This window comes from Nycticebus coucang, chromosome 16 (genome assembly GCF_027406575.1).
Source record: "Nycticebus coucang isolate mNycCou1 chromosome 16, mNycCou1.pri, whole genome shotgun sequence".
NCBI classification, from domain to species: Eukaryota; Metazoa; Chordata; class Mammalia; order Primates; family Lorisidae; genus Nycticebus; species Nycticebus coucang.
In genome coordinates this window covers 45,256,165-45,400,343 of record NC_069795.1, presented here as the reverse complement: position 1 = coordinate 45,400,343, position 144,179 = coordinate 45,256,165, and the positions used below count along the sequence as shown (strand labels likewise).

General features: G+C 36.2%; 1 pseudogene; it reads right to left on the bottom strand.

Annotated features, from left to right (window-relative positions):
• Positions 1-65,911: 65,911 nt before the first annotated feature.
• Positions 65,912-68,377, bottom strand: LOC128567819 (nuclear pore complex protein Nup107-like; annotated as a pseudogene).
• Between the last annotated feature and the right edge of the window lie 75,802 nt (positions 68,378-144,179).

Here is a 144,179-nt window from a genome sequence, read left to right as displayed (position 1 = left end):
ATAAAAAATGTGCTAAGAGAAGAGGGAAAAACTCCATCATTGAGTAGCTCAGTGGTGTATTTCTTCTGCAGAGCAAGACTGATGATAGGAAAGCTGTTATGAAACTGTTTTATCCATTGTCATTATGGATTATAGGCTTCCAGAATGGCAGTGGGAGAGTGGCAGCATTCAATTCAGTGGTGAGGTGATTAGAATGTATAATAGACCATAAGGTCAGAAAGGTCTCAACTGTAGCTACTGCACCATGGTGTTCCTAAGACAGAACAGATGAGCAGCCAAGAAGTATATGGCCTAACTTGAGCAATACAAAATAATCAAGAGCGTGCAAGCAGAAAGATGACATCAGATATGACAATAGAAAATTACAGTCATCCTAGTTTCCATTCTTGATTCAATTCACAGACATAAAACCCACTGATGGAAAGCGAAGTCAGGTTCATTGATGTAGAACTCTGAAATGCCATACAAACATATTCAGTATCTATTCACCCAATGTCTTGCCAAATGGGCCAAATATATTTACAAAAACTATACAAGGATGAAAAGGGCATACAAATATAGTATCTTTTGAGAGCCTTTGGATAGATATTAGATATTAGATGACATTGACACCAGCGAATGCAAAATGCCATCATAGCCCCCAGTTAAAGGTGAGGTTGTACAAAAGCAAAGTGTTAAGTGGCGACATGACCTTTGTTCATCTCATAGTGGATCTAATAAGCCCATAGGTCTAGACTGCCTTTTCCTGGTCCATAAGTAAAATATTACGATGATTCTGGGCGGAAAGCATACCTGTGGAATCAAAGTCATTATGGAAGGAATTCCACGCATCTGAACCTATTACCACCAGACAGGTTAGTAAATAAGAAACAACGCTTCAACCAAAGTAAAACTAGAAAAATAAAATGATACCCTTTAAAATATAAAGGATTCAGATTCTTCCCTTGATTATTTGAAGAATGCCATCCGCATAAAAATTTTAATTCATGGTTATGAACCCTGTAAAACTCAGAAAGAGTGTGTCTGCTGCTGCTGGACTTTCACAAACTGAACCAAAGGTAACCTGGTCATGATCAGTGTGGAAGTGCCATCTCTACTCCAGCAGGCAAACAGCCTCTGGTACTTTTCTGCCCCGCTGATTTGGAGAATGTGTTCTGATTCAAAGCAGTCTACATATATTTGGAAAGAGAGCAAAGTACACTCAAAGCATACCCGGGACACCATGCTAACTCCTTATTTGTCAGAATAATAAAGAAATAAACAGAAGAGATGTTTACTGTACTGACACTCCAGAGGACAGCATTCAGGTCCACCATACTGATGATGACGCTTTAATCTTACCTGTACAGCAGACAAGGCAAATACTTCCATGTGTCACAGGCATTCTTGAGTGGAGACACAAACTCCAAACAGAGTTCAGGGCTTTCCATATCAGTAAAGTTTTATAGGTTGATTGTCCAGGATATACCAAACCATTCTATGTATGGGGCAGTGCCTGTGGCTCAGTGAGTAGGGCACGAGCCCCATATGCCGAGGGTGGTGGGTTCAAACCCGGCCCCAGCCAAACTGTAACAAAAAATAGCTGAGCATTGTGGTGGGTGCCTGTAGTCCCAGCTACTCGGAAGGCTGAGGCAGGAGAATCGCCTAAGCCCAAGAGCTGGAGGTTGCTGTGAGCTGCGATGTCACGGTTCTCTACTGAGGGAGACAAAGTAAGACTCTGTCTCTTAAAAAAAAAAAATTCTATGTATGTCAGCTGGGAAAGTTCTGTTTCATGCTACTGGTTAGCTGGATTTGCCTACTGGCCTTATTTGACTATATTTGTCTTATTATATGTCTAAAGCTGAAAGAACAGCTGCTATTTGGGCATTTTCTTTTCTTGGCAGAGTTTGGAAGTTTACAAAGATGTGAGCTGAAATAAGCTCAGCCGTTTAAGGCTGAGACTTGGAAATGTCATAGTGTCAACTCCACCTACATTCCATTGACCAAAGGAAGTCACATAGATGAGCCCAACATCACAGGGGTAGACAAATAAACTGCTTCAGTGCAAGTTGAATGGAGAAAAGAAATATTTGCTAAACAATTTATACCATACCCTCCAAATTATACAAGTTGTGGCATCACACACCTCCTATTACTTAAAACAAAAAAGTAGTTTGGTTTTGTTTCCTACTTCTATCTTCTACACATATGTACCATGTGCACATGGGTATAGCATGTACCATACTTAATAATACCATATTTAAGAAATGCTTTGACCAGTTTATGGGGTGATTTAGAAAGAAAACAGTTTTTGACTGGGACCCAGAAGAAGAAAGAAATCTGCAGCAAGTTTAGCAAGTTAAAGCAGTACTTGGGTCAGAGAACCTGACAAATTCAATGTAGGTGAAGTTGAAATCTACGTGAAATCTCTAACAAAACACAACAGGAGAATAGCAGTGCAAATATCTGGGGTACTGGAGCAAGAAGATGCTGTCTTCAGTACGGAATTATTCACCATTAACAAATTAACTTTTGATTCATTACATTTAATAATAGAGATTGGGGGAACATGGGATACAAAGTTGTTATGTTATCAGAGCTGTTCATTTAGTAGTATTGTCAGCTCCACTGATTTAGTGGCATGGAATTAATGCACCATCTGCAGTGGTCCATTAAGTTAGGACACCAATAAATCCAGGGTTTATAAGAAGTTACACTAACATATGGCCTAGATCAAATGTCACACACATCCAGATGGACCAGTGCATGGTCCCTAGTTTATCCCACAGGTATGATAGGGTATTATTGGAAATTCCTTAGGACCATGTGATATAGGAGAGAAACAAGCTGCGCATGGTCCCTGGATTGCTCTTTTCCATAGGAAAAGGAAAATAGATTTCTGCTATACTACACCTCCACTAAGAATTACGCCTCAAAGATAGTGGGAGGAAATGTTTTATATCGGCTGATCTTTGAGCAGTATGCTTGTTGCAAAAAAGGGAGAAGTGCTTGGAAATAAGGATGCCCAGATTTGGGGGCAGCAGCAAGTGACTTAGGTGTTTGGACAGGGACCTGGAATGATCATGATTGGAAAACCAAATAATGGTCTCAGAAAAAGTATATAATTTAACTACTAGGAGAGAGCAGGAGGAGTGTCAATATCTGTGTCTGCAGCCAATGCCCAGCTGCTCACAAGGATAACGTGTCCAGTGTACATCAGCCAGTCTCTGATCTTGGCCATGTGATGCTTGAAAAATGATCCACGTCATGGTGATAGACATGGAGCCTGTACATGGGCCTAATTACATGAGATCCCTCTCACCAAGTATGGTTTAGCTATTGCCAATGATAGATGTTTAATTACACTGTCAGTAGCAAAGAAAGAGGCTGAACTGACAACGTGGTACAAACCCTGCAATGACCAATAAGCCATAGGCTGGTTCCAATGTGGGCTTTCCTTCTCTGCCTACTGCCTCACTTGGCCCACCATCTGCAAGTTCTCTGAATGTCTTAATTATATAATTAGATCATGTACAAAGTCACTTCAAAACAAAAAAAAACATTATATGGCTAAGAGCACATAAACATGAGATACAATAATCTCATAATACACCACATCATCATCACCCAGAGTCTGCCAGCCTTACAGAAAGCTGCAATGGCACTTTCAAAGGACAGCCAGTATACCAGGGTCATGATGCCCTGTGGGTTTAGGGTGCAAGTCTTCATGATGCAGTATATACTTGCCATTAACAGCCATCATATGGGATTGTATTCCCGACAGAATTTGGGACTAAAACCTTCCCTTTGTCCTAGGAAAGGAAAAGACAAGAAGCAAAGACTCTTCAATAAATATTCAGGAAATGGGAATCAGTTCTAAGTAAGTTAGAACATAATTCAATTCACATCTATGCAGAAGATTAGTTGCTCTAAATCAAAATATGGATGATGAACCATTGATGGTATCTATTAATAATAAGAACAACAACACACTCATAGTAACTAGGGGAGTGGTGACAGTGGGATCTTCTGCAATTTAGAGCTGGAGAAGTGAAGGAAGCAGACAGGTAAATATAAAAGTGGCTGAACACCTGCTACTTTCACAATTGTGTAATCCTGCCAGGGCAAGTTACTTATTTAATATTATTCTAATTCTCAGTTTCCTTTTTTTGTCAGACAAGAAAGGTAATAATTCCAATTCACTTGTGATTATTCTGAAGATTAAATGAACTTGTGCTTGTAGAGTACTTAGCACAGAGCCGGCTTACAATAGGCAGGTAGTACATTCTATTTTTCTACGCCTCTGTGCATCTATGCATATGTGATCGTAATTGTTGCTATTTTTAGAGCAGTGCTGTCTTTGCTTTATTAAATAATACTTAAATATATTTTTTAAAAAGGGTAACATGTTTCATAGAACTTCAGTAGTTATTACAGAAGATTTGGGAATATTTATAAATTATTCCTCCCTAATATGGGTTTCATCATATCACCTCTCTTTAATATATAGCTATGTGATTACACTTAAATGTCTTGCTCTCCTAATTAACCACTATAAAATCATTAAAAAGTAATTGGGACCATGTTTTATAGACATGCCTTTGTTCTAGGGTGAGGCAATTCTAACACTGCAACACTTTTGAGGCAAGTCTGTGCATTCCTCCCCTTCTAATGACCCACAGATATTTTAATATAGGAGTTAGGTTGCCAAGCAATATACCTGCTTTGCAAGGTTTGGCTTCATGTTCTACTGTCTTCTGGAAAATTTTCAGAGTTAACTTTGTTCATATAGACAATAAGGAACCGTGATATAATAAGTGTCTTAAAACAGTGTAGAAATTGGAACATCCCTCATGATAAAACACTCTTCATAATTATTGTTATATTGACTTGAGTTCACAATTAATTTATACAAACATGCATTATCATTTTATTTCAGCCAAATGTTATAAATGAATGGTAAATAATAATATTTGATTGAAAATAGATTATTTGTCCCCATCAGGCTTATATAAGTTACATTACAGTCACAAAAAGTCAACAGTAATGTTTTGAATTAAAATATACATAGTAATAAATTGAAAAATAGTATACTTTAAGGATGACATACCTTAGTATAATTGTCCATCAGTGATTACAGAATATAAATGCAGTTAGGCTCCTATGATTCGAGAGGGAGAGACATCCCTTGGAAAAATATTTTAGTATTTCATCAAATATTGACAATTTGTATATTTTATTAAGCTAAAATTCTATTGTGAATATTTAAGAGATTGTTATAAAGCTAAACAGTTATTACAGCAGTGTTATGAATAAAAAAAAATTCCCCAAGGAATAAAAGTTTGTTTTTGATACACTCATAGTTCTTTCAGTGTGCCTGTTTTACTCAAAGTTCTTCATCAAGAACAATAAAAAACAATTCTATGTAAATTAAGCAAAAGGTAAATTTATTGAAGCCATATAAGGTAGCTGAAGTAATTGATGCAAAAGAATTAGGTTCTGGGGTGGTGCCTGTGGCCCAATGGAGTAGGGCGCTGGCCCCATATGCTGGAGGTGGTGGGTTCAAACCCAGCCCTGGCCAAAAACTGCAAAAAAAAAAAAACAGAATTAGGTTCTGAAAACTGTCATGGCCTGAGATCTATTAATGGTTTGCACAAACAGCCATGGTATACTGCGTTTAGGATGCCTTTTTGGGGAGTCAATATTGCTGAACTCTCAACTACAGTCTGGCTAGACTTTTGCCGTGTTCACCATATTGCATCATTAATATACTATCCCTTTGTTTTCTGAATTATTTCTTCAATATGTAAATTTCTGGAAGGTTTATATAAATGGCGTAGTCATGTTCTGACTGTTACAAAGTGGGAAGAAGGCAGATGTAACTAGGAAAGTCACAGGGCTATCAAACCTTTTCAAAGTATAATATTGCCCACAAATGACAAAGGTCCCCTTGATATCAGCTTTATTGAGGACACATATAAAAAAGGATTTTGCAGTCTAAATCATTCAAGATTATTTATATTATGTTCTAAAGCCACCATATTATATATGTCTAGAATTGTCTTTTTTATACAAAATATCATTTGTAATGGTGGCATACAACAGCTGATTATCTTCAACAGGTTTAACTTTGTGCGTGGATTACTTATCTGGATATCTAAACAAAAAATAATGCCAATTTTTATTATAAGAACGTTCACAGCAACATAAATTTTTTGATACAAAGGTCTTGCTCTGTCACATGGATATAGAGTGCAGGCATCATCAGAGCTCACTGCTATCTCAAACTCTTGAGCTTAAGCAATTCTCCTGTCTCAGCCTCCCGAGCTGACTACAGGTCCATTTCCCCACAACTGGCTAATTTTTTCTAGTTTTTGTAGAGGTGGGCTCTCACTCTTACTCAGGCCGGTATTGAATTCCTGGTTTCAAGGAATCCTCCCACCTCTGCCTCCCAGAAAACTAGAATTACAAGCATGAGCCACTGTGCCTGGCCCAATATAACTTGCTAAGTAAGCATACCTGGTTGACATCATTTACCATTATATTATGTTTTTATCTTTGTAGCCCCTTTTATTTTGCCTTCATCACTAATAATAATATTGTGGGCTCTTATTAATTGTATAAATATGAAAACATTAGCATATATTCAAATACTTCTTTATAAAAGCTAAGTGCTGTGATAATTTTCATTTAGATTTATATTTATAAAAGTATTTATAAAGGTTACGAGTTAAGAAACAAGTTACCATGATGTTTAAAGCTTGTCTATAGAAATATACACCATGTACTCTGTACCTAATTAATAAGCATTAATCTTGCACAATCCTGTGATACAACATAGAGAATAATCTCATAGGCAAAGGGCTGCTGGTTGAGCCCGAGGCTGTCGCATACAGATGTGCAGTTCGTGAATGGTGTAAAGGAACTTTGTAAGGCTGACACCTACCTAACTACTCACCAAGCCAGGTTCCTGTGGGCACCATTTATCTACCCTGAGGAGGAGGGTGTTGAAAAGCAATTCTGGGGTTATGTGTGACAATGGTGGACTAATACCTTCAGCCCCTTTTCAAGGTGCCAGCTTTTTCTTTGACTAGTTGTTTGACAAATCAGTGTCTCTGGATTTGTTCTTTGTTTGTATAGTGTTGAGGTTTGGCAGAAAACCTGGGATAAAAATGTTATTCTAAATGACTCCTTTGACATTTAGTGGGTGTTCTCCTCTGGCTGTCTCCTTCCAAATGAAACATTGATAGAATGATATTGATTTATATTGATTTATGTAAATGAAAACATTTATGTGTGACCCCTAGAGAGGTTTTTTATTTTTTTTTTCAACTTATTACCTTTGCTTCGGGACATAGGGACAGTTTTTCCCTTTCACAGATTTCCTAAAAGCAAAGAACAATTCCATACTTGTCACTTAAACAAGAAAGAATTGTTATTTTTTAATGGAAATGACCTTGTTTCAACAGAAAAAACTTTACTTATTAGTGAATATAAAATCTCATTATTTGGGCCTCTGGAGACAAGAATTATGAAGTTTTGCTTTTTTCATCCCCGTTGTACAGCTCTCTGTAGTCTACTATTTTTCTATAGTAGAATCAAGAAATAAGTGGTTCTCTAATCATAAGTTGAAACTCACATCCACAGTCTGAGATGCTGGGGATTCCAACACATTCTTGATAAACAGAGAGTCTACCACCTAAATCACTTCCAAACTGACTTAATATTTTCTCTTCCAAATGTTGAAAAGCAAAGAGGGGAGTGTGGTGAAATCATTTATTACCCAATCCTCAAGAAGGAAATGGTTGATATTAGACACAATTCTGAGAGATAAGTAAAGGCTATGAGGAAAGCATGCTTAGGGAACAACCATTTTATAAATTTGATCTTTTAATGAGATTTCCAACAAGTGTCTCTTTTGTTACCTAAGAACCATGTTTTTTGTTCTGTTTTGTTTTGTTTTTTACCTTGATAGAGTAAGTAGCAATGTGACAATACCATGTATGATACTTGGTGTATGGGAGATAAAATTTTAAAGCATTTGGAATATGACTTATAGATCACTCCAACAAAAAATCAACTCGTTCTAAAAAACTTCTTTTCCTTATGTTGGACTGGCAATCATACTAATAATGTCTCTTAATTTTGGCAATAACACGAGGTAAACTTGGAATTTCAAATGTCTAACTACGTCTAACTCAAAGTGAAGCACATATGGAGGTAAAGATAGTATTTGTGGGACGCAAGTTTCTATCAGTACAGATTTTGAATTGAATGTCCTTAACTGGGAATGAATATGTTCACTTGTACAACTGTTACAGGTTTTCAAAATTCCAACATGCATTGAACTGACTTGGAAAAGTCAAAAGGACCTAAAATCAAAGATCTCGATCTCTTAGAATTTATGACATACAACACACTATTATAACAGATAGGTAAAAGGATTTAGGCTGTAGCTTTATTAAAATTGACATATTAGCAGAAGATAAGGTTTCTAATTATGTCACTTTTGATTGGTATTTCACAGTGACTATTTTTACCATAATATTAGAGTACTTTGTGAAGGTGAATACTTCCCATTTCTTTTCAAAATTATCTAGAAAAGTCATTTCGTCTATAATTTCCCTTTTTCACTGGCTACATAAAACCTATTTAAACCTACGTAAACCTATTTTATTTTTTGTTTTGTTTATTTCCTAACTTTGATAGCTATAGTTTTGTTAACAAAGTCTATATTTGTTGTCGCGGACCGCCAGTCGATGGGCCTCAGTTTGAGGGTGCTCAGGGCGAACGGCACAGGTTGATTGAAAGGTTGACGCAGGATGGAATGACAAACTGCCACACACCACGAGTGATGAAGAAAGCAGCTGTACTTTACTGAATTTTAAGATTGGTTTTTATACATTTTTGACAAAGCATTACAAATTACAAAAGGTATTTTTACAACTTGCTGAGCTTTACAAGTTAATATCTAACCTTGTAGATGTGAGTATTTGACCATCTCACTTAAACAATATCCTGTCTGCAAGGGGTTCTGTCCGCGAGGGGGAACAAAGGTTGCTGGTTATCAGTTGTGTCTTTCACTTCCCCTTATCTAAGTAAATGCTTTAAAGGTTAGAGTTTTAAAACGTGAAAATTCTTTCTTTATAACTACTAGTATTAGTAATAATTCACAAATTATTTACTTCTAATGTGATTAAAAGATTTCATATATGTGTAAATTATGTAAGTGATTATAGTACTAGGAAATATATGAAATGTAAAGGTATGTGGAAAGTTTTAAGTCGTGGGTGGCTGTGGGTGGTGTAAGTACATATCTAGATGGAGCATCTTGTTTGCTGTTCCTGCATTGTCTCACTGCATTGTCTCAATTCACTGACATTTATGGTGGGAGCGTGCTCCTGCATCGTTCCCCTGGAGACATTGAGTCTCCATCGGCTATGTGTGATTATGGATCAGTAAGTCATTATGTTTATTCTTGGTTTCTTAAAACAATCAGGTAACAATCAGGCAGACAACTCAACAAACAGGTTTCAGGGTAAAGGTTTCTTAGGCTTTTATGCCGCACCTCGTGAGTCATTACGTTCATCAAAAGGCATGCTAGGCAACTTATGCGCTGCTGTCGCAAACCAGGGGGGCTGGGGGTATCGCTCCGGGGAGCACAGACCACCTACCCATGCGTTTTACAACGCGGACAGCGCCACCTCACCACGGCTAGATGCCGGGGGTGCGGCAATTTGTCTTTTCAGGAAAGGTCAAAAGTAAGTGGTTATGTCAAAAACAGCTCCTGATAAAAGAGTCAGGATATATTTCTCGCCCTGACCTGAGGACCTTCATATCCCTCATTTTGCCACAAAAAGTTAATCCTTATCCCTTATCTTTATTTTCTTCCCACCTCTCTGGTAATATTACACCTAATCTTGAAAGCAAATTCCACACATATGAGCTATTACCAAACTTATTACTATTGCAAGCCATCACAGAGGAAGGCAGCGTGCCTACTCTGTAGGCTCTCTCTTCTCATTCATCCACTTTTTTATCTCCCCACATTTTTATCACACACTTTGTTTCATAAAAGTAATCAGTTTGACTGAGTATCAGAACCAACAGACAGGAGAAAGAAAGAAGCAGGATATTGTAGCTGCAGGAATGAAAAAGCCTGGAGGCTGTCTGCTTTGTGTCTTCAGCAATGAAGAAGGGTAAATATTTTTAAATGCCAGTAATCACTGTTTTTAGTGTATTACTACTATCTCTTCTTCTTTTTGTGCTAACTGAAGTCACTGCCCCTCCTGCTTCTTATTCCAACATTGCATGTGAGAGGGAAATAAGGAGAGTTGTCACAGATATCCATGAACTGGATTCAATAAATTGAAAATGGAGGCCAAGGCATTCTTTATTTGAACTTATGTTTTCCATATCTCTTCAGTTAAACCTTGGTGTTTTAATACTCTTACTATTGAAATTTGAAGAAAGAGTATCCTACATGTAATCATGTTTAATCAGTTTCAAAATTAATTTTTGTTTTACTTTTTCACCATAACAATGCAAATTACTTTTCAAAGTCCACATTTTTAGAAGTTAAAAAATTATAAACTAAAAAGGTGATGGCCTAGCAATAGCTTCTATGAAGCCGGGCACAGTGAGAGTGGTGAGAGAAGACTCCAGGCATCTCTGGCTGGAGGGTTTTGCCCAAGGCTTCCCTTTGGTGACACAGGAAGCCAGTGAGAGACTTCTGGACCCCATGAGGAGGACAGAAGCGGTGGCATATCTGGCAAGTGGTAGGAGTGATTGTTGAGTCGGAGGCTGCCTGCAGCTGTACCCATAGCAACAGCGAGACTGCAAGCAGGAAAAGCCTTACCTGTGGGCTGCTTTGGTTTTCTTGGACTTGGGCACTCGATTGAACTGCCTTGGGAGATCTTGGGCCCATGTGTGCAGATGACTTTGGGCATTGTCTGGGGCCCCAGTCTGAGCCACTAAGCAGGAAAGGAGCTAATGTCATTCAGCTGTGGACTTCCCCTGTGTGTTGCAGCTTAGAGATCAGCCAGGAGAACTTGGGTGAGCAACCTAGTGACTGAGCTGCCCTAAAGTGGGGACTGAGATGCTGGGGGAAATGAGGAGATACAAGTGTGGCAAATCAACAGCCTTGGCCCTCAGGGGCATAGTGGGAGACTAGACTTGGAGTACTGGATAAGCACACAGCCACACCAGGAGAGATCTTGGGGATAAGTGCTTTCCATGGAAAGCTTCTGCTTGGTCAAGGTTCATAGTTTGGAGTGTCTTTTAAATGGGCTGAGGAGACTTTTGGGCTCCCAAGCCTGTGGGGTCTGAGAGATCAGCAGAAGCCTCCAGTCTCCATCACATACAGCTGTATCAACATTGTGATTAACATCTTCTACCTCAGAATATCACCTGTTGCCCAGACAATATTCAGCAAGATATATATACTGTTTGTTTCTTTGGTTTTTTTTTTTTTTTTTCAACATTTTTTCCTTGGCATTTTTTAATCCCCCCCACCCTTTTTTCACTATTCTAGTTTAAATACAATTTTCCATTTTTGCCTTCTTTAACAATTAGAATTTCATTTTTTGCCAGTGTTTCTGCCCCTGTTATTATTTTTTTTGTTGTTATTGTTGTTGTTTTTCCCCCAATGTTATCCCATAACGGTTTTTGCTTGTTTGTTTCGGTTTGATTTATAGTATTTTTGGCTTTCTTCTCTACTTGGTGGAGGTGGGGTACTGTGTCTGATCCAGCTGGCAAAAAGCTGTTGACCTCAAGGGAATCATCCAACCCAGCACCCCCAGAGGTTGGGGGTCTTCAAGGTTGGGTCATAGTACCCTATCATACACCTATATTACTCCTGTTTCTTTCTTTCGGTGCCTTTCTTCTTTTTGTCAATATTTCCTTTTACTCACCCTCTCTTCTTTCTCTTTTTAAAATCTTTTTTCCCTTCTTGCTCTTCAATTTTCTCATTTTTCTGGTCCTATACCAAAAGAACTTATTAAAACTTTAGGCCGGCAGCACAGTAACTTAAAGAGCAAGAAGAAGTGAAAGGGTAATTAGGGTAAGGAAACAGATACAAGAAAGCGCTAATGAAGAGGAATCAGCAGAAAAATCCTGGTAATATGAAATACCAGTCCAGAGTAACCCCTTCTAGGGATCATGAGGTAGCTACTGCAGAGGATTCCTCCTATAAAGAAATGTTAGAAATGACAGAAAGGAAATTTAAAATACAGATGATGAAAACAATGAAGGAAATTGCTGAGAAAGTGGAAAATAACCAAAAGGAAATCTAAAAACAGAATCAAATAAGAGATCAATGATATGAAGAATATAGAAAGGATATAGCAGAGATGAAGGAACTGAAGCAGTCAATTAGGGAACTTAAGGATGCAATAGAAAGTATCAACAACAGATTAGATCATGCAGAAGAAAGAATCTCAGAGATAGAGGATAAAGCTCTGGAGATAACTCAGATAGTTAAAGAGGCAGAAAAGAAGAGAGAGAATGCAAAATATTCACTGACAGAATTATGGGACTCTATGAAGCGTTCAAACATATGAGTTATAGGTATCCCAGAAGGGGAAGAATAATGCCCCAGAGGAATGGAAGTCATTCTTGAGAATATTATAAATGAAAATTTCCAAAATATCACCAAAGATTCTGACATACTCCTTTCAGAGGTATATCAGTCCCCTGGTTGCCTCAATTCAAATAGAGCTTCTCCATGGCACATTGTGATGAATCTATCTAAAGTCAAGACAAAAGTAAAGATTTTGCAAGCTGCCAGGAGTAAGCGCCAACTGACCTACAGGGGCAAATCTATCAGGGTGACCGTGGACTTCTCTAATGAAACTTTTCAAGCCAGAAGACAATGGTCATCTGTCTTTAATCTTCTTAAACAGAACAATTTCCAGCCCAGATTTCTATATCCCGCTAAGCTAAGCTTTAACATTGATGGAGAAATCAAATCCTTTATGGCTATGCAAACATTGAGGGAATTTGCCACAACAAGACCAGCCTTACAGGAAATATTTCATCCTGTTCTACACACTGACCATTACAATAAACCTTCAGCAAAGTAAACACCCGGAAATTAAAGAACAAAACCTCGTTTCCACAATGATGCAAAAGACAAAACTAAGCAATGGACTTTCACAAAGTAAGATGGATAGAATGCTACCACACTTATCAATTATCTCAATAAATGTCAATGGCTTGAATTCCCCACTGAAGAGGCATAGATTGGCTGATTGGATTTAAAATCACAAGCCATCTATTTGCTGTATGCAGGAAACACACCTCACGTCAAAGGACAAATTAAATCTCAGGATTAAGGGTTGGAAGTCAATTTTTCAGGCAAATGGAATTCAGAAGAAAAGAGAGGTTGCAATCTTATTTTCAGATACATGTGGATTTAAACCAACTAAAGTAAAAAAGGACAATGATGGTCACTTCATATTGGTAAAGGGAAAAATATAAGAAGACATTTCAATTCTAAATATTTATGCTCCCAATTTAAATACTCCCAGATTCTTGAAACAGACCTTGCCTAGTTTGAGCAATATGATACCCTATAACACCATAATAACAGGAGACTTCAACACCCCTCTCTCAGAGCTGGACTGATCCTCTAAACAGAAATTAAAGATATTAGAGATTTAAATGAAACCCTAAAACAACTGTCTTTGATAGACGTATATAGAACACTCCATCCCAAAGACAAAGAATATACATTCTTCTCATCATCACATGGAACATTCTCCAAAATTGATCATATCCTAGGACACAAAACAAACCTCAACAGAATCAAAGACTTGAAATTCTGCCTGGCATCTTCTCAGACCACAAGGCACTAAAAGTAGAACTCAACTCCAACAAAAATTCTCAACGTCACACAAAGGCATGGAACTTAAACAACCTTATGCTGAATGACAGTTGGGTACAGGAAGAAATAAAAAATAAAATCATTAACTTCCTTGAGTATAACAACAATGAAGACACAAGTTACCAAAACCTATGGTATACAGCAAAAGTAGTCCTGAGAGGAAAATTTATCACTTTAGAAGGCTACATTCAAAAAGCAGAAAGAGAGCATATCAACAAACTCACAAGGTATTTGATGGAATTGGAAAAACAAGAACAATTTAAGCCTAAACCCAGCAGAAGAAAAGAAATATCCAAAATTAAATCAGAGATTAATGAAATTGAAAACAAAAGAATCATTCAGAAAATGAATGAAACAAGGAGTTGGTTTTTTGAAAAAAAAAAATAAATAAATAAAATAGATAAACCTTTGGCCAGACTTACTAGAAATAGAAAAGTAAAATATCTAACAATCTCAATCAGAAATGACAAGGGAAATAACAACTGATGCCACAGAGATACAAGAGATTATTTCTGAATACTACCAAAAACTTCATGCCCAGAAATTTGACAAAGTGAAGGAAATGGATCAATATTTGGAATCACACCCTCTCCCTAGACTTAGCCCAGATGAAACAGATCTCCTGAACAGACCAATTTCAAGCACTGAGATAAAAAAAAAAACAATAAAAAATCTTCCCACAAAAAATGCCCTGGTCCAGATGGCTTCACACAGAATTTCAAAGAAGAGCTTATTCCTTTACTACATAAATATTCCAAAAAATTGAGGAAGAAGGAATCTTCCCCAACACATTCTATGAAGCAAACATCCCTCTGATACCAAAACCAGGAAAAGACCCAACTAAAAAGGAAAATTTCAGACCAATCTCACTAATGAATATAGATGCAAAAATTCTCAACAAAATCTTAGCCAATAGATTACAGCTTACCATCTAAGGAGTCATACATCATGATCAAGTAGGTCTCTGGGGAGACCAGACAGAAAAAGAGGGAGTGGGTGAGGGTAAGGAAGAAGAAGAAAAGAAGAAGAAAATAAAAAAGACAAGAAAATAAAATAGTGACTAATTCTCACATAAATTGAATTAAATTTTGATCAAAGTACACTACTTAAACATTAATTTTTAATTCAACTTGTTAATATGTTGTTTGGGATATTGCATTCTCATTTATAAGTTAAATATGTTTGTAATTCCCCTTTATAATAATATATTCTCTCCGATTTTAATATCAGGTGTACCCAGATCAAGTAGAATGAATTTGAAGTATTTCTTCTTTTTCTATTGTCTATAAAATTTGGCATGATCTGTTTTTTTTTAAATTATCTTTTAATTTTATTTATAAATTCTAGTTGTCTATTTTTTGAGACTTAAAAAAATCATAAGAAGAAGTTAACGGATGACTCCATACTGAATCTCAGAGTCAAAGCATTCTATAATAGATATACTCTTATTTGACAATGTGAATGTTACTTTTTTTTTTGGAATTTTTATTTTTACATATATATGTGTTAATTAGATTTCCATTTTTTTGCCTTCACGAAATTAAAAAGACTTAAAATTTAATAACAATAACAATGTTTAAGATAAGAATTAGAAACAAAAACCTTGTAAAGAATGAACATACATAAATACATTCAGAAAAGGAATCAGACAAATGCTTCATCGAAATATTAAGCAATAATAATAATAATGCAAAGAAAGTAACATTCACATCGTCAAATAAGAGTATGTCTATTATAGAATGCGTTGACTCTTGCATTCAGTATGAAGTCATCAGTTAACTTTTTATTATTTTTCTTTAAGTATCAAAAAATAGACAACCAATATTTATAAATAAAAGTAAAAGTTAATTTCAAAAAACAGATCATGCTAAATCTTATAGACAGTAGAAAAGGAAGAAATACATCAAAATCATTCTACTTGATCTGGGTACACCTGATATTAAAGTTGATAAAATATATTATTATAAAGGAGAAATTACAAGCATATGTCACTTATAAATGAGGATACAATATCCTAAACAACATACTAACATGTTGAGTTAAAAATTAATGTTTAAATAATATACTTTGGTCAAAATTAAAACCAATTTATGTGAAAATTAGTCACCATTTTCTTTTCTTTTCTTGTTCTTTTTTTTCTTCTTCTTTTCCTCTCCCTCAGTCCTTCCCTCCTTTTCTGTCTGCTCTCCCCTTCCCCCATGCCCCACCATGTCGTTAATTGTCATTAATTGTCTTCAAATCAAAATTGAGTACATAGGATTCATACTTCTCCACTCCTGTGATGCTTCAATAAGAATTATGTGTTCCACCTACATCCAGGTTAGTACAAATGCTGAAAAATCTCCATTTTTTTATGACTGAATAATATTCCATCGTATACATATACCACAGCTTACCGATCCATTTCTGGGTTGAAGGACACTTTGTTTCCATATTTTGGCGATTGTAAATTGGGCTGCGATAAACAGCCTAGTACAGGTTATATAAAAGGTTTTTTATTATAACAAAAGCTTTTTTTTTTTTCCTTCTGGATAGATGCCCAGTAATAGGATTGCAGGATCAAAAGGGAAGTCTAGGTTGAGTTCTTTGAGGTTTCTCCATACTTTCTTCCGAAAAGGTTGTATTAGTCTGCAGTCCCACCAGCAGTGTAAAGGTATTCCTTTCTTTCCACAACAGCGCCAGCATCTGCAGTTTTGAGATTTTGTGATATAGGCCATTCTCACTGGGGTTAGGTGATACCTCAGGGTGGTTTTAATCTGCATTTCTCTAATAATTAGGGATGATGAGCATTTTTTTCATATAATTGCTGGCCATTCGTCAGTCATCTTTGGAGAAGATTCTATTCATCTCTCTTTCCCATTGATATGGGATTGTTAGTTTTTTTCTTGTAAATTAATTGAAGTTCTGTATAGATCCTGGTTATTAAGTGTTTGTCTGATTCAAAATATGCAAATATCCTTTCCCATTAGGTAGGTTGTCTATTTGCTTTGGTTGTTGTCTCCTTGGCTGTACAAAAACTTTTCAATTTAATTAAATCCCATTTGTTTATTATTGCTGTTGTTGCTATTGCCATGGCAGTCTTCTTCATAAAATCTTTCCCCAGGCTGATATCTTCCAGTGTTCTCCCTATTCTTTTTTTGAGGATTTTTATTGTTTCATGCCTTAAATTTAAGTCCTTTATCCATCTTGAATCAATTTTTGTGAGTGGAGAAAGGTGTGGGTCCAGTTTCAGTCTTTTACATGTGGATATCCAATTCTCCCACCACCATTTATCGAACAGGGAATCTTTCCCCCAGTGGATGCTCTTATTTGGTTTATCGAAGATTAGGTAGCTGTAAGTTGTTGATTTGATTTCCTGGTTTTCTATTTGATTCCAAATGTCTATGTCTCTATTTTTGTGCCAGTATCATGCTGTCTTGGCTACTATGGCCTTGTAATACAGCCTAACACCTGGTATAATGATACCCCAAACTTTGTTTCTATTGCTAAGAACTGCCTTAGCAATATGGGTTTTTTTCTGGTTCCATACAAAATGCAGAACCATTTTTTGCAAGTCTTGAAAATAGGATGTTGGTATTTTAATAGGGATGGTGTTGAATTGGTAAATTGCTCTGAGAAGTATAGACATTTTTAACAATGTTGATTCTTCCCAGCCATGAGCATGGTATGTTCTTCCATTTGTTAAGGTCCTCTGCTATTTCCTTTCTTAAGGTTACATAATTTTCTTTATAGAGTTCCTTCACCTCTTTTGTTAGGTATATTCCTGAGTATTTCATTTTCTTTGGGGTAAAAGAAGTTGTGTCTTTAATTAACATTTCATTTTGGCTGCTGTTGGCATATACAAAAGCACCGACTTGTGGACATTGATTTTATATCCTGAAACATTACTATTTTTTTTTTTTTTGTAGAGACAGAGTCTCACTGTACCGCCCTTGGGTAGAGTGCCGTGGCGTCACACGGCTCACAGCAACCTCTAACTTTTGGGCTTACGTGATTCTCTTGCCTCAGCCTCCTGAGCAGCTGGGACTACAGGCGCCCGCCACAACACCCAGCTATTTTTTTGTTGCAGTTTGGCCGGGGCTGGGTTTGAACCTGCCACCCTCGGCATATGGGGCCGGCGCCTTACCATTACTGTATTTTTTAATGACTTCCAAGAGTCTTGCAGTTGAGTCTTTAGGGTTCTCTAAGTATAAGATGATATCATCAGCAAAGAGGGAGAGTTTTACCTCTTCTACCCCAATTTGGATGCCCTTTATTTTTGTCTTGTCTAATTGTATTGGCTAGAACTTCTAGCACTATGTTGAATAGTAATGACAGAGGACAACCTTGTCTGGTTCCAGTTCTAAGAGGAAAAGCTTTCAGTTTGACTCCATTCAGTCAAATATTAGCTGTGGATTAATCATAAATAGCTTTGATCAGTTTCAGAAATGTGCCACCTATGCCTATACTCTTTAGTGTTCCAATTAGAAAAGGATGCTGGATTTTGTTGAATGTTTTTTCTGCATCTATTGTGAGGATCATATAATTTTTAGTTTTACTTCTGTTGATATGGTGAATAATGTTTATAGACTTGCATATATTAAACCAGTCTTGCATCCCTGGGATGAACCTACATGATCATGATGTATGACTTTTTGATTATAAGCTGTAATCTGTTGGCTAAGATTTTCTTGAGAATTTTTGCAACTATATTCATTTGTGAAATTGGTCTGAAATTCTTCTTTTTAGTTGAGTCTTTTCCTGGTTTTCGTATCAGAGTGATGTTTGCTTCATAGAACATGTTGGAAAAGATTCCTTCCTTCTCAATTTTTTGGAATAATTTCTGCAATATAGGAATAAGCTTTTCTTTGAAGGTTTGAAAAAATTCTGGTGTGAAGCCATCCCTACCAGGGCATTTTTTTTGTTGGAAGATTTTTTATTGTTTCTTTGATCTCAGTGCTTGAAATTGGTCTGTTCAGGAGATCTGTTTCATCTGGGCTAAGTCTAGGGAGAGGGTGTGATTCCAAATATTGATCCATTTCCTTCACTTTGTCAAATTTCTGGGCATGAAGTTTTTGGTAGTATTCAGAAATAATCTCTTGTATCTCTGTGGGGTCAGTTGTTATTTCCCTTTGTCGTTTCTGATTGAGGTTACTAGAGATTTTACTTTTTTATTTCTTGTAAGTCTGGCCAAAGGTTTATCTATTTTATATATTTTTTCAAAAAACCAACTCCTTGTTTCATTAATTTAATTTTCTGAATGATTCTTTTGTTTTCAATTTCATTAATCTCTGATTTAATTTTGGATATTTCTTTTCTTCTGCTGGGTTTAGGCTTAGATTGTTCTTATTTTTCCAATTCCATCAGATACCTTGTGATTTTGTTGATATGCTCTCTTTCTGTTTTTTGAATGTAGCCTTATAAAGTGATAAATTTTCCTCTCAGGACTACTTTTGCTGTATCCCATAGGTTTTGGTAACTTGTGTCTTCATTGCTGTTATACTCAAGGAAGTTAATGATTTTATTTTTTATTTCTTCCTGTACCCAACTGTCATTCAGCATAAGGTTGTTTAAGTTCCATGCCTTTGTGTGACGTTGAGAATTTTTGTTGGAGTTGAGTTCTACTTTTAGTGCCTTGTGGTCTGAGAAGATGCCAGGCAGAATTTCAAGTCTTTGATTCTGTTGAGGTTTGTTTTGTGTCCTGGGATATGATCAATTTTGGAGAATGTTCCATGGGATGATGAGAAGAATGTATATTCTTTGTCTTTGGGATGGAGTGTTCTATATATGTCTATCAAGCACAGTTGTTCTAGGGTTTCATTTAAATCTCTAACCTCTTTGTTTAATTTCTGTTTAGAAGATCTGTTGGGCTCTGAGAGAAGGGTATGAAAGTCGCCTGTTACTATGGTGTTATAGGATATCATATTGCTCAGACTAAGCAAAGTCTGACACCTCATGTCAAAAGACAAATTAAAACTCAGAGTTAAAGGTTGGAAGTCAATTTTTCAGGCAAATGGAATTCAGAAGAAAAGAGGGGTTGCAATCTTATTTTCAGATACATGTAGATTTAAAGCAACTAAAGTCAAAAAAGACAATGATGGTCACTTCATATTGGTCAAGGGAAAAATACAACAAGAAGACATTTCAATTCTAAATATTTATGCACCCAATTTAAATGCTTCCAGATTCTTGAATGTTACTCTCTTTGCATTATTATTATTGCTTAATGTAAGTGTCTTGGCACAGTAACTGAGAGAATGCCAGGAAGGCTATGTTAACCAGTGTGCCAAATGGTCTATGAAGCTAGTGAATGATGCCCCATGATCATATCAATGTACACAGCTATGATTTAAAAAAAAAAAATTTAGATGCAGCAATTCTCTGATTTCTTTTCTGAATATATTTATGTTTGTTCATTCTTTATGAGGTTTTTGTTTCTTGTTCTTATCTTAAACATTGTTATTGTTATTAAATTTTAAGCCTCTTTATTTTTGTGAAGCTAAGAAATAGAAACCTAATAAACACATGTATATGTAAAAATAAAAAAAAAAAAGTAATTAAACTTCCAAACAATGAGATGACCAAAAAAATTATAAACTCTTCTGATTAAGAGTTTAAACATTATGATTAAGAGTTAAATCAGATATAATTTCTATTTTCCAAAGTATGATGACAAAATTAATGAAGATAGTCATCAGTATGACCAAGTTAAATGTACCTGTTGAAATTTTGGCAAATTTTATCTTAATCATTTAGTGTGGTCATAATTTAGAAAACTTTATAATGAAAGCAATAATGGGCAGTATATGAATATATAAAAGGGATTGTAAGCCATTGCATTCTGGCTTTCCAAATATCACCTAAATAATTTGCTTATAAGATAGATTTGAATTTATTATTAATCAGGAAGAAGGAAGAAGACCAGTTCAGCAGAACTTTGGAAGTATCTCCTGCAGGATGGTCAAGATTTGTTTTCAATGACAGTTTGTAGCTTGATTTGAATATGGGTATTTTGATGTGAGGCAGGAGTGAAGAATGTTAATTAGAAATAGGTACCAATCATGATAGAACACTTTAAGGTTGGTAGAAACAACAAAGCAAAGCTTTTGGTGCTAGGAGTTCAGAGAGTTTTCAGACGTAAATTGTTACTACCTTAACAAGAGTTTTCTGGAAAAGTAAAGTCATATGCAAATTGAAGCAATGGAATAATGAAATCATTTTATTTTATAAAATAAGCTATATGAGGCAGTAAGTGATTTTGATTCTTATTGTCCAAGTTATAATTGTACCCATCATCTCCTTACAAACATTTCATTATTTTTCTTACTATGACTACATCATTTGTCTGAGGCTTACTTAACATTATAAACTCTCTTATAAAGAGGGTATAAAAAATTATAGATTATAATTAGGTACATGGCCTTGAATAGTGCCTTTACTAGTGATATTTACTCTTCATTACTACCAGGGTAAATTTAATTCTGAGTAGAACTGTATTATAACACAATAGCTGGAATTGTTCTCCTGGGTTGCAACTTCACGAATTGAAAGTCAGGAGCTCTGACTCGGGAATGTGGGGTATGTTTGGAAACAGCACCTGTATTGTTCTTGGGAGAAAGTTAATCCAAGGAGGGTAAAACATAGAAAAATTATGGTAAATATAAAGTTCAGGAACCAATAAGAGTGTCCTCTTCCTGAAGTTAGAATTGAAAGATTATAAAAACAAGCTAGACAATCAAAAGTTAAAGGGGACAGACTCTGACATATAAAAATACTGACAATCAGGATGAGAAAATCCTTTTTAAAAAGTGAAGGCAAGTTTATTCAGGTGAGCAGTATGAAGACTGAGGAAGAGGAGTTAGAAATTCCTTCTGGAGCTATGTCTATCCATGGTCCTCACACCCCATTATGAAGAAGCCCTTGATTCTAGGACCATCCTGCTAAGCTCTAGTTTTGATATCTCTGTTATGCATCATGCCAATTAATGAATCAATTATATACCCTTGGATTTTTAAATGGATTTTCCTACATTTCAATCTCTTTCAGAGCACCTTTACAATTTTGAACTTGTCTAAGCATTTCCTGTAAGAATCTTCATTTAGTTTTGATTAAATCAATTTTTAAAGGTAAATACCTTTTGAATATTTGTGTTGTTTAAGGAATGCTGTCATTTACTATGAATAATTTATTTTACAAATAAATTGAAACAAACCAAGATATTAAAATTTGACCTAAATAATTTTCCTAATAAAGGTTGTAATAGAAAAGCCTAAATTGTCTTCCGTAAAGTGATATTAGCAAGTATTAGTGGCATGTAGAATGCATAAAATCACATTGAAGTTATATTTGATTTAATCAGAAATTAAAAAGGGCTTGAGTTATTTTTTACTGTGTGTTTCAGTGTTACTATTGGTGTCAATCTTATGCACATGTCCCTTATTGCTGAAAACACTGTTGTAATGGGTAACCTTCATTACCAAGTGACAATGACATAGTGAGATTTTAACCTTTACTTTAAATGGTGTATTTCCTTTCATGCTTTTCACCAACATAGCTTCTAGAGACAAGATAATTTTCCATGGACTAACAAAATAAGTAGAGCTAAATCACAGACATTAATATTGATTTTATACTTTAATGATGTACTTCTCTGACAGAGCATTTGCTGGTGTCTTAGTACATTCAGGTGCTAAAACAAAATACCATAAACTGGATAACTTATAAACCAGAAAATTTATTTCCCCAAATTCTGGAAGCCTGGAATTTCAAGATCAAGGGGTCTATAGTTTCTGGTGAAAGACTATTTTTTTTCATAGGTAGCACCTTTTCTCTGTGACTTCACATGAAAGGTGCACATTCTCTGGGGTCTCGTTTAATACCTCTCCAAAGTTACACCTCTGAATATCATCACTTTGGAGGTTAGGTTGTCAGCATATGGATTTTGGAGAGACAGAAACTTTCAACCCATTATAGCCAGGTAGAGGTTAGGAAAAAATCTAATATTAAAGCCCCATTTCTGCTTTCATAAGACACCATAGTCAACAAATATCAGTACCTATTGTGCACTCGTTTTGTTGTAGACACTCTTCCACTACTAGGAATATAGATGACAAAAGATACAACTGAAAAAAAAATTTCTTTCCTCTATATAATGGTGTGAAATTTATACCAATAATACCAATTGACTACCTTGAATATAAATTATAAAAATAAAATAAATAATCAAGATTATAAAGATAATACCTGCAATTATAAATGCAATTATAAATATAAGTACATAAATACATACATAGTAAATAAATATGCAAAATGAAAATCATTATAAATAAAATGATGGATGCCATCCCCAATACACAATATCATTATCATGTATTGCCAATGTAAATATCAATATCTACCTCAGACAAATTTGTTTGATCTGCAATATTTTCAAAACTATTTTCTGTTAGCCTCATCTGTAATAATCTTACATACTGATTAGCATAATTTTCACAAAGCAATTGTCTGCATGATGCTGGAAATAGTTATCAATTTCTATACATAGACAATAGTGGGAAGACAATAAAATGCCTAAGACCTTATCTTAATACACTCAAAAATGATCTTAGAATTTTCCGCTCCTACCATTCTTCATCTCTCAAGATTCCTCAGAATCTAAGCTCTTAAAGCCAGGGGCCCTTTGTTACTCATTTGTATGGAGTCTCTGAACTTATGGAAGCATTTTCCTTAAAGAACAAATATTGCACTGTTCAATATCAGAGGGTTTCTAAAGCAGGTAGTGATCTTAGCATACTTTTATTTTTATATGCTATATTTAAAAGAAGAGAAAATAAGATAAATTGTATGAAGCCTAGGCCCTCAGAGGAGACTGCCTGTGGAAATGTATGTGCTTTTTGAATTCTAACACTGTACTGGAGACTTGCTGCTCAATGGGAGGTTAAGGACAAAAAAATGAGAGGTTATTCCAAGACATGAATGAAAGGGAGTGGAGTCCAGGTTCTGTGTGGGTGACGTGGCTTTATTCACTCTGGTGCAAGCAGGCTGGATTTGAAAATGAAATCAGCACATGGGTTAAGGTGGGTGAGAATATAAGAATTTGAGAGGTGGGAACTCTTCGGCCCTATCACCGCAATCTTTTTACTCTATTATTAGGAGGCAGAGTGATGGATGTGGTGTCTCTTTGCTTCCTGGAGATTGAGGGTTGGCATGGCTGCCTATAAGAAAAAAAAAAAGGGAGGAGGAACAGAGTGTATTTACATTTTTATACTCTTGGGTCTTCAGTCTGAACTGGTTGATATCCATGTAGGTTCAGGATATGAGAGGTTGTTTTTCAGGTGACTGGTCAATATACTGGGAGATGAGGAGGGGGACTACTGGTCTGAAACTGAGAATGAGAAAGATCATAATTAGTGGCCCAAAACAGGAAGTCACTAAGAAGGCCAGGAATCGATAAGGACCAGGGATTATGATTCAAGATTTGTTTGTCTCCGTTTGATTCATACTAGGAGTTCTTTTACTTTGCCTGTGATTATCCCTGCCTGGTTAACAAAGAAACAACATTCTTCTCCCCTCCGAAATGCATATGCCTCCTTTTTCTGCTGTTATTAAGTCTAAGGCTCAGCGATTTTGGAGAATTACTACAGCTAAATAATTAATTTGGGGGCAGCGCCTGTGGTTCAAAGGAGTAGAGCACAGGCCCCATATGCCAGAGGTGGCGGGTTCAAACTCAGCCCCAGCCAAAAACTACAAAAAAAAAAAAAAAGAATTAATTTGAGATTGTAGAGTGACTGAAGAGTTCCCTACCCTTTCAATATCTCCGTTGAATTTTAGAAAGAGTTGGTAGTAAAAGTGGGTTGATGAACTAATGTTTGCAATGCCTGTACCAAGCCCAGCCACTATGCCTGGTCTGAGGATTATAGGGAGGGAGATGCCTCCTTTTTGTCTGGAAGTAGGGAGATGCATCAGGATTTGAGTTAGGGAGGAGTCATTCACAAAAGAAACTTGGGGAGTGAGGAAAACATGGGTGCAAAGGCTAGAGGGGTTAGTGTACAGGCACTGATAGATGGAGTGACTACAGAGAAAACATATTGCCAGAGGAACACAGGAGGAGTCAGATAAAGGAAAGAACAGAGATTAGGTTCTATAAGCTGACAGAGTATCCTGTACCAGTGAGATTGAAGTGGTTTAAACTGGGGGATGTTAGGGGTGGAAAGGCTGTAATTATGGGGCTGAACAGAGCTGTGTTATTTTCTGCTGGAATGTAAGAGTTATATGTGTTGGGTACAGGTATAGGATTAAAAAAATGTTGGTATAAAGAAAGGCACATCTAGCATCCTGAGGGGGAGAAGAGAGAGGAAAGCATTCAGGACAGCTGAGGAGATGTTTAAGAGCCGAGGAATATAGGAGTGTTGTTGTTAGGTCTTGCAGGACAGTGAGGTCTGATCATTTATAGGGTGGAGGGGGTTATACTGGAAGAGAGTTTTTTTGTGATTTGTCTTGTTTCTTGCTGATGTGCTATGTCCTGAACTTCTCCTCCATGGGATAATCCTACCTGTGTGAGGTGTCCAGCAGACAATAGTCCCGACTCCACCTAAGGGGTATGCAACATCTGTTACTTTGCCAATTCAATTCCTCCATAAGAACATTCAAAGGCTTTGGTAACATAACAGTGTGCTGGCACATAAGTGAGGCTAGTAAAAAAAGGCGTCTGAGGTAAAATTGGGTGTAGTTGACATGGGAATGGAGACTGGTAAAGTATTCATGGATATACAAGGTTTGGGCTGCAAGACAACCAGTGCATTAAGTTGGTGTTGATGGGGAGGGAAGAAGGGCCAGGATTGACAGGGGGGTTAGCCAGAAAGAAAAGAAGTAGAAGAGGAAAAATTGGGTTTCCTCAGGGGGAAAGTCTTGGAAGGTGCCTTGTTGCTACAGATATTTAAAAGCTTCAAAGAGGTCATCCCAGCCTTGAATGTATGAGAGTAGCCAGGTATCTCGAGAAAAATTATAGAGGGAAGAATCAGGGAGTAATGTTACACATTTATGGGGAAGTGGATTCTTCTGGTGAGTTGTAAGATGGTGGGGAATAGATAGTACTTACGATTTCCAGTAGGGGGTCTCCAGTGCCGGAAGTTTTTTTGTAGGATACAGTTTTATTAAGGATCAGTAGATCCAGACTGGGGGGCCCAAGAAGTGAATGGCCATGAGGGAATGGTGTGAGGCCCTGTCCAGTGAGGGGATAGAGTCCTTTGTGGCAAGGGAGATTTGAGGAAAACTTGTTATCCTGCCAATTGGTCTCTCTCTGCTGAGGGTTGGGGTAAAACTGGTCTTATAGTAGGCTAAGGTGGAGTAAGTGGCCCCTGTATCAATAAGAAAAGAGATTGGCTTACCTTCCACTAGCACAGTTACCTGGAGCTCAGTTCTGGTGATCATCCAAGGGGCCTAGTGACTCTCCGGGGACCATTCCCCAAGAGGTTGGGGAATTCAGCCATGTCCTGGGAGTGACTGTGAATGGGATCCTCAAAAGGATATAGGCAGTCAGACTTCTGGTGAGGACCTCCACTAGCTGGACACAGCTTGAAGAGGAGGTGGGAATAGATTTGGGCACTCTCTGGCCCTTCAAATCTCCAGACTCCTGAAGCATGGTCTCAGAGGAGGTTTTCTTTTTTCCAGACCTTCCAGAGGAGTTTTGAGAAGTAGCCAGGGTTTGTGTTTGTCTAATTGCGAAAGCCAATAACTGGAGCTCTGAGAGGCACTGCCACTTAGAGGCCTCTTCTTGGTTACTAAACACCTTGAAGATCAGGTTGATGAGATCTTCTTGGTGGGGTCTGAGGGCACTGGGGTGCTTTTTGAGTTTTTTCCCCAGACTTGGAGATAAAATGCATGTTGATAATAAGCCTACCCTCACTGCACTGCAGTAATAGGGCAGTATAGTGGTAAAGAGCTTCCTTAAGATTAGCTGAAAACAGGACAGGATTTTCATCCCATTTCTGGGTTAGTTTCTTATGATTTATGGCCTGGTAGGCTACTTTTTTTAGTCCCTCTAACAGACACTGGACCATGTGGTTATGGAGGCAGACTCCAGGAGCATCCCTTTAATAATTCCAATTGGGGTTTTCCCAAGGGGACAGCTCTAGTGCCCTCCATCAGGGTTTGGTCTGTTTTCCATAGATCTTTGGCATGAACCTAGGCCTGAGTCCAGACCTGTTCCCTCTCCTCTGAAGTCAGGGTGGAGGTGAGGATGACATATAAATCATGCTAGGTCAGATTGTGATGGGATTAGATATCTAAATTCTTGAGAGTAATTTGTGGTATCTGTGTAGAACAAACCTAGTTTCTGACTTATGTGGGATAGGTCTGAGAGAGAAATGGCAATATGAACCCTGATAATACCTTCCAATCCCACAACCTCTTGGAGAGTGTATAGAGGTTGTAGTGGTCCAGAAGTGGAAGGTCCAAAGGTACTGCCAGATCTACTATGGAGTGGGAAAGTTGGTTCCTCCATCTTTCCTTTTCTACCTAGGTCTGATATTTTTTTCTTTTTTGCCCATGTGCATTTGAAGGCTGGTGAGGCGTGGTGGAGAGAGGGGGATGGGGTGGAATTCTGAAGGTAGGGAGGAGGCTGAGGGAGGGGAGCTGTGGAAGGGCACACTGGGGAGGGTTGTCTGCTGGGTCGAAGGAAGACAATGGAGAATCAGGGTGTTTGGGGAGGGCTGGGTTGACTTGTGCAAGGAAAATTTGAGAGGGTTCACAAGATGAACACAGAGAAGGAATGTTTCAGAAGAGGAGGAAGGCCTGGATGTAAAGGATTTCTGACCATTTGCCCAATCTCCTACAGTAATTGTTGAGGTTAGTGAGGATTGAAAGGTCAAAGATGCCATTTTCAGGTCATTGTGAGCCATTGTCTAGTTTGTACACAGGCCAAATAGCATTAAAGAAAAGGATGAAGTGTTTAGTTTTAAGGTCAAGATAAAGGTGTAGAGGCTTGAGGTGAGTTAAGATGCAGCTTAAAGGTAAAGAGGGGGAATCTGTGACTGAGTGGTCCCCATATCAGACACTGGTGGTAGAAAATAAAGGAGATTAAAGTGAGGATGAAAAAAGAACTTACAAGGGGGAGGAGGGAGGAAGTGGCCAAGGCTGGGGCTAGGGAGGTTATCAGGCCTCCCTGAAGGACCTTTAACCAGCTGAAAAACAGTGGTCCAGGCCCACAGCAGGGCATCCCATGCACAAGACACTGGACAGCTGAGCCTGATTTACTGGGGTTAGTCTGACTGGGGCTGAATTTAGGAGGCATGGACTACTGGAGATTTTAGCCCAGAGTGGAGAAAGGGAAGAGAAGTTAAAAGGCTTAGAGAGGGGCTGTATATGAATTCTCGAAAGGCCCAGAAATGGAGGAAGAGGGATAGAGGAGTTGAAGTGGAGAAAAAGAAGAGAAGTCAAAAGGCTCAGAAGGAAGTATAGATGAATGCTCACCACACTAACAAATGAATGAATTCATTGGGGGTGGGGGTTGAAGGGGTCCCCCCATTTCCCTTCATCCTGTTGAAACAGGAGTCCATCTAGTTGGCAGTTGCAGGCAGAATAAGGACCTAAGACTCCATTCTTGGCAAGGGAAAAACACCCCCAGAAAAAGGGAAAAACAGAGAAATAAGCTGAGAAAGGTGGAATAAAAACAGGTTAACTAGTTTACTTTTAAACCAGCTGCTAAATTCCTTATCTAAGCAGTTCCTGCCTTTCCTAGAAGCCTGGCCTGTAAGGAAAACAGCTTGTAAACACCCCTGCTAGGTCTGTAAACACTCGGAAGTAGAGGGAGCTACTGTGCAAGGCCTTTGAAGGAATATTAAGACCCTCCTCTTTTCAGTCAACCATCAAAACAAATACCCATTGTGAGGATTTATATTACCCCTGGAGATCAAGGGAAAAGCTCAAGCCCTGAAATATGGACAGGAGGGCTTGTGTACCCCCTTATCACAGAGGAAAATGCCACCTCTGGGTGGAGATCAGAAGAAAATTCTTCTGTTCCACTGATTCTTCAGAGGACACTGAGGCCAGTGGCATTTTACTCCACAATGAACTAACGGGGATTAACTTCCCCCAAGGAATCTGTTTGTGTGACCACAGACAGGAGATTGCCCCCACATAAGGTTCAGGTTTCAGATTTCTCAAGGCTGCTCAGACCCTTAAAGTTAATGATTATAGAAACAGTAGGAGCTCTAGCTTGAGTTCTTGGAGGGTTCTCCATACTTCTTCCAAAAAGGTTGTATTAGTTTGCAGTCCCATCAGCAATATAAAGGTGTTCCTTTCTCTCCACATCCACTCTAACACCTGCAGTTTTGAGATTTTGTTATGTGGGCCCATTTGATACTGTAATCCCATTACTGGGCATTTATCCAGAAGGAAAAAAATCCTTTTATCATAAGGACACTTGCACTAGACTGTATATTGCAGCTCAGTTTACAATCGCCCAAATGTGGAAACAGCCTAAATGCCCACAAACCCAGAAATGGTTTAACAAGCTGTAGTATATGTACTCCATGGAATACTATTCAGCCATTAAAACAAAGGAGACTTTAGAGCTTTTGTATTAACCTGGATGGAAGTGGAACACATTATTATTAGTAAAGTATCACAAGAATGGAAAAGCATGAATCCTATGTACTCAATTTTGATATGAGGACAATTAATGACAATTAATGACATTGTGGGGTTGGGGAAGGGGAGGGCAGAGAGAGAAAGAAGGAGGGAGGGGTGGGGAAAGGAAGAGCAGAGAGAGGGAAGGAGGGAGGGGGGTGATGTCTTGGTGTATGCCACACTTTTGGGGGCAATAAATGATTATAAGAGGGAGTTTACCTAACAAATGCAATCAGTGTAACCTGGTTTCTTATACTCTAAATGAATCCTCAACAATTAAATTAAAAAAGAAAGAACGAAAGAAAGGAAGGAAGGAAGGAAGGAGGAAGGAAGGAAGGAAGAAGGAAAGAAAAGAAAGAAAGAAAGAAAGAAAGAAAGAAAGAAAGAAAGAAAGAAAGAAAGAAAGAAAGAAAGAAAGAAAGAAAGAAAGAAAGAAAGAAAAAGAAACAGTAGGAACTGACATGCTTACTTAGAGAACTGCTAATGTTTTTGTTCCCTTCCTCAGCTTACCCTCTGGGCTAATGAGGAAATAGGCTTCAATAAAAGCTAAGTGGAGAAAACACTCAGGTTCAACCTCTGGACCCCAGATGAGCAGTGGTTCTCCGTGTTTTCCACCTTTGAAAGTTCTATTCTGATGCCCTTTCTCTTTGTCTCTAGCTGCTTCCTACTTTATTTTTCATTAGTCAATTGCTGCCAGCTCCAAAAGTAGTAAAGGAACCTGGTTCCGGGGTAGGACCCCATCAGGGAGTGGGTCTGACAGGATATATTTCAGCCCCCAAGGGGGCTTCTCCCCATCCTGGGTTTGGCACCAAAATGAGAGGTTAAGGACCAAAAATGAGTGGTTATTCTGAGACATGAATGAAAGGAAGTGGAGTCTAGGTTCTTTGTGGTTGACATGGCCTTTATTCATTCTGGTGCCAGCAGGCTAAGTTCAAAAAAAGAAGTCAGCATATGGGTTAAAGGGGTGTGTGAATAAGAGAGTTGAGGGGTGGGGATTGGCATGCTCATTCCTTCCTGGGAAGAACGTTCTTTCCGGGGCCGGATAGCTCTATTTGGATGAGTCCCTACATTTGGCCCTATCACTCAGTACTCAAGCTTTGGTTAAGATGTTTTGCTTTATTGTCCCATGATGATGTGGGTTCGCATAGAAACTGAAAGTTCTTCACTCCAGTTGAGACACTTTGTTCTAAATTTTCCTGTTTTCATCTGACTATAACACAGAGATGAAACTCTTCACTCTGAACTTAGCTTGAAAGTGATGTTCTGGCGTACTTTCTGACTCCTGCGTTTTATGACCTACTTGCTTCTCTGTTAAATCCACAGCTGTAAGTGTATTATCAGAGACATATGTGACTATAAGATTAATGATAGACATAAGACTGACACAAGTGTTTTGCAGGGCTGACATTATTGTTCACTTAGTGGTATGATGCAACCCAGTCTGGGGTTTGCTGGAGACAAAGCCACATCACCACAGATACAGCTCTCATAAACCTTAATACAAAGCTTACCTTACCAAAAAAGTTGAAAGTCCCTAATGAAAGGAACATCTGATAAATGATCTCAATTGAATACAAGTACAAATAAGGAAAGGGGAAGAATATTCAAAATTCTGAGAATGCTGTCCATGGACCCTCCCAGTCAATTGGTCATCTAGTCCCCTAACTGTATCCGGCCTATGGCACCACCAGTTCCCCACTATCTTGCCGTGTAATAGTGCTCAAATGCTCAAAGATGAACTGTTTGAGCATCAGATGGTGTCACATACTCAACTTTAATGCAAATTAGACCAAAGGGGGAGAAATTAACACTTTGGGATTTGCTTAAGCAGGAATACAGAGATCTCTGAACTTGACAAGATCTTAATCTTTGTTTTTGCCCTTCTTCAACACCTCGCATTGTAACAGCTGTGGATGCCTGTTTCCGGTACTGAGGCAATGTCTCCTAGGGGCTTCTGGTTGAAGATAAAACACAGAGGGTTGGGCATTCTGGGTATTTTATATAAGTCTAAGAACTCCTTGCAGCTGATTTTTATTAGTAAACATCAATTAAAGGAATATTTTAGAGATATTATAGGTTTGATTCCAGACCATAATAAAGTGAACATCTCAGTAATGTAAGTCACCCAAATTCTTTGGTTTCACAGTGGACATAAAAATTATGTCTACACTATTCAGTAGTCTATTAAGTATCCAGTACTTTAGCATTATTTCTAAAACTACAAGATATATTCTTTAATTAGATGTGCTTTGCTGCTTAAAAAATGCTAATATTGATCTGATTCTGCAGGGAGACTTGATCTTTTCACTAATGAAGGGTTTTGCCTCCATGTTGAGGGGTCCTTATGATCCAGGGTGGGTAGTTGTGGAATGTTAGGGTGGCTTTGGCAATTAAAAAAAATGAAAACAGCAATGTTTTAAACTTTATGAAATAAAGTTTGCTACATCAATTCACTCTTCTTTTTCAAGAACAATTTCTCTGTAGCATGCAGTGCTATTTGATAACATTTTACCCTAAGTAGAAATATTTATAAAATTGTAATCAATCCTTTCAAACTCTCTCTGCTGCTTTTTTCAACTAAGTTTATGTAATATTCTAAATCTTTTGTTGTCATTTCAATGATGTTTACAGATTTTTTCACCAGGAGTAGTTTCTATCTCAGGAAACCACTTTCAATGCTCATCCATAGGAAGCAATTCCTCATCTGTTAAATTTTTATCATGAGATTGAAGCAATTAAGTCACATTTTTAGGCTCCACTTGTAAAGCTAGTTATCTTCTGATTTCCACCACATCTGCAGTTACTTCTTCTTCTGAACTGAAGAAAGTTAGGATCTGACTCTGAATTAGGCTGTGGCTTAAGAAAAATGTTATAGCTGTTTTGGTTTCCTTTCCAGATTACTAATACATTCTCCACATCACCAATAAGGCTATTTCACTTTCCTATCATTATATGTTCAATGTCATTCAAGAACTTTTTCTTTGTATTTACAAGTTAGTTATTTTCACAAGATGCCTATCTTAGCTTTTGATGTGCCTTCCTCAATATGCTTAGTCATTTCCAGCATTTTTTTTAAAGTGAGAGATGTGTGACTCCTCCTTTCACTTGAAGAATTCAAAGCCATTGCAGAACTATTAATTGGCCTAATTTCAATGTTGTTGTATCTCAGGGAATAGGGGGATCTGTGTGTGTTGGGGAAAGGAGAGAGAGAGGAGAGAGAAGGGAATAGCTGTTTGGTGGAGCAGCCAGAATATACACTGTATTTATCAATTAGTTCACCATTTCTAATGGGTGCAGCATGTGCTGTCCTACAAACAATTACAATACTAACATCAAAGATCACTAATCATAAACCACTATAAAAAAGACAATAAAACTTGAAATATTGTGAGAATTACCAACATGCAACACAGACACAAAATGAGCACACACTGTTGGAAATATGGTGTCAATAAATTTGTTTGATTTAGAGTTGCCACAAATCTTCAACTTGTAAAAAAAAATGCAATGTCTGCAAAACACAAGACAGGGTATTGCCATAAAATTATGTGTCTGCAGTGTGATTTTTTTTTTCTTGATTCTAATCTCCTTGATGTTCTCCTGCTGGATAGAAAGATACAATTTGCAGTTAACTGTTGACTTCAGGATGTGTTTGCCTCATAATCCCATCCTCAGAGACATCCTTTGTAGATTTGATTACTGACATTTACAACAATCTTTGAACTCTGGTAATGTCAGATAAAAGCATTTAGCATTAGATCCCAACTCCGGAGATGAAGATTTCTAAGGTTTTCTTTTCTTATGAAACAACCACAAAGTTTTAGTACCTGCCTCTAAGACAAGGAAACGTTTTTTTGTTTCTATAGAGAAAGACAGTTAAAAGGTCCATACATTTTGGGGAAAGCCTTTTATCTCTTTCCTTTAAAACTTTTATTTTTACTTAAGAACATTCATACATTCAGATTCTTAGTCTCTACACTAGTTTATATGTGTGTGTGTGTGTGTGTGTGTATTTAGGTTCTTCTACTTATAATTTCAATGTGCAATCAAGTACACATGGCACCAGATCTATTTGGATACTGTTGAATTCATTTTCATTTGTGATGAACCTTCTTTATATTACATGTATATATGTATTTTTTAATAATTGCTTGGGTACTGGTGTGTGTTTGGGTTTCTAATGAAGCTAGTGGCAGAAATGATATCCCTTGTAGGTTCCCCCTTTTTTGACAACCCTGATGAGCTACTTGATTAGTCAATAAAACAAATTTACTGTCAACTAAATTTAACATCCAGTCCAATTCTCTTTTTTGATCTTATTTTTATGAAATCGTAACTGTATACATTTATGGCGTACAATGTGATGATTTGAGATACAACATGGAATGCTTAAATCGAACTGATTAACATAACCATCACCTCCCTTACTTATTTTTTGTGGTAAGATATTTATAATTTACTCGTAGTTGTTTTGAAATGTACCTTGCCTTGTGCACATTATATAAGCTCCCCTACTCCCCCCCCACCCTTCCTTCTCCCCTCCTCTCTCCCATCTCTCTCCTCCTTCTTGCTGGACTGTATTTGTTTTTTATCATTCATATGAATGTTTAAGTGATATATTGGTTTCATAATAGTATTGAGTATATTGGATACTTTTTCCCCCATTTTGAGATACTTTCCTAAGAAGAATATGTTCCAACTCCATCCAGGTAAACATAAAAGATGTAAAGTCTCTGTCTTTTTTATAGCTGCATAGTATTCTGGTATACATATGCCACACTTAGTTAATCCATTCTTGGGTTGATAGTTACATGGGCTGCTTCCATGACTTGGCAATTATAAATTGGGCTGCAATAAACATTCTGGTATAAATGTCTTTGTTGTAAAATAATTTTTGTTCATCTGGGTAGATACCTAGTAATGGTATTATAAGATCAAATGATAGATCAACTTTTAGTTCCTTGAGAATTCTCCATGCTTCTTTCCAAAAAGGCTGTATTAGTTTGCAATCCCACTAGCATTGTGGAGAGAAGAGAACACTTCTACACTGCTGGTTGGATTGCAAACTAAGTCCAATTTTTATTACAGTGTACAAGGCAATCTTTGCACAATTCTGATAGAAATAAAATTTATTTACCAAGAGTGAGTTACTAACCCCAGCCCCCAAAAAACAAAGTTTAAACTTCATCTGCTACACTCTACAAAGTGTGAGTGAGTAATCACATACAGTGCAAACTTCATTGCTATGTCTTTGGTCCACAAATCATTATGTAAATAACAGTTGCACATTATGATTAGAGACAAATAATCTTCACTTCATTCAAGGTCTGCTAGTGATTGGTCATTGTACATTTATTATTCAGTTCACACTCAGTAAACAGGGCTAACATTGCATTTCCTGCTTGTCTCTTCTGATAAACTCTGGAGAAGTTTTACAGAGATAGAGAATCAAAAGAGGAAATTGGCCAACAAAGATGAAAGTGCAGCAAAGAAACAAAAAGCAATAATGCTGGAAATATAATTAGAATCTTATGTAAATAGAGTTATAAAAGAAATAACTTATGGGACTTTGGCGGAGCTGAATGAAGAAGACAAACTTATCACCCTAACTGAGAAATGTGGTTACAGTGAAAAGGATGAAGATGTCTCAGAGGAAGTGATGTGGGCAAAATACTTCACATTAAAGGAACTTTGAAGCAATTTCATGACATTTAAAGTGGAAAGGATAAAATGTTGGAAGCTATTAAAAACTTGGAAAGGAATATAACAATTTTCCAAAATACAAATACTTATATTGCGTTGTTAGTTATACTAAGAGGAAGCAGCAAGCACTGTTTACACTATTCTTGACATGTCTTACAAAAAATGAAACATTAATTCTTAATGTTTTTTTTGCTATTTTGAATTATAGTCTACCAAATAAATAATAGGTTGACTATTTCTCATTTCCTTATATATTTATAGCTGATGCAAAGAAAGTTTTTACTTTTGACAGATTTTCTTTCTCCTAGAGACAGAGTCTGTGTCTGTTTCCCAAGCTGGAGTACAGTGTAGTCATCACAGCTCACTGTACCCTGGAATTGCTGAGTTCAATAGATCCTCCCACTGCAGACTCCTGAGTAGCTGAGTCTACTACTGCAGGTGCACCTGGCTATTTTTTATTTCTTATTTTTTTGTAGAGATGGAGTTTCACCGTGTTACTCAGGCTGTCTCAACCTCCTTTTCTCAAGCAATCCTCCCACCTCAGCCTCTCAAAGTGCTGGGATTTATAAGTGTGAGCCACTGAATGCAGTCTTAGAAAACATTATTAAGAGTCACATAACAACCGTAATGTTTCCAAATCTTAGTAAGATCACTTTGTACTGTTCAGCTTGCACTGCTTTACTTTGTGCAGTAAGGAATGGCTGTATATTTTAAAACTGTATAAATATTGAAATATACATTTATATTATATTATGAAATAAGGCTTTGTTTCTAAATCACATGTTACAAACTGGTGTTAATGATTTGGAAACTAACAGAGAAATAACTGGAAGAAAATCTGTTATAAATACTCCTATGTGTTACAAGTTGTAAAACTTATGACTATGTTTTACCTTGCAGAGTACATCAAACAAAACACAATTATGTTCCTTTCATCCTCCCTATTTCTCAGCAAATATTGATTAAATAATTTAAATTCACTTACACTTATTTTTTGACAACACTGATGATCTTTCATAAACTAGAGCAACAAATATTTTCACTTAGCAATATTATTCCATTTGTACTTTAACACAAGCTCTAGTGGTAAACATAATTGAAGGATAAATACAAAAGTTAAAAACTTCTTCTGCCTTTTGAAAATTATCCTAAACTATTACTTTTCTAATACCACTGTTGTTTGCACCATTGTTTGACTGCTTTCTCTGAAATAGCACAAAATTCTGCTCTCATCCTTTCTATACATATGATTCTGACAGGAATATTAAAAAAAAAATCCCCAAAAATAATTACAAACAGAAAAACATCATGTCAAAACTTCAGGAACATATGTTTGGATTCTGCTCATCCTTTTCCTGAATTTGTTTTGCTAAGTCAAGGAAATGAGGCCTTTTCTGACTCTGGAACTTTCCTCACTATGAACCTTGAGTCCTGCTTCTCTCTGTGGAGGAAAGGGACAGAGCTGAGCAGCACTGTGGTTACCAGGGCTAGATGGCGCTGTTCATTCTCCATAATTCCAACACTGACTCCCAAGATGGATATATAGGGAAATCTAGAAACAGGATAATAGTCCTACAGGCAAGTAGAATGCTGTCCCTGTCTAGGAGGAATATTTTCTTCCATTATAATTGTCCTTAGCCTTTGGAAAGCATATAAAGAGTCATTAATCATCCCCACTTTATTTTCCCCTCCCGCCGACCATCTCAACCTCTGGTCGTCATCTACTCTGTCTCCGTCAGACCTACTGTTTTTAACGTTTAGCTCCTACATATGAGAGAACTCGTGAGACTTGTCTTTCTGTACTGAGGTTATTTCATTTAATGTGATGTTTTCCAGATTCATCCCTGTTGTTGCAAATGATAAGTTTTAATTCTTTTCTGTGACTATATTATATTCCTTCGCGTGTGTGTACAACAACTTCTTGATCCATTCATCCACTGAGAGATACTTAGGTTGGTTCTAAATCTTAGCTGTCCTGAATAGTGCTGTAATAAACTTGGGAGTGCAGGTATCTTTTCAATACACCGATTTCTTTTCCTTTGGATATATGCCCAGTGGGATTGTTGGGGAAGTTCTAGTTTTAGTTTTTTGAGGAACCTCCATATTGTTGTCCAAAGTGGCTTCACTAAATTCCCACCATAGAGAAGGAGGGCTCTACTTTATCCACATCTTTGCTAGCATTCTTTATCACCTGCCTTTTTGACAAAAGTCATTTTAACTAGGGTGAGATGATATCTCATTGTAGTTTTGATTTATATTTCTCTGATGACTAATGATGTTGAGCATTTTCAACACCCGTACACCACTTCTATGTCTTTTTTCTTTTGAGAAGTTTCTATTCAGATCCTTTGCCAGTTTAAATCAGATTATTTCATTTTTCTTTCCTATTGTGCTGTTGGCGCTCCTTACATGTTATCAGTCCCTTGCCCGATGGGTATTTTGCAAATGTATTTTTGCATTCTGTGGGTTGACTCTTCTTTTTGTTGCTTATTTCCTTTGCAGTGAAGAAGCTTGTGTTTGATGTGATTCCATTTGTCCAGTCTTTCTTTGTTGCCTGTGCTTTGGAGGTATAAAACAAGAAATTCTTGTCCAAACCAAATTAGCATTTTCCTAATGTTTTCTTTAAGTAGTTTCATAGTTTCAAGTCTTATATTTAAGTCCTTAATCCATTAAATTGATTTTTTTTTGTATTTCGGGGAGAGATAAGGGTCTGGTTTCTATCTTCTACAAATGGATATCCAGTTTTTGCAGCAGTATTTATTGAAGACACTATTCTTTCCCCACTGTATGTTGTTGGCACCTTTGCTGAAGACTAGTTTATTATAAATGTCTTGATACATTTTTGGGGTCTCTATTCTGTTCTGCTGGTCTATATGTTTGTATGCCAGTACCATGCTGTTTTGGTTACTTCAACTCTTTAGTATGATTTAAAGTGAGGTAATGTGATTCTTATAGTTTGTTCTTTTTCCTTAGGATGGCTTTGACTATACTGGGTATTTTTTGGTTCCATGTAAATTTTAGGACTAATTTATCTATTTCTGTGAAGAATGCCATTGTAGTTGATAGTGATTGTGTTGAATCTGTAGGTAGATAGAACAATGTTTGATAGCATAACAATAACTATAATCATAAATAAGCTGGGATAAATTTTAAAATAACTAAAAAAGTAAAATTGGACTGTTGTAACACAAAGAAATAATAAATGCCTAAGGTGATATATACCTTATCTAATTTGATTTGGTTAATTTACATTATGCCTATATGAAAGCATCACATGTAGTCTGTAAAGATACATGACTATTAGTACTCACAATATTTGAAAATTTAAAAAAAAAATGAGTGCCCTTTAGTGCGGTTTCCACATGTTTTGGATCGTAGTAAGTTTTATCCAAACCTAAGTTAAAATTTTAGGGTATTTATGGGTTTATAGTAATAATAGATAGCTGAACTTCCAAGTGTATGTTTATTAGAATTTGATTGAGCTTCATGTTTGCGTAGGACCTTTCGATTTTATTCTATACTCTGAGGGATGCATGAAATTTCACCTTACATGCTAAATAATTTCTTACATCTGCTAGCATAGAGCTACCCATAAACTATAAAGCATTCCGTTAAATCTGAAATTTAGGTTAATGACAAATAAGTTTTTAGTGTAAATATGTTTCATTAAATATTTGAGACCCATTTATACTAAGGTTTCATGTTTCTTTGACTATGCCCTAGATTATTTGAACAAAACACAAATATACTCTGTAATCAACTTATTCTGATTCCTTGGTTTGATAAATTGAAAACACAAATGAACAAACTATGGATGGTGAAATTGAGATGAAATAAAATGTTCAGGGTCTCACTGTCTCCTCATTTTATCCTTCTGTCTTCATATACATATATATGTCATAGAATTAAAGGTGTATTACATATAAACTAAAAATGTAAATTATCATAAAATAAAAGAAAATAAACATTTTAGGTTATTTTAAATTTTATCAACATTCTAGAGCAGCAGTTCTCAACGTGTGGGTTGTGACCCCTTTGGGTGTCTCCTGCACATCAGATATTTACATTATAATTCATAATAGTAGAAAAATTACAGTTATGAAGTAGCAATGAAAATATAGCTGGGGGTCACTACAACATGAGGACCTGTATTGAAGGGTCACGGCCTTAGGAAGGTTGAGAACCACTGTTTTAGAGAATAGTCTACTATATTTAATATTTCTAAAATTGTGGATCATATCACTTCAAAAAATTAAGATTGTTGGACTCAATTTTCCAGTGCACTTTAATGGATATAAATGAGGCATTCACTTAAAAATAACTTGATTTTAAGTTTAAATGCATCATTATGTGGTATATTCTATCAAAAAATTCAAATCCTAGAATCTTAAGTTGTAGGAAATATTACTTAAAAGTAAAATTTCTTATTTATAATATTTGAACTCATTTGCTTTTGCCCATAAGTGTCATATTCAGTCCAAAATCATGTATTTCTGTCATTCTTTAGAGTTAAAAGAAACTTTAGACAATTTTAGATTCACTCTAGCTGAAATACAACAAACACTTGATTGCCAGCTCTTTCTTTGGAATGAGCATTTTTCATATTTGTGATCTTGCTATATCCATGCTAAATTTCTCAGTCTTTATTTTGTTAGCATCATTTCTCAATCTTAAAATCTTTGTGACAGATTGCTTGTTGTCCAGCAATATCTAGTCTTCTGTCTTTCCATAGTAACAAACTAATAAAGTAATAAAAGTAATAAACAGTCCATTTCCCATGTATCTAGGTAGAGATATTTGGCTAAATTCTCATCAGGGGAAAAAAACAGAAATGCTTTAACCCATTAGTAGATCTTTTCTTTAAAAGAAATAAGCATATGCTTCTTCCTTCCTTTCTTTCGTCTCCCTGTTTAACAGATGATTATAAAAGAAGTAGCTTACTTGGACCCTGGCATGGATGTCACATGTTGAGGATGACAATGACACTCTACTGTGCTTGGACCATTTACTGCTTTCTTTAATTAAGAAAGAAATAAACTTCCCTTTAGTTGAAGCAACTGGTATATCATTGTGATGAAACCATCTAAGTTCTGAACATCACTATAAAATCTGAGCATCTAAAGAGGAGTGTGATGTGAAAAGATTCCAAAACGATCAGCACTAAGGAATAATATTATCCAAAGATACTTTGTACTATCTTGGATAAGAACAGGATTCCTCTTTCATACTGTCTCATGTTTCACAGATGAAATGTGTTACTTTTCCAATTAGCTGCTACTGTAATTTTAGTTTTGGGTGCTTATCAATCTTTTACTTTTGTGTGTTATGGGAAGTTAATAAAACCAACTAGCCCAAAATGTCTGTACTTTTATTTCAATGCAATGGTGGTACAAATGATCAGACTAATCATTATATTTGAATTGGTCACTGTATTTCTAGATTTTTTAATTTTATGAATTATTAAGCATATATAGGCATTAGACTAGTATTTTTTATAATTTACTCCTATCATTTAATCTTTTCCTTACACCCTACGTGTTAAGTGATAATATTATAACTATTTTAAGGGAGGGAAAACTCCTTCAGTAAGAAAAGGAACTAGAGTTTAGACAGTTCAAGTAACTGACCTGGAGGCACACAATAAGGAAGTGGCTAAGTAGGAATTTCAACACAAATTTTTCTTGCTCTAATGATGATGGGATAGTATGAAATGATACCCTTCAGGATTTTCACAAGCATGTTATGTTTCTTCGTTATCTACACTGAGTTTGGGAGAGCAATTACTGCCTACTATTCACCTTTTTTTTAAAAATCTAGGGCACAGTAAAATATGTATTACATGATCTGCTCAATATTATGTTAAACGCATCCATGTAAACTTGAATGCGCAGGTGAATGAATGAATATTTTGTACATAATAAGGCCTAATCATCATCTTAAGATCATAGAAATGTTTCTTATGCTGTTAGATATTTTGTTGTATTTTAATAGTGATACCTATAAAAAACAACTGTCTTATATCTAAGACATTTCTACAACAGTAATTATAATGAGATTTGCCAGGCTTACTCTAAAACCAACATTTATGATCTACTGGATTCTTAGAGCTAACGAGCTCGCATAACTTTCAACTTTTTCTACACATGTCCTATTTAGTGCCAAATTTAAACATATGTTATGATATTTAAGTTTCTATAAATTACGTGAAATGCAAAATATGTTACAAACTCAGATGGATCGTTTTATGGATTTTGTATAGATAAATGTTCTTATCATGTAAAACATCTCCAATTGCCATAATAAGAGAAGACAAAGAAGTGTGGTGAAGGATTTTTATATTTAGGAGACCCAGACTCCCTTATAAAATGTTCATATGGTTTAGATAAGCCCTCTAAATTTATGAAATTGCACACATTTTTAATGATTGAAAGTATTTGTGATAAAATGGTTGTTCTCAAATGGTGGTTACTAAATGCCAAGCTTCTCAACTTTCTGGGATTATTAAAAAATGTATTTATGAATTGTACTAGGTAAATATTACAGGCTTTGTTTTTTAGCTACTTGAGTACTATAAAAGTGCCATTAAAGTGTCTCTGAGTAGAACACATTAATAAGCACTTAGCCTGTGGCTCAGTCGGTAAGGCACCGGCCCCATATACCGAGGGTGGCTGGTTCAAACCCGGCCCCGGCTGAACTGCAACCAAAAAAAATAGCTGGGTGTTGTGGCGGGTACCTGTAGTCCCAGCTACTCGGGAGGCTGAGGCAAGAGAATCGCTTAAGCCTGGGAGTTGGAGGTTGCTGTGAGCTGTGTGATGCCATGGCACTCTACCGAGGGCCATAAAGTGAGACTCTGTCTCTACAAAAAAAAAAAAATAAATAAACACTTAGCAGATGCTCCCACAGTACCAGCCCTAGAGATTTATGTAAGGAATGATTATAGGTATGCTCTGGACACTCTCTCTCATGCCGCTGCTGTCAACATTGGCACTTTGATTTTGGTGAAACGCACACCACACTGCTGAAAGATGAAAAGCTTCACTCCATGGTTTTATTGTGCTTAGTGTCATTATGCTGGAGATAATTTGTGTTTTCCCTTGTGCCAGACGTGAAATGGACGTCATAACTATTCATCTCCTTTTCTCCAGTTTCCAGATCTCTCAGGTCCACAGTTGTGATCAATCGTATTTTTTTTCCTGCCAGTAGAGTGAAACTCCAGAGAGGTGCATGCCCATCACTGTTATTTCTTATTTCTGTTTTACTTATGTCTACATTAATCAGGAAAACAGTTCATCTTTATCTATATCAAAATTATATACTCTTTCTCTGCACTAGAATATTTGCAAGTTTAAAAAATTCATTCCTAATATACAGCAAATCTTTGGGGAATGATGTAGAATTGACAAGTCTTTTAACTGAAGCTGCATAACATTCTAATGTGGGAGGGTGTGTGTGTGTGTATTAAAAATCTTTCCCAGAAATATTTAGGCATTCTAAGTGAGTTGATATGTAGGGCAGATTTCACATCTTTTCTCTTTGTCCCCACCCGCTCTTTTCTTGGCAGGAATCAGGATTATTAACAGGCTTCAGAAAAACATGAAAATATTATATTATGTCATAATCTACTATTTCTGAAGGGAATATGAGTAAGATTTCAATATCTTTTGGGCTTTCTGGAGTTCTAGGTACCTTTCTGGAAGTGGTGGGTAGTTGAAGGCATTTGTACACGAAAGGACTGATTCCTGGTACTTTGTCTCATGCTCTTGCCCGCCACCTACCTTAGATTCAGAATCTGATCACAAATGTGTCCTTCTTTTGTAAGTGAATGCCTCTTAAGTCCTTATTTGATGTCTGCCAAGTGGATTTAAGAGCGAAGGTACAGATTTTTTACAATCATTACATGAACAGCACTGTATTTTAGAGAATCAACTTGTCTGCCTCACTATTTCTCCAGCACATACAAAGCCTGAATTAATAGGCATTAAATTACTAAAATAATGAATAAATGAAATAACAGAATTAGAACTAAGGGGAGATATTACATGATTAAAATATTTATTAGTACTTATGTTAACCTAGTGTTCCATTGAAGAGACATATGGTGGGTAGAGTCCAAAAACCAAGAAATCTGCAAAATTCTGATTACTAATTATAAATCTTTCCTCAGACTATCTCTTTACTCCACACCCCTTATTTATCCATTTTCCCTGCTGTTGGTAAAGTCTCTGATTTCTTATCAGCCTATATTGGACTAGTTTCATGCTCATGTTCCTTGAGCAAGCATCTCTCTCTCTCTGTTATCTATTTCATTTAATTTTCTCTCTCTCTCTTTCCCTCCCCCTCTCTCTCTCTCTCTCCCTCTTTCTTTCTTTCTTTCTTTCTTTCTTTCTTTCTTTCTTTCTTTCTTTCTTTCTTTCTTTCTTTCTTTCTTTCTTTCTTTCTTTCTCTCTCTCTCTCTCTCTCTCTCTCTCTCTCTCTCTCTCTCTCTCTCTCTTTCTTTCTTTCTTTCCTTTTCTTTTCTTTCTTTCCGCTCACTCTGTTGTTCAGGCTAGAGTGCTGTGGCATCAACAACTTCAGACTCCTGAGTTCAAACAATCCTTCTGCCGCAGCCTCGCAAGTAGCTAGGACTACAGGTGACAGCCACAATGTGTGGCTAATTTTTCTACTTTTAATTTTTTAGTAGAAATGGGGTCTCACTCTTATCAGGCTAATCTCAAACTCCTAAGCTCAGGCAATTTTCTCAATCTTCCCTCCTCTACGTCCCTGAGTGCTAGGATTATAGGTGTGAGCTACCACTCCCGGCCTTTTCATCTATTTTTTAATAATCTATTTATCTATCCATTTGCTCTATCTGTTACCTGTCTTTAGCTAGAGAGGCAACAGTGATAGGAGTAAAAAGGAGATATCTTGGAGTCTTCATTGCTGCTGGTTCAATTCCCAACTCTGCCATGTAATAGCTTTTTGGAGTATGGTAATATCATTTTGTCACTTTTCTCATCAGTAAATGGAGTTACAATAGTATGTACATCATGTAATAACTAAATAAGTTAATATTCATAAATCACCTAGAATATGGTATAAAAATATAAATAAATAATTTCTATATTTTTATATTTAGTTATCTTATATTCATTATAAATTGTTTTTCTAATTCAATTTCAGAGATTTGGGAAGACTATGGAAAAATCTATACACAGCTTTAACATGCTATGGAAATACTAATAGCTTCACAACAATATTGATTATATGGCAGGCCTTGTATCAAATTTTAAACCTGTCATTTGGCATTTATTCTTCAAAAAAAACTTATGAATTATATACTATTATTTATATTTTATATATCTTTAGAAACCAACAGTTATGCAGGATTTCCATACAGTTCGTGTGTAATTTACAGTGGTTCATCATGTACGTGTACAAGAAATTTAAGCCCAGATACATTTACTGAAAAATTCACTTACAAATATTAATGTATGCTTAATGTAATATATTTTTATAATAAAGAGTAAATAATCATATGTCAGAGATATTATGAAGATCATTTCTGCATTATAAGCAGATGAGAACATGTAAACTTTTCCAATGGTATGATTTGATAGTTATAACCCAATTTATACAGAGGTTCATGTATACTATAGATCAAGTTATGCGTTATTTTCACAATACAAATACACAGAATAAAGTTGTATTATATACAGTCCTTTTTCACTGTTAACATAAACATCATTGTATTAATAATTAGTATATCTATTTATCTGTACTATTATCATCTATAACTATGCCTATGTTTACCTACTTATTTATCTCTATGTTTACTTTTTAATTATTGCAGTTGAGTAACTGTATGGTTCATTAATTAATATGATAAATATAAATATAATAAAAATACCTTCTTATTCATTGGGTTTTAAAACTTTGCTTTGGTAAGAGCCTTATAAAATACACATAATCAATTAGAGATGTATCTTTTTCCCCAAATGTGTGCCAAAACTAGCATAGAAATAAGTCTCAAAAACTTTTCAGGTTCACAAAAAACATTACCTTATTAAAGATACTGAGAAGTACTACAAAAAGGGAACAATTAATCTCTCCATTTGCAACATTTTTGATCTTAAGATTGTTTCAGCATGTCATGATCAACAGCTTATAGAACCCTGGAGAAATGTTTATTCATATATTTATTGCCAAAGAAATATTATCATCCTGAATTGACTTTAATATTAATTTGTTAAGCTCCTGAGCTAAGTTAGAATCATAATTCTGAGTTATAATGATATGATTAGATTTTCACATGATTTTTGTTCTTTGGTATAATATAAAGTAAGAGGCATCATTAAAATATAGGTGAAAGTTATGTTAATGTAACAGCATAAATTATGGATATATTGTCTACTCTCAAAATAGTAACTGTGTTTAGAATTTAATAAGACAGCACAATAGTATTTTAAGGCCAAATCAATGTTTTCTTGAAGTTTAGTTTATGTATTTTATATTTTGATTATTTTATGTTTATATAAGGTTTTGTATTATGTATTATATAAGTTTATATTATGTATTAAAGAGATTTTAGATCCATCCATTTTGGTAGACCTGTCATTTCATGGGTACTAATCTACTTTTATATTAGAGAGAATTTATCAATTCACCAGATATTTTTTATAGAAATTTTCTGAGAATACTAACTTTCCCTTGTTGATGAACTTATAGTAACTTTAACTGGGGCCATATCTTAATAAGGAGAATGCCTATTTTTTGTAAAACCAACCTCATTTTGTGGCCATTGACACACCATATAACTGGTATGCTTTAAAATGACCAGTATAGGGCGGCACCTGTGGCTCAAGGAGTAGGGCGCTGGTCCCATATGCCAGAGGTGGCGGGTTCAAACCCAGCCCCGGCCAAAAACCAAAAAAAAAAAAAAAAAAACTAAAATGACCAGTATAGGCGGCACCTGTGGCTCAGTGAGTAGGGTGCCGGCCCCATAGACCAAGGGTGGCGGGTTCAAACCAGCCCTGGCCAAACTGCAACAAAAAATATATGTGGGTGTCATGGCGGGCGCCTGTAGTCCCAGCTACTCGGGAGACTGAGGCAAGAGAATCTCCTAAGCCTGGGATTTGAAGGTTGCTATGAGCTGTGTGAGGCCACAGCACTCCACCAAGGGCAATAAAGTGAGACTCTGTCTCTAAAAAAAAAAAAAAAAATGACAAGTATAAATTTTGGCCAAGAAGAAAAAGTCTTAAACTCTAAAATAATTGCAAATATGATCACATTTAGTTCTGTGATGTTAAATGTCATCTCAAAGCATGTTATTTCAAAATGTTTATTTTCACCATGAACTCAGATCTGTGTGTATTCACCATCCCCACTTGGAACTACATCAAACCTGTCTGACATAACATGTCTAGAGCTGATCTATTTATTTTCTCTACCATACCTGTTTCTCCTGTAATCTTTCCCATCTCAATCTATGGAAACTACCGTTTTCTAGTTGGCCAGCGTGGAAATAAAACACACTCCATCCTCAGTTACTTACCTCATGCCTTACCATTAATCCTTTAGCATACCCTGTTTACAGCACATTCAAAATAAATTCAGAATCACACTTCTCAGCACTACCAACACTCCTACGATCCTATTTCATGTCACTGGCTTTTATTTCTTGAATTGTCAGAGTACACAAAACTTTGAATGTAGCTCAAAAATCTTGATTTTTGTGTGTGCAAATAACAGACTATAAACATGTTTAATAGCTAAAGCAAATGGTATCTCTGATGGAATCATGGATAGATATGCAACGGCTATTGGTAGTATGTGAAAAATTTCACAAACGGTTTTATTGGATCATATAATCCTATATTGAGCAAAAGCACTCAGAAAAACTCAGAATATTAGGGTTTGAGGCAACTTTTTTTAGACTTCAATGAAGTGCTAAATGAAGAGATACATTTAACCTCACACAAAGCAGTATTTTCTAACATCTTTAAGAAAGTATTCTCTGGCTGAGAACTGCAATCACCAAATGGCTACAAGCCCAGAACTCTGTCACTGGGTAGAGCTGTACCAGCTAAAGTCTCTGTCCTGTACAAGATAAATGGAAGCAAAAGAAAGGAGATAATAGAAGTAGCCGAATTTACAATTTGGGGCAGAGAAATAAAATCCTCTATGCCAATCCAAATTACTGTACTTCCTCTTAAATTTTTCAATAGAGGTCAAAACCAGTTTAAGAGAGATTGTCAGAACACTAAAATTTGTTAGTAGGTGGGATTCAGAGACTGTAAATCAATATAAGCTTTGGCTTTTGTTAGGTCACCATGGGACAGAATTGATACCTAGTGCAATGTTGAAGCAAATATTTCAGCCGGCTTTATCTAAGACAGTATGGTATACAGACGGCCCCACATTTCAGTGGTATACAAAAATCAACCCAATTCCCTGCTTTAAGGGGAAACAAACTTTGAAAAGCTGATTTAGTTATCTGAGTTTTCAGTGATATCAGGCTGAATCTGAGACTTAAAATCTTAACCAGCTTGCTTTTATGTTTCCTTAAATTGCTTCTGACAGTCCCTATGGGTTTCTGGAGTTTAAAACTATAAAAATGTGGGAGCTCCCTAAAATGGAGACTCCAGGAGTTTCTCATTCTCCTATTAGTCTGTCCCTGACTTTAGCAGTTTGTCAAAGTTACCATTGAAGTGTTTCTACCAGTTTAACGGCTTCTGATTCTGGTAAGTAGGTCCCGTCTGTGCTTTCTTGTACTCAGCTGTATCTGTACACTGTGGGTTGGGGTTACCCTATAACCTCAATTGTCTGATATATCCAATTAAAATTTTTGATTTTCAGTTTGTTCAGGCTTTTACTTGTTATAAGAAGGGAGTGATGACTTCCAAGATCTTTATATGTCAAAGCTGAAGCCAGAAATCAATTTTGGGGAGGAAGAAAAAAAAATCTATATTCTGCCGAGGCATCGAATCTTGTACTATAGTTTAACATTTGTCTAAATAATATTTTGTTTTATTATCAAAGCATGAAAGTTCAGCTGGGTCTATGAAAAACTAAGGCCTCTTCTGCAAACATCTTTGGTCATAAGTCGCTTCAAGGCAATTATCATAAAAAAGCCTATGTAATAAATCACTCAAGGTTCACTTATACTTTAAGGTTGAATTTAAATTTGGTGTCTATACCTTCGAAAGCTGTGAAAACCCTGCCTTTAACTGAAGCATCCAAAAATCATGATACTCTTATTGTTTTGTATAAATAAACATGCCAAACTGCCAAACTCTTATTTGTGTTTTTATTTTAATGAAAATAGATGATTAAAAACACGGATTCATATCATCTAACCCCAGTGAGAATGGCCCACATTACAAAATCTCAAAACGGCAGATACTGGCGTGGATGTGGAGAGAAGGGAACACTTTTACACTGCTGGTGGGACTGCAAACTAGTACAACCTTTCTGGAAGGAAGTATGGAGAAACCTCAAAGCACTCAAGCTAGACCTCCCATTTGATCCTGCAATCCCATTACTGGGCATCTACCCAGAAGGAAAGAAATCCTTTTATCACAAGGACACTTGTACTAGACTGTTTATTGCAGCTCAATTTACAATGGCCAAAATGTGGAAACAGCCTAAATGCCCACCAACCCAGGAATGGATTAACAAGCTGTGGTATATGTATACCATGGAATACTATTCAGCCATTAAAAAAAATGGAGACTTTACATCCTTCGTATTAACCTGGATGGACGTGGAAGACATTATTCTTAGTAAAGCATCACAAGAATGGAGAAGCATGAATCCTATGTACTCAATTTTGATATGAGGACAATTAATGACAATTATGGTTATGGGGGGGAACAGAAAGAGGGAAGGAGGGAGGTGGGTGGGGCCTTGGTGTGTGTCACACTTTATGGGGGCAAGACATGATTGCAAGAGGGACTTTACCTAACAATTGCAATCAGTGTAACCTGGCTTATTGTACCCTCAATGAATCCCCAACAATAAAAAAAAAAAAACACGGATTAACCTGAATTTGAAGGGCAACGTGATGAACTATTTATTAATAATATCAATTAACTTTATTTGTGTTGTTATTGTAGAAGTGCTTACATATAATTACATTTTTATGCTTATCATCTAATTAGAATCTGTTAACAAGGCATCTCTTCAAACAGTTCATTATTTTCTTCCCCTTTGAAGGAACGTACTTCATACTTCCCAGATGAAGTATGGCACAGAGTATTTTTTTATTATTATCATTTATGATACATTAAAGTTCTTTTGCTGCCTTTAAGTAAGTCCTCTAGAAATAGGGTTTCTTTTATTATTGTTGCACAAATATAAGCAATGATATCTATTCCAGTGTTGTCAATGTTATTAGATCTTGAAAGTCTCCTTTTCAAAGCTTAGATCATAACAAGCAAAACTCAAAAAAAGGGAATATTTTATTTTTGATATTTATTTGAATGAGATATAAACTAAGAGAATTGCTACTGTAACAACATTTTTTAAATAAGGCATAAAAGTCTATTTTATTATAATATAAAAAGCACTGTGGTAGAGGAGTATAGAATATTGAAGAAGAAAAAAAGCCTTCACAGGAGATTTGCAGTAACTGCCTGTTTTGACTAAGTCAAAGCAGAAGGAGATGGAGAGAAAGAACAGAGAGATTTACATCTAAAGCGTATAAGATGTACACTCATCTTCATGCTGCAATAATATGGCTGTGACATCTGAGTTTAACAGTATGGTCTATAGATCATAAAATTCTAGTGGGGTTACAGCTTCAACATCCACACGAGAGAGCACAGATGGAAAGCAAGCTCACGCAGTCCGTCATCATACACTAGGCCAGGTGTCCAATTATGAGGACCTTCTTTCACAAACACATGTACACACACATCCATATATACAAGTGGGTATAAGGAACTCCATACACTTACTAACAATAGTGCGCAAGTTGTTCTTGCTAATTAAATTATAGAGTTTACTTAGTACATAACTACTCAGAGTAATTCTATCCTAGACCATGTTCTGCCCTCGTGGTGATTATATTTTAGTGATCCAAGAGTTAATGTACAAGAAAACACAAAATTACAAACAATTATTTCAATGCTTTAAGAGAAATACAAAAGACAATAGGCTGGAGAGTTGAGTTCCTTCTAATTTCTTGTTTTCACTCATCATACACATCAGACATGGGTTAGGAGCCGCTTATTTTTACATCACTGCCATGGTCTTCCTCTCTTCTTTAGATTTCACTGCTTTTTGATTCTTTTAAGTATAAGAAGGGTTTAGATAATGATGGCTTGCTTCAGCTTAGGAGATTCTCCCAATGTAGAAAGAAGTGGTTGTACACATTTGGCCACTTACTCTCTAGGTTTTGTGAGAATCCCTTTTTCAAATCCCTATTTGCCTTCCTTTTCTTCACATTGCTTTTCCTTTCTCTCACATTATTATTTTACGTGAGCACTAATGAATGCAAAACAAACAGAAAGGATGGGTTTTGACCAGCCATATCTAATCCTGGAAAAAGATGTTCCATAAATGAATTCTCTAGAAAATAGTATCAGTGACTTTGAAAATATCCTCAGCTCGGTAATGATTCATTTCCATTCAGACATACGCTTTTGCACTTGGAATCTGTGATAGTCATAGATGTCTGGACCAATTGAAAGTCTCAGATATCTTAAATGCTAAATAGTATCTCAAATATAGATACTTCACAAGTAAATATAGCAACACATTTTATGATCCTTTTTAAAATTTTAGATTGTAGTACAGAGTTAAATCATAAATTTTGCATCTTAGCTTATTAGCGCACATTTTTTTCCCATTGTAAAAGGTAACATTGCCCCTTATAGAGACTACAAAAGGACCACTAAACCAAAAGACAAAGAATCTGACTCAAAATTCTACCAATATTAAACACGGATAAATGTTAGGAAAGGTCAATATCTTTTTGTATATCTCTCTATCATTTTGGATTGGAATATTTATTAGATTGCTTTGTGATATTATTGCTTTGTAAGGAAAAGTCAGAGATGCCCCAGTTTCCTTTTGGAAATCCAGAAATTTCCTGAGTCTTCTTGGCCTAACCATTCATTTTACATAAAAGTTTTCTAAGGAAAACTATTGTTTGTTACTTATTAAAATACTTATCAAGAACTTACTATATGTAGAAACTCTGGCAGAAATATTGAGGATATAGCAATGATCAAAGAATTTCTTCTTTCATAGAATGTGCATGACATTTGAAGAAGCCATACAATTAACCAATAAATACATAGGGAACTATTTGGGGAATAAATTAAAAGCAAATTAACATTTTATTATCATCTGGGGTTTTGGCCTCAAGTAACAATCTGAGATTCTACTCAATTGAGCTGAACCATTGTAAGACTGCCTTATTTCTCTAGTTAGTCCTAAATAGTCTTTTAGTAATAAAATAATAACATTAGTTTAGCACTTACAATATGCCAGTATTTTAAGCATTTTACATGGGTTTTTAACTCTCACAATTTACAGTTAGGTGGATATGCAGAGAAGTTAGGCTGTTTCTATTTCAAAACCCCTACTTTTAAACACTATGCTTTAAGCCTCTCTGGATAATGTACTATGTTGAATAAAATATTCAGTATGTGATCCGTTTTTATTGGAAGAGAAAAATTGTATAACATTTAGTTAATATAAATGTAATAGGAATTGTGGTAGGAATACTACTGAAGCACAAATATCATAAATCATAATGGGGCAAATATGATGTGGTCAACAAGATTATCCTAGTAAATACGATTCAAAAGAATAAGTATATATTATTTCTATATGTTTATTTCTTTTAGAGTTGGGCCAGTAACTTTTGGAATCAAAGAATTATAACAAACACTTCAACAAAGATGGAGCTTCAGTGTAATCATTCTCAGTTACCCCAGCAACAGCTTCCTTAGTTTAATGGTAGAGGCGAGTGCAGTTTTCAGTTAGAGGGTATCGTCTTTAAGCCTCACATTTTGGGGCTTAATCTTTTCAATCATTAATACTTCCAGACATAGGCTCAGCACCCGTAGCACAGTGGTTATGGCGCCGGCAACATGCACTGAGGCTAGCGAATTTGAACCCTGCGCAGGCCAGCTAAATGACAATGACAACTGCAACAACAACAAAAAAATAGCCGGGCGTTGTGTCAAGCACCTGTAGTCCAAGCTACTCATGAGGCTGAGGCAAGAGAATGGCTTAAGCCCAAGAGTTTGAGGTTGCTGTGAGCTGTGACACCATGGCACTATAACGAGGGTGACATAGTAAGACTCTGTCTCAAAAGAAGAAGAAAAAGAAGAAGAGGAGGAGGAGAAAGCTTTGTTAAGACATAATTTTGACATTGAAAAAGGTTAATAAAAGTAAAATGTTCCCATTATCAAATAAGTTTGGGAAGCACACATAAATTTTTTAATGTATTCTACAATGATTCATAAGGACCACAAGTATATAAAAGCTTGAGGCTTCAAGCCTGATGTGAAGACTATCTAAATTTGTTTAATCTAAAATCCCAAAATCCAAGTGATCAAAAATTTATTTTAAAGATATGAATAGCTATTAGCAGTTGGACGGGCACCTATTACAGTTTGGGAAATGCTGTTTTAAATATCAAGGTTTACTTGGTTATTGTTCTATCCACTCGAGGCACCAGTATTTTGACTTCGGTCATCAAATCAATTCAGCTAGTTCATAAATCTTCTCAACATACTATGTGAAGAGATTGCTTAATTTGGAAATTTATGTATAAGAAATAGTTGAGAATTATTGGCTATTCAAAGTAGATGGACAACAATGTATAATTTTCCATTTTGTAATAAAACACTGAGACAAGGTACCAAGGATGCAATCAAATTAAAAATGAGCTTCAGTAAGGAATTATTGAAATCCATACCTAGCTATAGCTAAGTGAATTATTTCTGCTGCATCTACTCTATTTTTAACTTATTTTCTTTCATAGTCTCTAGGCTATTTGGCCAGCAATGTACAAACAAGTATCAAAACAGGTCTTTACTGTCACATTTGATTTCCTTAATCCATTCAGTTAGATGAAAATATCCCTCATCTTTTTATCTGTAATCATGTGTACTTTATCAAAGCATTTATCCTGCATTCTTTACTTTTGTGAATTCCCTATTTTTCTGTTCTCATTAGATTGTAAACTCTATGGATTTTTGCTTTCCATACAACTTATAACAATCTAGTGCGATGTATCTCAATGTTTTCTTTTTGAAAATTATGCCTTCTGACAGACAAGTTTTTATTCTTTTACTTAATATACAATTTATGGTAATTTAATTTTAAATTTAAGTATGGATTATATATAATACAGAAAAATATACCAATGATTTTTGTTAGTGATTCAATTTTCAAATATAGTCTAGCACTTCTGTGACCCTTTCTTTCTGCTTTCCTCCTGCCCAGACATAAGCTTGATGATAGATTTGTTCTTTATTATTCCCACTTATGTCTTCATAATTTTCTATAAATGTGCATATTCCCTAAGCATTATGCAAAAATGCATTTTTTTAATAAATAAAATAGACTGGTGCATTTTTCTTCAACTTGCTGATAGTACGTTATATTTGTGCAGTTTATTTATATATCTAATTTTAGTTCATTGATTTTTACTGCTAAATAACATTAAGTTGCATGCACATGCTGAAATGTATTCAACTATCTTCCTCTTAACAAAAATAATTTATATTAAGCTATTTACTTTGTCTTTTCATTTTTCATTTGTTTATATATAAACGTTTGCTCTTTATAAACATCGCTGTTCAAATACTCATGTACATACTTCCTTATGCACATTTGGGAGAGTTATATTGCTATGAGGTGAAATTGTCAGGATTATAAAGTATGTCTTCAAATTTATAAAATATATTTAAATCAGCAATGTTGTTGATTTATTCTCTGTGTGATTGTATTTTGTATTTGAAATCTAAAATCTGTATTTGTCTTGGAAAAAAAGGTTCATAGAGACATAATTCACCCCCTCCCTACCTGAACATGCATAGGAGAATGCGTTTCCCAACTGTACTTCATGTAAAATGCCCATAAATATGACTAAAAATTAAGATGAAAACTTAATAATATATATTAGTGGAGACATATGGTTTTTGTCTATAATGTATTAGCAAGACATATGTAACCTGCATATTTTTATTATAATAAAATAAACATGTTATGAATTTATGGGTTATGGAGGGTTAAATTATTATTTGTGTAGTGAAGGGAGGATAAAACAAAAGAGCCTCAAGACAAAATGATTTATTAAAGATAATTTTTCACATACGTTATTCAAAACTTGCCTGTTAATACAAAGCCAAAATACAACCTCATTTTATGGAAAGGGACATTTTTGGAAGCCTCATTCAATAGTTTCAGCTTCTTTCAAAAAGAAGTTCTGATCTTACAAGGGTACATGTGAAATTTACTAGGTGTAGAATATAAATGTCTTAACACAATAACTAAGAAAATGCCGTGAAGGCTACGTTAACCAGTTTGATGAAAACATTTCAAATTGTATATAAAACCAGCATATTGTACCCTATGATTGCATTAATGTACACAGCTATGATTTAATAATAAAAAAGAAGTTCTATTTGTACCTGGTGCTTTCAACTATTTAGTGTTTATTAAAATTGGATGTTGAATAAAATCTATGTCTTGTGTGAGTCTGCTTTGACAATCTAGTTTAAAATTCCCTTAAAATGAAATGATTATGTGTCTGGTACTTACTTGTGTTGGGTACAGTTAGGTACAGTTAGGTGTTGGGTAAAATTTAACTTGTGTGAGTCTGATTTGACTATTCAGTCTTTGATATTAATGCAGAATCTATTTCTACTCTATTATTATTTCTCTCGGTGGGTTATACTTTCTTGCATGCTATAGAATTTTTATTGTGAAATCAGATTTTTCTAATATTTATATACGAGAAACCTAAAATATTTGAATATTGTATATTTTTAATTACATTTAATCATTAATTAAAACTGTGAAGAATAAAGGCATAACATGCTAACACTGGTGAAAAACAAGCTAGAATGATGTATTAAGAGATATTACAGCAAAGACTATTACTGAAAATTATAAAGATTATTGAGTAATGACAGATATTTCAAGATAACATAATAATCCCAAACATTTATGCACTTAACAATAGAAATACTTAAAACAATATTAGAACTTCTTGACATAGAATTTCATGTCCATAAAACAAGTATCAATAACTTTGAATCATATAAAGTATGTTCTCTGAACATCCTGGAATTAAACTATAAACCAATCACAGAAAAATAGCTAGAAATTTTCAAATATTTAGAATTTAAGTAGTACACTTCTAAACAACTTAGAACCAAAGAGAAAAATCAAAAGGACAATTAAAAAGTAATTTTAACTGAAACTTGTGGAGTTTCACTCCAGCAATATGCAGAATAAAATATGAAATAATTAGGGATAAACCTGACAATTAATGTGCAGGTCCTGCACACTGAAAACTACAAAACATTTCAAAGAAAAATAAACATGACCACTGTTTCGTTATTGTCAATGTATCAGGTTTTTCCAAATTGATCTCCTGATTCAATACAAAGATAATCTAAAGTCCAGGAGGGTTTTATAAAAACGTGCTTTGAGAAATTGAAAAGCAATTTAAAAATTTGTATGGAGAGGCGGAGCAAGATGGCAGCCGAGTAACAGCTTCCTTGCATCTGGGCACCGTGAGTCTGGGGAGATAGGACTCCAGGCGTCTCTGGCTGGTGGGAACTGCCTATCATCACTCCTATGAGGATACAGGGAGTCAGTGAGAGACTTCTGGACCCCAAGAGGAGGACTAAATCCGTGGAAAACCGGCAAGTGGTCGCGTGTGTTCAATCCGTCTAAACCCGCCCACAACTGTAAGTTCAGTAGCAGCGAGACTGCAAACCAGAAAGGCCTTACCTGTGAACTGTTTTGATGTCCTTGGACTTGGCACTGAGTTGAACTGCCTTGGGGAAGGCCTGAGTGGGAGTGCGAGAACTTTGGCCGTTGTCTAGGGCCCCAGTCTGAGCCGCTGAGCCAGACGGAGCTAATAGTGTTTGGCGGTGGGTCACACGGATCCATTGTCAGCGATCTGCCCCGGCAAGCTCCGCCCTCAGGGTCGCAGAGCTAGAAACGGGTGGGAGCTGGTAACCCAGCAACCAAGTAGCCTAAGGGTGGGGTCTGAGCCGCCTTGCAGCCCTAACCCTCAGGGGCAGAGTGAGACCGGTTTTGGCACACTGAGTAAGTGGATAGCCACTTCAGCAGCGATTCTAGCAAGAAAGCTGGGAAAGCTTCTGCTCAACAAGTTTACAAGTTCGAAGTGCCTTTTAAGTAGGCTGAAGAGAGATTCAGGGTGTCTACCTGCTGGGGTTTGAGTAATCAGCAGCCTCCAGTCGTATCTGAACTGTGACTAACATCTCATACCCCAGAAGACCACGTGTTGCCCAGACAATATTCAATAACATATACAAACTGCTTTGTTTTTGGTTGTGTATTTTTTTCTTTCTTTTTTTGCTTGGTTGTTTTCTTTGTTTGTTTATTTTGACGTTGCTGATATTCTTTTGTTTTTTTAATTTCAATCTTTTCCACACAGATCCCTTTTTCTTTCTCAATTTTCCTAGTTTAATTATAATTTCCCATTGCTGCTTTTTTTAATAACTTCAACTTCATTTTTGCTAGTGTTTCTACCGATATAATTTGGTTTTTCACCCAATTTTATCCCTGTAAAGTTTTCTGTTTGCTTCTTTTGGTTTGATTTATAGCATTTTTGTCTTTCCTCTCTACTTGGTGGAGGTGGGATACTGTGTCTGATCAGGTTAGCAAAGAGCTGCTGACCTCAAGGGAACCACGCAACTGGGCACCCCCAGAAGGTGGGGTTTTTTAAGGTTGTGTCAAAGTACCCTACTGTACACCTATATTGCCCTGTCTCCCTCTTTCTGTGCCTCTCTTCTTTTTGTCAATATTCCTTATACCGACCCCCTCTCCTTTCTCTATCTTTCTTTTATTCTTATCACTCGGTCCTCCTTTCTTTCATCCCCTTTTTTTTTGCTCTTCAACCTTCTCACCCTTCTGGTCCTGTAACCTTTAGTCCACAGGCACAAGAACTTAAAGAGCAAGAGGAAGTGAAAGGAAAATTAGGGCAAGCAAACAGATAAAAGAAATCACTCATGAGGAAGAATCAGCAGAAAACTCCAGGCAACATGAAGAACCAGTCTAGAACAACCCCACCAAGGGACCATGAGGTAGCTACTGCAGATGATTCCACCAGTATAGAAATGTTAGGAATGACAGAAAGGGAATTTAGAATACACATGTTGAAAACAATGAAAGAAATGATGGAAACAATGAAGGAAATTGCTAATAAAGTGGAAAATAACAAAAAGGAAATCCAAAAACAGAATCAAATAAGAGATGAACGATATGAAGAATATAAAAAGGATATAGCAGAGCTGAAGGAACTGAAACAGTCAATTAGGGAACTTAAAGATGCAATGGAAAGTATCAGCAACAGGTTAGACCATGCAGAAGAAAGAATTTCAGAGGTAGAAGACAAAGTTCTTGAGATAACTCAGACAGTAAAAGAGGCAGAAAAGAAGAGAGAGAAAGCAGAACGTTCACTGTCAGAATTATGGGACTTTATGAAGCGTTCCAACATACGAGTTATAGGAATCCCAGAAGGGGAAGAAGAATGCCCCAGAGGAATGGAAGCCATACTAGAGAATATTATAAAAGAAAATTTCCCAAACATCACCAAAGATTCTGACACACTGCTTTCAGAGGGATATCGGACCCCGGGTCGCCTCAACTCTAACCGAGCTTCTCCAAGACACATTGTGATGAACCTGTCCAAAGTCAAGACAAAAGAAAAGATTCTGCAAGCTGCCAGGAGTAAGCGCCAGTTGACCTACAGGGGCAAATCCATCAGAGTGACCACAGACTTCTCTAATGAAACTTTCCAAGCAAGAAGACAATGGTCATCTACCTTTAATCTACTTAAACAGAACAATTTTCAGCCCAGAATTCTGTACCCTGCTAAGCTAAGCTTCAAAATTGACGGAGAAATCAAATCATTTACGGATATACAAACATTGAGGAAATTCGCCACAACAAGACCAGCTCTACAGGAAATACTTCAACCTGTTCTGCACACTGACCACCACAATGGATCAGCAGCAAAGTAAGAACTCAGAAACCAAAGGACAGAACCTAACCTCCACACTGATGCAAAAGATAAAACTAAGCAATGGACTCTCACCAAATAAGACGAATAGAATACTACCACACTTATCCATTATCTCAATAAATGTTAATGGCTTGAATTCCCCACTGAAGAGACATAGATTGGCTGACTGGATTAAAAAACACAAGCCATCCATTTGCTGTCTGCAAGAAACACACCTGGCTTCAAAAGACAAATTAAAGCTCCGAGTCAAGGGTTGGAAGACAATTTTTCAGGCAAATGGAATTCAGAAGAAAAGAGGAGTTGCAATCTTATTTTCAGATACATGTGGATTTAAAGCAACTAAAGTCAAAAAAGACAAAGATGGTCACTTTATATTGGTCAAGGGAAAACTACAACAAGAAGACATTTCAATTCTAAATATTTATGCACCCAATTGAAATGCTCCCAGATTCTTGAAGCAGACCTTACTCAGTCTGAGCAATATGATATCTGATAATACCATCATAACAGGGGACTTTAACACACCTCTTACAGAGCTGGACAGATCCTCTAAACAGAAATTAAACAAAGATGTAAGAGATTTAAATGAGACCCTAGACCAACTATGCTTGATAGACGTATATAGAACACTCCACCCCAAAGATAAAGAATATACATTCTTCTCATCACCCCATGGAACATTCTCCAAAATTGATCATATCCTGGGACACAAAACAAATATCAACAGAATCAAAAGAATTGAAATTTTACCTTGTATCTTTTCAGACCATAAGGCACTAAAGATGGAACTCAACTCTAACAAAAATGCTCAACCCCACCCAAAGGCATGGAAATTAAACAATCTTCTGTTGAATAACAGATGGGTGCAGGAAGAAATAAAACAGGAAATCATTAACTTCCTTGAGCATAACAACAATGAAGACACAAGCTACCAAAACCTGTGGGATACTGCAAAAGCAGTTTTGAGAGGAAAATTCATCGCTTTAGATGCCTACATTCGAAAAACAGAAAGAGAGCACATCAACAATCTCACAAGAGATCTTATGGAATTGGAAAAAGAAGAACAATCTAAGCCTAAACCCAGTAGAAGAAAAGAAATATCCAAAATCAAATCAGAGATCAATGAAATTGAAAACAAAAGAATCATTCAGAAAATTAATGAAACAAGGAGTTGGTTTTTTGAAAAAATAAATAAAATAGATAAACCATTGGCCAGACTAACTAGAAATAGAAAAGTAAAATCTCTAATAACCTCAATCAGAAATGATAAAGGGGAAATAACAACTGATCCCACAGAGATACAAGAGATCATCTCTGAATACTACCAGAAACTCTATGCCCAGAAATTTGACAATGTGAAGGAAATGGATCAATATTTGGAATCACACTCTCTCCCTAGACTTAGCCAGGAAGAAATAGACCTCCTGAACAGACCAATTTCAAGCACTGAGATCAAAGAAACAATAAAAAAGCTTCCAACTAAAAAATGCCCTGGTCCAGATGGCTTCACTCCAGAATTCTATCAAACCTTCAAGGAAGAGCTTATTCCTGTACTGCAGAAATTATTCCAAAAAATTGAGGAAGAAGGAATCTTCCCCAACACATTCTATGAAGCAAACATCACCCTGATACCAAAACCAGGAAAAGACCCAAGCAAAAAGGAGAACTTCAGACCAATCTCACTCATGAATATAGATGGAAAAATTCTCAACAAAATCCTAGCCAATAGATTACAGCTTATCATCAAAAAAGTCATTCATCATGATCAAGTAGGCTTCATCCCAGGGATGCAAGGCTGGTTTAACATACGCAAGTCCATAAACGTTATCCACCATATTAACAGAGGCAAAAATAAAGATCACATGATCCTCTCAATAGATGCAGAAAAAGCATTTGATAAAATCCAGCATCCTTTTCTAATTAGAACACTGAAGAGTATAGGCATAGGTGGCACATTTCTGAAACTGATTGAAGCTATCTATGACAAACCCACAGCCAATATTTTACTGAATGGAGTAAAACTGAAAGCTTTTCCTCTTAGAACTGGAACCAGTCAAGGTTGTCCTCTGTCACCTTTACTATTCAACATAGTGCTGGAAGTTCTAGCCAATACAATTAGGCAAGACAAGGAAATAAAGGGAATCCAAATGGGAGCAGAGGAGGTCAAACTCTCCCTCTTTGCTGACGACATGATCTTATACTTAGAGAACCCCAAAGAGTCAACCACAAGACTCCTAGAAGTCATCAGAAAATACAGTAATGTTTCAGGATATAAAATCAATGTCCACAAGTCAGTAGCCTTTGTATACACCAATAACAGTCAAGATGAGAAGCTAATTAAGGACACAACTCCCTTCACCATAGTTTCAAAGAAAATGAAATACCTAGGAATATACCTAACGAAGGAGGTGAAGGACCTCTATAAAGAAAACTATGAAATCCTCAGAAAGGAAATAGCAGAGGATATTAACAAATGGAAGAACATACCATGCTCATGGATGGGAAGAATCAACATTGTTAAAATGTCTATACTTCCCAAAGCAATCTACCTATTCAATGCCATTCCTATCAAAGTACCTACATCGTACTTTCAAGATTTGGAAAAAATGATTCTGCGTTTTGTATGGAACCGGAAAAAACCCCGTATAGCTAAGGCAGTTCTTAGTAACAAAAATAAAGCTGGGGGCGTCAGTATACCAGATTTTAGTCTGTACTACAAAGCCATAGTGCTCAAGACAGCATGGTACTGGCACAAAAACAGAGACATAGACACTTGGAATCGAATTGAACACCAAGAAATGAAACTAACATCTTACAACCACCTAATCTTTGATAAACCAAACAAGAACTTACCTTGGGGGAAAGACTCCCTATTCAATAAATGGTGTTGGGAGAACTGGATGTCTACATGTAAAAGACTGAAACTGGACCCACACTTTTCCCCACTCACAAAAATTGATTCAAGATGGATAAAGGACTTAAATTTAAGGCATGAAACAATAAAAATCCTCAAAGAAAGCATAGGAAAAACACTGGAAGATATTGGCCTGGGGGAAGACTTCATGAAGAAGACTGCCATGACAATGGCAACAACAACAAAAATAAACAAATGGGACTTCATTAAACTGAAAAGCTTCTGTACAGCTAAGGAGACAATAACCAAAGCAAAGAGACAACCTACACAATGGGAAAGGATATTTGCATATTTTCAATCAGACAAAAGCTTGATAACCAGGATCTATAGAGAACTCAAATTAATCCACATGAAAAAAGCCAACAATCCCTTATATCAATGGGCAAGAGACATGAATAGAACTTTCTCTAAAGACGACAGACGAATGGCTAACAAACACATGAAAAAATGTTCATCATCTCTGTATGTTAGAGAAATGCAAATCAAAACAACCCTGAGATATCATCTAACCCCAGTGAGAATGGCCCACATCACAAAATCTCAAAACTGCAGATGCTGGCGTGGATGTGGAGAGAAGGGAACACTTTGACACTGCTGGTGGGACTGCAAACTAGTACAACCTTTCTGGAAGGAAGTATGGAGAAACCTCAAAGCACTCAACCTAGACCTCCCATTCGATCCTGCAATCCCATTACTGGGCATCTACCCAGAAGGAAAAAAATCCTTTTATCATAAGGACACTTGTACTAGACTGTTTATTGCAGCTCAATTTACCATTGCCAAAATGTGGAAACAGCCTAAATGCCCACCAACCCAGGAATGGATTAACAAGCTGTGGTATATGTATACCATGGAATACTATTCAGCCATTAAAAAAAATGGAGACTTTACATCCTTTGTATTAACCTGGATGGAAGTGGAAGACATTATTCTTAGTAAAGCATCACAAAAATGGAGAAGCATGAATCCTATGTACTGAATCTTGATATGAGGACAATTAATGACAATTAAGGTTATGGGGAGGGAAGCAGAAAGAGGGATGGAGGGAGGAGGGTGGGGCCTTAGTGTGTGTCACATTTTATGGGGGCAAGACATGATTGCAAGAGGGACTTTACCTAACAATTGCAACCAGTGTAACTGGCTTATTGTACCCTCAATGAATCCCCAAAAATAAAAGAAAAAAAAAAAAATACCATCAGATATGATATAATCAGATGATCTAAGCAATTCAAATGTTATACTTGACAGTCTTATAAAATATTACCCTGAATCATAGTGCAGTAAATTTTAATGTATTTTAAAGTGGAAAAATAACATAATAAAAATAAAATACAATGTTTCATTTGAGTTTTTCTCCTAAATCAGGCAAAGCCCCTCAAGAAGATACTTTAATGGAGAATAGTTGGAAAAAGTTACAGTGAAGTAAAGCCACCAAAGCCCATTTCTAATTTCTTTTTCTGAAGCACTTACCTGCATGTTATTTATACTTTAATCAGTTATTAATAAAGAAACCATAGGATAAAAAAAAAAAAAAAATTTGTATGGAAACGCAAAGGACATACAATAGATAAAACTACATTTAAGAAAAAGAAAGGGCAATTTTGAAAGATTAACCCTACTGACTTCAGAATCTATTATAAAGCTACTGTAATCAAAATAGTGTGCTTTGTCATCATGAGGACCAAATAGATTCATGGAACAGAATAGAAATCCCGGGAATAGATACACACATTTATAAACATCTGACTTTGACAAATAAGCATGTGTAGTAGCCTGGAGGGAGGTACAGAGGCCCACAAAAGACAATTTGGGAGTGGTAGATATCGTGATGATTTTATTGCGAAGATAGTTTCACTGGTGCATACATGTATCAAAACATCATGTTTTTCTTTTACTTTAGGTTGCAGTTTACTGTGGATTAATTATATTTAATTTAAAAAAGAAAAGAATGGAGACTTTGCCACAGAATGGTGGAACAAGTGTTTAAATGTGGTTTAAGGATGATTGAAAACTAGCACTCTTCTCACGGAGAACTTAAGTTTATTTTTCCTCTGCTGGGACAGGGAGAGTATGTCAGAATGAGGCTCTGCCAAGTCCAGACATAGCTGTTAAGGGAATAATCAACTGCCACTTCCTTTCCCTGGGAACATATGGTCTGAGAGCATCCAGATACTATGTGAGGACTCCAACACCCTGAGGCTAACATTCAGGGGAAAAACAAACTAGCCATGTGGAGAGGCTGCTAAAGACAGAAATACATACAGAGAGAAATGACTATCCAGAAACTATCTGTTCCAGCCATTCTTGAAAATCAAAAATTTAAAAGCAAAGAGTTACCCTGACAGTGGGATAAAATGTTCCTAACGCCTGTCTCTGACTGAAGTCTTACATCAGAATACAGAAACATTATTTAATAATCAACGAGAAAAAAAGACCACTGGATAGAAAACAATGGCAAGAATCTTTAACAAAAACATCGCAGGAGGATATATAACCATATATATATATATGGTTATTGAACATATTAAGGGGTGATCAACTCAAAGAAATGCAAAGCAGACCACACTGAAATGGGTTTACATGTCAGCCTAATGGTCAAAATAAAGAAGGCAGAGTGCACGTGTTGTAGTGGACATGGAGTAACTGAAAATGTCATATACTGCAGAGAGGAGTAAAAACTGGTGTATCCATTTTGGAATTCCGTGTGGCATTATTTACTAAAGCTGTACATATGCATAATCTATGACCAAAGATGGGTACACAATAGAAACTTACATACACAGTGTCCTTATGTCTGCCATGTCACGCATTAGAATTTTTATAGCAGCAGTAGTGACCATAATATTAGAATGGAATTCAGCAAATGCCCATTTAAAATAGCATGAATAAATAAATTTTGGTGTGTACTATTATTATAGAGAGATGAAAAAGAATGGTTTTAACTAATCATAGTAATATGAGTCCAAGAAATGAAATGTGAGATTAGAAAACACAGAAGTTGTTTATTCTGAAGGATGCAGGGATTTTGATTAAAATAAGTTAGGAGAGGGCGGTGCCTGTAGCTCAGTGGGTAGGGCACCAGTCCCATTTACTGAGGGTGGCGGGTTCAAACCCAGCTCCAGCCAAACTGCAACAACAACAACAAAAAATTAGCTGGGCTTTGTGGTGGTCATTTGCAGTCCCAGCTACTTGGGAGGCTGAGACAAAAGAATCGCCTAAGCCTGGGAGTTGGAGGTTGTTGTGAGCTGTGACGCCACAGTACTCTACCAAGGGCGATAAAGTGAGACTCTGTCTCTACAAAAAATAAAATAAAATAAAATAAGTCAGGAGAGTTCTCGTGATAGTCTTGGAGTTCTAAGTTTTTTTAATAATTTGCAAACATGAAGGTTTGGTAGTGGAGTCCTGTGAGTTTTGACAAATGCGTGGAATCTTGTGTTCACTATTAGAGTATCATACAAAACAGCTTTGCCACTCTAAGAAATCCCTTGTGTTTTACCTCACATTACCCACTCCTGTACTGCTGACAACCATTGGTATTTTACAGTCTCCATAACGTTATGGAATCATATACTATGGAATCCTTTTAGATAGGAATCTTTCACTTAGTAATATGAATTTAAGATTCATCTAGGATGTTGCATGGATTGACAGCCAATATCTTTATTGTTAACCAGTAATAATTCATTGTATGTATATTAAAAGTTTTTTTTTTATTAATTGACCTGTTGAAGGACAATTTTGGTTGCTTACAGATTTTGGTGGCTATGAATAAAGCTGCATCCAATTGCAGGTTTTGATACAGACATAAGTTTTCATATCAGTTAGGTAATTATCCAGGAGTGCAATTGCTGGATCATAAAAGGTTATGCTTAAGTTTAAAAGAACTTCAAACTATAGTGCAAAGTGTCTGTATGATTTGCATTTTCACCAGGCATCAATAACAACAGTTCCTGTTGCTTCTAATTTTCACCAGAAATTGGTATTATAATTGGTATTGTCAGTTTTGGAGTTTTAGTCATTGTAACAGGTGTATAGTGGTATGCTATTGTTATTTCAATTTATATCTCTCTAATGACAAATTATGTTCAGTATCTTTTTCTATTACTTGTTTGCCACTTTACAGCTTCTTTAATGAAGTGTCTTTTGCCCAATTTTTAATTGTTTAAAAATTTTCTTATTGTTGATTTTAAAGACTTCTTTATATATTCTAATCATTTTTTCCAGTTATATCATTTGAAAATATTTTCTATTTAGTGTGTGGTTTGTCTTTTTCTTTTCTTTACAGTGCCTTTCATAGTGGTAAGTTAGGATTTTATTTAGAAATTAGAAAGGAATACAGAAGAAGTAAAAAGCACCAGAGCTTCTGGAAGGGGGAGAAATATTTTTAATTTTTTTTTAAATTTTTATATACTTTATTTATAAACACACTTAGAAAATACTGATATAATACATTAAATTTTGAAAGTGTTCTGAAATTTTACATTTTCCCCCAGGACAATGAAAAGAAAAAACATGCAGTGATAACAAATGTGTATATTTTATAAAAAAAGCTCCATTTATCACAGAAATTACTGAGATTTTGTAAAAAGTAGATGAACTATGACTGAATTTCCTATCCCAACGGGTCATGTCCCTGGTCTAGAAGCATGAGAGAGGATTCTCTGAACTTCTGCAGCAATTTCCTTAGTTCTTCCTTAGAAAATACCAGGTACGGTTTGTGGCGCTCAGAGGACACCATATCTGCAAACTGCAGGCATTCCTGATACTGACCAGTACTATGCAGTATTATATGAAGCAGAAAGCACAACATTGGCAAACAAAGCTTTCTCAGTAAAACCATCTGATGTGTCCTTTCAGGATCTTCTTCAGCTTCCTCTCTAACATCCACCACCCACCCTCCATCAACAAACAATAAGACGTTATACATTTTCTCTTTCACATCAGCAGTTAGGGCATCCAGATGCCCTTTCCAAATACCATAATCCATTTCATATTTCTTTTCTTTGTGCTCGTTAGCCACTTTCTCAGTAAAAGTTAGCTGAGATGTTAAAGTAGGATTTTGTGGAACTGAATTCATGTGCTAGAACCACTCATTAAAAGTTTCATGGGCTTCCAGGTAAGCTCTAATGCACAGATGTTCTCTGATGGCATTGTCATCTTCATCAGGAAGTGGGCTTTCCATTCCTTGTTCCTCCCACTTATCATAAATTTCTGCTATAGAGTCCTGAGGAATCTTCACAAACACCTCTTTTTCAGCTTCATGCTTTTTTGATGCCAAGAACTTTCTTAGGATGGCATTGCCTTGTTTTAGGGCTTCTGCCCTCTGGGCTGGGTCAAACACCAGCCAGTCAATCACACTGATCTTCAAAGGATCCTCCTCAGCAATGCCAGTATCTAGGGCTAAGACCAGCTCATGGTGACTAAATTCACTATTATCTTTCTTTCAAATATTCTCAACTACGGTTTTTGTTATTGTTGTGACATTCAAATCTGCTTCTTTAGCCAGTTCCAAGCAGTGGTGGCGCTCTTTGAATTCTGTAATGCCTTCCAGAAACAACGCATACTGGGCAACAGCCAGGTCTTGAGGCAAATGACAGGTATAAAATGCTATGAGATTTGTATGCTTCTCATGTATCAAAAGCTGTATGTATGTCTTTAAAACTTTAGTAGAAACTTCTTCTTTGGTCCCAGAGTGCAGAAAAACAAAATGAGATGAGCCATAAAGTGAAGGAGGTGTCCAGGTGGACTGTTTCTGCTTTGGGAAAGCCATTTGCTAAACTCATCCAAACCATCAAGGTCTCCCAGGATAAGAAACTTTTGAACTATATGATAGTGTTCTTGATTCTCTTCCAGGACTCTCTTTTTATCAGTATCTTAAAGTTCTTCAAAAACTTTTTCTAAGGACCAATTTGATACCAAATATTCTTGAGGAAGTTCTTCAGTTTCATCCAGAGTCATGATGGATGTCTGGATCTCCTGCTCCAGCAGACTGTCCACCATCACCTGCAACTAGGGCCACATGGTGCCTTCCCAGGTGTCACAGACAGGAAGAAGCTGCTTGAGATTCCCACTTAAAACTGCATAAATTGCTCTCTCATATAGATTAAAAAGTTCATCTTCTGCCATTCTCCAACAACTTATTTTCCAAATGCATCTATATGGATTCCCTTCCAAAGGCTCTAGTTCTGTTCCTCCATTGACACTGGGGTCATGATACAACTGCCAGCCCTCCAGTGTTGCAGCTTTCCAGGCTTGACCACAGCGTTTACAGAGCGACTGTGCCTCGTCTGTCATTACAGCAGGGATTAGGGTGAAAAGATATTTGAGTAATCTAATTTCATCTTCTCTATCCAGATCATTCTGTCTGATGCGAGCATCAGGGTCCAATTCAGTGACAAGAGGACAGACACTTCCTATATACGAAGCTAGCTGCCTCTGTTTTAAGGTATGTAGAGTATTTTCCCAATACACTGATTTTATATAAAACTCAGTATTATCAGAAAATTTTTCAATATCATCTTTGGCATACTCTCTAACCAATCTACCACCAGGTGACTTTGCTGAACAAGTGAATCTCTCTGAAATAACGCTTCCACAACCGTTTTTTCCCCTGGCATTAAGAGCAGTAATTGCAAACATATTTTTATCTTCTAATGCAGACTGTATCTGTCTCTATACAGAGAAGCCAGCAGCTTCCATGTGACCATCTTCTGCTGAAGAAGCCAGAGCACACCAGCTGTTTTTGAAAATTTTTGAAATCCAGGTGTTGCTCTGCTATTTTATTCAGTATATTCACCTGACTAGCACAAATGTTTTCATTTTCTTCCACAAGGTCAAAATCTGTAGTTGAAGAATGCTTCAAAAAAGACTGGAGGAAATCAGAAAACATACTCATGGACGCAGCTTCCCCAAGATCATCCTCACGTAACATAACAGCACTGAGAGTTACCTCTTCTGTCACATTGCGGGGCTCTGCATTTGTGAAGAGCACAGAGCGTTGTGACCAAAACGCAGCTGCCCAGTTACTGTCATCCAGATTAGTCACCATGGACAGATTTCCCAAGAATCCTGAAGTTTATGTAAGCCAGGGCGACCTCCTTCCTGTTCCAAGAATGCAGGAAATATCTGGCTGCCTTAGTAAGCTTCGGTTTGGTGGGGTAAAAGGCTATCGAAATGAGCTGGGAGTTAGAGAGATAACCTGGTTTCTTCGTGTGATGTTACCAAAGTTATCCTCTTGGGATGCCCGAATTAAAACTCTTTTTTGAGCACTCTACTTCTGAGCTGTCCGAGTTACCTCTGCTTACGGATCACAGGAGATGACGTTTCTCCAAAGCTACTCCGCCCATCCAGCGCATGTGCGTCGTCTTCCGCCTGCAGCTGCAGTTCCCTGGGCGCAAGCGCGAAAAGTTTGTCAATGAACGCGAGGGTTGGGCGTGTCGGGGAAGATAGGGGCGTGTCAGGGGAAGTATAGGGGCGGGTTCAGGGAGGATAGGGGCGTGTCAGGGGCGGGGCTCGGCCTCACTAAGCCGGGACTCGTAGCAACTGCTCCACCCAACGAAGCCTGCGGGCATAATGCAGGCACCTGGCTCTCCTGCTAAGAGGCGAATTGATCCTCCAGAAGACGTACAGTCATTTTCCGGTATTCTCCCTCAGAAAGCGCCTGTTGTTGGGGTTCAGATGCCCGGGCTGCCCTGCATCTTGGGGGTCTCTATCAGAGCACTCACCTCCTTGTGGCGTGTCCCCCTACGGCTTTTGACACTGTTTTCCATAATTGCTATTAAAGGGAAAAGGATCACCTGTCAAAAGTCATAAGCCAGCATAAAGATGATGGTATTGCCCTCTATTTGGAAGTCTCATCCGGGCACAAGATGGTCTATTCTGGCCTTGAAGGAATCAGTCGCAATTTTGTTTTGGTTCTTGCTTGTCCCAATTTGAAAGTGGTGACTGTTTATTAACTGACCCTATTACAAAAAATAATGGTAGACACCTTGTACTTCACCCATTAATTGTCCTCATATCAAAATTGAGTACATAGGATTCATGCTTCTCCATTCTTGTGATGCTTTACTAAGAATAATGTCTTCCACTTCTATCTAGGTTAATACAAAGGATGTAAAGTCTCCATTTTTTTAAATAGATGACTAGTATTCCATGGTATACATATACCACAGCTTGTTAATCCATTCCTGGGTTGGTGGGCATTTAGGCTGTTTCCACATTTTGGTGATTGTAAATTGAGCTGTAATAAACAGTCTAGTACAAGTGTCCTTATGATAAAAGGACTTTTTCCTTCCTGGGTAGATGCCCAGTAATGGGATTGCAGGATCAAATGGGAGGTCTAGCTTGAGTGCTTTGAGGTTTCTCCATACTTCCTTCCAGAAAGGTTGTACTAGTTTGCAGTCCCACCAGCAGTGTGAAAGTGTTCTCTTCTCTCCACATCCACGCCAGCATCTGCAGTTTTGAGATTTTGTGATGTGGGCCATTCTGGCTGGGGTTAGATGGTATCTCAGGGTGGTTTTGATTTGCATTTCTCTAATAGATAGGGATGATGAACACTTTTTCATATGTTTATTAGCCATTCCTCTGTCTTCTTTAGAAAAGGTTTTATTCATGTCTCTTGCCCATTGATATATGGGATTGTTGGCTTTTTTCATGTGGATTAATTTGAGTTCTCTATAGATCCTAGTTATCAAGCTTTTGTCTGATTGAAAATATGCAAATATCCTTTCCCACTGTGTAGGTTGTTTATTTGCTTTGCTTGTTGTCTCCTTAGCTGTACAGAAGCTTTTCAGTTTAATGAAGTCCCATTTGTTTATTTTTGTTGCTGTTGCAATTGCCATGGCAGTCTTCTTCATGAAGTCTTTCCCCAGGCCAATATCTTCCAGTGTTTTCCCTATGCTTTCTTTGAGGATTTTTATTGTTTCATGCCTTAAATTTAAGTCCTTTGTCCATCTTGAATCAATTTTTGTGAGTGGGGAAAGGTGTGGGTCCAGTTTCAGTCCTTTACATGTGGATATCCAGTTCTCCCAACACCATTTCTTGAGTAGGGAGTGTTTCCCCCAAGGTATGTTCTGTTTTCTAATAGTATGAATCTTGTGAATCAGATCCCTCAGTCAGATGATACCATGTTTGCCAAGAGGTTGATCTAGCAGCCAAAGAATTATCTGTCAAAGCAATTCGCTTTATATTGATTTTACCATAACCGCACTGGTAGATCAGTTCATTGATACTGATTTTGGTTTGGGGTTTCCCCATGCAATATACATGCTTCAACAATGCTCTGCATGTTAACTAAAGCCATGCTGAGTTTAACAAAATTACCACTGAAGGTCCAAAGAAAGCAAAGAAACTGCAACACATTTCAGACTTTCGTGCTGCATCACTGATATCTCTGATCCTGATGACAAATGACAGTTGGTATACCACAGGTACACAGATGATGCCACCTTTTCCTATCATCCTGGCCATTTGAATCTCAGTTCTGCCTGCGTTCCTTGTGGTAATGCTTAGTTTTTTCTTTTTCTTTTTTTTTGAGACAGAGTCTCACTATGTCACCCTCAGTAGAGTGCCATGGGGTTACAGCTCACAGCAAATTCAAACTCTTGGGCTTACATGATTCTCTTTCCTCAGCCTCACTAGTAGCTGGGACTACAGGCATTGGCCACAACGCCCGGCTCTGTATTACTTAGTTTTTTCATATCTGAAGGTTCTCCTCACCTTTCAAACCATTTTTTGGGCAAATTTCTTTCTCAGGCACTTGCTCTTCAGCTCTGCAAAATTCCTTCACATTTTCTTATAGGTTTCTGACATAGCCAAGATTTTCTTTTTCCTCTCTTCAATACCATGGTTCTGCTATCCACTCAAAGACAACATTACATTTTGAAAAACCATGGATCTGGGCTTGATCTAGATTCAAACCCCCTACGTCTGCTGATTCCTCATCTGTAGAATGCAGAAAATGCCATGACCGAAGAGCTATTAATATTTTTAATTTTAAAGAAGTTCAACTTACCAATTTTTTCTTTCATACGCTGTGCTGTTTGTACCGTACCTCTAAATTCATCACCAACCCCAAGTTCACATTGATTTTCTCCCATTTTTTTCTTGAAGTTTTATACTTTTGTATTTTATATTTAATCAATGATCCACTTTAACTTTTACATAAAATTTAGATTCATTTTTGTCCATAGGAACTTTCATATTCTCCAACATTATTTATTGAAAAGATGATTGCTTCTCCTACATACATTTCATATTTTAATAAATTTCTTTAAAAGCAGTTCAACCTATAAGCAAATATGAATTTATTAATTTCAATTTATCAAATTTTTATTTAACATAGTGCATAATGCTCATCATGGAACTATGGAAAGTAGATATTTATTTTGTATTGAACTTGGAAAAAAGGAATAATATCTGTAATGTAAATGGAAGTCCTACAAATTAGAAAGAGAGCAGCAATCCTAGTAAAAAAAATGTCAAAAGTTTTATGCAGAAGTTGGTGGAATTGGAATCTCAAACTTTTAAATGCAATAAGGGAAATGATAATTAAAATAGCCATGAGCTATCACATTACTAAGCCTAAAAAAAAAATGATTGAATATTGCAAAATGTGCGAGGATATGGAATTAAAAATATTCCCAGATACTGAAAATTGGATTACATTTTGAAGCAAACTTTGGCAAACTGGGTAAAATTGACTTGTCCATATCCTACTTAGGATTTAACAATTCTACTCCTGGTATTATTCAGTGGAAATTCTAACACAATACTATAAATGAACACATGTGAGGATTTTCACTGTCCTATTATCTGTGGTTTCAGCAACTTAAAATGTAATCTGGGTGCCCTTCTGTGGGAAATAAAATGTAATTTTCAAGCCTCAGAGTATTAAGAAAAACTTTGAAATAACCAATCAGATGTTATTCTAATTGTACATAAAGCAAGATACAAGGGCTTTAATTGATAACTACAAGAAAAAGGATGAGAAGCAAAACACAGTACTATTATATAAATTCAATTTCACACTCAAATATAAAATGTATTTTGTGAGAACATGTATGAGCCAAAGACACACATTAAGCATTTTTCTCTTGAGCTGCTTCCCAATGTTAATTTGAACTTTAATAATATTGTTCTGTTCCATAAAATATAGCTTCAAATGTTCATAAAGTATAACTTTAAACATTAATTTCTCAAATATGAATGTGTGCATTGATTTGGCCCCTCTATTCCAGGCTGTAGCTTCTCAAGGTCTAGTTCTTCTCCTCATTCTTTATCACCAGACAATGTTATACCGAGGGGGAATTCTTCTCACAAAGAGGGTGGAAGCTTATGACAGTGGTTAAAAATATATCATGCATAGGTATCACATGGAATAAACATTATTTCATTCCATATTTTATTAAGTAAAGAAAGTCATGTGGTCAGGCCCACTGATGAAGATTAGAGAAGGCCCTTTGTGACGTACCACTCGCTATGAAGCCAGGCCACGGTGCAAAGCAGGGAAGGATGAAGAATAGGCCAGTGTTTCTACCTGCCATGAATTCCATGCACTAGCAGACCTCTGTTCCTTTACACCAGCAGTTCTCTTTGCCTCAGTAGTCTTTCAACACTACATTTATCATCTCTAAAGTCCTAATTGTCATTAAATATGCAGATAAATATTTTCTGTAAAGCTCTTTTTCTTTTCAAACAGGCAGGCTAAATTTATTCTTTTCTTTTGCTACCATAGATAGCACTTTATATGTTCTTTGGCAGATGGTTTATTAAATCATTAAATGCTGAAAAACAACTATTTATTTATGTACCTGATTCCTTCAATGATCAAATAGAGTATCTTTTAGGTTAGAAAATAGATATTTCCTTTGCTGGGCCCATAGTATGTACCCACTAAAAAATATTTAAAGATTAGTTAAATTTAATTCCTTCTGTATGAATGAACAAAATTTCTGGTCATATATATGAGATGTACAATTTATGGATAGGAAGGTAAAAAAAAATTAGAGAGGAACCATTTTTTATTTTTCTTCTGTAAGACCCAAATTGATGGTATTATTATTCTGTGTGATTTTTAAGGAAAAAAAAGAAAGTCAAATATACAGAGGATGAAACAGTGGTCAACAGAGGTGGGAAAGAAATGGGGAGAGGTAGGTCACAGTGTGCAAAGTAGCAGATACATAGAAAATAGCTAATGTATTGACTACAGGTCATAATATTGCATATTAGTGACTTTTTGTTAAATAAATGGATTTATCTTCTGTTGTCACACAAAATCACATGTGAGATGACGAATTATGGTAATTGACTTCACTATAGTAACCATTTTACTTTCAATATGTATCTCATAATTACATGTTGTAAACCTCAAGTAGACAGAATGAAATTTTTTTTAATAGTGTATATCAGTGATTATAGTCTGTCTTTAAACTGATATAGAAATCTCTGAGAATAGAAAAATTTGTACAAATGCAAAAAAGAGAAGTTTTGTAATTGTAGAAGGCTGCCCCCAAATAGATTAGATACTCGACAGAAAGACATGTTAAAATACAAGTACAGAGATGATTATGGAAGCTTCCCTTGAAACTTCATTCTTCATTACTCAAGATAAATTCAACTCTTCTTACTTATCCTAATTTTTGTTGAGGCTACGATAATGAGGAAATAAGCCTACACATTCACATCAAAAATAAAGGCAGAAAACAACAAAACAAAATTATGGAGAAATTAGGAAATCAATAATATTCCTAAATTTCATTTTATGTCTGTTAAAACAGAGAACAGCACCTAGGTTGGTTTCCTATGGAAAGATAATAAAATCTAGGATACCATGAATAAGAGACCAAAGTGAGATAGGATGCAACTATGTTTATCACTGAGGTAGTCATGCTGGCCTGTGACGAAGGTGAATGACTGGTCAGGATTGTGTGTGCGAATGTGGAAGGGAAACATTTATATTAGTATGCCATGCAGATACATAGAGTGTATCTCCATATATTTACTTTCATTTTTAGACATAACTTAATCCCATGCCTTAAAAAATGCCACATTCTCTTGAAAGTTGTTCTTTTTTTTTTTTTTACTAACCAGTCTTCTGGAAAGCCTCATTAGCAATATTGAGATTAAGGAGTGTATGAAGTTTATTCATTCTTTTTACAACATGTTATTTGGTTGAATATCTTAAGGAGGCAACAAAAATTTCTTTCTTGAGTTTTAAGTAATACACAGAATGTTTTTTCACAAAAAAAGCTGCTTTACTTGAATATTGAGGCTGTGCCCACAGCTAAATTGACTATTGGGGATGCAAATATATCAGCAAGTGAATTCAGTAAGAATCATAAAATTACTGGATTTATGCTTCTAGACAACTTAGAATGGTAACAGTTGACTTGTTTCCTGTAGTAAGGTGTATATATTCCATTATAAGGTGAATATGTTACAATTAGTTATTGATTTCATCATATCTTTACATTATTTTCTTTCGTTACCAAATGAGACCTATTTTTGTGTTTCTCTCTTCCTCAACTATAAATTATTAATATATTCTTAATCCCTAAGCAAATTTTAGAATACAGTGAACTCAGTGGAAAGCAAGTAATTTTTCAATAAAAAATTGCAACTTATCAGAACTACCAAAAAAAAAAAAACCTTACTAAGGGAAGTATACAAGTGATACAAACCAGCATCATCTCATTAAACCTAATTTGGAGGTTAGATATTTGCAATAAAATTTATTTTTATAGTCACATTTTTGTGCCAAAATTCTCTATTTTGGTGAGAATTAACTGGAAGAACAACGTAAGATGTTGCGTATTCAAGTGCAAATAGAAAACAAAAGAGGTATACTGTCTTAGAGCATTAGGGCTGCCATAAAAACGAATACCATTAGCTGCTAACTTATAAACAGCAGAGATTCATTTCTCACAGTGTGGGATGCTAGGAAGTTAGAGGTCAAGATTCCTGCAGATCTGGTATCTTGGCGAGCGCCTGCCTCTTGGTTCACGGATGTGGTGCCTTTTCGCAGATATGGAAGGTTCCTGGCAGCTCTCTGGATCTTCTTTCATAAAGGCACTAATGTCATCCATGAAGTGTCCCTTTCATGATCTAATTACTTCCTTTAAACCTGGCTTCCTAATATTAAGTCAAGGATTTGGTTTCAACACGTGAATTTTGGACGGACAGAAAGATTCAGACTATAGCATACCTGGTGAGTAAAACTGTTACATTGATCAACATTTTTGAAGTTTTACTGAACATCACAATTACTTTCTTAGAAATAAAAGTCATTGCTTTAAACAAATATGCAATATATATACACTATAAATACAAATTTGCAATATATATACACTACAAATACAAATACACTACAAATACATATATACAATTTCAATTTTTGGTGACCAAATGACTTGAGAGGGAAAATGTCCAATAGAAGAAACAATGTTAACTATTTCTTAAGGAAACATGTCATTTATACAATGATTCTTACTAGTCTGGATAGATCAATTTTATTTAACTGTAATACAGCCATACTTGTTATGCAAACTTAGATTTAATTTGCCAAGATTTTACAAAGCACATCTGTGCCAAAATACATGTGGTTCTTTGAACATATTCCATATATCTAATCAATTCATCACAATATAAAAAGCAAAGATTTTGTGGTGGTTGTTACTTTAGAGTTTTTTTTTGTTATTTTCCTTATTTAATGTTTTTATAAATGTTTAGATTTAGTTTTAAAATGTATACAGTTTTAAAAAAAAAAAAGCACAGTATATTTAGCTTGACCTTGGTATTAAACAACATAAGCCAATGAATAAATATAATTCCACAGGGTGTATTGGAATATAATTTCCCATGTTAGATACATATGTGTTCTCAGGCATCTAGTACTACCTTTATAGTAGTTTAGAAGCCCATCATTGTAGATACCATTAAATTATATAGAGCTAAGCATTGATAATATGAGCTAATTTGAAGACACAAATGCTAGTAAAACAAATAGCTTAAACTATTTAGTTACTTAGGAGGTTATCTGATGTAGGCCAATATCTCTAAATAGGTCTGAATCTAAAGAACACAGGTAATTATTTGTAAAGCTTCCTTTAGTTCTAGGACTTCTGCCAATGCCTCAATTAGAATTATGGTGCCTCTGAGTGTAATAACCTATACTACGCCCTAGAATTACTTAGCTCACTCTCTGTCATGGTAAGGCCAACTTACCAGTTGGGATAGTACTTAATTCAGACCCACGATGATGGACTGGAGAAACATCTAAAAGGACTGATTACCCAAGAATCATCATCTTACTGAGTTGCCCTACTGTGCTCAATGATTCCTTTTCACTGATTTCACCCTTGCAGACTTATGGGATCTCTGCCCACTCTGCCACTGAGGGAGGGAGCTGGGGGGGATATTTTTGTGGTCCTTATGGCCACCAATATTCTATATCTGTCAGTAAAAAAATAAATCTAGGTATATTTTCCAAGAGTACACCTGGATAGAAGTAAGGTCCCACAGAACACAGTGCAGTGTGGTGAAAATTGGTGGCTGTTTATAAGGATCATATACAGTGTTAAGCATTTGGTTACTTAATGTTTCAAAAGTTAATCTAACATGTTTCAATTAGTGTTGACATTATGTACATAAGCTAATTTATGTTTTATGCCTTTACCAGAGAAATGAAAAGAAAAATATGGCAGATTACATGATGACTCTGACAACTTCTGGTCAGGCACAGGATCCACCATACCACTCACTTTCCACTGGTAAAAATAATGTGGGCAAGTCCCACTTCAGTGGCACTGGGAAGATGTCTCTCCCACTGCAGGTCCCCTAGCAATGGGACATAATCATACTCTTACATGGTTCTATGGTTTGGCTGCAGTTTGCCCCCACCAAAACACATACTGAAATTTAATTACGTTGGGAGGTGGGGCCTTTATGTAGTGGATTGATGTCTTTAACATGTGACTGAATTAGTTAGTACTCTACAGTGCGTCAGCCTTCTTGGTAGTCTGTCTCTTTTGCACACACTTCCTTCTGCTCTCACCACATGATGCCATCTGCCATGTTACAGTGGAGGACAAGGTTCTTGCCCGATGTGCCTGACCCATCTTGAGCTTCCCAACTTTCAGGACCATCAGCTAAATAAGCCTCCTTTCCTTTACAAATTGTAGTTTCAGACATTCCATTATAGTTGCAAAAAATGGACTAAGAAAATGGCTAGCAAAAAGCGGGGCTCTTGCTAATCATGACACATGAAAACGTGAAATAAACTTTGGAAGTGTGGTGTGGAAAGGCTGGGAGAATTTGGAAGAGTAACCTCTGAATGAGGCGTGAAGGCTGGTTCTGGGGACTCAGAAGAAGACAAGAAGACCAGGAAAAGTCTGCAAGTTCACGGTCACTTCAGCAGTCATGACCAGAATATGGGTAGAATGTGGATAATAAGAGGCATTCTGACAAGGTCTCAAATAGGAATGAGGACTATATTATCAGGAACTAGAATAAAGACCGTGCTTGTTTTGAAGTGACAGAGAACTTGGCTGAGTAGTGTCAGTGTCATAGGGCTTTATGGAAGGTGGAATTTAAGAGCGAGAAACTAAGATGTATTGCAGAAGAAACACCTAAGCAACAATGTCCTCAACACGTTGCATAATTACTTAATGCCACCTACAGTTGAGTTACCACAGTGAATGAATGAATTAAGGACAGGGTTTAGGATTAAAAAGGAAGCCGAGTGTAAAAACTGGAAAATTCACAGCCTGGCCATGTAAAGAATAAAATGTGTTTTTTGTTGTTGTTGCAGTTCGGCCGGGGCTGGGTTTGAACCCACCACCCTCGGTATATGGGGCCGGCGCCCTACTCACTGAGCCACAGGCGCCGCCCTAAAATGTGTTTTTTAATAGAAGAGAATCAGGGTATGTCTGTTACCAGAGAGAATAAGACATAAGCCAGGTGTTAATTTTAAAGACAAAGAGAAAATTATCTCAGAGGCATTTTAGAGATGTTTGAGGCTGCTTGTCCAACCAGTCATAAGCCCAGAGGCCTAGGATTACAGAATGGTTGGGAAGGGGGGTGCGGCGTGCTGCTCAGGGCTGCTGCGAGTCTCTGCTTCCCACAGCGCAGTGATGAATGCTCAGCTGCCCCAGCTCTGGGTTAGTGGCTCCAGGTGAAAGTTGTACCACTGCTCTAGAATATACCAGCTGTTAACTTTGGTGGCACCACACCATGGCTGGAGCAGGCACAAGTGTGGCTCCTGCTGCAATTTGTGAGGGCTCAAGCAGTGAGTGCCCATGTGATAATTATTCTGCAGGTGCACAAAATGTAAGAGCTATGAAGGAAAGGCTGCCCCCACCTAGATTCCTAAGGGCATTGCAGAAAGCCTGCAGGCCCAAGCAGAGACTTTCTGCAAGAGCAATGCCCAGTAGAGCCTGGAAGTGAGGCCAACACCAATGAGATCCAGAAATATAGAGCCACAGGCAGCAAAATGTCAGCAGAAAGCTGAAGAGTGGGTGAATACAGCAAAGCCATAGCATCCAGGTTGGTCGCCCCCACTCCTGGCCACCACCTCAGTGTTCATGGAAAGCTAACAGTCATGGAGCAAAAGGAGATTTTTCTCTAGACTTAAGAATCAATGCTGCACTGCTGGGTTTCAAGCTCCTTCCTCCTTGTTCTTCTCTCTTTCTTAGAATGGGAATGTTTACCCCAGGCCTCTTCTGCCATTGTATTTTGGGGTCCTGGTAGCTTGCTTTTGATCCTATGGGCTCACAGCTGCAAGGCGTTTCCTTGAGTCTGACACATTGGCTTTTTGAGTTGATGAGACATTGGCCTTTTAAGTTGATGCTGGAACAAGATTTTGGAATTGAATGAGATGGAATGATCAAATTTGCTAACTGAGAAGGACATGAGTTTTGAAGGGCCAAGGACAGAGTGCTATGATTTGAGTGTGATTTGTCTCTACCAAAACACTGGAACTTCCTGTCATCCAGATAGTGAGCTAAATAAACCACTTTCATTAATAAATTCAAATATTGGGGGATGTTTGTATTCTATTATAGTAAAAGAAAATGGAACGAGAGAAATGGTTATGTTTGAATTCAAGTGGATGGAAAAGTGAAGTCATAATATATTCTAGGGATGAGAGAACTTGACATATGTGTAAAATAAAAATAAAATTCTACCCCTCCCCAATTGAATAGACTCGTGGCCCCTCTTGGCCAAGGGGACTCAATAAAAACCCTAAAACCGACTTCTTGTTTATGATGGATGGGAAGGAGGCAGGACATGTTTACTCCTCCCTTTCGGGGTTTAGATACAACTGAGCACCATTAATGTCATAATAGAGATCAGAAGAGGAAACAGACTGTGTCACAGTAAGACACTAAATTATAGTAAAATGGTTTTCTTTTCTTCTGGGCAGACACTTAGTAATGGAATTGTGGAATCAAATGGAAGGTCTACCTTTAGCTCTTTGAGGAATTCGTCATACTTCTTCCCCCAGAGGTTTAATTAATTTGCAGTCCCCCAGTAGCGTAAGAGTGGTCCCTTCTCTCCACATCCAGGCCAGCATCTGCGGCTTTGAGACCTTATGATATGGCCTGGTCTCACCAGGGTTATCAGCGGTTCTCAACCTGTGGGTCATGACACACAGGAACTGTATTGAAGGGCCACAGTATTAGGAAGGTTGAGAACCATTGGGTTAGGTGAATCTCGATGTGGTTTTGATTTGCACTTCTCTGATGATCAGGGATGATGAGCATCTTTTCGTGTGTTTGTTGTCCATTCTTCTGTCTTCTTGAGAGAAGGTTCTGTTTGTATCTCTTGCGTATTTGTAAATGGGATTGTTTGCTCTTTTCTTATTGATTTGTTTAAATTCTCTGTAGGCTCTAGTTATCAGCCTTTTGCCACGATTCATAGCATGCAAATATCTTCGCCCATTCTGAAGGTTGTCTGTTAGTTTTGGTTGTTGTAACCTTAGTTAAATGCAGAAGCATTTTAGCTTGGTCATGCCCCATTTATTTATTTTTGGTGGCAACTTTTGCAATTGACAACTGGATTTTCTTCACAAAATCTTTTTCCAGGTCAATATCAACAAGCGCTTTCCCACACTTTCTTCTAGAGTTTTTATTGCTTCATGTCTTAAATTTAAATCTTCTATCCAGTTATAGTCAATTTTTTCAAGTGGTGAGAAGTATGTGTCCAGTTTCAGTTTTCTACATATGGCTAGCCAGTCCTACCACCACCATTTATTAAACAGGGATTCTTTCCCCCAGTGTATATTTTGTTTGATTTGAAAGATGAGGTGGTGATATGTGGCTGGTTTTATCTCTAGACTGTCAATTCTTTTATCGCAGCTTAATTCACAATCATTAAGATGTGGAATCAACCCAAATGCCCATCAATGCATGAATGGATTAATAAACTGTGGTACATGTATACCATGCAATACTATTCATAAAAAATAGAGACTTTATATCTTTTGTTTTTACCTGAATGGAGTTGAAGAACATCCTTCTTAGTATAGTATCACAAAAATGGAAAAGCAAGTATCCAATGTACTCAATACTAGTATGAAACCAACCAGTTGTAGATAAACAACTACACACCCAGGTGAGAGAAAAGCAATTAAATTCAAGTGAGGGGAGTGGAGGAGGAGGGAAAGGAAGGAGGGTAGGGTCTTGGTAAACTCTCACCTAATGTGCACAGTAGAAAGCTTTACCACATGACCCCCTGGTTTGAGGGTTCAACTACAACGTGAATGTTACCCAACAAATGCAAATGATGTAGCCTAATTAATCTGAAATAATAAAAAAAAATACTAAATTATAAGTAAGACTTAAGAGCTTCCAAGACAAAGGTTAAATGACGCCTTTAGGCCATCAATTTGTTTAGCAAATGACTTTGAGTTAGTATATCATGGCTTGCTCTATGTTTAGTAGACTTCCTTAACTTAATTTAAATATTACTTTTTATTGACTATAAAGCATTATTTCTTTAACCAATTATAGATCAAAGACTCTCTGAACCTACCTATAACCTATAACCTGTCCCTTCTCTCTACCTTTTCAGGTCAAAGCAATGTACACTTTCCATATATTGATTTACAATTTCATCTGCAATTTCTGTTTCCCTAAAATGTACAAAACCAAACTGTCACCTGGTTGCCGTGGGTACATTCTCTCAGACCTCTTGATACTGTGTTTTCCAGGCCATAATTACTTATATTGGCTCAGACTAAACTTCTCTAAATTATTTTATAGAGTTTTTTTTTTCTGTTAGCATATACGAACAGACAAAAAATTATTATATAATCTCAGAGTTGGTGGCAGAAACTTTTTTAAGAAAAATAGATAGTTGAAATTGTTGTTTAGAAATTGCTGTAGAAAAGAATTCAAATTACATAGTTTTTATATATTTGCACCACATTTGCATTTTTTATGGCAATATGACATTTTAAAACAAGTGAGAAAATGACAGCTTAGAAGGTGGTGAGCTGTGGATTGAAAAATATGCCCGAAGTTTTTCTCATTTGTTGGGATGTTAGAACTTATTCATCATTAATGAATTTTTTTTTATTTATGGACAAACATAAGCTTTGAAATTACCCAACATTTTCTTCTTTCCTAGTAATTTCCTAGTAATTATGACAGACTTTGCTGGTTAGATAATCTAAGAACTGGCTATCCCAACATATTCTCAATTGCTAATCTTGATATAGTAAGGCAAAAACAATAGATCAAGTGTAAATATTCCTGCTCAACCTTCAAGTTGAACTATGGTTTGCTATGGCAGACTAGATGAACATATAAGAAGTCTGCTTGAAAGTTTTATGGATATTTTTTTCTTTCTCTCATTGATGAAATGAGATGTGTGAGAAAAGCCCCATTTTCTTCTGTCCCCACCGCCTTATTGCCTAAGAAGGTCTTCAAATCTACTTGCAACCACGGAACAAAATCATTGGGGAAGACAAGAAGAGTTCCTAGATTCTTTATATTATTAACCAGCTGAATACATGCTCAGAATAGCCTGCCTCTGAGCTTCTTTTTAAATGAGAAAAGATAACTCTCCCCACTTTGTCTAAATCCCTGTTACATTTATTTACTTTCGTTGACAACATTGCTAGTTGATTCACTGTTCTTGGGAACACTTAAAATTAAAACTGTCTCTATAAGCATTTGGGTATTTTGCTGAAACAAAATCATGATATTTAACAATTTCTCAGAAACTATAGTTAATTCCATGAATCAATATCTTCCCTCAGGTAATTCATTTTAATTATATATATATATAAGATACATGTAATATGTATGCAATAAGTAATATATAGATAATAGCAAGTTAATATTAAAGATTTATCAGTATACATTATATTCATTTCAAATATTGTTTTTTCCCTACTAATTTTCTATTAAAAAGAGATCTACCGTCTGTTCTGAAGAAATTGATCAACATGAATCAAAGCACTACTTTAATTGCCCATGGCATATATTATAAATGCATTGGTAATATTAAAATACTGAATAAATCCACAATACTTGATTTAGAGCTTATTGATATAGCACTTCTTAAATTATCATTATTGAATTTTCTTTGCCCATAGTAATGTACCATTGTGTCTTTTTTTAATGAATAATGATTTTTACAATACAGAAAACAGCCTCTTTTATCTCTGCCGCTTGCTGGGTTAGGCGAGGTTTACATAGTGAAGCAATGGATGAACTAGACTAGGTTCTGTGTGTAAGCTCCAAAACATTTTCAGTTAACATTTTTTATAAAGTATTTTATATTTGTTAGAACATTTATTGTTTCTAAAGGTTTTCACATATATTACTGTATCAAATCTAAGAAGAATTTTATGTTCGTTTGCAACGTTAGCTCTATTTTGGGGGTGAGGAAGTTAGAATTCAGAGATGCCGGGCACTTGTGTAATTAATCAATGGCAGATCCCGGCTTGAATTCAGAACTCTGACTTCTGGGCCCTTTTGATCATTTTGAAAGCAAAACAATATATATGAAGAAATTATCAATAGAGCTTTCAAGATTTTTCTCCTTTTCTTTGACTTAGTATTTTTGTTTTTTGTTTTTTATTTTTTTTATTTTTTTTTTCACAACACCTAGCTAGGTTTATTTTATTTATTTTATTTTTTTATTAAATCATAGCTGTGTACATTGATATGATCATGGGGCATCATTCACTAGCTTTACAGACTGTTTACCAAGTTTCACATATACCCTTGTAAGATGCACCGCTGGTGTAATCCCACCAATCCCCTTCCCTCTACCCACCTCCCTCCTCCCTCCCCTCCCTTTCCCCCTTCCCCCTATTCTTAGGTTGTAACTGGGTTATAGATTTCATGTGCAAACCCTAAATTAGTTTCATAGTAGGTCTGAGTACATTGAGTACTTTTTCTTTCATTCTTGAGATACTTTACTAAGAAGAATATGTTCCAGCTCCATCCTTGTAAACATAAAAGAGGTAAAGTCTCCATCTTTCTTTAAGGCTGCATAATATTCCATGGTGTACATGTACCACAATTTATTAATGCATTCATGGATCGATGGGCACTTGGGCTTCTTCCATGACTTAGCAATTATGAATTGAGCTGCAATAAACATTCTGGTACAAATATCTTTGTTATGATATGCTTTTTGGTCTTCTAGGTATATGCCCAGTAGAGGGATTACAGGATTGAATGGCAGATCTATTTTTAGATCTCTAAGTGTTCTCCATATCTCTTTCCAAAAGGAATGTATTAATTTGCATTCTGACCAGCAGTGCAACAGTGTTCCCTTTTCTCCACATCCGCGCCAACATCTCTGGTCTTGGGATTTCGTGATATAGGCTAGTCTCACTGGAGTTAGATGGTATCTCAAAGTACTTTTGATTTGCATTTCTCTGATGATTAAAGATGATGAGCATTTTTTCATATGTCTGAAGGACGCGTGCCTGTCTTCTTCAGAGAAGTTTCAAATCCCTTGCCCAGCCTGCCATGGGATCCCTTGTTCATTTCTTGCTAATGCGTTTGAGTTCTCTGTGGATTCCGGTTATTAAACCTTTGTCAGAGACATAACCTGCAAATATCTTCTCCCATTCTGAGGGCTGTTTGCTTTCTTTACTTACTGTGTTTTTGGCTGTGCAGAAGCTTTTTAGTTTGATCAAGTCCCAGTAGTGTATTTTTGAAGCTGCAGACTATACTACAAATCAATAGTGATCAAAACAGCATGGTATTGGCACAAAAACATAGAAGTAGATGTCTGGAACAGAATAGAGAACCAAGAGATGAATCCAGCTACTTACCGTTATTTAATCTTTGACAAGCCAATTAAAAACATTCAGTGGGGAAAAGATTCCCTATTTAACAAATGGTGCTGGGTGAACTGGCTGGCAACCTGTAGAAGACTGAAAGTGGACCCACACCTTTCACCATTAACTAAGATAGACTCTCACTGGATCAAAGATTTGAACTTAAGACATGAAACTATAAAAATACTAGAAGAAAGTGCAGGGATAACCCTTGAAGAAATCGGGCTGGGCGAGTATTTTATGAGGAGGACCCCCCGGGCAATTGACTTAATATTTTTGCTATGGTGCATTGGTTTGTAGTTTTCTTTGTATTTACCCTGTTTGAAGTTTGTTTCGATTGCTGGATGTGCACATTACTGTTTTTTCATTAAATTAGATAATTTTTCAGCCATTATTTCTTGAGGTTTTTGCTTGCCCTCTCATTGTCTGCTGGTGGTCTCATTACAAGTATGTTCATGTGCCTAAACAGTGGGCCACATTTCTCTAGGGCCTTTCTCTTTTCCTTGGTTTGCATAATCTCTATTCATCTAACTTCAGGTTCACTTATTCTTTCTTATACAAATTCAGATTTAATTTTTAGTTCCTATATTTCATTTAGCTCATTTTAAATTTTTGTTATTATGACTTTACAACTCCGTAATTTCCATTTGATTCCCTTTTACAATTTGTACTTCTTTATCGATAATCTCTATTTGATGAACATTCTCATTATGCCTTCCTTTGCTTCATTAATGATTTTTTATTTTAGTTTGGTGAACATTAAAGTAGCCAAAAGTCTTTCTATAATAAATCCGGCATCTGGGCCCTTTGCACAGGCAGTGTCCTTGGCTGCTGTGTTTTTCAGTGTGTGGGTCATCTTTCCACGTGCTGTGCTCTCAAAATTGAAAGGACACAAGTATGCTCTAAGATTCTGAAGCAAGGTGAGTGTATTGAAAGAGTAATATTATACATATTAAGAAACAAATTAAAATTATGCAAAATATTAGAAAGCACACAGAAGGTTAGTTATAAGAAAATGTATACAAGTACAATTCACTCACCAAATCAGTACCTGACACTGTGAAACACGTCAGTAGTCAGGGTTCTGGCTGCCATGAGTTTATCCATAAGCCAGTAAGAAAGTTATACACAACCACATGCACATGTGGGATGCATCAGCAGGCAGGGGTCCATCTGCCACAGTTCTTTCCATAAGCCAGTAAAAGAAAAAAAAGTATATACAACTATAATGCACTCACCAAATCCGGGGAACACCTCCACCTGGGCTCACAAGTTGGGAAGTCTCTAGAACAGCCAGAGTCCAGATTGGAATAGGTCCTAGGCGGTGCATCCACTCCATGGGCGAGACTTCAAAAGAACATTGCACAGGCACAACTCAAATGTGAACCAAAAGCCTGGGAATGTTTATAATCCCTTCTGGAAGAGTTACCAAGGCCCATGAAGGGAGTAAACTCCCCCGGACTTCCCCATCCTCAAGGACATTTGTAAAAGAGACCTTGGCTGTTATCCTGAGAAAAGGATTAGGTGCTGCTTCAACAAGTGAACAAAAATGGAGTCTTAACACAATAACTAAGAAAATGCCAGGGACGCTATGTTAACCAGTGTGATGAAAATGTGTCGAACTGTTTATAAAAGCAGTGTATGGTGCCCCATGATCGTAGTACTGTACACAGCTATGATCTAATACTAATAAAATAAATAAATAAATAAATAAATGGAGTCACTATGTTAAATTTGGTCAACGTCCTTACTTTGCCTACACCATGTCTTATAATTTATTGGTGGCAACTGGACATTTTATATAGAATTCCATGTCAACTGTGGATACTTTCTCCCTTTTCCCTCTGGAGATAGTCTTCCTGTTTATTTGTAGTGACTAACTGGATTATTTTTGTAAAATCTAATCTTCCATTCCAGTGGTCAGCCTCTCGAAAAGATGGACCTTTGAAATCTGTTCCCACAATCACCTTCACATGACAGAATCATTGGTGGGACTGAATTTTTTTCCTGACCAGAGCCAGCTGTTAAATGCCATTAATTGCCTAATTATTGGCCAATAGCTACATTATTTTTGATAATTCCCTTGGACATAAGTTGCTTGACACACTAGTTTAATCACATTCTAGCTTTTTAGAAGGAATTGTATCTTAGGCCAGTAATTGAATTTTATTCTGACGCCCAGAGGGTTCTTTCCAGGTGTCTTATCCCCTGGTTTTCCTGCAACTGACCTATCTACAGTTTGGTCTGTGTCTTCACTCTCCTCTCAGTTGCCCTTTACCACAACTTCCACTGTCCTTGAGAGTACCTTTAGGCTTGAACTTCTTTTTTCTTTATTGCAAATGGTCATGTTGGCAGAAAGAGGTTAGAATCTGTCTGTTCTTTTTTTTTTTATTAAATCATAGCTGTGTACATTGATATGATCATGGGGCATCATTCACTAGCTTTACAGACTGTTTACCAAGTTTCATGTATACCCTTGTAAGATGCACCGCTGGTGTAATCCCACCAACCACCTTCCCTCTACCCACCTCCCCCCTCCCTCCCTCTGTTTCTCCCACTTGGCACACATCTTAGAGCCAGATCTCTGTAGCTGGGTGTGCAGGCAATGGCAGCTTTGTCTCTGAGTGATTTTCCTACTCTAGGCAATGGAGTTGGAAGGAACAGGAGTCCAGTTCCTTTTGGCTTACCTCTCCTGGCAGGAAACAACCACCTCATGAGCTGAGCAAGGTTGACTGGGGCCCTCAGTTCTCAGCACGTCGCACCAATGAGCCCTGTGTCCTACAAGTGCTCCACTTTGCAACTGCACTTGCCTAGGAGCTTGTCTCAGAGCACGTGGCTGAAGATGAAAAATGCTGACACCCTGCTTCTCTCGGTGAGAAGACCATAGCCGGGCACGAAGGACAGAGGAATCCTATGTTCTTGGCTGTGGGAGGCTGGAGTGGAGTCTCTGCCTCACATATTTGGGAGGAGGGTTAGAGTGAATATTCTTGGTTCAAATACCACAAACTTCTTCCATTCTCAAATTTGTGTAGATGTTATTAAAAAGAGGTTGCTTTGTTTTCCGACTCCCCTTGAGAGAGACCGTTTGAAGATGCTTTAAGTGGTTGTAATCTTTTTTATGTTTGGTTTCACCTGGGAGCAGGTCAGTCAGTACAGCCCAGAGCACCTGGTACTATCAAGAAGTTGATCCCATTGCAATGATTTTTATGCTTATTTGATGATAGAGCTAAAGTGAAATGATTAGACGTCAAAATAAAATCACATTAATGAGTCACAGTTTTCCATATACTACTGGTGTGAATGATGTAATTTGTTAACTTCAACATGCTTCTATGTGCTCAGTGCAAGTGAAAATACGTGAAAATATAAATAGAGCTCAATCTCTGGTTATAAATATAAATATGCAAATTTCAACTTATCTGTGAAAATTTAAATATACTGTAATCTTTTCTCACAAAGAATGGTAACTATGGTAGGATAAATCAATTTAAATAACAGAAATTATCTGCAATGATAACATATATGTAAATCGGATATTTTATGCACACATTTGATATTTTATTTTTCTCTCTAAACTTCTGCCAAACTCTTATTTTTCATTATGATACCTCTAATACTGAAGTAGAAAAAAAGAACAATTAATTATTTTAAGGTCAGATTAAAATTTTGGGAAAAAGGTATTTTTTTATAGATATGACATCTATACTGTAGAATGACAAAAGAGTCTTTACTTGTCAGTAAATAAGACCAAGAAAAACTCAACAGTTCCTTAATAATTATTCAACAGGAAAATTAGCATCTTATTTCCTTAAAATTTTCTAGTGGTAGTTTTACTTTCATAAATCTATATCTTAGGGCCAGGTGCTGTGACCCCTGCCCATCATCCTGGATTTTGAAAGGCTGAGGTGGGAGCATCACTGAAGTCTGGGCGACATAGTGAGACCCCATCCCTACAAAAAAGAAAAGAAGAAATAACATTTTTTTAAAATTAAGTTTTTTAGCCACATTTTAGGCTAACATGAATGTGAACTACATAATTCTGAGTAAAGAATAAAAATAATTTTTCTACATATTAACTTTTATATGCTAGCTAATTTTTCATTTGAAAACAAAATAGAATTGCTGCATAAGATATTAATATCATCAGAATAGTCTCTAAATTAATAAACATTTAGATTTTGGTTTTTAGAAAAGATTTTATTTATATAATCTTATTTAAGTTTACCAACAATTACACAAGTTACCTTATTATTAGATATTATTTGTTCAGCTCCCAGGAGATAATCACTATACATTTATGCCGCACCCCCGGCATCAAGCCGTGGCGGGATGGCTCTGTCCGCGTTGTAAAAACTGTGGTAAGGCGGTGAGTGCTCCCCGGAGCGTTGCCCCCGGTCCCCCTGGCCTGCAACAGCAGCGCATAAGTTGCCTAGCATGCCTTTTAGTGAACGTAAGAATTCATGAGGTGCGGCATAAAGGCCTGAATAACCTTTACCCTGAAACCTGTTTGAAACTTGTTTGTTGAGTTGAATGGTTAATTGTTGCTTGAATGTCCTCAGAAACTAAGAATAAACATAATGACTTACTAATCCATGACTTCATCTATACAATGGAGACTAAATGTCTCCAAGGGAACACGTTCCCACCATAAAGGTCAGTTAATTGAAACAATGTATCAAGAGAATGCAGGGATGATAAGTTAAGATGTTCCTACCAGATACCCGCTCCCTCCGGTCTCTTATCTCTACCTTATGTCCCTTTGAAACTGTTTCTTTGAAATAAGTTTTCTATGAAATTGCTTTCTCTATAATTTTGTCACTATACACTTAAAACATATACATAATTCACTATCAATTCACTAACAACATAAAAATCATAATCAAATATAAAAATATAAAAATACAAAATGTGAACAAAGCAGTTTTACAAAGAAAGAAGGTTTAAACATAGATAAAGAGAAGTAAAAGAGTAACTGCTGATAAGCAGCAGTCCTTTGTTCCCCCTTACGGGCAGAAACATTGTCTAAGAAAAGACAGTTGACTACTCCCATCTACAAAACTCGATAAGAACTTTGTAAGCATCAGCAAGTCATAAAAATATCTTTTGTAGTTTGTAAGACATTGTCAAAAATGTATAAATACCATGCCTAAAAATCAGTAAAGTACAACTGCTTTCTTCATCATCCTTGGTGTGTGGCAGTTTGTCATTTTCCTGCGTCGCCCTTTCAATCAACCTGAGCCGTTCTCGCCCTGAAAGCCCTCGGACTGAGACTCATTCGACTGGCGGTCCGCGGCAGCTGGCGCCTCGAACAGGGACCTGAAGGACAGGTGATCTTTCTTTTTCTTTCTTTCCTCTCTTTTTCAGATTGAAGGCGACTCTCACCAGGGAGCTGCAGTCCCGCCGGTAAAGGCTGACCGGTTAAGTGTGAGTAATCCGCAGGACAACATGGGGCATACATTGGGTAAGGAAGAACACATGCTCAGTGTCATGATACAGCGTTTATTAGAGAAAAATGGTTTTCATGTGTCTCTCAAACGGTTGGAGGAGCTTATACATTTCATAAGGTTGGTAAGTCCTTGGTTTCTGGAGGAAGGCTCTCTCTCTCTCTCCGATTGGAAAAGGGTGGGACGCGAAATGCGGAAATACATGCAAGAACATGGGGAGCAGGTTTTGCCCCCACAAGCTTTTCCCTTGTGGTTACAGGTTAGAGAACTTTTAGCTGACAATACCTTTTTAGAAGCATTTATAAGAGAAACTGATTCGGAGGTTGGTGATCCTGAATCTAAAGGGGCACCGATTCCTGATGAGGTTCCCCCCGAGGTTCTTAAAGATCCTGAACCGGTACCAAACACTGAGAGCGTTGTCCCTTCGGCTCCAACGCTCAAAGACATTCTACCACCACTCCCACCGGTTGATAATTCTTCAGACAGTGACGAGTGGGATGTGGTCGATGAATTTACTAAACCAGATGAGAGGGACAGAATGAATGATTTTATTCACCCCCGCCGAGCTTACCCGGCAGTTCGTGTCCCAAAAGTCACATCTAAGACAACCTCACAAGCTCCGCTTCCCCGCGTACCTCCTTGTCTCCCTCCGCCGCCCGCGGGCTTTCAAGCGGCGGTGCGAGAAGCCCGTCAGCAGGGAGATTTTACATTTGCTTTCCCGGTACGCTTTCCCACTGAGGATAGGGCACCACCCACCTGGGAACCTCTGTCGTTAAAGACGCTTAAAGAACTGCAACAGGCTGTCCGTACATCGGGAGCTTCTGCCCCTTATACCTTACAAATTGTGGAATCAATTAGCAGTCAATGGCTTACCCCGTATGATTGGCAGCAAACGGCCAAAGCCACGCTTTCCCCAGGTGATTATATTTTATGGAGAACAGAGTATGAAGATAGATGTAGAGAAAGTATTAATCAACATGTAGGAAGAAAAGCACAGCCCACGCTGTCCATGCTTCTAGGGACAGATGAATTTGCTTCTTTTGAAAATCAAATTAAACTACCCCGACAATTTTTAGAGATAGTCAGCCATAATGCAGTCTCCGCTTGGCGAAAAATACCTCCTCCGGGAACCAAGGGCACAACTTTAGCAGGCATAAAACAGGGTATGGAAGAGTCCTATCCTGACTTTATTTCTCGCCTGGAAGAAGCTATTAATAGAATGCTTCCACCATCAGAAGGCACAGAATTATTACTCAAGCAATTAGCTTGGGAAAATGCAAATACGCTGTGTCAGGACTTAATACGTCCACTCAGGAAAACAGGTACCTTACAAGATTATATTAAAGCATGCATGGATGCCTCACCAGCAATTGTCCAGGGAATGGCGTTTGCTGCAGCTATGCGGGGTCAGAAATTTAGTTCATATGTTAAAGGTGCTTTTGATAGAGACCCCAGTAATACATGTTTTGGGTGTAATCCCCCACATGACTTACCCACTTGTTATAACTGTGGGAAGCCAGGTCATATACAGAAGGATTGTAAGAAATCCACCGGTGCTAATAATAATAATAATAAGTCCCGTGGATTACCCCCGGGACCATGCCCTCGTTGTAAGAAGGGCAGGCACTGGAAAAATGAATGTAAATCTAAATTTCATAAAGATGGAACCCCCTTGTCAGACAAGGGTGCTAACTTTATTGATACCAACCAGACAAAAAACTAGATAAGGGGCGTTCTCCTAGCCCCAACTCCAAGGGAGAGTCTCCTGCTTCTACCGCAGTACGACCTAAGTTAGAGCCCACATCTACTATTAATTGTATACCACCTGAATGGACAATTCATGATCTCCCACGTGGGACTCCTGGTAGTGCAGGCTTAGACCTTGCCAGTTCTAAAGATATAATCATATCCAAACATGATGGTGTTGTGTTAGTTCCCACAGGAATAAAAGGAAAGTTATTACCAGGTACTGTTGGTGTTATATTGGGACGAAGTTCCAATTACACCAAACATTTTGAAGTTGTTCCAGGAGTAATCGATTCTGATACTGAAAATACAATTAAAGTCATGGTAAAGTCTCTAGTAGAAACTACACAAATTCATAAGGGACAAAGAATTGCTCAATTACTATTGTTGCCATATATACCACTCCCCACTTATCACTTACATGATGCCAGGGGAGAGGGACAGTTTGGATTTACTGATAAAGATTGTGTGGCTCTTATACATGATTTATATGATAGACCGATGTTAAAAATGAAAATAGAAGGCAGGCCCATTAAGGGCCTGATGGACACAGGCGCTGATGTAACCTGCATTGCTGCCTCCGACTGGCCGAGATCCTGGCCGGTTCATCGAACTGGGTCTTCTTTAGTTGGTCTCGGTTCTGTTTCTGGTGTCATGCGTAGTACATCTCATTTGTTATGTGAATATAAGGACAAGAAAATTTACTTTCAACCTTATGTGTTACCCTCTCTACCCTATACTTTATGGGGACGAGATCTTTTACATGTCCTAGACATGAAACTAGTTACAGGTGATCAACTTAACGATCAGTGTTTTTCATAGGGGCCACTGCAGAAAACTATGCCTGTAAAATAAAATGGTTAACAGATGTTCCTGTGTGGGTTAGTCAGTGGCCCCTGACAACAGAAAAGTTACAGGCATTACAAATTTTAGTACAAGAACAATTAGATAAAGGTCACTTAGAAGAATCCACTAGTCCGTGGAATACTCCTGTGTTTGTTATTAAGAAAAAATCTGGTAAATGGAGACTTTTACAAGATTTAAGAGCAGTAAATGCCATTATGGAAGACATGGGCTCCCTTCAACCTGGGCTTCCGTCTCCTGTAGCAGTACCAGAACAATGGTCACTTATAATTATAGATCTGCAAGACTGCTTTTTTACTATTAATTTACATCCTGAGGACTGTCCTCGTTTTGCTTTCAGTGTTCCTTCTCTAAACTTACAGGAACCGTTTAAAAGATATCAATGGAAAACTTTACCACAGGGCATGAAAAACAGCCCTACCTTATGCCAAAAATTTGTGGCGGCTGCATTAGCAGCACTGAGAAAACAATTTCCTAGTGCTTACATAATTCATTATATGGATGATATCTTGCTAGCTCATCCTGAGCTGCCAAAAGTACAACTAATGCTAGAAAAGGCTATAGAACAATTAACTAAATTTGGCTTAGTTATTGCCCCAGAGAAAATTCAGAGAGATAAACCATTAAGTTATCTGGGACAATGGATTCACTCTGACTATATTGCACCTCAAAAGGTGCAAATAAGGAGAGATAAATTACAAACTCTTAATGATTATCAAAAATTACTGGGAGAAATAAATTGGATTCGACCTTTCCTGAAGATTACTACGGGAACCCTTAGTCCTTTGTTTACTATCTTACAGGGGGACTCTAATCCCCGTTCCCCTAGACATTTAACTCCAGAAGCCTTGCAGGCTTTAGAAGTTGTTGAACAGGCTTTAACCCAGGCCAGGGTTAAACAAATTAATTATCAAAACCCATGGTCTTTACTTATTTTTTCTACTAAATATACTCCTACAGCCTGCTTGTGGCAGGAAGGTATTTTAGAATGGATTCATTTACCACATGTTCAAACAAAGATTGTTGCTGATTATCTATACCTGGTGTCTTTATTAATTGATAAAGGAAGAAAAAGATCACGGGAATTATTTGGTAAAGATCCTCATGTAATTGTAACTGCTTATAATAAAACTCAAGTGGAACAACTATTTCAAAATAATGATGATTGGGTATTGGCCTTACAAGGCTATGCAGGTCAAATCTTATACCATTATCCTAAACATCCTTTAATTGAATTTACAAAAACAGTTTCACTTATATTTCCTCTTATGTGTTCCAAACAGCCTCTGTCTGACGCAATAACCTTGTTCACAGATGGCTCCTCTACAGGTCGAGCTGTAGTTTTTAGCCCAGGCCTGTCTCCTCTTATTAAAGAGGTCACACAAGCCTCTGCCCAACAAACAGAATTATGGGCTCTAATCTCGGCCTTTAATAATTTCAAACAAAGGTTTAACTTGTACACAGATTCAAAATATATTGCTTCTCTTTTTCCAGCTCTTGAAACTGCTCTTTTAACAGGAACCTCAACTATTCTACCTTTATTAAAGAAACTACAAACTTTAATTCAGCAAAGGAATAATCAATTTTATATTGGTCACATAAGAGGACATACTAACTTACCTGGCCCTTTGGCCCAAGGAAATGCCACTGCAGATTTATTAACACGTACTATAGTGGCATCAGTGGCCGAAGCTGAAGAAAGCCACGCCTTACATCACCAAAATGCTAACGCATTAAGAAAAATGTTTCAAATTACTAGAGAACAGGCAAGACAAATAGTCTTGAAGTGTAAATCCTGTCCTGTTACTCATCATCCTTTAAAATTTGGTGTTAATCCTCGGGGTTTACGCCCCAATGTATTATGGCAAATGGATGTAACACATGTGGCTAGTTTTGGAAAATTACAATATGTACATGTTACTGTTGATACTTTTTCTCATTTTATCTGTGCCTCTGCAAGACCTGGCGAGGCCTACAAAGATGTTGTACAACACCTATTTTACTGCTTTCAGCAGCTAGGTGTTCCTGATCAATTAAAAACAGACAATGCTCCAGCTTATACCTCTCGAGCATTTGAACAATTTTGTATACAGTGGAAAATTGCTCATTCTACGGGGATCCCTTATAATCCTCAGGGTCAGGCGATTGTTGAAAGAACTAATCAAATATTAAAATTACAAATTGAACGCCTTCAAAAAGCTCATAAATATTTTTCTCCTCATCATATTTTAACCCATGCTTTATTCGTCCTAAATCACCTTAATGTAAACTCCAATAATTTAACCCCTGCTCTCTCCCATTGGCAGCCACAATCGGCTGCCACCCTTCCTAAAGTTCTTTGGAAAGATTTATTATCGGGCCAATGGAAAGGCCCTGATGTATTGTTAACCTCCGGACGAGGCTATGCTTGCATATTTCCACAGGATGCCGACTCTCCCGTCTGGATTCCAGACCGGCTCATCAAACCGGCTCCTCCGGAGACCCCGGCGCAGAAGACAACGCCTGCGGCGGATGAAGATCCTATCTGCACAAATGAGGACGACTGTGGAAATTTCACCGAAACCCTCCAAGACCACGTGGACACAGATCCGTGCCCTGGTGAAACAAGCTAAACAACTTCTCATATCTCAAGGAAACCCTCTAACTCCTACAATGTACTTTCTTGCGTTTCTATCACTAATCTCTACTCCTAAGGTAGAAACTGCAGCTTATTGGTCTTATGTGCCTAATCCTCCTCTGCTACACCCTGTGGGCTGGCTAGATCCAGACCCCATAAAAATTCTTTCTAATGATTCTATCCGCTTAGGAGGTTTAACTGACTCAGAATCCAGACATCATGCTGCGGCTTTAATTAATTTCACTGGCAAAGCCGACTCCTTGCCTATTTGCTTTACTTTAAGAGGCAACACACCTCCTTTTTGTTTACCTACTAGCTACAGGGTATTTTTAACTGATGCTCCAGATCCTCATGATGCAAATAGACGTTATGTTTGGGAATATGAGTTACAAACTATTGGAAGTCCTAATTATAATGAAACCTGTTTATCTGTTAACTCATTACCTCTCCCTAACTGTAAAGAAAAATATAGAAATAAAAATCAATTCTGGGAATCATCATTAACTAAAACACCTACTTGGCTTTCCTGTGGATTCCCAAATGCTGCCAACAAGCATTCTCCTATAAATTCAAACACAGTCATCTGGGATTATTCTCCTACTTCTTGTTTTGATCATAATAAATATTTCTCGAACCAATTAGATAAATTTCATCAGTATCAGTGGTCTGGTACTCCCCAACCAATACGACGATGGTTCACACCTGGTCTAGTTGAGCCCATATGGGTAGCTCAAGACAAAAATAAAACTCAAATACACTATGATTTATTTAGACTTGTTGCTGCATCCAACTTAATTTTAGAAAAGAAACCTAATATGCCAAAACCAAATGCAATGTCAGTAAGAACTTGTGTTGGATATCCATATGCTCTACTTTTAGCTCCAAATAAGTATTTAACTATTACACAATCTAAAAACTCTTATCATATTTCTTGTACCGCTTGTAAAGTTACAAATTGTCTTACTTCTACTGATTTATTCAATGAACGCTTGTTTAATTCTGTTTTAATTGTTAAAAGACCCTCTTATGTACTATTACCTGTTGATTTACAAGATGATCCTTGGTATGATAATTCTGCTTTACAAGTTTTACATACTGTTAATCAATTAATTCGACCTAAGAGGTTTGTGGCTGCTTTGATTCTCGGTATTTTAGCTTTAATTTCTATAGTTACAACATTTGCGGTAGCCACTACTGCTTTGGTTCAAGAAGTTCACACAGCTCACTTTGTTAATTCTCTCAGCAGCAACATAACTCTAGCTTTAATGACTCAAGCCAGCATAGATAATAAACTTGAAGCAAAACTTAACATCCTAGAAGAAGTAGTTTTAGCCTTAGGACAAGATATAAAGTTTATACAACATAAACTTCAAACCAGATGTCATTCTGCCTTTCCTGCTATTTGTGTAACTCCTTTACCTTATAATATGTCCACTTCCTGGGACAAAACTAAAGCTCATCTACAGGGTGTCTGGAAGGACAATGATATTACACATGATTTACATACTCTTCAAAAAGATATCACTGCCATCAGTGAAGCTCATTTACCTAGCACTTCTCTTGATTCACTGGCTCAATCCCTCTCTGACAATCTTAAATCTTTAAATCCTGTGTCTTGGATTCAGTACATTGTGTTTATTGTCATTATTGGATGCTTGATATTCTGTGTTGTTTTACTGTTACCTTGTCTCCTTCGTTGTGTCTTTTCCTCCTTAAAGGCTGTTCGCCAAGACCTCTTTGAGCTACGTTTCATTAACAAAAAAGGGGGAAATGCCGCACCCCCGGCATCAAGCCGTGGCGGGATGGCTCTGTCCGCGTTGTAAAAACTGTGGTAAGGCGGTGAGTGCTCCCCGGAGCGTTGCCCCCGGTCCCCCTGGCCTGCAACAGCAGCGCATAAGTTGCCTAGCATGCCTTTTAGTGAACGTAAGAATTCATGAGGTGCGGCATAAAGGCCTGAATAACCTTTACCCTGAAACCTGTTTGAAACTTGTTTGTTGAGTTGAATGGTTAATTGTTGCTTGAATGTCCTCAGAAACTAAGAATAAACATAATGACTTACTAATCCATGACTTCATCTATACAATGGAGACTAAATGTCTCCAAGGGAACACGTTCCCACCATAAAGGTCAGTTAATTGAAACAATGTATCAAGAGAATGCAGGGATGATAAGTTAAGATGTTCCTACCAGATACCCGCTCCCTCCGGTCTCTTATCTCTACCTTATGTCCCTTTGAAACTGTTTCTTTGAAATAAGTTTTCTATGAAATTGCTTTCTCTATAATTTTGTCACTATACACTTAAAACATATACATAATTCACTATCAATTCACTAACAACATAAAAATCATAATCAAATATAAAAATATAAAAATACAAAATGTGAACAAAGCAGTTTTACAAAGAAAGAAGGTTTAAACATAGATAAAGAGAAGTAAAAGAGTAACTGCTGATAAGCAGCAGTCCTTTGTTCCCCCTTACGGGCAGAAACATTGTCTAAGAAAAGACAGTTGACTACTCCCATCTACAAAACTCGATAAGAACTTTGTAAGCATCAGCAAGTCATAAAAATATCTTTTGTAGTTTGTAAGACATTGTCAAAAATGTATAAATACCATGCCTAAAAATCAGTAAAGTACAACTGCTTTCTTCATCATCCTTGGTGTGTGGCAGTTTGTCATTTTCCTGCGTCGCCCTTTCAATCAACCTGAGCCGTTCTCGCCCTGAAAGCCCTCGGACTGAGACTCATTCGACTGGCGGTCCGCGACACATTTACACAACGAGCATGGGATTGAGCAAGGTTTTTCTCAAAGAGGTAGTATTCTAGCATCTTGAAAAAGTATATAATAGTATATTTCTGCCTTGAAAGGAAGCTAGGTGTAAAACAGAAGGTACAGGTATGTGTGTGTGTGCATGTGTATGCACATGTATATGTATCAATCAAATGGTTTTCTTTTAAGTGTATATATACACAGATATAAATATCAAATAGTTTCCTAATTAACATCCTAAATACATTGTAAAGGATGAACCAATGTATAGCTTTATCGCACTTTTTTTTCGAAAGTGGAAAAAAGTAAGTCACAGTTTAGATATAAATATAAACTAAACAGAATTTGAATAGCTACCTTACCACTTCGGTCCTAAAAACAATTGTAATTAAATAGTCAAAGATAAGTCAGTATGAGCCAAAAGTGTTTGACAGCTAATAAAGGATATTATTTCCAATTTCTATAATATTGCAATCCCACTTTTTACCAGAATCAATAAACATATTAAAATATTTATTCCACTGAAATCCAACATATTTTGTTTAGTCACACTGTTTGAGGCCATATTAAATTGGCAGTTTTATTCAATAAAATCACCTCCCATAGTTGCAACTTTTAAGGGAAAAAAACTGTAGTTAATTATTTGAGAACCTGAGAGCAGAATGGCATCTATAAAATAAAGTACATAAATTGAAAAACATAATTCATTAAATAAGAAATTCACAATTTTTTAAATTATCATGGCTACATAATACTTCTATATATTTTTAGGGTACTTGTGATGCTTTGATTTAGACATAAAATGTGTATTAATCAAATAGTGTAATTAGAGTACCCATAACTTCAGGCATTTATCATTCTTTGTGTTAGGAACAGTCCAGTTACACTTTTTTGTTTATTTTAAAGTATACCCCAACTTATCGTTGAGTATTGCTTTTTTATTGTGGTATCCAAGGTCATTCTGTCTATCTAATAATCTATATTTTTGCACATACTGAACACTGGCACTTTAGTCCCCCTCATCACTACTTTTCCATCCTCAGGCAATCCTTATTCTATTGTCTCTGTTCCCATAGGAACATTTGTTTTTAATATTTATTTCCCATATGTGAATTAAAACGTGGGAAGTTGTCTTTTCATGCTTAATTTATTTCACATAATATAAAAGCCTCCAGTTTCATCCATGTTGTTGCAAATGGAAAGACTGCATTCTTTCTGTGCCTACATAGTATTGCATTGTGTATACGAACCACAATTACTTTATCCATTTGTTCACTATGGACACTTAGTTTGATCCCAATCTTGGCTATTGTGAATAGTGCTGTAATAAGCATAGGAGTACAGGTGTCCTTGGATCAGGTCATCTTTTCGATGACTCAAATCCTCCTACTTTGAAAATATACTTAACAGTGGGTTTGCGGGGTCACAAGGTAGTTTTGCTTTCAGTTTTTAGAGAAATCTCCATACTCTTCTTGATAGTGGTTGTACTAATTTATATTCCACCAACAGTGTCTGAGGGCTCCCCTTTTTCCACATGCTCACCAACATTCGTTATTGTCATTTTGACAAAAGCCATTTTAACAGGCGTGAGATCTCCAGTTGACAAAAGCCATTTTAACAGGCGTGAGATCTCCAGTTTCTATTTCATTGTAGTTTTGAGTTCTATTTCTCTGATGGCTAATGATGTAGGTCATTTTTTCATACCATTTGTATGTGTGCTTCTGAGAATTATCTATTCAGATCCTTTCCCCATTTTTAAATAACATCATTTGATTTTTTTTCTTTTTAAGATATTTGCACGTCTTATATATTGTAGTTATTAATCCCTTGTCAGATACAAAATTTGCAAATCTTTTCTCTCATCTGTTGGGTTGTCTCTTCCCTTTGTTGGTTGTTTCCTTTGCCGTGCAGAAGCTTTTTAGCTGGATGTGATCCTGTTTGTCCATTTGTCAATGTTGACGCAAGGGGATTTTTGGACATCTTATATTATTTAGGTTTGTTGCATATCATAATGAAAACAATGCTTCCTTAATATTTTCACTTCTTTTCCCTTAGTTTAAACTGCCTCCATCTTCTGCCTGTATTCATGTTATAATTGCCTCCTATTTCTTTCTACCTCCTTCCAGTCCCTTTTCAGACTACATGCAAAGCCATGGTAAAGTTATCGTGTCAAGGAAGATAATATTATTCCTTCTCAAAATTCTAGTGAGTTTGCATGGCACTTAGGGTCAAAGTTTGCCCCTTCTTTTCTCCCTCTTCCTCTCCTGTCATCTTTCTCCCCTGGGGCGCCTATGCCGTTCCTCTTGCTTGCCAAGCTTTCTCCCGGTTCAGTGCATTGCTTCTTTCTCTTTCATCTGCCTGGAATATACCTCTCTCTAACACCCACATATTTTTTTTCCTCTTCTCCTTGATGTTTTATAGTATTTCCTCAGCAATGCCTTCCCTGGCCACCCCTGTCTCCGCTAACGTACCTCTTGACTGCAGTGTCTACTGCCTTTCCCGCTCTATTTTTTTAAATGAAATACCAATATCTGATATTATATATATTTCATGTATTTATCATTGTTCCTTATGCAAAATGTCTGTTTTGTTCATAACCAGAAGCTCAGCATGGAAAATGAAAATAATCATATATCAAGAGCTCAAAAATATTTGCTGAGTGAGTGAAGAATGAACCGTCAGGTAGGCACAATACTGAACTGAGCTGATGTACTCTAAGGCAAAGTATTTCAAATCAATTTGAAAAATGCTTCTTTTACCCATTCTGGGGACAAAGTTCAACTAATTGTTTAAGTCTTGTTTAACACTGTTTTATGACTGTTTGGATATTTTACTGCTGCTGAAGTTGATATGGATCCAAGGAACGCATAGATCACACGAGATGTGCTCATCCCACATCCTAACTAGACAGTGTTGGCCTTGGATGACTTGCCTCTTTAATTTTGCTTATTACATTTCTGCAAAGAATCCAAATCATAGACAAAGAACCCATCTTTGGACAAAGAATAGATAAAGACATAGACAAAGAATCCATCTCTGTGTATAAGAAAAAAATTGTTATTTCCTTTAGTCTATATACATCTTTTTTAAGGACAGTAAAATTAAATATTCTCTGGTGATAATTTTCCCTTGTATCTAGTACTTGCACCACACTCTAAGCTCAAAATGAAACTGACATAGAACAAACTGAAACAAAAAAACACCAGACTTTTCTGTTTTTCATGTATGAGATACTTTCTTACAGCCTCAGACTTTGAACATGTCCATCCCTCCATCTTGATTATTGTCTCCTCTTGTCTCCCATACCACCTGCTAAGTTTTTCCTCCCAAGCTATAGATTTATGTTTATTCTGTTCACAACTGTACCCTTAACACTTGGGTCAGGGACTAAGCATGGCAGGTGATGACTATTTGGTGAATGACGACCTTCAGTGCATCCTTTAGGCCCCAGCACGGCTGGACGTGGAGGTCCTTCTGTTTGTATTGTGCTTATGATGGTTTTGCAAATATTTGCAGACGTAGATTTGACTTCCTAAACTTGAAACTTTTCAGAACAATGATTTTGTTTTAACAATTCTCCTGGCTTTACACTTCATGATCAGTAAATATTAGCTGAGTAAAAGAACAAATGTTAGCGTCATATGCAATGTCCAGAACTAGAATATGTAAAAGAGAAATATGTTTTCCCATATAACAGGATTTAAAAGCTATTTCTGATTGTGACAGAAAAATTATCATCAGACTGCTTTGAAAAAGGCCATTGCAATAGCATAAACATTTTTACCTAAAAATAGACTATGTGTGACTTTCCTAAAAGTGACTGATTATCTATATATTGAGCACAAAAGGGGAAAAATGGAGTAAACAGTGAAAAATAGAGAATAAGAAGAGAAAAAATTTACAATAAAAATAATATATGAGAATCATAAACTGAGAAAAACTATATGGTGTTCAAGATCAAGAACTAAATGGACAGTGTTTGATTAAAGGGGATTGTGACAATGGTTCATATATGGAAGATTTTTTAAAAAATCCCTGTCCATATTTTTCTTTTAACATACTTTTTAGCTTTACATAAAACCAAAAGTTTGTCAAAATTACTTTTTAAGAAAAAAAGTTACAATTTCAATTATTTTACCCACAGATATAAGAAAAACACTATTCTTTTAGTCAAAGATCATGACTTAACAGCATGTTGTATTTCAGCAATATTCATTGCATTAAAGTGTAAAACTCAACCCATAGCCCATTTACCATTGGATATTACATGCATTATAGATATTACTGAGGGTATAGAGGGAGAGTTTTTCATTGAGTAGCTCTTTAATAACATAATTCATAGGGATGTGAAACTATAATTTTATATAACAATCTTTGAGAAAAACTAAAATTAAAGTTCAAGTATGCTTCGTGCAAGTGTTTTAAACAATCAAAATCAAGTGATCCTCCCTTATATCATCTTTTTATTCAACATATTAGTAAATAAAACATTTAATTCACTTTTGAGTTGAAATCTAAGAAACTTCACTAAGGAATTTAGTTGTTGTTGTTATTGTTGTTGTTTTAATAAAGGACTTTTTATTTGCTGAGCCCTAGGTTGAAGTAGGGATATAGACAAAAATGAGATAAAGCCTTGGACTTCCAAAGGTTCAATCATTATTCAAAGAAAGAAATAAGAGGATAAATACATTGCAGCATAGTTTTATCCTGCCAGATAAAACCTTTGTAATCACCTATGTTTGGATCAGTATATAAAACTGTGCTAAAGCTCTTACAAGAAGAGTTGGGGAATGAAGATGACCCTCCATGAAAGAAATGGGAAGATCTTTGAAGAGAAAGTCATGTTTATATTGTTCTGTGTAATATTAGTAATTTTTATGTATTCAGTAGAAAAAAGAAAGGCAGCATTCTAGACAAAGAATTGTTCAAAACCACCGAGTACGGAAAGGATGACTATGAAGACTGGTGCAAATAGAGTGTTGCTGAGTCTGAGGTATGGGAGAAGCTGTGATGGGATTACTGAAGATATGTTGGAGTAAGTTTTGACAGGGTCTGAGTGACAGGAGCTCAGCTCAGCAGTAAGGCTGAGTAGACTCTTAAAGAGCCAAAAATGAAAAAGTTACACCTGTAATCACTTACGACCATGGTATAAACAGGAGGCTAAAACAAGAGAAAGCGTGAACTCCTCCTATTGTACTTTGCCAGTGAAACAGTGCACAAGTTAGGTGGATCAGAGAAGACACGGGGGTTATCTCACGAGTAAGGGAGTCTTGAACAAAATGTTCTGGCAGTTTTATGGAACTTAAAGTAAGAGAGAGGATGTGGGGGAAGAACTTACTGAGTCAGAAGGGGAAATGTGCCTTCAAGTCCCCCCACCAAACCCGTCAATTAGGAGGGTTTGACAGAAGCACCTGAGAAGGACCTCAGCCTTGGGCTTCAGATAAAGAGACCTAGGAATGAAGGTGCCCTCATGGGGCTGGGAAGGCAAAACTAGAAAGATCATGAATGGCCTGGTGGGGAAGAGTCCTTGCTGCAGATCCCTTCAGAGATGGCAATGCCCCAGTTGTGTGTCACAGCTGGTGTTGGGAAGGCAAATTTCCCCCTGAGGCCTGCCAGATAAAACCTTTGTAATCACCTATGTTTGGATCAGAAATATCACACAAAGTTTTTCAACCAGAATATGAACTCATGGGCTACTTACCATGGTAATGGCAGTGTCTACATTACGATGTAGACAGTGGGATGTAGAAGTGATTTGGAAGCTTGGGAGTAGCATGATTAGATAAAACGTTTCAGGCAGAAAACTCTGATGATAATGCGAGAATGGACTGGTTGGGGCTGATGCAGACAGGAATGGTTGGGAAACAGTCTCAATGTTCAACTATACAACTTGAAACTTTGTGAAAGTCTTTTGAATAAGAAGAGATCTCCAGAGAAATTTTGAAGTTACTAAATCCATGTCTGAGGATTCTAAGCCAATCTTCTTTCAAGCCAATCTTCTTCCCAAGCTTTTGCCAGGGAACAGGATACTTAGAAATTAAGGTATTGTGTTTCTTTCTTTGCCTGCATCTGTACCTGTTGCATTTCTTTCTACTCCATAAATTAATAATTGAAAAGTAGAAATCGAAGTCAAGTGTTCTCATGTTATGTATTAAGGATTTCTATTTGACACTTGCTCCTGGACCTCCTAGAGCTTCTTTCAGTGTCTGATAGCATGATCCACAGAATTTTTGCATAACAGGAGGGCTCTAAGACCCATTGCCCAGCTGGTTTTCTAGAAATTTGTTCTTGAGTTGAAATGATCAAAAATATTTGGAACACATTTGCACTTATTTTAAAAAGTAGCAATATTGCAAATGTCACAAATTTATCATGAATCGGTGACTTCATTGTAAATTGCCAGACATTTTCAGAGGATGAAGTACTTGCCATAGCATCAATTTAAAGAAATTATAATTATGATACTATGTAACTTACAATAATTAATAAAACATAAATTTAAACAAATCAACTCATACTAAGAGTTCTTTGAAAAGATCTCTATATGTCTAAAATCCATAAAACGGAAAACACCAAATACTGACAAGGATGAAGAGCAGAAGGAACTTCTGATTATTGCTCATGGGAATGAGAAATGGGACAGGCACATTGGAAGACAATTTGGTAGTTTTTTAAAAATAAAACAAAACATATTCCTTCAATATGATTCAGCAATCTTGTTCCTACTCTTGGGTATTTAATCAAAGAAGTTAAACAACTCATGTCCACCCAATCTGCACACAGATGTTTATAACAACTTTATTCAGAGTTGCTAAAACTTGGTAGCAGCCAACCCGTCCTTCAGTAGCTGAGTGGATAAACGAAGGCTCATTCAGGAAATGAAATGTTATTCACTGCTGAAAGATATATGAGCCAGCAAGCCAAGAGAAGACACAAAGGAAACTTAAATGCCTGGTATGGAGTAGAGGAAGCCAATCTGAAAAGGCTCTACACTGTCTAATACCAACCATATAACATTCTAGAAAACGAGAAAATGTGCAGATAGTCTATGTGTATGTGGACTATCTGGGTTTCCAGAGGTTAGCAGGAATGGGTAGGCAAAGCACAGAGAATGTTATATGACAGAGAAACTATTATTTATAGTACTGTAATGGTGGATGCATGTCATTGTACCTTCGTTCAAACCTATAAAATATACAACACCAAAAATTAACCCTAATTTAAACTATGAACTTTGGATGAAACTGATCTGTAAGCTCATCAATTTTTATACATATATCACCGTGGTGGAGGATGTTAAAAGTATGTAAAAAGACAAATGCTTGACAGATGTTATTGAGAAACACAAAGAAAGGTACAATTAAATAACATTATTAAAGCAAGAAGATAAAAAATATTGTTTTTTTGAGACAGGGTCTCATTTTTGTCACCTTTGGTAAAGTGTTGTGGCATCAAAGTTCATAGCAACCTCAAACTTTCTCAAACAATTGTCTTGCCTCAGCCTCCCGAGTAGCTGGGACTACAGGTGACCACCACAACACTGGGCTATTTTTAGAGATGGGGTCTTTCTCTTGCTTAGGCTGGTCTTGAACCTGTGAGCTCAGGCAATCCACCTGCCTCCCCCTCCCAGACTGAAGACAAAGAAGATTTAAACTTAGAGAATTTCCAATTATTTATACAAATTTTGAATTAAATAAGACAAGAAAATACATAATCCAGATCATTTATAAGTGAGCAATAAGTATAAAATGATAATATGGAAGAAATTAAAAAAGATAAAAAACACTTTAAAAAATTAGACTTTTAAATATTTAAGTATTCAGATTACTTTGAAGGAAAGATAATTCACAGTATATAATTATTTTTCAAAACATGGAAATAGGGAATATTAATCAATTATTTTTCAAGCTAAGACAACTCAAAGGAAAACCCTGCAAAGATAACAAAAGGTAATTAAACTATTGGTCAAATTAATTTATGTACATAGATTCAATGTTTCTAAATAAAATGTTCTCAAACTCACATCAGGAACCTTTATAAAAAGAGAGTATACTGAAGAAGAAGGGCTTAATCTGGAAATGCAAAACTTAGGAACATTGGAAAATCTTATAAATCCATTACATAAAAGATTTATAGAATAAGGCATGTAATAAGCTCCATGGAGTTCCCAAAGAGTTCAACAAAATAAATATACATTGATGGCAAATTCTCTAGAAACAAGGGTTATAAATAAAGTTCCATAACTTTATTTTGAGATAATGTTTTCAGGAAATTTTTGTCAAACATTGTGTTTAATTGTCAAATGTTAGAATCATATGAATTAAGATCAAGAATAAGGAAAAAAATGCCATTATTTTTATTATAATGGAGATGATGATACAGGAGGTTTGAACCACTGTTTTAAGATGAATAAAAATTGTGAAGTATAAATATTGGGAAAAGAGAATTAACATTCTCATTATTTTCATAACAATGTGATTTAAAACAGTACTACCCTTCGTGAGGAATCAGAAAAGACCCCAAATAGTCAATGCAACTTTATGTAATAAGAATAAATCAGGACACATTACTTTACCAGACTTTATGCTAAACTACAATGCTATAATAAAGAAAAGAGAATAATAGTGGCCTAAATAAATAAATAAATAAAAAATAAGTGACAGACCCATAGCAGAAGTGAAGACCTAGAGATGAAACCATCATACTCCCATCTGATCTTTGAAAAGGCAGACGAGAACATACATTGGGGGAAAAAAATCTCTATTCAATGACTACTTCTAAAAAAACTAGATATCCACATGAACATGATCTACACCTTTCACCATTCACCTTTTATCCATCCATAATTCAAGATGGATAAAAGACATAAAGCTAAGGCATGAAACAGTAATAATTTCAGAGGAAAATGTTGGAAAATCTCTTATAGATATTTGTTGAGGGAAAGGATTTATGAAGGAGACTCCAAAAGGAATCACAGCAACAACAAAAATAAACAAATAGGATTTGATTAAATTAAAAAGTTCCTTCTCAGAGGCGGAGCAAGATGGCGGCTGAGTAACAGCTTCCATGCATCTGGGCACCGTGAGTCTGGGGAGATAGGACTCCAGGCATCTCTGGCTGGTGGGATCTGCCTATCATCACCCCTGTGAGGATACAGGGAGTCAGTGAGAGACTTCTGGACCCCAAGAGGAGGACTAAAACAGTGGAAAAATGGCAAGTGGTCGCTTGTGTTCAATTCGTCTAAACCCACCCGCAAATGTAAGTTCAGGAGCAGCGAGACTGCAAACCAGAAAGACCTTAACCTGTGAACTGTTTTGGTGTCTTTGGACTTGGCACTCAGTTGAACTGCCTTGGGGAGAGCCTGACTGGGAGTGCGGAGAACTTTAGCCGTTGTCTAGGGCCCCAGTCTGAGCCGCTGAGCCAGACAGAGCTAATAGTGTTTGGCTGTGGGTCACAGGGAGCCATTGTGAGCGATCTGCCCCGGCAAGCTCCGCCCTCAGGGTCGCAGAGCTAGAATCGGGTGGGAGCTGGTAACCCAATGACCAAGTAGCCTAAGGGTGGGGTCTGAGCCGCCTTACAGCCCTAACCCTCAGGGTCAGAGTGAGACCGGTTTTGGCACACTGGGTAAGTGGATAGCCACTTCAGCAGTGATTCCAGCGACAAGCACTTTCCTGGGAAAGCTTCTGCTGAGCAAGTTTACAAGTTCAAAGTGCCTTTTAAGGGGCTGAAGAGAGATTTAGGGTGTCTACCTGCTGGGGTTTGAGAAATCAGCAGCCTTCAGTCATATCAGAACTGTGATTAACATCTCATACACCAGAAGACCACGTGTTGCCCAGACAATATTCAATAACATATACATACTGCTTTGTTTTTGGTTGTGTTTTTTTTTTTTTTTTTTTTTTTGGTTTGGTTGTTTTTTTTGTTGATTTTGATGTTGTTGAAGTTGTTTTGTTTTTCAACTTCAACCGTTTCCATACAGATCCTTTTTCCTTCTCAATTTCTCTAGTTTAATTATAATTTCCCATTGCTGCCTTTTTCAATAACTAGAACTTCATTTTTGCTAGTGTTTCTACCACTATTATTTGGTTTTTCACCCAATTTTATGCCATAAAATTTTCTGTTTGCTTGTTTTGGTTTGATTTATAGCATTTTTGTCTTTCCTCTCTACTTGGTGGAGGTGGGGTACTGTGTCTGATCAGGTTAGCAAAGAGCTGCTGACCTCAAGGGAACCACCCAACTGGGCACCCCCAGAAGGTAGGGTTTTTTTAAGGTTGTGTCAAAGTACCCTACTGTATACCTATATTGCTCTGTCTCCCTCTTTCTGTGCCTGTCTTCTTTTTGTCAATATGCCTTTTACCCCCCCCTCCTTTCTCTATTTTTCTTATCACTTGGTCCTCCATTCTTTCATCACTTTTTTGCTTTTCAACCTTCTCACCCTTCTGGTCCTGTAACCCTTAGTCCACAGGCACGAGAACTTAAAGAGCAACAGGAAGTGAAAGGAAAATTAGGGCAAGGAAACAGATAAATCACTCATGAGGAAGAATCAGCAGAAAACTCCAGGCAACATGAAGAACCAGTCCAGAACAACCCCGCCAAGGGACCATGAGGTAGCTACTGCAGATGATTCCACCTATAAAGAAATGTTAGGAATGACAAAAAGGGAATTTAGAATACACATGATGAAAACAATGAAAGAAATGATAGAAACAATGAAGGAAACTGCTAATAAAGTGGAAAATAACCAAAAGGAAATCCAAAAACAGAACCAAATAAGAGATGAATGATATGAAGAATATAAAAAGGATATAGCAGAGCTGAAAGAACTGAAACAGTCAATTAGGGAACGTAAAGATGCAATGGAAAGTATTAGCAACAGGTTAGACCATGCAGAAGAAAGAATTTTGAGGTAGAAGACAAAGTTCTTGAGAAAACTCAGATAGTAAAAGAGGCAGAAAAGAAGAGAGAGAAAGTAGAATGTTCACTGTCAGAATTATGGGACTTTATGAAGTGTTCCAACATACGAGTTATAGGAATTCCAGAAGGGTAAGAACAATGCACCAGAGGAATGGAAGCCATACTAGAGAATATTATAAAAGAAAATTTCCCAAATATCACCAAAATTTCTGACACACTGCTTTCAGAGGGCTATCGGACCCCAGGTCACCTCAGCTCTAACCCAGCTTCTCCAAGACACATTGTGATGAACCTGTCCAAAGTCAAGACAAAAGAAAAGATTCTGCAAGCTGCCAGGAGTTAGCGCCAGTTGACCTACAGGGGCAAATCCATCAGAGTGACCGCAGACTTCTCTAATGAAACTTTCCAAGCAAGAAGACAATGGTCATCTACCTTTAATCTACTTCAACAGAACAATTTCCAGCCTAGAATTCTGTATCCTGCTAAGCTAAGCTTCAAAATTGACGGAGAAATCAAATCATTTACATATATACAAACATTGAGGAAATTCACCACAACAAGACCAGCTCTACAGGAAATACTTCAACCTGTTTTGCACACTGACCACCACAATGGATCAGCAGCAAAGTAAGAACTCAGAAATTAAAGGACAGAACCTAACCTCCATACTGATGCAAAAGATAAAACTAAGCAATGGACTCTCAGAAAGTAAGACAAATAGAATACTACCACACTTATCAATTATCTCAATAAATGTTAATGGCTTGAATTCCCCACTGAAGAGACATAGATTGGCTGACTGGATTAAAAAACACAAGCCGTCCATTTGCTGTCTGCAAGAAACACACCTGGCTTCAAAAGACAAATTAAAGCTCTGAGTCAAGGGTTGGAAGACAATTTTTCAGGCAAATGACATTCAGAAGAAAAGAGGAGTTGCAATCTTAATTTCAGATTCATGTGGATTTAAAGCAACTAAAGTCAAAAAAGACAAAGATGGTCACTTTATGTTGGTCAAGGGAAAAATACAACAAGAAGACATTTCAATTCTAAATATTTATGCTCCCAATTTAAATGCTCCCAGATTCTTGAAACAGACTTTACTCAGTCTGAGCAATATGATATGTGATAATACCATCATAACATGGGACTTTAACACTCCTCTTACAGAGCTGGACAGATCCTCTAAACAGAAATTAAACAAAGATATAAGAGATTTAAATGAGACTTAGAACAACTGTGCTTGATAGATACATATAGAACACTCCACCCCAAAGATAAAGAATATACATTCTTCTCATCACCCCATGGAACATTCTCCAAAATTGATCATATCCTGGGACACAAAACAAATATCAACAGAATCAAAAGAATTGAAATTTTACCTTGTATCTTCTCAGACCAAAGGCACTAAAGGTGGAACTCAACTCTAACAAAAACGCTCGACCCCACCCGAAGGCATGGAAATTAAACAATCTTCTGTTGAATAACAGATGGGTGCAGGAAGAAATAAAACAGGAAATCATTAACTTCCTTGAACATAACAACAATGAAGACACAAGCTACCAAAACCTGTGGGATACGGCAAAAGCAGTTTTGAGAGGAAAATTCATCGCTTTAGATGCCTACATTCGAAAAACAGAAAGAGAGCACATCAACAATCTCACAAGAGATCTTATGGAATTAGAAAAAGAAGAACAATCTAAGCCTAAACTCAGTAGAAGAAAAGAAACATCCAAAATCAAATCAGGGATCAATAAAATTGAAAACAAAAGAATCATTCAGAAAATTAAGAAACAAAGAGTTGGTTTTTTGAAAAAATAAATAAAATAGATAAACCATTGGCCAGACTAATGAGGAATAGAAAAGTAAAATCTCTAGTAACCTCAATCAGAAATGATAAAGGGGAAAAAACAACTGATCCCACAGAGGTACAAGAGATCATCTCTGAATGCTACCAGAAACTCTATGCCCAGAAATTTGACAATGTGAAGGAAATGGATCAATATTTGGAATCACACCCTCTCCCTAGACTCAGCCAGGAAGAAATAGAGCTCCTGAATAGACCAATTTCAAGCACTGAGATCAAAGAAACAATAAAAAAGCATCCAACCAAAAAATGCCCTGGTCCAGATGGCTTCACTCCAGAATTCTATCAAACCTTCAAGGAAGAGCTTATTCCTGTACTGCAGAAATTATTCCAAAAAATTGAGGAAGAAGGAATCTTCCCCAGCACATTCTGTGAAGCAAACATCACCCTGATACCAAAACCAGGAAAAGACCCAAACAAAAAGGAGAATTTCAGACCAATCTCACTCATGAATATAGATGGAAAAATTCTCAACAAAATCCTAGCCAATAGATTACAGCTTATCATCAAAAAAGTCATTCATCATGATCAAGTAGGCTTCATCCCAGGGATGCAAGGCTGGTTTAACATACGCAAGTGTGTAAACGTTATCCACCATATTAGCAGAGGCAAAAATAAAGATCACATGATCCTCTCAATAGATGCAGAAAAAGCATTTGATAAAATCCAGCATCCTTTTCTAATTAGAACACTGAAGAGTATAGGCATAGGTGGCACATTTCTAAAACTGATTGAAGCTATCTATGACCAACCCACAGCCAATATTTTACTGAATGGAGTAAAACTGAAAGCTTTTCCTCTTAGAACTGGAACCAGACAAAGTTGTCCTTTGTCACCTTTACTATTCAACGTAGTGCTGGAAGTTCTAGCCAATACAATTAGGCAAGACAAGGAAATAAAGGGAATCCAAATGGGAGCAGAGGAGGTCAAACTCTCCCTCTTTGCTGATGACCTGATCTTATACTTAGAGAACCCCAAAGACTCAACCACAAGACTCCTAGAAGTCATCAAAAAATACAGTAATGTTTCAGGATATAAAATCAATGTCCACAAGTCAGTAGCCTTTGTATACACCAATAACAGTCAAGATGAGAAGCTAATTAAGGACACAACTCCCTTCACCATAGTTTCAAAGAAAATGAAATACCTAGGAATATACCTAACGAAGGAGGTGTAGGACCTCTATAAAGAAAACTATGAAATCCTCAGAAAGGAAATAGCAGAGGATAGTAACAAATGGAAGAACATACCATGCTCATGGATGGGAAGAATCAACATTGTTAAAATGTCTATACTTCCCAAAGCAATCTACCTATTCAATGCCATTCCTATCAAAATAACAACATCGTACTTTCAAGATTTGGAAAAAATGATTCTGCATTTTGTATGGAACCAGAAAAAACCCCGTATAGCTAAGGCAGTTCTTAGTAATAAACATAAAGCTGGGGGCATCAGCATACCAGATTTCAGTCTGTACTACAAAGCTATTGTGGTCAAGACAGCATGGTACTGGCACAAAAACAGAGACATAGACACTTGGAATCGAATAGAAAACCAAGAAATGAAACTAACATCTTACAACCATCTAATCTTTGATAAACCAAACAAGAACATACCTTGGGGGAGAGACTCCCTTTCACTAAATGGTGTTGGGAGAACTGGATGTCTACATGTAAAAGACTGAAACTGGACCCACACCTTTCCCCACTCACAAAAATTGATTCAAGATGGACAAAGGACTTAAATTTAAGGCATGAAACAATAAAAATCCTGAAAGAAAGCATGGGAAAAACACTGGAAGATATTGGCCTGGGGAAAGACTTCATGAAGACTGCCATGGCAATTGCAACAACAACAAAAATAAACAAATGGGACTTCATTAAACTGAAAAGCTTCTGTACAGCCAAGGAGACAATACCCAAAGCAAAGAGACAACCTACACAATGGGAAAGGATATTTGCATATTTTCAATCAGATAAAGGCTTGATAACTAGGATCTATCGAGAACTCAAATTAATCCACATGAAAAAAGCCAACAATCCCATATATCAATGGGCAAGAGACATGAATAGAACTTTCTCTAAAGATGACAGAAGAATGGCTAACAAACACATGAAAAAATGTTCATCATCCCTATCTATTAGAGAAATGCAAATCAAAAGAACCCTGAGATATCATCTAACCCCAGTGAGAATGGCCCACATCACAAAATCTCAAAACTGCAGATGCTGGCGTGGATGTAGAGAGAAGGGAACACTTTTACACTGCTGGTGGGACTGCAAACTAGTACAACCTTTCTGGAAGGAAGTATGGAGAAACCTCAAAGCACTCAAGCTAGACCTCCCATTTGATCCTGCAATCCCATTACTGGGCATCTACCCAGAAGGAAAAAAATCCTTTTATCATAAGGACACTTGTACTAGACTGTTTATTGCAGCTCAATTTACAATTGCCAAAATGTGGAAACAGCCTAAATGCCCACCAACCCAGGAATGAATTAACAAGCTGTGGTATATGTATACCATGGAATGCTATTCATCTATTTAAAAAAATGGAGACTTTACATCCTTCGTATTAACCTGGATGGAAGTGGAAGACATTATTCTTAGTAAAGCATCACAAGAATGGAGAAGCATGAATCCTATGTACTCAATTTTGATATGAGGACAATTAATGACAATTAAGGTTATGGGGGGGAAGCAGAAAGAGGGACAGAGGGAGGGGGTGGGGCCTTGATGTGTGTCACACTTTATGGGGACAAGACATGATTGCAAGAGGTACTTTACCTAACAATGGCAATCAGTGTAACCTGGCTTATTGTACCCTCAATGAATCCCCAACAATAAAAAAAAAAAGTTCCTTCACAGGCAAGACACAATCCCTAGAGTAAATAGACAACCTACAAAATTGGAGAAAATATTTTCATGCTGTACATCTAATAAAGGGCTATTAACCAGAATCTACAATGAACTCAAGCAACTCAGCAAGAAAAATATCAAACAACCCATTAAAATGTGGGAAAAAGATATGAAGAAAAGCTTCTCACTGGAGAATAGTCTAATGGCCAGCAAACACATGAAAAAATGCTCAATATCTCTAACTATCAGGAAAATGTGAATCAAAACGACAAGGAGATTTCTTCTAACCACAGTGAGAATGCTCTTACCAGAAAGTCCCAAAACAACAGATTCTGGTGTGGATGTGGACAGAAAGGAATACTTATAAACTGTTGGTGGGATGGTAAACTGGTACAATTCTATGGCAAGTAGTGTGGAGATACCCCAAAGAACTAAAAATAGAACTACCAATTCACTGAGCCATCTCAATGTCAGATATTTATCCAAAGGAGAAAAAGAAAATTAAAAAAAAGATGCTTGCACATGAATGTTTGTAAAAGCACAATTCACAATGGCAAAGATGTGGAAATAATTCAAGTGACCATCAGTGCCTGAGTCAATGAGTAATGTATAGTAGTATCATGGAGGACTGCTCAGCCATTAAAAAGAAATGGTGAACCAATACTTCTCACAACAAACTGGATGGAACTGGAGACCATTCTTGTAAGTGAAGTATTGTAAGAATGGAAAAACAAACACCGTACGTATTAAATTGTAACTAGTGGATTAAGACTGCTGTGCACATGAATAAGTAAAACTCATGGAAACCAAGTAAGTGGGAGGGGGAAGGAGTAGTTTGGTAATTCACACCTAATGGTTCAGTGCACATATTCCAGGTGGAGGACTCACCTATGACTTTTACATAAAATGTGCAAAAACAAATCATGAAACCAAAATGTGTATACCCTTGTAACATTCTGAAATAAAAAAGAAACAAATGAACAAAAAAAGATAGTATATAGCACCATGACCAGAAACATAGGAAATATAAAAAAATCAATCGTCTTCCCTTCAAGCAAAAGTGACCACTTAGAAAATGTAATAAAATAGAGATCCCAAAACAATAGTAGACAAAACACAAAATGCTCAGGAATGTATCTGATAAGAAATGCTTAAGAACTTTATGGGAAAAATTATAAAACACCACTGAAGGGAGCAAAAGACCTTCAATGAATAAAAACATACAACAATTTATTAAATACAAAAATTTTATTAAATACAAAACTCTATTTTAAAGATGTCAATTATATTTAAATTAGTCTATAAAGTTATTACTCTAATCAAAATTCTAAGTTTTCTTTTTAATTGAAGGGAGGCTTGATACTTCCTATATTTGTAGATGAAAGTGTGATTGTGCAAGGACAGGCCAGATAAGTTCTAGAGAAAAGAAAACACGGGGGTAGGAAGAAGGAGAGTTTGGACATGGTCTTGCCCTTTAAACTATCAAAAATTTTTAAAGTACTATAATGAAAAAAATATAGTATCAGTGAAAGAAAAATTGAGTGGTGCAATTTATGAAAAAATGAGAATTAAACATTAACAGGTAAAAATTTAATGTACAATATTGATGGCTTTCAAATTAAAAAAAGAATAAAATATTGTATAAATAAAATCAGGACAATTCACAATGCAGTTAGAAAAAAATTATAATGAGAAATTAACTTCATATTAAAATGTAGACTGAAAATAAAAACCACTAAAGTATTTGAGGCAAAATTTGAAACTTATTAGGACCTTTATATTTTCTTCTATAGATTTAAATAATAAAGCATAGGTTCGACCTTACATAAGACAAAAATTCTAAATAAATATTTGAAAAATTGAAGAGGTATACAACTTAGAAAACACTTCATTTTGCAAATTATATCAGCAATGTCTTTAGAAAGGAGGAATCAAATGAATCAAGCTTTATTTTATATTTATTTACTTATTTATTTTTGAGGCAGAGTCTCATTTTATTGCCCTGGGTAGAGTGCCATGGCTTCATAGCTTACAGCAACCTCAAACTCCTGGGCTCAAGTGATCCTCTTGCCATAGTCTCCCAAATGATAGTTGAGACTACAGGTGCCCACCACAATGCCTGGCTTTTTTTTTTTTTTTAGAGACAAGATCTTACTTTTGCTTAGGCTGGTCTTGAACTCCTGATCTCCTGTGATCCACTTGCCTCAACCTCCTAGAGTGTTAGGACTACAGGTGTGACCCACTGCACCCAGCCTCAAATTTTATTTTGGATTTTGAACGGAAGAAATTCGGGAACACTAAAGTAAAAGAATGAAGGCATAAGATGTCTGAAAAAATTTATTCAGAGTGACTGGAGTTTAAAATGCCCAGTTAATGTCTGTTCTTTAGGAGTTTAGTAGTGGAGGAAATTCCACTCAAAGCTCTCTGAATTTTCTGCTAATAATTTAAAAGTATACATTTTCAAATTATCTTAATAAGACCGACCAATAAATATACAAGTAATTCATTCTAAAATGGATCTATTAATTTAGATTGTAAGTTTATATATCTTACTTGAGCATAAAAGTAAAAACAAATCCAAACAAAGGCAATGAGATAATATAAGATTTTATGTGGCTTTTGGTAATCAGCTTCAGAATGTTTCATATATCTTTATTTTTAGAACTGATTAGCTTCTTTTCAGCAATTGCTAGAAAGAGCAGTAGCCTTAGTCATCAACAGAGCTCTGATTTACCCTGAATTCTGAAATTTTAAACAAGGACCAGATTTAACTTGATTTGGGCTCTACCTGCTCCCTTCCTGGTTAACTCAACGCCACTCCATTTCACTTTTAGCATAGAAGTGACAAAATATAGTTTATTTTATTCCTGTTGAATTTGGTGGAAGATTAAAGTGAGTTACTCAAAGTTTTGTTATTAATATCTTAAAGTTATATTAAAGTTATAGATTAAAGTGAGGTACTCAAAGTTTTATTATTAATATCTTAAAGTTATATTTTCTGCTATTGAAATTATTATATGAGAATTGTATCTACTAAGGCAACACTTGGCTAAGATAAATCGTAAGTGATTTAGACATTACAATAATTAGGCAAAAAATTTAGGTATAAGTCAATAGTGGACTGACTTATATTTCAATATTGTAAATTGCAGTGTGTCAATCTTAAGAATTTTATGGCTTAGCTAAAATTCCTATAGTCTTATTTGTCATTTTCATTTCTATATTACATTTACAGGAAATTGAATGAAACTAGAATTTATTATATATATTTTTTTACCAAAGTGTCTTTAGTTAAAAGATTATGCAATCTAAATTGTGCATTTAGATTTTAGTTGTAGAACACTTTTCATTGCAATAAGTTTATAAATATAAAACCTTGACATCACCAGACATGCGTGTGATTCATGTTCTTGAAGTCTTTCCAATATTTGGAGTCATTTTGGTCCACTTATTTAGGATTGTACATTTAGGCATAATAATTAGTATCAATACATTGAATATATTAATTAAAAATTTTATGTACTCAATAACATGTAGCAATTAGTAGTTGCCTATAATTGTTCTAAGCCCTTCACAAATGTTAACTTAGAAATTTCTATAACATACATATGAGGTTAGTTCTAATATCCTCAATTTCTTTTTTTCTTATTTCAGAATATTACAGAGGTCAAATATTTTGGCTACATGAATTACTTTTGTACAGTTTGAATCAAAGTTATAAGTGTGCCCATCCCCCAAATAGTGCTCATTGTACCTGTAAAATTAAGTATAATTTTAGCCACATTCTCGTGCCCCTCCCACCTGCTTGATTACCACGGAATCAATTAGGTTCGATTTAATAGTGAAAACATGTGGTGTTTGTTTTTCCGTTCTTGTGATAAACTTTACTTAGGAAAATGGTCTCATTTTCTAATGAGGAAGCTGGGGACAGAGAATTAAATACATAATTGATACTGCAGGAAAACTGAGGTGCTTAGCTTACAGCCTAGTTAGGCTAACGGTCTGGGGTCTGCGTCTTACACCTAGACAGTCTGCTATACTTTTATTTATGCTTATAAATGTAAGTCATTTGAAAAACAGCTCATTCATTTCTAAGAAATATTGTGCTATTTGTTTTACTTAATATGAAATCGGTCTATTTTACATTTAAAAATCTATTTGTACCCCCACATTGATCTGAAATTAAAACTACAACCACAGTAACAAAACCAAACATTCCAGAAGTTTATTTCACTGCTTCTTTCGGACTTACTGCATTATCTACTGGATACTCTAGAGGTCACTCTAAAAATTTAATACAATTGAGAAATATATCAATTTCATATATTAATTTCTTCTTCTAAGTAGTAAACTTAAGTAATAAATTTTATTGTAGAAATTTTGTTTTCCATTTACTATTCTCTTCTTTTGTCTGAAATTTATGTATTCACCATGTACAGCATGTTAAACTAACATTTAAACAGGTGTTTCCAATGACACTTTACTATAAATATAAATACAGATCAACTACAAATAGCAGATGATGTATCTTTCAAAAGCTTTGCAAAAGACTAGAAATGGTCATTTCAAATGCCAAAATTAAGCTAGTGAACAATGGAGTGGATTAATCTTGTTGTATAAATTATTAATGTAATCTGAGAGCAATAGTTATTTTGTGTGGGCCTTCCCACAATCAGAAAGGTGAAATGGAGACCACCAGGTGAGGAGTCCATTCTAGAACAAAAAAATTTTAATCTAAACCTGGAGGTATGTGTGAGGTTATTCTTATCGCTAGAGGAAAAACAGCAATAAAACACTTGTGGGAAAAACAGCAGAAAAATATATATTAGTATAGGAAGAGTACAAAGAGTCAGCATGTTGTGTGTGTAACAACAGTGATATCACACCTGGATAAACAATCTATTTATCCTCATGCGTTCTCTAAGGATGAGATACTAAATGAAGAAAAGTAGCAGAATAGAAGTGTCTATGTGTTTAAATCCCAGTGGGACACAGCCTGATATAGAAGCTGTTGTTGGAAAAGGGAGACATTTCATTGATCAAGGAGAAACATTGCTGAGTTTTATGTAGTCCTTTACTGGAGAAAAATAAAAATAAAAGAGAGGACAGAGGTGAACAAGTATGTTTCTGTCAACTACGGATGTCTCCAGGGAAGATACAAAGTAAACTTTCTCTTGTAATCGATACATCGTGACCACTAAAAAGACCAGATTAATCAACTGCAGTCAGAGTAGCACATGAAAATATGATACAAAGGATCAGGTCTGGTTACATAATTTGAGGGTCCACATGACAAACGAAGATCTGAGGTCCTTTGTTTTAAAAATAGTAAGAAATGTGCCATTACATGTACTTCTACAGTCTCTCCAACTTTCATTGACGGTTTTGGTTTTTTATTTCATTTCTAAATTAAAAATCTATTTAAATTAATGGCATGAATTTTAGTACTCTAATGTGCAATGTCAATTTTAAATGCAGATATGAGAACATTTGAATCATATAAAGAATTACATAAATTGCATCTCATTGTTTGTATATGCAAATGTATTTCTTCCTTACGAAAACCGTGGAAATAGGAAGTAAAAACATTTTTTGTCACTTGTTACACACACATTTTACTAACAGCCTCAGCACGCTGACACCGAAGAAAAGGACTGAGAGGAAAAAAGAACCTTGGGGTTGCTCTTTCGTTTGTTTTTCTCCTATCATCATTTTCAGCATCAGGTTTCCCTAATGCAGGGAAGTAATAGAAATCAGAAAGCATGTGGAATCTTTGTTTCTATGAAAAATGACAAAGGGCAAAGAATATCCTATGTCTTTTGTGTTTCTTAGGATATCAGCGTCTATCAATACGTTTGAAGCAAATTCTTATTTTAATAGAAAGTGTTGCCTCTGGGTTGTCAAGGTCTCTGCCTACTCAGTTATAAACTAAACCAGTTTACCTTTTTTTTACTTTGAGTCTCGCTGAACTCCGTGCATTGGAATTTTGTACTATGGGGATCTCATATACATACACTATAGTCACTATACTCGAATAGAGTAGAAGGGACAGAGGACATAGGACAAGAAACTACTCTACGTGACCATTAGAATTCACTTCAAAACACAAGAAGAAATTGTTAAGAATTTGAAGAAGGGGGCGGAGCCTGTGGCTCAGTGAATAGGGCACCAGCCCCATATACCGAGAGTGGCGGGTTCAAACCCAGCCCCGGCCAAACTGCAACAAAAAAATAGCCGGGCGTTGTGGCGGGCACCTGTAGTCCCAGCTACTCGGGAGGCTGAGGCAAGAGAATCACCTAAGCCCAGGAGTTGGGGGTTGCTGTGAGCTGTGTGACGCCACGGCACTCTAACCGAGGGCGATAAAGTGAAACTCTGTCTCTACCAAAAAAAAAAAAGAATTTGAAGAAGGTGGGCGGCGCCTGTGGCTCAAAGGAGTAGGGCGCCAGCCCCATATGCCAGAGGTGGCAGGTTCAAACCCAGCCCTGGCCAAAAACTGAAAAAAAAAAAAAGAAAGAATTTGAAGAAGGTGATAGCAGAGCATAAATCAAGCGTGGAACCTCTCTCAGCATGGGACCCTATGAAACCCAGGTTGCATGCCCATGAATCTATCTCTGTTAAAGATGGTATTGCTCTTTACATGAATATAAGAAACTAGGTTATAACACGTTTTAGGGTCAGGTATTTTATTTCAATATGTAAAATAATTTAACATATTGATGAAAGTTTTGGTGGTAATATAAACGTAAGTCAAACATAAGTGCAAATACAAGTTGCAAATCAGAATTTCCTTTAGAGCTAAAGCAAGGAAAAGTGGCACAGTTATAGCAGAATTTTTATAGGCACCCTGAAATGAGGCAGAGTATAGCTGAGAAAAACCCAGTTGATCATCATTGGGAGCAAACGAGGGAAAGATAATGATTTCTGATGGATCAGTTTGTGAAATACAAATACAGAAACAGAACTGGGGATGCTAAGGCAAAACAGCGTCACCTTGAGAGGGTAATGAGAAGTAATTAAAGTATATTAGTTCTACATCTGGAGAATGGGCTACTGGGTAGACTAAGCAGATTGTCAACAGGTGGGGGGGGAGCAGGATAACACAATTCACAGGAATGAGTGACGTGATAAAGAGAGTGTGGAGTGCTGCTGTTGGGATGCTGAAGTAGGGAGGAGAGCTTCTTTTGAATAAAGTAGTAGGGATCTTTGGTAGAGACAAACATTTCACTAAACACGGACATGCATTTTCTAGCTACCTTCTTAACTCCTACGTAAGAGAGTGAATTAGTGTTATAGTAAATTGAAGTATAGTGCAGGAGGAAGTTTTTACCTTCTTAAAAGTTTTTGTCATCCAAATGAAGACATTCACATGTTTTTGTTTTCTAAATTTTGATAAAATGTAGTATATAAATTGACAAGTTACATAATTATCAACTGCCAGACAGATTTGTTGATTCTAGAACCTAATCTTAGTTTATAATATACTTTGCCTGCTTTATAACATACAGTGTTGGTAAAGCTAAATTTACATATTTGACGAATACACAATGTGCACAAAGAGTAGAAAATAGTCTCAGTAATAGAAGATTTTGTAAGGACGTTTTCCCATCTCCCTCATCTATGCTAAACAAGGTAATATAGTTGCCACATGCCAGCAGAGTTCTGTGTAACAACATTAAAAAGCCCAAATCTCCTCCCCTCTGACATATTAGCCTAGTAGGCATTCCTGTTCAAATGGTTAGGCTCTTCCTTCTTTAAGATAGAGGGTAAGTAACTATGGTAGTTTTTATTGGAATTAATAGTGTTAAGGGGCTTTCTTGGAATGCTTGTGTGGGACAACTGCTGAGGCATTTTCTTTCTTCCTTTCCTTCTTTCTTTCTTTCTTTCTTTCTTTCTTTCTTTCTTTCTTTCTTTCTTTCTTTCTTTCTTTCTTTCTTTCTTTCTTTCTTTCTTTCTTTCTTTCTTGTTTCACTTTGTCACCCTCTGTAGAGTGCAGTAGTGTCATAGCTCACAGCAACCTCAAACTCTTGGACTTAAGGATTCACTTGCCTCAGCCTCCCAAGTAGCTGTGACTACAGACACCTGCCAAACACCCGGCTATTGTTTAGAGACAGGGTCTCGTTATTGTTCATGCTGGCCTCCAACTGTGAGCTCAGGCAATCCACCTGCTTCAGCCTCCCAAGTGCTGGGATTACAGGTGTGAGCCAACACACCCAGCTGTATGCTGAGGCATTTTCCTGAGTCACCTTCTGATAAAAGTTCACCATATATTCTTTCTTGTTCTCTACATTTCTTTTTCATCTCTCTGTGCTGTTAATTGAGTGAAAAAAACAGATCATTTTAATTGATTAGAAGAAACCTATATTTTGGTGCAAAACCCCCCTCTACTACATATAATCAAAGAGAAGAATTTTGAAGGAGCATGTTCCTAACAATTTTTTAGGGAAACATATTCTATTTCTGACACACTGCTACTCATATTACATACACTTTTCAAAATGTGTTTGGTTTTAAAACATTTTCCAATATGTAGTCATATCCAAAGAAAAATTTAGATACTAAAAAAATTGTATTCATATTTAAGAAACTGGAATTTTAATTTAATATCTTTATAATATTATTTAAGTTGGTGAATATGAGGGTATATGCCTCAAGATAACCTAGGATTATTTGGAGAGCTTTAGAAAGTTGAAAGAAACTTCTAGAAAAGATTATTAACTCTATGATGACTATTTTACTGAGGGCACATACAATGATTAATACCATGATATAGAGGTTTGAATAAGAAAAAAATTATACAATGATATGGAAGGAAGGCTTAGCTAGGAAATAACAAATTTATGTTGTGAGTTTGTAAACATTTTAATGACAATATTTGCCTTTAGGTTATGTTGTGAGCATTAGAGTATCTGATATAATTCTTGAAAACTATCCACTCAATTTTACTGTCTAGATGAATTCCTCTGGATCTTAAAAACCATGAACACCACAAATGACAGATTTTTCAGAATTGTGTGTACAATTATAAAGTCCTTGAGGCAATTCTAAACTCCTCAAGCTTGTTCTGAAAATAATGGGCATTTTAATAGACTATTAAGCCAGATTGCTTGCACATTTTAATAACACAGCAAACCCTGTTTACACAGAATAGTAAATTGGAAGTAGTTGGGTTAACTTGTTATATTAGTAGTATCATCCATACTTACGTGACTTTTCAAATACTAGAATGCAGTGAATTCATAGCATGAATTCTATACGACTATATTCTGCCTTTTTTGACTGTTATGTGCTTCTCTGATGTACGTGGTGTTTGTCAGAATATTAACCACGTACTGTGGAATGCAAATTTCTTTTAAAAACACAACCTTGGTATCTTAATAGCTGCTTTATTTTTGCCTGAATATGGGCATTGGAAAGTTGTGTTCTAAAATTTTGTTTAGGTCATGACATATATTGAGATATCCTTATTCTATGGTTTTTGGACTCTTTGCTGTCTGTTTCTTCTGTATCACCTGGATTATAACTCTCAGTACGTATTTTCACTTCCTACGTTATAGATAGGTGTGTATATACCGTATCAGGTCTCCATCATATGTGGATATGTGCCTGTAACTCTAGTCACCTTTACTTCCTTCCTTTGTCTTCTCCACATTTGATAATTCTAATAATTATCTCAACTCCCCCAATTTTCATTATCTAACTCATTACTTCATCAATTTCATCCTTCCTTTTAGTGCGCCATTGCTTTCTCCTTCTATATTTGTCTATTTCCAGAGTCCATAAATATTTCCAATATATCCTTAGTCCTAAAAATAAGGTTTTGTGGTTGCCTTCCTATCTGCTAAAATTTTCATTATATTTCTAATTTATAGAACATTTTGGAAGAAAGCCTCCCCCTATTTCAATACCGATCTTCACTTCCTCAGTGTTATAGTTCATCTTCACTCCTTATTAAAACTGCTTTCTTACAGTTCTCTCATGGCTACCGAATGGTCAAATCCAGTAGAATGTTCTCAAAGTGGAAGAGGAGGACTAAGAAAAATTGGATGAAATGCCCATTTCCATATACGACTTTAGTTTTAGGTAGCACACCATTTGCTGAAGTAGAAAGCAAACCTGAATATACACACTGGTTTAAACATACTAATTTGTCATTCTTGTAAAACCCAGAAGGACTGTTCTTATTTGCAGTGTAGCTCTCCTTCGAGCCACGACTCAGGATTCAGTCATGTTCCGTCTTGTGGTTTTGCCATTTTCAACACAAGAATCTGAGGTCATTCTGCTCACTTGTTTAAAGTTGTTTAAAAAGTAAAGGATTTTGAATATTTTGTGTAAATTGTGTTTACTATTTTTTGTTCATATTTGTATATACTGTTTTGCGTAAGTTTGTCTTCACTATTTTGTATTCATATTCAATTGAGTGCAGTTTAACCTTAAGCCGTATTTAATTGCAAAAGAAGCAGGGAAATGTGTCCAGAAAGAACACAAAATGAATTTGTTGAGCATGTTCCCAGTTCCAGCCACCTTAAGATTTTCCTTCCGAGTCTTTTCTTTCTTCCATCCACTTCCTTCATTTTTTTTTTTTTTTTTTTTTTATTGTTGGGGATTCATTGAGGGTACAATAAGCCAGGTTACACTGATTGCATTTGTTAGGTAAAGTCCCTCTTGCAATCATGTCTTGCCCCCAGAAGGTGTGGCATGCACTTCCTTCATTTTTGAATTGTTTCAGCAAGTACGGTGACATCACGTGAGTTCTATCTGTAATGACCTGGGCAGCCTCACACTCTGCTGCTAACATTGACAAGTAGACAGAACATTCTGCTACAAAGTGCAACACAAACTATTGATGTGAGCTGATGAACCAGAAAGTAATACAAGTTTTGTAAAATACACATTGATTTTATTACCAGGTTATAATTGATCTCCGCGATTGAGGCATCCACGGGGCTCCTCAACCCTATTAAATTCTACTCAGTAGACACTACATGGGATAAATAGACTTTGTTCTCACATCCAGGCACTTTCAGACTGGCCTTTCTAATATTGGTATTATAAACGATGTTAGTCTTTTTTGTAAGAGGCCCACTTAACCAGCCCTTCTTCTCCCTTCTTCTGTTCTCTTCATTCTATCCCTTCATGGGCAGAGAAACTTTTGTTTAATGTGCTTATGGATTAATCCATTTATTACAGTTTAGTATTACTACTTTCTTATAAGGAAACAAGATTCTCTTATACTCTCTCCCTCTCTCTCTCTCTCTCTCTATATATATATATATATAAACACACACACATATGTATATATATGCTTAAAATTTTATTGTTGTTTGAGTTTATTCTGAACCTCTCTTCTATGAATAGGTAATTCCATTAATCATGTATTTGTTATAAACTGTGTTCAAGCCAATATAGAAGAAAGGGATTGTGTCATATTGTAATAGTAACTTATTTTAGTCTTGGAGTACAATAAATGTGTATTTGTTGAATACATTTCCTGATTCAATTATTTTAGTAACTGTGAATATTAACACAATTTTAAAAATGCATCCAATAATACTGGGTTTTGCTAATGATTAAGATACAGAAAACCACCATGTGTTAATTTAATCAACTTGATCACAGTAAAAGGCAAATACTGCCTAGATCCAATGTTGATTTTTAGAGAGTTAATTCAGTTGAACTATCTTATTTATTTGTCAAGAGTTATAAATCTTTATTTGCATTGTTAAAGGAGCAAAATTTGTTGTTCGATTTTATTTCACTTAGGTATTTTAAAAATAAATGACATATGTTTATTCTGGAAAAGTGAAATTCATATAGAAGTTAATTTATTGTGTAAAATTTCTTTAAAAATTAATTACTATAAAATATCAGTTTTTATCAATTCAAGTTTGAAGAGTCTGATAACATAAAAAAAAGAATATTCTCAATGATTATCTCTATTGAAAAAGATTTTGAATAGCTCCATTTAAATTGAAGGGTAAATTTTTTATAAGAAGTTTTCAATTCATCTGCTGTGTCTGATATTGCTGCCAAATTAGCACTAAACAAGGAATGATTCTGAGATATTAGAATGGTTCTAAAAGTATCAAGAATACAGTATGCATTTGTATGAAGTGCTCTGATTATGTTAAAGAATGCTATAATTTTAACAAGACTGGAATTATGCTGATAAAGCATTATGTATTCTGAAGGCAAAAAGAATGTAAATTTTTGCCTCTTCATTAAATTCAATTTAGTGGAAGATTTATGTATGGTACCAGTGTGGTATGTTCATCTATTTCATAGGTACCCATTTCTATGTGATTATATGATTTCAATTTAGCTGTGGAAAATTCGTGAGTGAAAACCAATTATATTATGGATAGAGTAATCATGCAACTTGTTTTACTTTGGAATGTGCAGTATTATGTTAGAATTGAACTAGTATACTCATTTTAAAAAGTCTCCCTTTGGTGTCTTTCTCTCTCTCTCTTTTTTTTCTTGAGGCCCGGTCTTGTTCAATTGCCCAGGTTAGAGCAGAGTGGCATCCTAATAGCTCACTACAACCTTAAACTCCAGAGCTCAAGCAACCCTCCTGAATAGACTCCCAAGTAGGTGAAATGATAGACACATTCCACCATGCCTGTCTAATTTTTCTACTTTTTGTAGAGATGAAGTATTGCTCTTTCTCAGAGTAGTCTTGAACTCCTGGCCTCAAGCAGTCCTCCTGCCTTGGCTTACTGAACTGCTGGAATTATATCTTTGAGCCAGACATCTGACTCCCTTTTGCTCTTTTGGTATCCATTTTTGAATAAGTAGTATACTTATTGGATGATGCATTACTATTCTCATTTTTAAAAGCTAATTTTAAAAGTTATAAATATTAAAAAAAATAAAAAAATAAAAGTTATAAATATACTCAAATTATACACAATTCATAAGTTACTAGTCAATAATACACTTTATTTCTTATAGATTGAAATTCAATATCACATTAAACAGTGTTCAATACTTCTTATGAACTTTTCTTGCCCCAACACTATGTCACATTTATCATATAATTTAACTTTATGTCATCATTATAGATTAAATGTTCATCTGGAAAGCTGTAAGTTATTTCTTTAAATTTCCAGCTGGGCCTGGTGGCTCACACCTTTAATCCTAGGACTCTTGAAAGCCAAGGTGGGTGGATTACTTGAGCCTAAAAGTTTGAGACCAGCCTGCACAACAACGAAAGCTAGTCTTTACTAAAGATAGAAAAAGTATCCAGGGTCATGGTGAGCACCTATCGTCCCAGCTACTCGGGAGGCTGAGGCGGAAGGATTTCTTGAGCCCAGAAGTTTAAGATTACTGTGAGCTATGATGACGCTACAGTGTTCTATCCAGGCCGACAGAGTGGGACTCTGTGTCCCCCCCCCCAAAAAGCAAAAATAAATGCTTAATTTTCATTACTCTATTTCCATCTTTTGAAAATTCTATTAGTCATATCTCTTCATTCCAGAGTTTCTATTTGTCAATTTTTTACATCTCTGTGTCATTTTCTTTGTGGTTTATATTTTGCAATTCTATTTAAATAAGTTTTTAATAAACTGTATGTTTTATTTTATATCTTTTGATTTCTGTAGTTATTTTTAGTCGTTTAAGCTATTCTACTTTTTCTTTGATTTCTTCAAACCTGGAGTTGGCCTAGCTTTCTGATTTTACACTTTGCCCTTCCTCGGTGGTTTTGTCACTATCTCCTTGTAGAATACCAAGGCCCTGGGCATGGAGATTTTCAGAGACATAATAGGATTACTCAGTTTCTTTCTTTTTTTCCCGCAGTTTTTGGCCAGGGCTGGGTTTGAACCCTCCATCTCCAGCATATGGGGTCAGCACCCTACCCTTTTGAGCCACAGGCGCCGCCCAATTATTCAGTTTCTTGATTATACATGGACAACTGAGTTTTCTGCTACACTATACATCATCAATACTCAAGGATTTGAGGACTTTTTGAGTATATTTCTAATCCTGATATACATTTGAGGTATATAGCTTCAACTTCTAATTACATAAGGCAAAGAAAACTTTTATCCATTCTTGACATGGGTAGGTTTTCTTTTCTTTCTCTGTTTTGAAACTCAAATATAAAAAAAAAATTCTGACTACTAATTTGTAAGGTTTATATTGTTGGAAAACGTGTGTGTAGAGTAGGTAAACATGTGGTATGTGTGTCTGATGAAAATGCTGATATCAGTACTATTTCCTGTGACTGCTTGGACTGTTATTTGATCTAGAAGGCCTGAATTTTAAGATGGACATTTGGAGCTTAAATGCAAAGCATTTAAATCAATAAGTCTAATAAGTCATTTTGAAATAATCAGGGTAAAGTTCAATCTCAGGTTTTAGAGTAAGTCATCAAAGCAAGTAAATGAAGCATAATTATTAAAAATATTATCAATGAACGAGAGAAGTTAGCAGAAAATTTACAACTTATGTATCAATGAGAGGAAGAGAAGCCCCGAGATATTCTCAAAAATAGAGTAAAAAATTAAAAGTGTGCATGAGGGACTTGTGAGAGTGGGGCTGTGGGGAGAGACAGAAGAGAGAGACAGCTGGAGAGAGTGTGTTGAGGGATAAGAATCAAAGGGATAAAAGATTTAAAGAAAAAAGAAATTTGTTTTATAGAGATAAAGGGGACTAAAAGAAAATCTGTCTCATATTTTTGATAGTTGGTTATCTGCTTATTTTTAAGGAAGATTACCATTTATTTTGGTGAATACAGTTTCAGTGGAATAAGGGAATAGAAGCTGTTTGATATTTGATTGCATCTACTGAAGTTTTTATGGCATTATATTTATTTTATATTATATCGTACATATTGATTGCCTATTTTTTTGTGTATTGTTCTAGGTAATTGGGAATAAAATAGAAGTGTCTCTTTTCAGTGAGCTTACATTCCAGATAGAGAAGCAAGCAACAAGCAAGTGTAGCCAAAATATATAATGAACTGTCCTTTGGTAAACGATCATTAGTGTAAAATATGATCACCAAATAAAGGGAAAACATAAGGAAGAGGTAAAACAAATATCGTTGTAACTTTTTTTTTTTTTTTTGAGACAGAGCCTCAAGCTGTCGCCCTGGGTAGAGTGCCGTGGCATCACAGCTTGCAGCAACCTCCAGCTCCTGGGCTTAAGTGATTCTCTTGCCTCAGCCTTCCAAGTAGCTGGGACTACAGGCACCGGCCACAATACCCGGCTATGTTTTTGTTTGCAGCCGTCATTATTGTTTGGCGGGCCCAGGCTGGATTCAAACCCGCCAGCTCAGGTGTATGTGGCTGGTGCCTTAGCTGCTTGAGCCACAGGCGCTGAGCCAAAATTGTAACTTTCAAAAGTTTCAGAAACTTTCATCACAGTTTATCATCTAAGAAAGTGATCTTTGACCAATGTTTTAAGTACAGAAGTCAATGTGGTATGATTATCATAAAAAGTTTGAAACAATAGCATTTTGTTATTTTATAATTACCTAATTTCTGATGCTTCAATTTTTAAATTTGTCCTAAACCAGATGTGATTTTGACAGTAGTCATTTGCTTTTGTATTGCTTTAACTTTTTTCCCCACTTGTCTTAAGCCAGTTGAGCTACTATCACAAACTACCACAAGCCGTGTGGCTTATAGACAACATAAACTTATTTCTCATCGTTTTGAGGGCTGGGAAGTTCAATATTAAGGTCTGCAGTTTTGGTGTCTGGGTGAGGGCTTGGTTTTTGGTCTGTGAATGGCTGTGTCCTGAAGTTACAGAGGGAACTCAATTCTTGGTCCACAGATGTGTACCTTCTCTCTGTGTCCTCACGGTGTAGAAGGGTGAAAGGAGTTGTCTGGAGTCCTCTTATAAGGGAACTAATCCCACTTATGAAGGCTCTGACCTCAAGAGCTAAGGGAACTAATCCCACTTATGAAGGCTCTGACCCCAAAGACCTCACATCCAATTACCCACCACATTGAAGATTAGGTTTTAATATATGAACTTGGAAGTAGGAAACACAGGAATGAAGTCTATAACACCATATTTCATTTTTTAATGTTCTTTAAAATAATAATGCATTTATGGGGTACACTGTGCTGATTTTATGTACAATTTGGAAAGCTTACATCAAACTGGTTAACATAGCCTTCACTTCACTTACTTAATTGTTGTGTTAAGACATCTATATTCTACTCTTAATAGATTTTACATGTACTCTTGCAATAGGGTAATTGGCAGGACCTCACCTATGGTGCATATCGCAAGGGTACATATCAAATATTTCACTTATGTCTCCATTTACCAAGACCTAAAATTGTGACAGGAAAGCCATATGAATCCTTGTATTTGTAACATGTCTCAGTTTTTGACTTGTTCTCCTGATTTTCTGTCAAAGTCAAAAGAAGTCAAAGTTTTGCCTTACAATTTGTGATTGATATGGCTAGTGCTGGCCTGTATTCAGTTTCCTTTGTTTTCCCCTATACGTAGAGAAGTCACAGTCTAGTCTACAACAAGACTGTGAGTGAAAGTGAAGCATATCACATCCAGCCCATCCAAAGCATAGAAGAGCAATGTGTTATCTCCAGGAGTAGCTCTGCTTCATTGCAACAGTGAAGAAAGCCACTCATTACAGATTTTAGAACTATAAATTTGTGGAGCTTTCTTTCATTTGCATAGATCATGGAGTAATAGAATAGCAAAGCTAATTCAAGAGGTAAATAAATCTCTATCATGTTAAACCATCTAAGATGTTATTTGGCACAAGAGCTCAGGTTATAAATAAAAGTCATTATCAGATTAACTGTTGAGAAAAAAATAGAAGTGAAGAGAAAGTAAAGGGATAGGATGAGATGATGAAAACATCTGGCAAGGTTTTCTAGGCATTGCTTATCTCATTTGAGAATGTTTACAGAAGGAATGTTCCAGTCATCTCCATCAAAACACCAGCCCACCTCAGTATACCAGCTAACTTTAGTTAATACCAGGTGGAAGTAGGAAAAGATCCAGCCAAGTTTCAATTAAATCCCTGGGCCAAAATATCATCATATACAATAAAACACTAGTTGTTTCAAGCCATTAATTTGTGAAGAACTTTGTTACACAGCAATAGGTTACTGGACTAGCAAGGCTTCCAAAAAGGGAGACCAGTGAGACATTTGTAGGATTAATAAGAAACAGCAACATGTCGAGTTATAATGGTGGAGAGAAATCCTTGAATTATTCAATTATTAGAAGGAAATACCACTCCTAATAAAGAGAACTGAGAAGTTTTCAGTAAAAAAAGTTTTCAGTAAACCAATGGTTGCAAAAGATGGAATGATAAATCATACAAGCACTAATTAGAAACTATTAGTAAAAACTAAGGAATAAAGAGTTCCATGGGCACTGCCTACACACCTAGAGCTTGCTTCAAAAATCCGGGAGTAGATGAGGAAGCGTTTCAATGACGATCAGAAAAGAGCAGCCTAATTGTCCTTTGTGGCTTCTAATAACAACACTGAAATCCAGCAAATCAGGAGTGTTTAGTGGTAAGTAATGCAAGAACATGGAGTAAAATAGAAACCAAATTTGGATTAAAATTATTGCGGCTTCCCAGTTGGAGGGGTAAAGAATGTTATGCATAAGTATCATAAATTTAAAGGTTAGGCAAACGTTAGACCAGAGGAAGAGTGTATTCAAAGTCACTAGAGTTTCCCTAATTCCAGAAACGTCTGTGTTCAAAGGGATGTGAAAAAAATAGCTATTTCTTAATCAAGAACTTGTGGAATTAGGGTCCTGTGAACATCAAACACTCCTACAAATACTAAGTTTTCCTCACAAAGCATTCTAATATATCTTAAATTAGAAAGACTTAGAAGATAGGCAGTGGACCATAGAACTCTAAAAAAAGGCGGTTCTGGGTACTTACTTGGTGTGGTGGGCTAGGTAGCCCACATCACAAAATCCCAAAACCAGAGATGTTGGCATGGATGTGGAGAAAAGGGAACACTTCTACACTGCTGGTGAGAATGCAAACTAATACGTTCCTTTTGGAAAGATGTTTGGAGAACACTTAGAGATCTAAAAATAGAAATGCCATTTGATCCTACAATTCCTATACGAGGTATATATCCAGAAGACCAAAAATCACATTATAACAAAGATATTTGTACCAGAATGTTTATTGCAGCCCAATTCATAATTGCTAAGTCATGGAAGAAGCCCAAGTGCCCATCGACTCATGAATGGATCAATAAATTGTGGCCAGTCCCATTTCCTTTTTCACCTCTCGTGCGGCCATATAAGTACTCACATCCACTGGCCTACTACCATAATACAGGGTGGAATACTCATGACATTTTTATTCTTACCATTTTAACAGTATTTTCTGACAGCAGAAAAGGAAGATATCAAGAAACTCTTCCAAAAGAAATGGAACGAGGGTAGGAAAGAAGCCCTAAAGTATACAACGTCCAGGTAAATTGTTAAATTTCCAGAGAATCCGTTCAGTGAAATGAATTCATCCAAAACCTGGGGCACAAATGGCTGTAACAGTGGATAAAATAAGCTCAATACATAATTGAAGTATTTGAATTTTAGAGAATTCATAGTTATGTTGAAGTTATGGCAACTTAAGAAGAAGGCTGCATAAGCTACTGTTTCCAAGGATATTTGAAAAGGGAAATTTAAAAAGCTGTGCTCAATGACACCATGTGTACCTGTGTCTATCAGATCTATGTGACTTTGGAGGTTGGGCTGTCAAAACTCAGGGCCTTTCGCGTCTGTGGCTGACCCCTGCCAAGGGGGTCATTTGACTTCATAGGAGTAGTTACATCCCTGAAGCAGGGGGTGTTAGGGACAGAACTTACATTCAAGTTACATTCTCTTAATAATTGTTAAAATATTGGGCGGCGCCTGTGGCTCAGTCGGTAGGGCGCCAACCCCATATGCCGAGGGTGGCGGGTTCAAACCCGGCCCCGGCCAAACTGCAACCAAAAAATAGCCGGGCGTTGTGGCGGGCGCCTGTAGTCCCAGCTACTCGGGAGGCTGAGGCAGGAGAATCGCTTAAGCCCGGGAGTTGGAGGTTGCTGTGAGCTGTGTGATGCCATGGCACTCTACCAGGGCGATAAAGTGAGACTCTGTCTCTACAAAAAAAAAAAAAATAATAAATAAATAATTGTTAAAATATTGAATCACTCAGTACTGAGTTTTAGCCATGTGACTCCGCTGACAGGGCCTCACATTCCTCCAGCAAAGAGAGTTAATTCAGGCTTCGCTAGGACATTGCTCTATCTCTGTGGCTTGTCTTGATCTTACTTAGTCAGTACTTACGCTGGTTATTAAGTACTTTTAACTTTAGAGTTCAATGTCCATGCATATAAGGCTGGCAAACTTCTCTAAGCTATCCTAATTTGGAGAGATGAGAGTTGGAATTTACAATCTATGGAGTACATGTAATTTGCCTTTTTTTTTTTTTTTTTTTTTGCAGGTTTTGGCCGGGGCTGTTTTTGAACCTGCCACCTCCAGCATATGGGGCTCCTCCCTACTCCTTTGAGCCACAGGCACCGCCCTAATTTGCCTTATTTTAAGAACAACATCATTTTGAACTCCAAGTGACAGCTAACAAAGTTGGCATTAAGGGTGTATGTAATACATGCAGGTTTATCATTGAGTGGAATAATTTGCTTGTTGCTTAAATCTTTTCATTGTCATGTTTCTACTACTGTTGTGTTTTACTTTTTTAAATTAGTCACATTAAATGACAATTCAAATTAGCAAAGAAAAGAACATAATTGTGATTTACCCTCATTTTTACTCTGCCATCCTGGAATGTAATAATTTAAATTAAAGCAAAAATATATTGACTGCATCGAGTTTAACTTTTTCTAATAGTTGTGCAGTGAGATTGTCTTCTACTGGAGGCTGACTGGAAGATTATCTAGAGTAACAAGCAAAACTGTGTTTACACTTCTTATAAAATATGTGGCAAATGATGAGAGAAGCATTGTAATCTTGTTTAAAGATAAATATCCATTTGATGGAAACGGATGAAAAAACTTTGATTCATTGAAATTAGACTTGTTTCAAAGCAAAAATTCCTAACATTTTCTTATGCTTAAATAAGAGGGCATCCACAAATAATGAAAAAAAAAAAGTGATTTCTTTTTTCTTTTTTTTTTTTTTTATAGAGACAGAGTCTCACTTTATGGCCCTCAGTAGAGTGCCATGGCCTCACACAGCTCACAGTAACCTCCAACTCATGGGCTTAAGCGATTCTCTTGCCTCAGCCTCCCAAGTAGCTGGGACTACAGGCGCCCGCCACAACGCCCGGCTATTTTCTGGTTGTTTTGCATTTTGGCCAGGGCCGGGTTTGAACCTGCCACCCTCGGTATATGGGGCCGGCGCCTTACCGACTGAGCCACAGGCGCCGCCCGAAAAAAAAAAGTGATTTCTTAAAGAAATAAAAATATACTAGTATTTCCAAAGATAATCTTGTCATAGAAACTGACTTCACTAGCAGATGAATATACCTCTCGCTTTTGATGTATTTTTATAGTTGATTCACGTTACCCTTCCCAGGCCTCATGTTTTTGATTATGTTCATAATGCTGACCTTAAGTGAATAATATGTTTTTTTTTACCACAGGAGAGAATTAGAAAGTTATGATACTCTAAACTGAACACACATTAGTTTTTTCTTCAACATTTTAAGCAGGGGAAGATATCAGAATAGTAAACTCTAGAGAAATCTGGCAATAAGAAAAAAATCACTAGAAAACTAATCTTGAATAAAGTTCACTCAGGAACTACTCTTTAGGACCCATTTATTCAAATTCCATGTAAAAAGAAATGAAGACTTGACTTTTGTTTGACTACAATAGTTAACCTTTCTTTTGCACAAGGTAGGTAGAACCACAGAATGGATCATTGCATTTTATCTGTTTTCTGGTACGGACTATGGAAAATCTAAGTATGCACTGGAAGAGAGATAAAAAGAATGATCATCCTTCTCAAATGTGTAATATCTGGGGGAATGTTGCTAACTTTTAAACAAATCACCCTAAATTAGTACTGCAGTAAAAATCACAGCTATTGCAAACACTGTGGTCCTGTTATGAGGTAACTTTATATATTTTTATTGTATAGTCTTTTTATTTTATTCTTGGATTTTTTTGTGGTTTATATGTCTTCCAGGGTTATATATTTCAGAAGAAGAATTATATTTAATATCTTCTAGAGCTATATATTTTAGAAGAATTTTGTCTCTCTTCTTCTCTCTTTTCCTGTCTCTACATAAATATATGTGCTCCCTAACTTCAGATATGTTTTTTATAATTGAACTCTTCAGTAAGCAATCACCCTATTCATCTTTAATCTTTATTGAACAATATGCTACACCTATTAGAAATATTAAATGGCCCCCATATATTAAAAAAATTGATGTTTATTTATTTCTCTAGACAGATAAAAGCACAATTTGGTATTTATTTAACTTTTCCTTTCTCTTATAATTTTTATATTGATTCTATACTATAGAAAAGATAATTTCTATGAATTTAATCATTACTTTTGTACAAATTCAAAAGTAAAGGTTGTGTTTTCTATGTTAAGTTATATCAAGGGTGCATTCTATTAAATTTTCTAGTGTTGTTGAAGTAAATCTTGATCACCTGGCTGATGGAGTATAAGACAAGTTTCTTCACTCTAAAACTGCTCTTTTCCCCTTTTTCCACACTGCACTCTTTAGAAAGCAATTACTGTGCACAGCCAACAGTTAAGAAATGGAGAATTATTCTTGACCTCCTTAAGAGCAGAATATCTAATTATTAATTTGTAATCCTTCTGGATGGAAATTTGTCTATGCTATAACAATGATTTAACCTTTTCTAGATGAAAATTAAAAAGCAGCTCTAATTATTTTGGCTCTATATTCTTGAGAAAAAACTTTTCTGGCTAGAACCAGGGCATATATAAGAGCTACATCTGACTTCATGAATTTCAGACACATTGACGGTGGAAATATTGGCAAGATTTCTGCTGTTTCTCTTAGAACAAATTGTGACAGTCATTTATTCATTCTATTAGCTAAGAAATATTTATTGAGTCTCTAATACTTGCTAGATAATCTTGCAGGCTTTGCAAATGTGTTATTTAAAAATAGTGCCTTCTGCCATAGAATTTGCATACTAGTGGAGGTAAAAAAAAAATAAGTAAATAAATAAATAAAACATAGTATGCCATATGGTCCTAAGTGCTATAGAAAATAAAAATCAGAGAACAGAAGTAGTGAGTGTTGGGTTGCTATTTTGAATAATGTGCATCAAACTAATATTTGTGCAGACAATGTACAAATGTGATGGAGGAAACGACCTGGAAAAAGCATTTTAGGCAGAAAGAGCAGCAAGTATACTAACCTGGAATGTTTTAGCAATAGCTGTTTTAGTAATAGCTATGTGAAAGTACAGCTACACAGTATGAAACAAGCAAAAAAAAAAAAAAAGAAGAAGAAAAAAAGAAAAATGAAGCCAAAGAGGTAGTGGGGGAGGAGTGATAGTAATGTAGACAATCTCCCTAGGAAAATGTAAGAATTCTGAATTTAAATCTAATGGAAATGGGAAACCATTGAATGCTATTAAGCAAAACAGAGATATGTTTACTACAACTTCTGGTTGCTAATGAAATGTAGGGGTAGCAGAGATATCATTTAGGAGGCTTTTGCAATGATTTGGCTAGAATTTGATGATAGTTTTAACTCCTGGTAGCCACAAGTTCTATTTCGCCTGGATTCCCAGTTTATATCTATTTCTCTGATAAATTGTTGCGTGTTTTGTGTTTCTGAAAATGTACCAATTGCAATGACTTTATGGTGGCATTATGTGTAGACTAGGATGGTTGGAAGTAGTTAGAACTAGTCATGATCTGTATGTATTGAAAAGGTGATTTCAAAAATATCAAAGGAATAGGCTGATGGTTTGGGGTAAAGGCTATGAGAGGGAGAAATGGGTAAAAAATAATTTCTAGACTGCTTCCCTGTTCAGATGAAAGTATATGTTTGCCATTCAAATTATAGTCATGGTGAATTTGAGATGTCTGTAGAAATGCTAGAAAATTAGTTGTACATGGTTGTTATATTTAAGAGTTAAGGGTCTAGTTAGAAAAACATTTGTCAATATCTTGTGGCAGAAGAGTAAAACCTCTTGGGAGTGGTTTCATGAAGAGGTGAGGGAGAATAATTGGAAACTCAAAATAAAACAGTGCTTTCAGGGAGTTTTGCTTTAATAACCTTACAAATATTTACCTCATAGAGTTTTAATGTTCTTGAAAGTGTACCCAAAGCATTCAAAAAGACATCTATGTAGATATTGATATTACTAAATATTATGACTGAGGTTGGCATTTTGACATGTAATTTGAAATTTAAATTTGGGGGAGGATGCAGAAATAATGATTTGATTACAGTCATGATATCGCAAGTACAATTTTTCTTTCAAGGTAATTTAACTTGAGAGGATTCCTGAGATTTACAAGAGGGAACCAGTTCTTGGTTAAAAGCAAGAGCAGTGTGAAGATAATAAAATAAGTTGAGAATGGAGGTGATTCTAATGATGAAGGACTATGAGTGACAGAATCAACAGCGCCAAGAGAGCAACGTTCCAGAGAGTGGGGTTGAGGGTCAAAGCTGAATGGACCAGGTCCCTGTGGAGCCACCACTTAGGCTTTCAGACGTAATGAGAAAAATCTCCACGGACACAAGGAGAGTAGTAGGCACGAGGCAATGATAGTGGTTGTAGGTGAGAGGGGAGAGGTGGCCAGGTAAAAGCAGACCTGGCGGGCACCTCCTCGCTTCTGATGCTGTAGGAATGGGGAGAGGCAATAGCTGTCTTACTGAAAGCAAGCAGAATTCTAAGACCCTGCCTTCCTTTTTTGCTTATGTAGAAAAGGAAAGCAGAGTAAGAGCAGCTCTGATCAGAGCATGGTGGTTTCACAGCATACAGAGTTGCCGGGTTGACTCGTTATTATTACCGCCAGGGCAGGAGGCTAGCCACACAGGGGAAGCCACTGTCGCTCCTGTCTGCTCTACAGAACATATCACCATTCCACACGACAGCTGCCCCCTCCAACGTCATTAGATGATTTTTTTATCCTATGAATAATTTTATTTCCTAGACCTTGTAAGCAATGGGGAGATTATACTGATATAGGAGATAAAGCAGTAATAATAGTTGCTATAAACTGAACATACTGGGAAGAGAAAGATTAAAAAAAAGTTTTAGGAACATTTAATAGGTAATGAACTATGGAAACTCATATACTGTCATTCAATAAAAAGCATAATAAAGATTTATATTATCCAAAATTTATATCTTGCATTTAAATAATGATATCCAGCTGCCTATCAGTGATGTCAAGAGACTCATTAAGGTATGTTTGGCTATTTTTTTATCTCCATGAACCTCTGTGCCAGGGTGCCCAGAACACAGAAGATATCTATTAATATTTTTGAATAAGTAAATAAATTGCTAAATGTCTTCCTTCATCTCTGTAGCCTCCATCTGAAACACATGTTTCCTGAATGGAATATTTATAATAGAACTTAAAGATTTTTTTTTTTTCCTAACTTAAAACAGGAAGCTATTAATTCATAAGAAAAGTGGAACATTTAGATAACAATTTCAGGTCAAATATCAATATAAAAATTTTACTCAGAAAATGCTTAGAAGTGAGTTAAGTATGATTCTAATCTCAAACTTTTCCATTTTTCTTATTTAAAAAATTAATTTTTCATCGGTTCATAAGAATGTATTCCTTTCAAAAATATCTTGGAAGTAGCATTTCTGTATGATAAAGAAAGGTGGGCACTAAAGTTTTTATGGCATTTATTGTATCTATGGTTTGGGAATATTCTTTATAACGCTGAGAATTATTCTAGTACAGTGTGATTATGGTATTTTCATGCAGGATGCTTGATGACTCTGAAGATGTCTTGTGTCAAGTGAAAAGCTGTAATGGGCTCCTTCTTGCTCACCATAAACCAGTTGTCTTCAAGATCTTTGCATCTTAATTTGATTTGAAATACACAGCAGTCATAACTTTTGAAGAAACACACTAAATTATAGTGCAATGCTATATGATTTTTTAAAAGATATTTTGGAAACAGAACATAAGATAAGAAGCATCAGTCAATGTTCTTCTTTTGATGTTTATTAGCCATTCTGCACACATCATGACCAGAAATGTTCTTTACAGCAGAAAGACCTTTGCAGCATTAATTTCCAGGAATTATATTTGATAAGATCACACACACACACACACACACACACACACACACACAAGCACCGACACACAAGCATTAATAAGTATGTGTAAATTACATTCACAATTGTTAATTGGTGCTAGGAAAAAGAAAAATAAAGGCTTAAATATCCAAATAGTACATAAATCATTAAAGTAGGAATTTTTAATCACTGTATTATAAAAGAATTCCAGGAATCATTTAGACTTTTTCATAAGTTAAAGTAAAAAGCAACTTACATTAAATAAACAAATAAGCAAATAATAAATAAATTACTGTACTAAATTTCCCATGTTAAGTATATAATGTTTGGTTATTTTGTATAACTGGGCAACTTACAATGCCCTACTTCTTTGCTACTTTCATCCATTTTATCTAAGTGAATAATTTATCTTTAGAGAATTCCTTACCATAGACCAATTTAAATAAAACTATCCATTCATAGTTAAGTACTTAATAATCAGACATACTTTTAAAACTTTTGAATTATTTCAGAGATCTTCCATATCAAGAAACACTTGTCACAACAAACTTACCCTAGACATTTTATTTTATTTTATTTTATTTTATTTTATTTTATTTTATTTTTAGAGACAGAATCTCACTTTATTGCCCCCAGTAGAGTGCTGTGGCATCACAGCTCATAGCAACTTCCAACTCCTGGGCTTAGGCAATTCTCTTGCCTCAGCCTACTGAGTAGCTGGGACTATAGGAGTCTGCCTCAACACCTGGCTATTTTTTGTTATAGTTTGGCCAGGGCTGGGTTCAAATCCACCACCCTCAGTATATGGGGCCAGCGCCCTACCCACAGGCACCGCCCCTACCCTAGACATTTTAAAATGTTGTGCCATTTCTCAAAAAGAAAAATAATTAGAGCAATAAATAGTATGGGAGTGGCAGAGAGTACTATGTTGTATTTATATGTGTTCATTGTGCTTTTTGGTGTTTTGCAGATTTTTGAAACTCATCATGAAATGGATTATTATCTTTATGACATTGAATCTTTCTAAATGTTACTCTGATTTATCACTTTTCATTTATTTAATGTTTTTATACACATCAATTTTTTAAAAAAAATCTACAAGATTGTAAATATATTTAATTAGATGTATTCCTGAACACATCAGATGGTTACTGTCTCTGTGAACTAAGTTTAAAAAATTTCATTTTGAAATTAATTTTGCTAAAGATAAGTAGTACTGATTTTTTATACTGATTTTCATACATTTTTATTTTGCTTATTTAACTTTATCTTGTCTGTGAGTTTTCTTTATTGACAATCATTGCAGAAAATTGAGACAATGTTTTAAATGATTCCTTTATAACACCCATATGCTTTATTCTTTTTAAAATCTTTGCCAGACTAGATAGGTCTTCTAGTAAACATCTTATTGAATTGAATCTAGGATAGTGGGTAATTTTGTTTTGTTTCTTGCTTTAAGATAGTATTTTTACAGTTCTCTTATCACTCCTTTGCTGCTTCGTTTTGATAGGTCAATTTTATTAAGTTAAATTTTTTCCTTATAATTCTGTTTTATTAGAATGCGTCATAAATGAGCTTTTAATTTTATCTTTTTATCTAACTACCACTAAAATTATTTTTATTCAATTCATTAAAAGATGTTCTTACATTCCTGGGAATAATCTCACTAGAATGTGATGTATGTGCATGTGTGTGTGTGTGAAGAATCATATGCACACATATTCCTGATGTTCTATTATTTTATTCATGGTTTTGTGATTATGTGTCTAAGAGGAATTGCTCCACAGTTCTCTTTTCTTTCAATATAGTATCAGCCACATTAGGGCTGGTAAACTACTTTACTCAGTCTACCAATTTCATCTACCAATTTCACCCAAACTCACCATCACAGAAACGACTAGTTATAATGTTCACCATCACAAATGTCCTTCTCTATTGTTACTATTATGCTATATTATTTTTAATATATAAAAATACCTATGAATTTCTTGCTTTCTAAAAAACTTAGTCTATATTCTACACATTGGTACTATTCTCATACTTAAATGTTTTAGAACCGTCTTAGCATTGTTATCATAAAAGTATTATGTAGAAAAATTTTTTTCAATGCTATGAAGGTTCATATTCTATACAGTTAAGAAATATACTCTGACGAGAAAAGAAATTAAGAAATTATACTCTGAGGAGAAAGAGAAAACAAATTATTTCTCAGTACATTTCCTTTCTTTTAGATATTTCATTGATCTGTGTTCCTCTTAACATGGTATTGTGAATTGCTTATTCTTAGTCAAATATTTTTTGAATTTTTCTATTTGAATCCTTCAATATTTGTGCTCATTTTTGAAGATGGGACAAGAGTGTCAATAGATCTTTGTTTCAGAAATTTGAATACGTAATGTTGATCAAATCCTAACCAACAATGAATGAGTGTGTTCACTTTTCTTCAACCTTTACAGCACTGGTTGTGAATAAGATTTCAGAGGTTAGAAATTCTGGAAGGTTAGTTTTTCGTTTTGTGTTCCAGATTAATACTCTATAAATGAAGATAGGAAACTCTGAGTGATGACTATGTACGCTCCTTTATCTCTGACCCTGACAAACTGTCTTTCAGGCACAAATGTTATTTGCCTCTGCCTACCTCTCTGATCTAATTTCCTCCAAGTCTTCCCTTGAGCAACTCATGTCAGCCACACAGGTTTCTACTTGTACTGTCTGAGAGACAATGGACTTGGCCTTTTCCTGCTATGGTAATCTGTGAGAAAAATCTTCCCAAACTACATTTATTAGTTTGCTAGTGTTGTCATAACAAAGTACTACAGTCTGAATTGCCTAAACAGTTCTAAATTTCTTTGCTCACTATGGTGGTGGATAAAAGTCAGGGATAGAGATGTTGGCAGGGCTCTGTGAGGCCTCTCATCTTTACTTGTAGATGGAACTTTCTCGTGGCATCTTCACATTGTCTTCCTTCTGTACCTGTCTGGATCCAAATTTACTCTTTCTATAAGGACACTGGTCATACTGGATTAGACCCCACCATAAAGACCTCATTTTAACTTAACTATCTCTCTAAACACTTATATCCAAATACAATAACATTCTGAGATACTGGGGATTAGGGTTTCAGCAAATGAATTTGGGGGGAACGTAATTCATTCTATGACAACGTCTCTGCCTCAGTCACATTATTATAATAATTCTTAATATTTTCTCAAAACAAGGATGTTAACTTGAATATCCAGAATTAATTATTTGAAGTTTTATAATTGTAAATGGATGCTGACCTATTATTTTTATAGGTATAAGAAGATGTCATATTTATTTAGATTCTGAATAATAACCATAGGGTTAAATATATTCACCACTTTATAATTAAAAAATTCAGTCAATTCAGCATGCATTTACATACAGCATGTCTAAGAGTTTCAAGTCATAGTTCTATATCACTGCTTAAAATGTCAATTTTATACAATAATACTCTGGCTAGAAAGATAAAGTTTCCTATTAAGGTAGGCTCAAAATGGCTTGTTAAACATCTGTTGAAGATAGTCTGGAATGGGTGGAAACTTTAAATTGGAAATTGTATCAGATGTTTTGAAGATTCTTTGCATATGTCAGAAATGATTATTTTATTTATATTAATATTATATTTCTAAACTCATTTGTGCATAAAATGACTGTTTTAAAGATGAACTAAATTATCCTTATGAATTATCTTTTGTGGATGTCCATCCACAAAAATTGTTTTCAAAACATTTTGGAACTATTAATCGAAACAGACAATCAAAGACACACACTCACACACACACACACTCACAAATTATTTAAGCAAGCTTGATGGATACATAAATGTAGTTTTAGTTCCTGATCATGTAGGTCATAAATTATCCTTAGTTATGAAACACATTGTTGAGATTTTAATATGCTGTGTGGTTTGTTATGTTAACTGAAAATATAAAGTAGCATTTCGGTAACTTTATCCTTGTGAGGAGAGCATCTTGTGTGTACACAAGTGGAATGTTAATTAAACAGATGGCTGTTACAGGTGAGGACTAAATAATGAAAAACAAAGCTCCAAGTAATTCGAAGTGGTTTATGCTACAATATTTGATTAAGTTCTTTCCAGGAAGCCTAAAACACTTAGAAATATATAACTTTAGAAGTAGCTTTATACGTGGAAAAATATTCTAATGTCTTCAGCACTCATTCATTTATTTAGTTACTGGCATTATTCTGCAGTCAATTAACGTAGCTTAAATGAAGTACTCATCTCTCAGCAATCATTACATTACAAATTAAATTTCAGTACAATTCAATTTTTAAAAGTGGCATCAAAGACTGAAGTATTATTGGCTAAAGCATCATTGTCATTTCAAGTATATTTTTTCTGTTGCTTCTGTGAATTAGCCTTTTTTGTAATGTTTCCAGCATGTGAAAGATACATTATGAAATGGTTCATTTTCATACATTTTTGAGTAGTTAATTTTAATACATTTGATCTTAAACATAATCTTCCACTAATGTCTGGATGGTCATAAATATGTAGGAGACATAAAACTCTTTTCTTACAAATCTAATTTACAAATAAAGAGAATATATTTTATAACGTACATCTTAAACCCGAGGAAGCCTTGTAAATATCTGCTGTATTGAACAAGGACCATAGTGATGCATTTAAATCACTTAATCTTACTCTTTTATGGTCAAATTCTGAATTATGATCATTTTGAAATTGTAATTTGTAAGTAGAACAGATGTGTAAGGCGTAGTTGAAAATGAAATGTCCATAAAAGTAATATCAGCTGTCAAGTGACTACTCACCTAGAAAAGGGGTTTTTGTACACTGCAATGAACAAAACCAGGCTAAAGTACTTAAATATTTTTTTTAATTAAGTTTATTTGTTTTTGTATTTTTTTGTTGTTGTCGTTGCAGTTTGGCCAGGGCTGGGTTTGAACTCACCACCCTCAGTATATGGGGCCGGCACCCTACTCTCTGAGCCACAGGCACCACCCAGTACTTAAATATTTTAAGTACATGCTCTTATAGCATGCATGTAAAACCAAGCATAACAATGAATATGTCTTCATACAAGTGAAGTTCATTATTAATGTGAAAATCGAGAAATTTGTGAAATAAATACATATGCAAATTGTAATCTCTTGGAGTTGAAACTTCTCATGTTAAAAATACAATTTTTTTAAAAAACTTAACCGAATAGGAATTTTAAACACCTTTGAAGGTTGTCTTC